This window comes from Hyperolius riggenbachi, chromosome 6 (genome assembly GCF_040937935.1).
Source record: "Hyperolius riggenbachi isolate aHypRig1 chromosome 6, aHypRig1.pri, whole genome shotgun sequence".
Lineage (NCBI taxonomy): Eukaryota > Metazoa > Chordata > Amphibia > Anura > Hyperoliidae > Hyperolius > Hyperolius riggenbachi.
In genome coordinates this window covers 183,873,464-184,017,642 of record NC_090651.1, presented here as the reverse complement: position 1 = coordinate 184,017,642, position 144,179 = coordinate 183,873,464, and positions in this window count along the sequence as shown.

Genomic DNA, 144,179 nt, shown 5'->3' with positions numbered 1-144,179 from the left:
GTGATAGATTAGAATCTAGAGCCAACGGTAAGTTTTCTATGTTAAACCATTACACCATTGAAAAACTGGTTACGTTTGCAATTGAAAGAAAAATGACTATAGTTGAAGAAGTAATGGCCCCTAAACTATGTTCTGGGATGAAAGTTACAGCTTCAGTGAAATCCGTTTGCAAATCGGAGTGATAGATTAGAATCTAGAGCCAACGGTAAGTTTTCTATGTTAAACCAATATCAGTAATTTTTATTGGAGTTTTTCAAAATTATAACATTACAGTCAACAGACAGATCATGAAAAGAATAACATCATTAAATTGTACAAATGTTTTGTGTACAAATATTACAACATAGCAGATATAAATATGCAGAGTGAAGCTTTATGATATACAAGGTAAAATAGGAGGGTCAATGAAATTGTACCATATGTATGAGTTCTTACCATCAGGATTCATTTAGTAAATTCCTATGTATAGAGAGTATTGGTTAATGAACAGGAGAGTACTTTTTAAATTGGTATTTCAGGTTATTATGAATGTTCGCAAAAAACGCATTAGATATGCGAAAATTTTGTAGGTTTCTTTTATGCATTGTACGTTTAATTGTATTGGAATTGGGTGTTTGTTATATGTGGATGCGTATTTTGAATGCGTATTAACGCGTATAAAAATACGCGTAGGACGCGTATATTCATGCTTACCATGCGTAAAAACTTGTCCTTTTATGCGTACATGCGTTTTTTCAATACGCGTTTAAGTGGCGGTTAAATAGCGGCAAAAAGCCGCAAAACCGCTAGAAAAACGCTCAAAAGCCGCAAAGTGCGTTTTTTGCGCGTTTTTTATGCGTTTTTTGCAATTTTGTGGGAAAATGTCAAAAAAGTTACAAAAAGTTTAAATTTTTCGAAATTAAGTAAGTTTAATATCTAATATTAAGAAAAAGCATGATATCCTGAGAATTAAGGGAATAATACATTAAGAGAAATTTGTATATGGAACCAAAAATTTAGTACTAGAGTTGGGTATAACTTACTCAGATTCTATAAATTTCTGTCTGTATAACTGTTCAGCCACAACAAGCTAGTTGTCAAATAATATTATTTGACGTAAGATCGTGTCTAAGTCAGAGAGAAGTTGAGTTCTAAGATATGGGAAGTGACTCCTATCAAGTGTGAGCATGGCACCATGGATGATGTGGGTGGCTAGTGCAGGGTTCTCTCAACCTGGGAAATGGGGATAAACCTCCTACAGAGATCCCAGGGAGAAAGCCCTACCAGAAATACCTTGGTGTCACAGATTGCTCACACTCAACGGTTGGTATTAGTAATTTCTAACTGAGCTTTAGACTTATGAATAGTGCTCCAAGTTATGTTACATTATTGTTTTAGACTATATATAACTAAACTATCTAACCTATCTTAAACTATACTAATCTACACTACATGCACACTTCATTGTCCAGTTGTCCATACCTACAGGTGTGTCCCCAGAGCGAGATGCAAGACATGTGTAACCAGGCCACAGGGTATTCCTAGAGCACTTATTCACCACAATCAAAGAGGTTGATTCTAAATTGGCAAGCACAAGAATTGATATAAAGTTAATGATACATAGCAAAACCAGGCTAGAACTCCAGTAATTTTGAGTGTGGGTATACTGTTGGCCAAAGAGCTGCTTTCTTAAGAAAGGAATTAAGGTTGCCACATCGAATTGACCAGGCCTTTTCTGCTAATAAGTTAGATTCCACCCTTCTTAAAACCTCGTCCATTACCGGTATATAGGGAGTCTTCCAGTTAAGGGCTAGCATGCTTCTCACAGCTATGAAGAGATGTGTAATTATCATTCTTTCCTGGGGGGGGGAGGAGTTTGCACCTAAATTAAGTACTGCTAGTCCAGGGGGGATCGATTGCAAGGACATTGGAAGTTGTTGGAGAAATCCTTCCACTTCCTTCCAAATGTTTTGGAGTGCAGGGCATTCCCACATAATATGTTCAATGGTACCCGTCAGGCCGCAGCCCCTCCAGCACAGGGGTGATGCTTGGGGATCAAATTTAGTGATTTTTTCAGGGGTCATGAACCATCGCCAAACACTTTTAAACAAATTCTCATGGTGACCTACACAATGGGATAGTTTTTTAAGTGCTTTAACGGTCATCTCCCAGTCCTCCACACCAATATCCTCTCCAAGCCAGTCCTGCCATTTGGTTATTTATTTCTTAGGTAATGGTTCTTTAAGGTCTAAAAGGGATCTATAAAAAACGGATGTACCTTTTAAGTGTAAGTTTTCTGATTGAATGAGTTTAGTAATCTTGGGCAAAAATGAGATAGGGGTATATGGGTGTTTATTGGAAAATCTAGATAATTTGTCATATATTAATTTTTCAGAAAGTGGGATTCCATATGAATTAGTAAGATCATCAAAGGCTCTGATTCCGGAATCTCCCAACATATCCTCCACATTTACAATACCACAGTTTAGCCAGTTTTCTAGGTCAATGTTTTTAATGACAGCATTAAATGTAGTGATAGGGGTTGGGATTGTCACTGCCAACACCTCTTGTTTATTTAGATTAAGCATTTCTTTCCATACTCTGAGGGAATTGGCAGTGACAGGGTTTTGGATATGTTGTTGTATCTTCCAGGTCAATCTGGATTCAAAAAGTTCTCTGAAGGATTTAAATGGGAGTTGTTCCTCCTCAATCACATACCATTGCTTAGATGAGTCCTTCATCCAGATTGACCTGGACTGATCTAGGATTGTGGCCTTATAATAAAATTCTATGTTAGGTGCACCCAAACCTAGGTTGGATGTATGGGCAGTTAGGAGTTTATATGAAAATCTGGCTTTTCTGTTCTTAAGAAAATATTTATTCATTAGTTGTTGCAGAGTATTAAAAAAATTCTGAGGGACCCTGATTGGGAGATTCCGGAAAAGATAAAGGAGCTGGGGAAGTAACATCATTTTAAATGCAGCTATTCTGCCTAACCAGGAGTATTCTACTTTTGATAAATATTCCAATTTTTCTTTAATTTTTGTTAGCCAAGGAGCATAATTTTCCCTATAAATTTGAGCTAAGGTGGGGGTTAGTTGGATTCCAAGGTACTTAATAGATTTATCATTCCAAGAGTAATGGCAGGACTGTTTGAGAGTGTCTTTCATTTTTGATGGTATGAAGCAAGGGAGAATGACCGTTTTTTGTTCGTTTAGCTTATAAAATGAGATTTTGGAGAAAGTTTCTAATTCTTCCTTAGTGTTTGGTAATGAGATCAGGGGTTTCTGCAAAAATAGGATTATATCATCAGCATAGAGACTTAATTTTGTAGAGTTCTGGCCAAATTTAATTCCATGGATGTTGGGGTTATTCCTAATTTGTTGTGCTAAGGGCTCTAATGTTAAGTTAAATATCAAAGGAGAGAGGGGGCAGCCTTGACGGGTACCATTTTTGATCTCAAAGGGAGATGAGATAGAACCAGAAGATGTGACTCTGGCTGAGGGACAGGAGTATAAAGCCAGGATGGCACCATGGAGGAAGTCTGGGATTCCAAATTTGGACAAGATTCTAGATAGATAAAGCCAATTGACTCTGTCGAACGCCTTCTCCGCGTCTAAAGAGACAAGGAGAGTGGGCGTCCGACAGAGCTTGATCTGGTGTAATAAAGCAAGGGCTTTCCTAGTCCCATCGCTAGTTGATCTATTTTTTGTGAATCCTACCTGGTCTGGGTTGATTAGTTGGGGCGTAAGGGGGGATAATCTATTAGCAATGACACGGGCATAAATTTTTACATCTGTATTTAGAAGGGAAATGGGCCTATAACTGCTAGGGTCTGCTGGGTTTTTATCTTCTTTGGGTATAGTGGTTATCAGGGCTGAAAGGGATTCTTTAGGGAAGGAACGTTTGGTGGCAATTTCATTAAACATATTAGTGAGGGGTTTTGATACAATACTAATAAATTTCTTATAATAATCGTTAATAAATCCGTCTGGGCCTGGGGCTTTGTCTTTTTTTAAGGTGTTAATCACAGTTTCTACTTCATGTTGGGAGAAAGGGATAGATAAATATTTTTGTTCAAATTCAGTTAATGAGGGGAGATCTACTTTATCTAAATAATTGTTTATATTTTGCAATGTTGGTTGGGGAGTATTAGGGTCTGATTCAAGATTGTATAGGCCTTCATAGTATTTTGCTAAGGCTTCTATTATATCTGTGGGATGGTGAACTTCTACTTTAGTAAGGGGATGTTTGATTTTGAGAATTCTATGTAGTATTCTTTGGCCTTTAATTTTCCTAGCCATTGTTTTCCCAGCTTTGTTTCCTCCATGGTACCAATCCTCTCTCAATCTGGTCTGCCACTTATCATACTCACAATACATCTGTTCAGCCAATTCCTGTCTAGCTCTCTCCAATTCTCCAGTCAGTTTTTTCTTGTGCTTTTTGAAGACTTCCACCTCAAGAGATCTGATCTTTTTTAATAGAGAATCAGTTTTTTCTCTCATTTTTTTCTTTCGTATGGCTCCTTGTTTCATGAAGACCCCTCTCATGAACGCCTTATGGGCATTCCATAGGATGACTCTGGAGTCCACACTTTTGTCATTGAGGTGGAAATATTCCAAAAGTTCCTTCTTGACTATGGGGAGTGTGTGCTCTGAATTCAGAATGAATTTGTTGAGCTTCCAGTTAAATGGTTTAGGAGTGGGATTCTGTAAGTTGAATTTAACCATTAATGGAGAGTGGTCTGACCATATTCTAATACCAATATCAACCTCTGAGACCAGTGGCAGAGAGAATCTGTCAGTTAGGCAGTGGTCAATTCTGGTAAAGGACTGGAAGACTGGTGAGTAACAACTGTATTGTTTCTCCTTGGGATGTAAGCATCTCCAAGTGTCAAAAAGTTCGTTTTGTATTAGGGATGGTAAGAGAATAGATTGGGCTCTTCTACTTTGTGAAGAGGAGTCTAAGAGGGGGTCTACAACTGAATTTAAATCACCTAATATGAATAAGTTACCTTTTTGAAATTTTTGAATTTTTTGGAAGGCTTTATTAAGAAATTTAACTTGATGTGTGTTGGGGGCATAAATATTAGCGAAGGTGAATGGTTGAGAATTAATAGTTCCTGTGATCATCACCAGTCTTCCATCTGCACCACAGTGAGTTCCCTCTACCACCAGTCCCAGGGTGTCCCTAATTGCAATGCACACTCCTGCTTTTTTCTTTCTGTCCCCGAATGTAGAGTGAAAAGCTGTTGTAAAATTATGTATCTTTAATTTGGTTGCAGAAATCTTTGTTAAGTGCGTTTCTTGCAAACAAATAATATCTGGTTTTTCTTCTTTTATTAATTTATGTAGTAAATATCGTTTCCTATAGGAGTTTAATCCTCTAACATTCAGGGACAGCAATTTGCAGTCAGACATCACATCTATTATTATGCTTTAGTATACCTGTGAAACAAAAATATTCATACAAGATTAGATAACATATGACAGTAAACACATTACCCAGTAACCTGAAATTGCCTGTGGATCTTTGCATCTCTGCTCTGAGGAGAAAAAAGAATGTAAATGGACATGGACATGAAGGTGTGCAAAACTTATCACAACTACAAAACAACAATATAAATCTCAGTAGACCGAGGCATACTTGCAGAGGCATCCGGTTCTACCCCTACAAGCAGACTCAAATTGTCCAACCTGTAAATAAATCAGAAGGAAAAGAAAGAGTTCCAAACTTAAGCTATAGGAACACTTCCAACAAGAAAAACAAAGAACAAAAGGAAAAAGTCAGTGACCTAACGGTCAGGGCCCACCGACGTGGGCTTCAGTAGGACTATCCACCTAAAGGAGAGAGATTCCTAAGGGGGAAAGTCTGGTTGGGGGGAAAGTTCCGTGGGGGAACACCCATGTTCAAGTAGTTCCTGAGGCCTCTCCAGCTTTGTTTCTCTCATCATCAGATAAAGGCTGGGTAGTGTCCATTGCGGTTGTAGAGGCAAGATTTGGCTTTGGTGAGATGGGAGGGCGAAAGGGTCTGTCCTTCTGTGGATCTCTGGGGATGAAAAGTGGAATTTGCCATTTAGCCAAGAGCTCTTCTCCTTCATCAGGGGTTCTAATCACATAAGAAGTTCCTTGGGAGAAAATGATCAGTTTAGGGGGGAATCCCCAGTTGTATTGGATTCTGTGATGTCTCAGGGTTGTTGTGATTTTTGAAAATGATCTCCTGGTTTGCAGTGTAATCTGTGAAAGATCTTGATACAGGGATAAGTCACTATATTCCCCAGGAAGCTTCTTTCCCTCTCTTGTTGCTGCCAGCAGTTGCTCTTTAACATGAAAGAAATGGATCCTGGTGATCACATCCCTAGGCACATTTTTCCCCAGATGGGCAGGTTTAGGCAGTCTATGTGCCCTGTCTACAGTCAGTTCACTTGGTGTCAAATCAGGGAATGATGTATGGATGATGTCAGCCACATATTCTTTAAGCTGGTCATTTGCAACAGACTCAGGGACCCCTCTGATTTTAATATTGTTCCGTCTGTTTCTGTCCTCCCCATCAGCTATTTTCTCCTTCATCCATTTGTTTTCTATCTGGAGATTCTTATGAGAGTCCACCAGTGTATTGTAAGCTAGGGACATCTCCTGCATCTTATTTTCTAGCCTGGTGATCCTGTGGTCAGTCTCCTGTGCAAATGAGTCTATGTTGCCTGCCATCACTTGGAGATCATTTCTCACTCCACTGTTATTGTCTGTCATCATCTTGCAAAAAGACATCATGAAGGACTTAAAAAACTGCTGGGAGATGGGCTGATCTGAAGCGGGGACTGATGCCAGGGAACTGAAAAGATCTTCTGCATCAGGGGGACATGCTGCTGCAGGGGGATGGATGGATGCAGGGGGATGGATGGATGGATGGGTCAGCGGAGCGGCTGGGTGAGGGGTAGAATGCTGCATAGTTCCTACCTTAGAGTCAGCGGTGTTATGCTGGGCTGGAGCAGCCTGTGCTCTGGGAGGCTGTGGGGTCTTCAGCGGGCTGCGCTCCCTGCCATCTGCGGAGGTGCTGTGGGTGACATTACCCTCATCATCATACTCCTCCAGCGTGTCAGCTCTGTCCCTCCTGTTAATCCTCCCAGGTGGGGTGTACAAAACGCTGTACCTGGTCCTCTGTGTGAGCGGTGAGGGACTCAGATGGTCAGCCTCATGGCGCTGGCTGGGCCTGAGCTGGGCGGCGCCATCTTGGTTTTCTTCCATGAAGAAGGCAGAGAGACGCTTTGGGACTGCAGATCCGCGTTTTGGCTGATTATAAACCACTTTTCGCCAGTCCTGTGTCATCCTGGTACCTTCACCCACCTTTGAGTGTATTTTGGGGCTTCAGGAATCGCTGTAAGTTGCTATATTAGGGTGTTCACAGCGGGAGCTGCAGGCTCAGACCTCCATCTCGCTCCGCTGCGTAGCCACGCCCCCTTTCTATGTTAAACCATTACACCATTGAAAAACTGGTTACGTTTGCAATTGAAAGAAAAATGACTATAGTTGAAGAAGTAATGGCCCCTAAACTATGTTCTGGGATGAAAGTTACAGCTTCAGTGAAATCCGTTTGCAAATCGGAGTGATAGATTAGAATCTAGAGCCAACGGTAAGTTTTCTATGTTAAACCATTACACCATTGAAAAACTGGTTACGTTTGCAATTGAAAGAAAAATGACTATAGTTGAAGAAGTAATGGCCCCTAAACTATGTTCTGGGATGAAAGTTACAGCTTCAGTGAAATCCGTTTGCAAATCGGAGTGATAGATTAGAATCTAGAGCCAACGGTAAGTTTTCTATGTTAAACCATTACACCATTGAAAAACTGGTTACATTTGCAATTGAAAGAAAAATGACTATAGTTGAAGAAGTAATGGCCCCTAAACTATGTTCTGGGATGAAAGTTACAGCTTCAGTGAAATCCGTTTGCAAATCGGAGTGATAGATTAGAATCTAGAGCCAACGGTAAGTTTTCTATGTTAAACCATTACACCATTGAAAAACTGGTTACGTTTGCAAACGAAAGAAAAATGACTATAGTTGAAGAAGTAATGGCCCCTAAACTATGTTCTGGGATGAAAGTTACAGCTTCAGTGAAATCCGTTTGCAAATCGGAGTGATAGATTAGAATCTAGAGCCAACGGTAAGTTTTCTATGTTAAACCATTACACCATTGAAAAACTGGTTACGTTTGAAATTGAAAGAAAAATGACTATAGTTGAAGAAGTAATGGCCCCTAAACTATGTTCTGGGATGAAAGTTACAGCTTCAGTGAAATCCGTTTGCAATCGGAGTGATAGATTAGAATCTAGAGCCAACGGTAAGTTTTCTATGTTAAACTATTACACCATTGAAAAACTGGTTACGTTTGCAATTGAAAGAAAAATGACTATAGTTGAAGAAGTAATGGCCCCTAAACTATGTTCTGGGATGAAAGTTACAGCTTCAGTGAAATCCGTTTGCAAATCGGAGTGATAGATTAGAATCTAGAGCCAACCGTAAGTTTTCTATGTTAAACCATTACACCATTGAAAAACTGGTTACGTTTGCAATTGAAAGAAAAATGACTATAGTTGAAGAAGTAATGGCCCCTAAACTATGTTCTGGGATGAAAGTTACAGCTTCAGTGAAATCCGTTTGCAAATCGGAGTGATAGATTAGAATCTAGAGCCAACGGTAAGTTTTCTATGTAAAACCATTACACCATTGAAAAACTGGTTACGTTTGCAATTGAAAGAGAAATGACTATAGTTGACGAAGTAATGGCCCCTAAACTATGTTCTGGGATGAAAGTTACAGCTTCAGTGAAATCCGTTTGCAAATCGGAGTGATAGATTAGAATCTAGAGCCAACGGTAAGTTTTCTATGTTAAACCATTACACCATTGAAAAACTGGTTACGTTTGCAATTGAAAGAAAAATGACTATAGTTGAAGAAGTAATGGCCCCTAAACTATGTTCTGGGATGAAAGTTACAGCTTCAGTGAAATCCGTTTGCAAATCGGAGTGATAGATTAGAATCTAGAGCCAACGGTAAGTTTTCTATGTTAAACCATTACACCATTGAAAAACTGGTTACGTTTGCAATTGAAAGAAAAATGACTATAGTTGAAGAAGTAATGGCCCCTAAACTATGTTCTGGGATGAAAGTTACAGCTTCAGTGAAATCCGTTTGCAAATCGGAGTGATAGATTAGAATCTAGAGCCAACGGTAAGTTTTCTATGTTAAACCATTACACCATTGAAAAACTGGTTACGTTTGCAATTGAAAGAAAAATGACTATAGTTGAAGAAGTAATGGCCCCTAAACTATGTTCTGGGATGAAAGTTACAGCTTCAGTGAAATCCGTTTGCAAATCGGAGTGATAGATTAGAATCTAGAGCCAACGGTATGTTTTCTATGTTAAACCATTACACCATTGAAAAACTGGTTACGTTTGCAATTGAAAGAAAAATGACTATAGTTGAAGAAGTAATGGCCCCTAAACTATGTTCTGGGATGAAAGTTACAGCTTCAGTGAAATCCGTTTGCAAATCGGAGTGATAGATTAGAATCTAGAGCCAACGGTAAGTTTTCTATGTTAAACCATTACACCATTGAAAAACTGGTTACGTTTGCAATTGAAAGAAAAATGACTATAGTTGAAGAAGTAATGGCCCCTAAACTATGTTCTGGAATGAAAGTTACAGCTTCAGTGAAATCCGTTTGCAAATCGGAGTGATAGATTAGAATCTAGAGCCAACGGAAAGTTTTCTATGTTAAAATATTACACAATTGAAAAACTGGTTACGTTTTCAATTGAAAAAAAATGACTATAGTTGAAGAAGTAATGGCCCCTAAACTATGTTCTGGGATGAAAGTTACAGCTTCAGTGAAATCCGTTTGCAAATCGGAGTGATAGATTAGAATCTAGAGCCAACGGTAAGTTTTCTATGTTAAACCATTACACCATTGAAAAACTGGTTACGTTTGCAATTGAAAGAAAAATGACTATAGTTGAAGAAGTAATGGCCCCTAAACTATGTTCTGGGATGAAAGTTACAGCTTCAGTGAAATCCGTTTGCAAATCGGAGTGATAGATTAGAATCTAGAGCCAACGGTAAGTTTTCTATGTTAAACCATTACACCATTGAAAAACTGGTTACGTTTGCAATTGAAAGAAAAATGACTATAGTTGAAGAAGTAATGGCCCCTAAACTATGTTCTGGGATGAAAGTTACAGCTTCAGTGAAATCCGTTTGCAAATCGGAGTGATAGATTAGAATCTAGAGCCAACGGTAAGTTTTCTATGTTAAACCATTACACCATTGAAAAACTGGTTACGTTTGTAATTGAAAGAAAAATGACTATAGTTGAAGAAGTAATGGCCCCTAAACTATGTTCTGGGATGAAAGTTACAGCTTCAGTGAAATCCGTTTGCAAATCGGAGTGATAGATTAGAATCTAGAGCCAACTGTAAGTTTTCTATGTTAAACCATTACACCATTGAAAAACTGGTTACGTTTGCAATTGAAAGAAAAATGACTATAGTTGAAGAAGTAATGGCCCCTAAACTATGTTCTGGGATGAAAGTTACAGCTTCAGTGAAATCCGTTTGCAAATCGGAGTGATAGATTAGAATCTAGAGCCAACGGTAAGTTTTCTATGTTAAACCATTACACCATTGAAAAACTGGTTACGTTTGCAATTGAAAGAAAAATGACTATAATTGAAGAAGTAATGGCCCCTAAACTATGTTCTGGGATGAAAGTTACAGCTTCAGTGAAATCCGTTTGCAAATCGGAGTGATAGATTAGAATCTAGAGCCAACGGTAAGTTTTCTATGTTAAACCATTACACCATTGAAAAACTGGTTACGTTTGCAATTGAAAGAAAAATGACTATAGTTGAAGAAGTAATGGCCCCTAAACTATGTTCTGGGATGAAAGTTACAGCTTCAGTGAAATCCGTTTGCAAATCGGAGTGATAGATTAGAATCTAGAGCCAACGGTAAGTTTTCTATGTAAAACCATTACACCATTGAAAAACTGGTTACGTTTGCAATTGAAAGAAAAATGACTATAGTTGAAGAAGTAATGGCCCCTAAACTATGTTCTGGGATGAAAGTTACAGCTTCAGTGAAATCCGTTTGCAAATCGGAGTGATAGATTAGAATCTAGAGCCAACGGTAAGTTTTCTATGTTAAACCATTACACCATTGAAAAACTGGTTACGTTTGCAATTGAAAGAAAAATGACTATAGTTGAAGAAGTAATGGCCCCTAACCTATGTTCTGGGATGAAAGTTACAGCTTCAGTGAAATCCGTTTGCAAATCGGAGTGATAGATTAGAATCTAGAGCCAACGGTAAGTTTTCTATGTTGAACCATTACACCATTGAAAAACTGGTTACGTTTGCAATTGAAAGAAAAATGACTATAGTTGAAGAAGTAATGGCCCCTAAACTATGTTCTGGGATGAAAGTTACAGCTTCAGTGAAATCCGTTTGCAAATCGGAGTGATAGATTAGAATCTAGAGCCAACGGTAAGTTTTCTATGTTAAACCATTACACCATTGAAAAACTGGTTACGTTTGCAATTGAAAGAAAAATGACTATAATTGAAGAAGTAATGACCCCTAAACTATGTTCTGGGATGAAAGTTACAGCTTCAGTGAAATCCGTTTGCAAATCGGAGTGATAGATTAGAATCTAGAGCCAACGGTAAGTTTTCTATGTTAAACCATTACACCATTGAAAAACTGGTTACGTTTGCAATTGAAAGAAAAATGACTATAGTTGAAGAAGTAATGGCCCCTAAACTATGTTCTGGGATGAAAGTTACAGCTTCAGTTAAATCCGTTTGCAAATCGGAGTGATAGATTAGAATCTAGAGCCAACGGTAAGTTTTCTATGTAAAACCATTACACCATTGAAAAACTGGTTACGTTTGCAATTGAAAGAAAAATGACTATAGTTGAAGAAGTAATGGCCCCTAAACTATGTTCTGGGATGAAAGTTACAGCTTCAGTGAAATCCGTTTGCAAATCGGAGTGATAGATTAGAATCTAGAGCCAACGGTAAGTTTTCTATGTTAAACCATTACACCATTGAAAAACTGGTTACGTTTGCAATTGAAAGAAAAATGACTATAGTTGAAGAAGTAATGGCTCCTAAACTATGTTCTGGGATGAAAGTTACAGCTTCAGTGAAATCCGTTTACAAATCGGAGTGATAGATTAGAATCTAGAGCCAACGGTAAGTTTTCTATGTTAAACCATTACACCATTGAAAAACTGGTTACGTTTGCAATTGAAAGAAAAATGACTATAGTTGAAGAAGTAATGGCCCCTAAACTATGTTCTGGGATGAAAGTTACAGCTTCAGTGAAATCCGTTTGCAAATCGGAGTGATAGATTAGAATCTAGAGCCAACGGTAAGTTTTCTATGTTAAAATATTACACCATTGAAAAACTGGTTACGTTTTCAATTGAAAGAAAAATGACTATAGTTGAAGAAGTAATGGCCCCTAAACTATGTTCTGGGATGAAAGTTACAGCTTCAGTGAAATCCGTTTGCAAATCGGAGTGATAGATTATAATCTAGAGCCAACGGTAAGTTTTCTATGTTAAACCATTATACCATTGAAAAACTGGTTACGTTTGCAATTGAAAGAAAAATGACTATAGTTGAAGAAGTAATGGCCCCTAAACTATGTTCTGGGATGAAAGTTACAGCTTCAGTGAAATCCGTTTGCAAATCGGAGTGATAGATTAGAATCTAGAGCCAACGGTAAGTTTTCTATGTTAAACCATTACACCATTGAAAAACTGGTTACGTTTGCAATTGAAAGAAAAATGACTATAGTTGAAGAAGTAATGGCCCCTAAACTATGTTCTGGGATGAAAGTTACAGCTTCAGTGAAATCCGTTTGCAAATCGGAGTGATAGATTAGAATCTAGAGCCAACGGTAAGTTTTCTATGTTAAACCATTACACCATTGAAAAACTGGTTACGTTTGTAATTGAAAGAAAAATGACTATAGTTGAAGAAGTAATGGCCCCTAAACTATGTTCTGGGATGAAAGTTACAGCTTCAGTGAAATCCGTTTGCAAATCGGAGTGATAGATTAGAATCTAGAGCCAACGGTAAGTTTTCTATGTTAAACCATTACACCATTGAAAAACTGGTTACGTTTGCAATTGAAAGAAAAATGACTATAGTTGAAGAAGTAATGGCCCCTAAACTATGTTCTGGGATGAAAGTTACAGCTTCAGTGAAATCCGTTTGCAAATCGGAGTGATAGATTAGAATCTAGAGCCAACGGTAAGTTTTCTATGTTAAACCATTACACCATTGAAAAACTGGTTACGTTTGCAATTGAAAGAAAAATGACTATAGTTGAAGAAGTAATGGCCCCTAAACTATGTTCTGGGATGAAAGTTACAGCTTCAGTGAAATCCGTTTGCAAATCGGGGTGATAGATTAGAATCTAGAGCCAACGGTAAGTTTTGTATGTTAAACCATTACACCATTGAAAAACTGGTTACGTTTGCAATTGAAAGAAAAATGACTATAGTTGAAGAAGTAATGGCCCCTAAACTATGTTCTGGGATGAAAGTTACAGCTTCAGTGAAATCCGTTTGCAAATCGGAGTGATAGATTAGAATCTAGAGCCAACGGTAAGTTTTCTATGTTAAACCATTACACCATTGAAAAACTGGTTACGTTTGCAATTGAAAGAAAAATGACTATAGTTGAAGAAGTAATGGCCCCTAAACTATGTTCTGGGATGAAAGTTACAGCTTCAGTGAAATCCGTTTGCAAATCGGAGTGATAGATTAGAATCTAGAGCCAACGGTAAGTTTTCTATGTTAAACCATTACACCATTGAAAAACTGGTTACCAGTGGTGCTCAGCAGAGCTCGAATATTCGAGTAGCTCGAATATTCGAGCTCTTTTTCAGCTATTCGAGCTCGGTATTCGAGCTCCGAATAGCTGGAGCTATTCGAATGGGCTATCCGAGTACACTCGAATAGCCCATTCACTATTCGAGCTATTCGAGCAACTCGGCGCTATTCGAGCTCGGTACCGAGCTCGAATAGCGTCATAGCCCAGATTGATGTCCTTAGAGCCAATCAGAGGGCTCCCAGGCCCTCTGACGGCAGCCAATCACAGAGGGGGACCCTGGCCAGCCCCTACCCTATAAATAGCGGCCGCCATGTTCCGTTTCTCCATGCTTGCCTGAGACTTGTACAGAGAGAGAGTTGCTCCTTTGTGCTTTGGCTTAGCAAGTGCTCTATTGTGATCATTTACCTAGCGTTTTTGCTCACCTACACCTGCCATATACACCTATATTGTTGTTAGTTAGATAGACATTGTATTTTAGTTAGTAGCTTGTGTGTTACATTAGAGACAGGCAGCTGCTGCAAGCTTACAGGTTTAGGCCTCAGGGGGGCCTTGCCTCTGTGGGCAGCTGTCCTCTGTTTATTTCTCTCATCTATACCAGTATTTCTGCTGTCCTTTACTAATAGTATTGTAGTTATACTGTACTAGGAGTAGGACACTCACTGACTGTCACTGTTTATAGGCTACTAGCTAGCTCCTGCGTGTGTGCACTCACTCACTGTCTGTGTGTACACACACTCTATTTCCTTCTGATTACTGATAGATTATTGTTAGTTAGTTGTACTTACTTACTACTTACTCTTACTGTACCCGTAGGGACACTCACTGTCACTGTTCATATAGGCTACTAGCTCCTGCGTGTGCGCACTGCACTCACTGTCTGAGTGTACACACACAACACACACTCTATTTCCTTCTGATCGCTGATTGATTATCGTAATTAGTTAGTTCTACTTACTGTTACTACTTACTCTTACTGTACTAGGAGTCTAGGACACTCAGTCACTGTCCATAGGCTACTAGCTCCTGCGTGCGTGCACTCACTGTCTGAGTGTACACACACCCACACTCCATTTCCTTCTGATCGCTGATTGATTATTGTAATTAGTTAGTTCTACTTACTGTTACTACTTACTCTTACTGTACTAGGAGTCTAGGACACTCAGTCACTGTGTTCATAGGCTACTAGCTCCTGCGTGCGTGCACTCACTGTCTGAGTGTACACACACCCACACTCCATTTCCTTCTGATCGCTGATTGATTATCGTAATTAGTTAGTTCTACTTACTGTTACTACTTACTCTTACTGTACTAGGAGTCTAGGACACTCAGTCACTGTCCATAGGCTACTAGCTCCTGCGTGCGTGCACTCACTGTCTGAGTGTACACACACCCACACTCCATTTCCTTCTGATCGCTGATTGATTATCGTAATTAGTTAGTTGTACTTACTGTTACTACTTACTCTTACTGTACTAGGAGTCTAGGACACTCAGTCACTGTGTTCATAGGCTACTAGCTCCTGCGTGCGTGCACTCACTGTCTGAGTGTACACACACCCACACTCCATTTCCTTCTGATCGCTGATTGATTATTGTAATTAGTTAGTTCTACTTACTGTTACTACTTACTCTTACTGTACTAGGAGTCTAGGACACTCAGTCACTGTGTTCATAGGCTACTAGCTCCTGCGTGCGTGCACTCACTGTCTGAGTGTACACACACCCACACTCCATTTCCTTCTGATCGCTGATTGATTATCGTAATTAGTTAGTTCTACTTACTGTTACTACTTACTCTTACTGTACTAGGAGTCTAGGACACTCAGTCACTGTGTTCATAGGCTACTAGCTCCTGCGTGCGTGCACTCACTGTCTGAGTGTACACACACCCACACTCCATTTCCTTCTGATCGCTGATTGATTATCGTAATTAGTTAGTTGTACTTACTGTTACTACTTACTCTTACTGTACTAGGAGTCTAGGACACTCAGTCACTGTGTTCATAGGCTACTAGCTCCTGCGTGCGTGCACTCACTGTCTGAGTGTACACACACCCACACTCCATTTCCTTCTGATCGCTGATTGATTATTGTAATTAGTTAGTTCTACTTACTGTTACTACTTACTCTTACTGTACTAGGAGTCTAGGACACTCAGTCACTGTGTTCATAGGCTACTAGCTCCTGCGTGCGTGCACTCACTGTCTGAGTGTACACACACCCACACTCCATTTCCTTCTGATCGCTGATTGATTATTGTAATTAGTTAGTTCTACTTACTGTTACTACTTACTCTTACTGTACTAGGAGTCTAGGACACTCAGTCACTGTGTTCATAGGCTACTAGCTCCTGCGTGCGTGCACTCACTGTCTGAGTGTACACACACCCACACTCCATTTCCTTCTGATCGCTGATTGATTATCGTAATTAGTTAGTTGTACTTACTGTTACTACTTACTCTTACTGTACTAGGAGTCTAGGACACTCAGTCACTGTGTTCATAGGCTACTAGCTCCTGCGTGCGTGCACTCACTGTCTGAGTGTACACACACCCACACTCCATTTCCTTCTGATCGCTGATTGATTATTGTAATTAGTTAGTTGTACTTACTGTTACTACTTACTCTTACTGTACTAGGAGTCTAGGACACTCAGTCACTGTGTTCATAGGCTACTAGCTCCTGCGTGCGTGCACTCACTGTCTGAGTGTACACACACCCACACTCCATTTCCTTCTGATCGCTGATTGATTATCGTAATTAGTTAGTTCTACTTACTGTTACTACTTACTCTTACTGTACTAGGAGTCTAGGACACTCAGTCACTGTGTTCATAGGCTACTAGCTCCTGCGTGCGTGCACTCACTGTCTGAGTGTACACACACCCACACTCCATTTCCTTCTGATCGCTGATTGATTATCGTAATTAGTTAGTTCTACTTACTGTTACTACTTACTCTTACTGTACTAGGAGTCTAGGACACTCAGTCACTGTGTTCATAGGCTACTAGCTCCTGCGTGCGTGCACTCACTGTCTGAGTGTACACACACCCACACTCCATTTCCTTCTGATCGCTGATTGATTATTGTAATTAGTTAGTTCTACTTACTGTTACTACTTACTCTTACTGTACTAGGAGTCAAGGACACTCAGTCACTGTGTTCATAGGCTACTAGCTCCTGCGTGCGTGCACTCACTGTCTGAGTGTACACACACCCACACTCCATTTCCTTCTGATCGCTGATTAATTATTGTAATTAGTTAGTTCTACTTACTGTTACTACTTACTCTTACTGTACTAGGAGTCTAGGACACTCAGTCACTGTGTTCATAGGCTACTAGCTCCTGCGTGCGTGCACTCACTGTCTGAGTGTACACACACCCACACTCCATTTCCTTCTGATCGCTGATTGATTATCGTAATTAGTTAGTTCTACTTACTGTTACTACTTACTCTTACTGTACTAGGAGTCTAGGACACTCAGTCACTGTGTTCATAGGCTACTAGCTCCTGCGTGCGTGCACTCACTGTCTGAGTGTACACACACCCACACTCCATTTCCTTCTGATCGCTGATTGATTATTGTAATTAGTTAGTTCTACTTACTGTTACTACTTACTCTTACTGTACTAGGAGTCTAGGACACTCAGTCACTGTGTTCATAGGCTACTAGCTCCTGCGTGCGTGCACTCACTGTCTGAGTGTACACACACCCACACTCCATTTCCTTCTGATCGCTGATTGATTATTGTAATTAGTTAGTTCTACTTACTGTTACTACTTAATCTTACTGTACTAGGAGTCTAGGACACTCAGTCACTGTGTTCATAGGCTACTAGCTCCTGCGTGCGTGCACTCACTGTCTGAGTGTACACACACCCACACTCCATTTCCTTCTGATCGCTGATTGATTATCGTAATTAGTTAGTTCTACTTACTGTTACTACTTACTCTTACTGTACTAGGAGTCTAGGACACTCAGTCACTGTGTTCATAGGCTACTAGCTCCTGCGTGCGTGCACTCACTGTCTGAGTGTACACACACCCACACTCCATTTCCTTCTGATCGCTGATTGATTATTGTAATTAGTTAGTTCTACTTACTGTTACTACTTACTCTTACTGTACTAGGAGTCTAGGACACTCAGTCACTGTGTTCATAGGCTACTAGCTCCTGCGTGCGTGCACTCACTGTCTGAGTCTGTACACACACTAAATTTACTTGTGATTACTACTGATTATTGTAACTGCTAGTTGTACTTCCTGACTGTTACTACTTACTTACTGTACTAGGGGACACTCACTCAGTCACCTCACCAACCAACCCACTCCATTAAAGTACCCCACTTTTCACCCGCCCTTTTACAAAACTTTTGTCTATACACCCAAAACATTTAAGATGTCTGGAAGTGGCAGCCAGCGCGGTTTGGGCAAGGGGAAGGGCAGCAAGGGAATCAGGAGGAGAGGGAGCAGCATTGTGGCAAGCCGCGGCCGCGGGCGCGCCACCATGCACAGTTCCGCAGCAGCAGCAGCAGCGTCAGTGGCTAACATTCCTCCCATAGCCACTGGCCGTGGACGCCTTGGGCGCCGCCCAGCAGGAGCATCTGCAACTCACGCTGCAGAGACACAGCAGCAGCAGCGTGTAGCACCTGCTCCCATTTTCCTCCAGCCGGGTCGGAAACGTCCCATTGAGGAAAAGGATGCAGACACTGTGGTGCAACTCATGACGGAGGATGAGCAGCCCGCCATCAGCTCTGCATCCGAGGCCTCCACCCTCACCACCACCACCACCCCTGTTCGCAGCAGCCGCCCAGCAGGGTCTGGGGAGGAGGCCAGTTCACCGTCACTCGCCGACCTGTCATTCAGCAGTCTTTTGACCCCAGGCATCGTGAGTAAATTGTCTGCTGTTGTTGGCGATCTTGAGGAGGAGATGCTGATGGGCACTTTGGGGGATGAGGGATTGGACAGCAAGACTGTGGCGACAGTCAAGCAGCCCATCCATGCATCAGGAGAGGAGTTTGGGGGGTCCTCATCCCAGCAGGACATGTTTCAGGAGGGGGAGGATGATGATGACCCGGTGACAGACAGAGACTGGGTGCCACCACCTCCAGGGGATGTCGTCCTCAGCAGCTCTGAGGAGGAGGAGGAGGATGCGCTTGTGGGCCTTGCAAGGAGGCGCATCATTGCAAGCATTGGCAGCGTCCCACAGCCTGCTGGTGTCTCAGGCTCAGCAGCAGCAGCAGCAGCATCAGCCAGTACCACCCCCAGCCGCACCCAAGCCCCCCCCCCCAACCACCACAGGGAGACAGGCAGCAGCGCTTCCATGCCGTAGGGGGAAGTTTCTGTCACCACTCTGGCGGTTTTTCACCATGCCCACTGTGTACAGCAAGTACGCCACTTGCAACCACTGTCAGCGGAAGTTGAGCAGAGGTGCAGACCCCTTAAAGTTCAGCACCAGCTCGCTCATCAACCACCTTGCGGCTAAACATTTCCACCAGCATGAGGAGTTCCAGAGGCTGAAGGCATCTGCTGCTGGCAGTGGCACCACACCCATCACTGCACAGCCTTCAGCAGCAGCAGCAGCAACAGCAGCCACCCGCCCTCCTGCTCCTCCAGCAGCACCAGCAGGAGTGCGGAAACGCACTGCTCCTCCCCCCTCTGCAACTCCTGCCGCCGACACTGAGGCCTGTTCTGGCAGCCAGTCCTCAGTGGCCTCCTCTGCTGTGTCTGCTGATTCCCGTGTCAGCAAAAGGCCACGCCAGAGCCTTTTGAGCGAGTCCTTCCAGGGGGTGGTTAGGGCTCTGCCTCCCAGCAGCCGTCGCGTGCGGCAGCTGAACGGCTTGCTGGCACGGGCCATGTGCTCCCAACTCCTGCCGTACACGCTCGTGCAGGAGGGGAGCGACATTCGTGCGCTGCTTGCTTGCGCAGCCCCAGACTGGCAGCTCCCCAGCAGACACTTCTTTGCCCGCAAGGCCATTCCTGCACTGCACCGCTTTGTGATGGCCAATGTGGAGCGAGGGCTGGAGCACGCGGTTGGTGAAAGGGTCCACGTCACCATGGACTCCTGGAGCAGCCGCTTCGGGACAGGCCGCTACCTGTCCTTCACTGTCCACTGGGTCAGCTTGGTGGAAGGGGGTGAGGATGGGAGAGCAGCAGCGGGCACAGCAGCAGCAGCAACACAGTGGGTGGTGCCACCCCGCAGGCTCAGGGGAACTGCAGCAGGTTCCTCCGATCCTCTGCCATCCTCCGGCACACCTGGCCAAACCCCCCGCCTCAGCAGCAGCGTGAAGGCCCGCCACTGCCAAGCGCTGCTGCACTTGGTCAGCCTTGGGAAGACCAAGCTGACGGCAACCCATGTGTTGGCCAAACTCCAGGAGCAGGAGAGGATTTGGCTGACCCCCAGAGGCCTCAGAGTCGGAGAGGTAGTGGCCGACAATGGGGCCAATCTGGTTGCCGCAATAGACAGGGGAAACCTGACCCACATCCCCTGTCTTGCCCACGTGCTGAACCTGGTGGTGCAGAAGTTCCTGTGCACCTACCAGGGGATGGGCGAACTGCTGGAAACGGCAAGGAATGTTGTGCATCACTTCCGGCGCTCGGCTGCAGCCTGTGCGAGCCTGGAAGACGTGCAAAAGGAGCTGGATCTGCCACGCCATCGGCTGATCCTTGACGTTCCGACTCGCTGGAACTCCACCCTGGCGATGTTGGAGCGTCTGGTTGAACAGAGGCGCGCTGTCAAACAGTACCTTGCCCTGGCCACTGTTTCCGCAGCTCAGAGAAGGGACAAGACCAGCAACTTCCCGTCCATCGTCCCCGATGATGACTGGAGGCACATGCAGCAGGTGTGCTTAGTGCTGGCTCCCTTCCTGCAGGCCACAAACATGGTGAGCAGGGACCATGCTATGGTCTGCGAGTGGGTGCCCCTGGTTTCTCTGCTGAACAGGGCCCTCGATGCTTTGCTGGAACAGGGAGCGGCAGCCTTGGACCAGCAGGAGCGGCAACCAGCTGCGCAGTCCACCTCTGAGGGGGAGGAGGAGGAGGACTTGGTGGAGGTCCCTGACCTGGCTGCTGATGAGGGGGATCAGCACAGCGCAGCTGAGTTGGTGCGGGGGTGGAGAGAGGATGAGGCGGCAGAGGAGGAGGATGAGGACAGCACTGACGTCGATGTGCCAGCAGACGTGGCCCGCCTCTTCCCAATGGCAGCGCACATGCTGACGTGCCTGCGCAGGGACCCCAGGGTGATCCAGATGAAGCAGAGGGAGGACATCTGGATCAGCATGATGTTGGACCCACGCCTCAAGGGGAAGTTGAGCCAGTTCCTGCCGCCTGCAGGAGGAGACCCAGCGCAACAAATAAGGAGCTTGCAGCAGGCCCTTGTTGAGCGCTTGGAGGAAGCCTTCCCCCAGCCTTCCACCCCCACTGTCCAGCAGCCAGCACAGAGGCAGCAGCAGGTGCCTGCATCCAGCAGCAGCAAGCGCCCCACAGACCTGCTGTCTCTCAGCCACGAGCTCTACAGGACTGTAGAGGCTCCGGCAGCAGTGACTAGAGAGGAGATGCATGCAGCAGCATCCTCCTCCGGTCACAGCCAGCGCCTGACCCGCATGGTGGCTGACTACATGGGGTCGTACAGCGGGCTTGACAGCGATGCCCCTGTTGATCCCATGGAGTATTGGGTCAAGCGCATGGAGATCTGGAGCGAGCTGGCGCAGTACGCCCTGGAAGTGCTGTCCTGCCCCCCTTCCAGCGTGCTGTCCGAGCGCTGCTTCAGTGCAGCTGGTGGCGTGGTCACCGAGAAACGCTCACGTCTGTCTCACAAGTCTGTGGACAGACTGACGTTTCTCAAGATGAACCAGGCGTGGGTGGAAGGCGAGTTCCTGGCCCCTGTTGTCGGCGAGAGGGGGACATGAACTGGCTGCCGGAACCATCGTTAATGTGCCTTACCACCCTTTACCACCTCCTGGCTCCTGCTCACTAAGCCAGCCTGGTTCACTTTGACTATTACGTCGCCTGCAGCCACACATTTTACACCTACAGTGGGCTGCTGTGTACTGCCCTTCTGCTGTCTGTCTGTGTTTCCCACTGCCAGGGTACACAGAATTACCTTCTGCTGCCACTCTGCCACCAGCTATTACGTCAAACAATAGCTATATTGGTTGCAAAACCAAAAACCCATAAAAAAAAAAAAAGGTTTAATTTTTCTGAGGTGCCCGGGTTGAAAACTGTGTTGTCCCAGTTGTGTATTGGACACAATGTGGGCTGCACGACCGCTGTCTGGGACCTCCTGTTGTGTTTATTTACAGCCCTGGTATCACCGCTAGGTACCAGGGCTATTATGTCACGCTGCCTACCTGCTGCCACACTCACACTGCTCCTCCATACCTCCTCCTGCTGCTGCTGCTGCTGTCTGTCTGTGTTTCCCACTGCCAGGGTACACAGATGATTTACCTTCTGCTGCCACTCTGCCACCAGCTATTACGTCAAACAATAGCTGCTCGCCTACTCCTCCATTCCTCCTCCTGCTGCTGCTGTCTGTCTGTGTTTCCCACTGCCAGGGTACACAGAATTACCTTCTGCTGCCACTCTGCCACCAGCTATTACGTCAAACAATAGCTATATTGGTTGCAAAACCAAAAACCAAAAAACCATAAAAAAAAAAAAAAGGTTTAATTTTTCTGAGGTGCCCGGGTTGAAAACTGTGTTGTCCCAGTTGTGTATTGGACACAATGTGGGCTGCACGACCGCTGTCTGGGACCTCCTGTTGTGTTTATTTACAGCCCTGGTATCACCGCTAGGTACCAGGGCTATTATGTCACGCTGCCTACCTGCTGCCACACTCACACTGCTCCTCCATACCTCCTCCTGCTGCTGCTGCTGCTGTCTGTCTGTGTTTCCCACTGCCAGGGTACACAGATGATTTACCTTCTGCTGCCACTCTGCCACCAGCTATTACGTCAAACAATAGCTGCTCGCCTACTCCTCCATTCCTCCTCCTGCTGCTGCTGTCTGTCTGTGTTTCCCACTGCCAGGGTACACAGAATTACCTTCTGCTGCCACTCTGCCACCAGCTATTACGTCAAACAATAGCTATATTGGTTGCAAAACCAAAAACCAAAAAACCATAAAAAAAAAAAAAGGTTTAATTTTTCTGAGGTGCCCGGGTTGAAAACTGTGTTGTCCCAGTTGTGTATTGGACACAATGTGGGCTGCACGACCGCTGTCTGGGACCTCCTGTTGTGTTTATTTACAGCCCTGGTATCACCGCTAGGTACCAGGGCTATTATGTCACGCTGCCTACCTGCTGCCACACTCACACTGCTCCTCCATACCTCCTCCTGCTGCTGCTGCTGCTGTCTGTCTGTCTGTGTTTCCCACTGCCAGGGTACACAGATGATTTACCTTCTGCTGCCACTCTGCCACCAGCTATTACGTCAAACAATAGCTGCTCGCCTACTCCTCCATTCCTCCTCCTGCTGCTGCTGTCTGTCTGTGTTTCCCACTGCCAGGGTACACAGAATTACCTTCTTCTGCTGCCACTCTGCCACCAGCTATTACGTCAAACAATAGCTATATTGGTTGCAAAACCAAAAACCAAAAAACCATAAAAAAAAAAAAGGTTTAATTTTTCTGAGGTGCCCGGGTTGAAAACTGTGTTGTCCCAGTTGTGTATTGGACACAATGTGGGCTGCACGACCGCTGTCTGGGACCTCCTGTTGTGTTTATTTACAGCCCTGGTATCACCGCTAGGTACCAGGGCTATTATGTCACGCTGCCTACCTGCTGCCACACTCACACTGCTCCTCCATACCTCCTCCTGCTGCTGCTGCTGCTGTCTGTCTGTCTGTGTTTCCCACTGCCAGGGTACACAGATGATTTACCTTCTGCTGCCACTCTGCCACCAGCTATTACGTCAAACAATAGCTGCTCGCCTACTCCTCCATTCCTCCTCCTGCTGCTGCTGTCTGTCTGTGTTTCCCACTGCCAGGGTACACAGATGATTTACCTTCTGCTGCCACTCTGCCACCAGCTATTACGTCAAACAATAGCTGCTCGCCTACTCCTCCATTCCTCCTCCTGCTGCTGCTGTCTGTCTGTGTTTCCCACTGCCAGGGTACACAGAATTAACTTCTGCTGCCACTCTGCCACCAGCTATTACGTCAAACAATAGCTATATTGGTTGCAAAACCAAAACCAAACAAACCATTAAAAAAAAAAAAAAGGTTTAATTTTTCTGAGGTGCCCGGGTTGAAAACTGTGTTGTCCCAGTTGTGTATTGGACACAATGTGGGCTGCACGACCGCTGTCTGGGACCTCCTGTTGTGTTTATTTACAGCCCTGGTATCACCGCTAGGTACCAGGGCTATTATGTCACGGCGAGCTGCCTGCCTCATTGACTGCCTGCTGCCACACACTCATCCTCCTCCTCCTGCTGCTGAATTTACCTCCTGCTGTCTTTGTGTTTCCACTGCCAGGGAGCACATACAATGGCGCTTCCAACATGCGTGCGCCCACCAGCTATTTGTTACGCTCAAAAATAGCTGCATTTCTTAAAAAAAAAAATTGAAAAGAGAAATACGTGAAGAAGAAGAAGACGATATTGAAAAGGAAGGAGAAGATGAAGATGAAGAAGAAGAAGAAGATGAAGAAGAAGATGAAGAAGATGATGAAGAAGAAGATGAAAAAGAAGAAGAAGATGAAGAAGAGGAAGAAGAAGAAGATGAAGAAGAAGAAGAAGATGAAGAAGAAGATGAAGAAGAAGAAGATGAAGAAGATGAAGAAGATGAAGAAGAAGAAGAAGAAGAAGAAGAAGAAGAAGAAGAAGAAGAAGAAGAAGAAGAAGAAGAAGAAGAAGAAGATGATGAAGAAGAAGAAGAAGAAGAAGAAGAAGAAGAAGAAGAAGAAGAAGAAGAAGAAGAAGAAGAAGAAGAAGAAGAAGATGAAGATGAAGATGAAGAAGAAGAAGATGATGAAGAAGAAGAAGATGAAGAAGATGAAGAAGAAGAAGATGAAGAAGAAGAAGATATAGAAGAAGAAGATCGAGAAGAAGAAGAAGAAAGATAAAGAAGAAGAAGAACAAGTATATACAGTAACACTACTGAACAAAATTAAGGACACAACTTCTCTTTCCACATTTTTTTTTAAAGGAACATCCCCACATAATCACTTGCTGTTGTTACTTGGAAAAAAAGATGTTTCTTGCATCATTCACCCTCAAAACAAGTGTTGGAAGCTATTTCAGGCCAATTCGAATAGTCAGCTCGAATAATGAGCTCGAATACCGACTCGAATAGTGAGCTCGAAGTCCGAGGTCGAATCGAATAGTAAAAATTATTCGACTCGAATATTCGACTGACCTCGAATAATTTACTATTCGAATTCGACCAAACTCGAATTTTAAAAAGGGGTATTTGAGCATCACTATGTTTGCAATTGAAAGAAAAATGACTATAGTTGAAGAAGTAATGGCCCCTAAACTATGTTCTGGGATGAAAGTTACAGCTTCAGTGAAATCCGTTTGCAAATCGGAGTGATAGATTAGAATCTAGAGCCAACGGTAAGTTTTCTATGTTAAACCATTACACCATTGAAAAACTGGTTACGTTTGCAATTGAAAGAAAAATGACTATAGTTGAAGAAGTAATGGCCCCTAAACTATGTTCTGGGATGAAAGTTACAGCTTCAGTGAAATCCGTTTGCAAATCGGGGTGATAGATTAGAATCTAGAGCCAACGGTAAGTTTTCTATGTTAAACCATTACACCATTGAAAAACTGGTTACGTTTGCAATTGAAAGAAAAATGACTATAGTTGAAGAAGTAATGGCCCCTAAACTATGTTCTGGGATGAAAGTTACAGCTTCAGTGAAATCCGTTTGCAAATCGGAGTGATAGATTAGAATCTAGAGCCAACGGTAAGTTTTCTATGTTAAACCATTACACCATTGAAAAACTGGTTACGTTTGCAAACTAAAGAAAAATGACTATAGTTGAAGAAGTAATGGCCCCTAAACTATGTTCTGGGATGAAAGTTACAGCTTCAGTGAAATCCGTTTGCAAATCGGAGTGATAGATTAGAATCTAGAGCCAACGGTAAGTTTTCTATGTTAAACCATTACACCATTGAAAAACTGGTTACGTTTGAAATTGAAAGAAAAATGACTATAGTTGAAGAAGTAATGGCCCCTAAACTATGTTCTGGGATGAAAGTTACAGCTTCAGTGAAATCCGTTTGCAATCGGAGTGATAGATTAGAATCTAGAGCCAACGGTAAGTTTTCTATGTTAAACCATTACACCATTGAAAAACTGGTTACGTTTGCAATTGAAAGAAAAATGACTATAGTTGAAGAAGTAATGGCCCCTAAACTATGTTCTGGGATGAAAGTTACAGCTTCAGTGAAATCCGTTTGCAAATCGGAGTGATAGATTAGAATCTAGAGCCAACGGTAAGTTTTCTATGTTAAACCATTACACCATTGAAAAACTGGTTACGTTTGCAATTGAAAGAAAAATGACTATAGTTGAAGAAGTAATGGCCCCTAAACTATGTTCTGGGATGAAAGTTACAGCTTCAGTGAAATCCGTTTGCAAATCGGAGTGATAGATTAGAATCTAGAGCCAACGGTAAGTTTTCTATGTAAAACCATTACACCATTGAAAAACTGGTTACGTTTGCAATTGAAAGAGAAATGACTATAGTTGACGAAGTAATGGCCCCTAAACTATGTTCTGGGATGAAAGTTACAGCTTCAGTGAAATCCGTTTGCAAATCGGAGTGATAGATTAGAATCTAGAGCCAACGGTAAGTTTTCTATGTTAAACTATTACACCATTGAAAAACTGGTTACGTTTGCAATTGAAAGAAAAATGACTATAGTTGAAGAAGTAATGGCCCCTAAACTATGTTCTGGGATGAAAGTTACAGCTTCAGTGAAATCCGTTTGCAAATCGGAGTGATAGATTAGAATCTAGAGCCAACGGTAAGTTTTCTATGTTAAACCATTACACCATTGAAAAACTGGTTACGTTTGCAATTGAAAGAAAAATGACTATAGTTGAAGAAGTAATGGCCCCTAAACTATGTTCTGGGATGAAAGTTACAGCTTCAGTGAAATCCGTTTGCAAATCGGAGTGATAGATTAGAATCTAGAGCCAACGGTAAGTTTTCTATGTTAAACCATTACACCATTGAAAAACTGGTTACGTTTGCAATTGAAAGAAAAATGACTATAGTTGAAGAAGTAATGGCCCCTAAACTATGTTCTGGGATGAAAGTTACAGCTTCAGTGAAATCCGTTTGCAAATCGGAGTGATAGATTAGAATCTAGAGCCAACGGTATGTTTTCTATGTTAAACCATTACACCATTGAAAAACTGGTTACGTTTGCAATTGAAAGAAAAATGACTATAGTTGAAGAAGTAATGGCCCCTAAACTATGTTCTGGGATGAAAGTTACAGCTTCAGTGAAATCCGTTTGCAAATCGGAGTGATAGATTAGAATCTAGAGCCAACGGTAAGTTTTCTATGTTAAACCATTACACCATTGAAAAACTGGTTACGTTTGCAATTGAAAGAAAAATGACTATAGTTGAAGAAGTAATGGCCCCTAAACTATGTTCTGGAATGAAAGTTACAGCTTCAGTGAAATCCGTTTGCAAATCGGAGTGATAGATTAGAATCTAGAGCCAACGGAAAGTTTTCTATGTTAAAATATTACACAATTGAAAAACTGGTTACGTTTTCAATTGAAAAAAAATGACTATAGTTGAAGAAGTAATGGCCCCTAAACTATGTTCTGGGATGAAAGTTACAGCTTCAGTGAAATCCGTTTGCAAATCGGAGTGATAGATTAGAATCTAGAGCCAACGGTAAGTTTTCTATGTTAAACCATTACACCATTGAAAAACTGGTTACGTTTGCAATTGAAAGAAAAATGACTATAGTTGAAGAAGTAATGGCCCCTAAACTATGTTCTGGGATGAAAGTTACAGCTTCAGTGAAATCCGTTTGTAAATCGGAGTGATAGATTAGAATCTAGAGCCAACGGTAAGTTTTCTATGTTAAACCATTACACCATTGAAAAACTGGTTACGTTTGTAATTGAAAGAAAAATGACTATAGTTGAAGAAGTAATGGCCCCTAAACTATGTTCTGGGATGAAAGTTACAGCTTCAGTGAAATCCGTTTGCAAATCGGAGTGATAGATTAGAATCTAGAGCCAACGGTAAGTTTTCTATGTTAAACCATTACACCATTGAAAAACTGGTTACGTTTGCAATTGAAAGAAAAATGACTATAGTTGAAGAAGTAATGCCCCCTAAACTATGTTCTGGGATGAAAGTTACAGCTTCAGTGAAATCCGTTTGCAAATCGGAGTGATAAATTAGAATCTAGAGCCAACGGTAAGTTTTCTATGTTAAACCATTACACCATTGAAAAACTGGTAACGTTTGCAATTGAAAGAAAAATGACTATAGTTGAAGAAGTAATGGCCCCTAAACTCTGTTCTGGGATGAAAGTTACAGCTTGAGTGAAATCCGTTTGCAAATCGGAGTGATAGATTAGAATCTAGAGATAACGGTAAGTTTTCAATGTTAAACCATTACACCATTGAAAAACTGGTTACGTTTGCAATTGAAAGAAAAATGACTATAGTTGAAGAAGTAATGGCCCCTAAACTATGTTCTGGGATGAAAGTTACAGCTTCAGTGAAATCCGTTTGCAAATCGGAGTGATAGATTAGAACCTAGAGCCAACGGTAAGTTTTCTATGTTAAACCATTACACCATTGAAAAACTGGTTACGTTTGCAATTGAAAGAAAAATGACTGGGGGGCGCTAGAGAGGCGCTTTCTGGAGCAGATGCTGTGTCTGTGAGCTCCTCACTGAAAGCCGGACTGCCAAAGCTGCACGGAACGGATTTGGACATGCTATATAGCATCTGAAAGGTGAGACATCAGGCAATGCAGAGATCCCCTAAGATCTACCCAACGAGGAGTAGATCAAGCTATATCCCCCTCCGTTCGCCGCTCAGATTTACACGGAGGTTCTCTAAGATGGCCGCCGCTTCTTCTTCCTGTGCGTCAGATGCGTCAGCCGCGGACGCGTACAAAAATACGCATGCGCCGCCATCGCCCATACTGGCCCAGGAACTTGACGCGGAAAAACGTACGCGTACATCGCCAATAGACTTCAATGGGAACGCGGAAAAAGATACGCGTACAACAGCTCCACAATGCACTCCCCATGCGTCCATGCGACAAAAAGTACGCATCCCACCCATACACCATCAATAGATATCCAGGCTGATGCGGAAAAAGATACGCTTCCTCCCACCAGGATGGTAGCAAACACTTATACTGATGCGGATAATCATGCGAACTCTCCCCATTCACCAACACTACTATCTACATCCAACCAATCATCACCAAACTTGGAAAGGGCCACAATACCATCTCAGAAAGCCCATCAAACCCCGCCAAGTCTTGGCTCGCAACCCCTGGCCCACCTACCAGAACCACAAATTGCTGGCATGTCGGCACATGACCTAATCAATACCATCACAAATATATTTCGCACTGAGCTGCGAAATGAACTAAAGGCTGCGGTAACAGAATTATCGACCCAGACTGGAGAAATAGGAGAGAGGGTCTCTTTTCTAGAAAAACAAGCAGACGATATTGTATTGGTAACAAACGCGAACACTGCAAACATCGAAGCTCATGAGAACCGCTTTGACTTCATGGAGAGCAAGCTGGAGGACCTCGAAAATAGGAGCAGAAGGGCCAACATCAGGATTAGAGGGATGCCGGAGTCCGTGGTCGATCTAGAACCAACGGCGATCAACCTCTTCAGTGCACTACTTCCTCAATCTGATCAAGCACTCTTCAAGCCGGTAAGAATCCACAGGGCCCTGGCAAGACCTCGGAACCCGGCTCTCTCACGCGATATCATCGCGAAACTCAGCTCTGAGGACACTCGAGATAGGATCCTTGTGGCTGCAAGAGATCTGCGAGTCATTCCTGGCTTCCCTCAGTCTGTCCAGATCTTCGCAGACCTGGCTCCAATTACGATCCAAAAACGTAGAGCTATGAGACCGTTCACGCTGGCTCTCCAAAAAGCCTCTATCCGATACAAATGGGGCTTTCCTTTTGCCCTCATTTTTCGCCACAACAACAAACAGTTTGTTTGCAAAACTATGGGAGAGGCCGAGGAAGCCCTAACAGAAGCAAAAATCCATTTCGTGATCCCCGACCCTCAGGACCCGGCTCAAGATACTCAATCTCCGAGAGAACAACGTGAGCCGAGGTTGAGACGAGTCGGGCAAACTTCAAGTACCACTACTCCAACTCTCCCACTTAATGACCAGGACACGGATGACAACTAGTCTCGGAGGTCCTGGATCTCTACACTTAATCCATATCAGTGGCTGAGGATTTTGTTCAACTAGGGTGGGGTCCACTTTATGATGATGGACCCCACCTGAATCCTAGATCTACATTATCAGTTGAGCAATCTTTCTTCTGAATTCGACCTGTAAGAGGTCCATACTCCTATTTAGAACCTCACCTGATACTCCTACTTATAGCCTTCTTCTTTTGGAGACTCCTACTCACTTGACCGGGGTCCACTTTATGATGTTGGACCCCGATTGACGTCGAAGGCCACCTATTACTCTCCCAAGATAACTCTGCTTATCAGCCATGGGACCACTTTATGATGATGGTACCCACATGACTACTCCATACTCCTACTTAGAACTTCACCTGATACTCCTACTTATAGCCTTCTTCTTTTGGAAACTCCTACTCACTTGTCCGGGGTCCACTTTATGATGTTGGACCCCGATTGACGTCGAAGGCCACCTATTACTTTTCCAAGATAACCCTGCTTATCAGCCATGGGACCACTTTATGATGATGGTACCCACATGACTACTACTCCATATGTTTCTAACCTCCTTTTTTCTGTGAAGCCCTCTTGGTCTGAAAAGTACTCTTCGCTATTGTTACTACTAATACGTTTTACTTGAGAATTTATAGTTGTCTAAGCCTGTCTTTATCTGTTTTAGTTATACCTTAAGTTAATAATAAGATACCACTGTCGGTCCGGCAGACAGGTTCTTGCTGCCCCCCCTTGGATGAGAGGTGTTTGGTGGACAGTCGCTATTTTATTGACGTCTACCCGCCTGCTCTCATCATCGGCACTTTTAGTGCCACAACTTTTTCTAAATTACTGTCTGTTATTACTTTGTGCCACTCATCTGTCCTCTTCCCCATATGCTGAAAACTACAAACTACATTTCTTGGTCCGCAGATCTCCCCCCTCAGTTGTCTTTCTTTATAGCTATGTGATCTTTACAATTCGAGTCCATTAATGTGTTGACACACAACGCCAGAGGCCTGAACTCCCCGGCCAAAAGAAATAAGGCCTTTAAGGCCTACGCCAAACATTTCCCAGACATCTTATGCATACAAGAGTCACATTTTTCAACAAAAAACCCGCCCAAACACTTCCACAAGAATTATAATAGACACTTTGTCTCCTCGTATAAAAAAAGAAGTAGAGGATTGATTACTTTATTTTCAGATAATTTTCCCATTGAAGTTTTCTCCACACTGACAGATCCTTCGGGTACGTACCTCATTAATCTGGGTAAATATGAATCCAAAACTATTTGTATTGTCAACTGTTACGCCCCACCTGACATTGCGAGTTCTGTTATCTCCGGGATTTCTGAAAGGCTAATAACATTACAATATGATAGTTTGATTTGGGCAGGTGATTTTAACCTGACCCCCAATGACAATATTGACAGGACTCACCCATCTAGACCTTCTATAACTAAAAGAAATCAAAAACTTTTTCAGGAAATTTTTAAGTTACATTCCTTGATAGATTCCTGGAGAGAACATAACAAAGCAAATAGAGGTTACTCATGTTTCTCAGCCTCACACAACTCGTACTCCAGGATCGATTTGATTCTGATCTCCTCCCTTTGTGCATCCTCGATAGCTTATTCCCGACATATATTATGCCCGTGGTCAGACCATGATATGGTCCTGACTGCAATGACCTCCCCAATACCTAAAACCTTCCGTTCACAATGGAGACTAAACGAAGCACTACTAACTAATACTAGCATTTGTAATGACATAGAAGAATGCCTTGATAATTATTTCAAAGAGAATATTACTCCAGACGTGAATGATGGTGTGTGTTGGGTGGCTCATAAGGCGGTAGTAAGGGGAGAACTTATTAAGAAAGCATCGAAAGTCAAAAGAGATAAGGGGATCATTGTATCTAACTTAGAGCATAAAATCAACACCCTGCACTTGCTGAATCAATCTAACCCCTCTCGATATCTACAAAAGCAGATATTCGACCTTCAGCTACAATTAGATACGATTTTAGGTGCGGAGATCGAGAAGGCTATGAGATGGACAGGGGCTATGGCCTAGGAACAGCTAAACAAACCTAACAAATGGTTGGCCAAAAAACTAAGATTAAAACAGACTACCAATAAAATTACCAACATTCGTGACACCCAAGGAAACGTTACCTCCAACCCAGACAAAATATACCAAACATTCCTCGACTACTATTCAAAACTTTATAGTGATGACACCCCTGATTTAGCCTCAGATAAGAAAGACCAGTTCCTACAAGACACCATTGGAATTAAACTTAATCAAGAAACTGTGAAATCCCTTAACGCCCCGATTAGTGAGGAACAGTTACACGAAGCCATAAAAAAGCTAAAAAGATCAAAAGCCCCTGGTCCGGACGGCTTTTCGTCCTCATACTATAAAAAATTTGAATACACACTAACCCCCCATCTATTACGATTTTTTAATTTCCTAATGAAAGGAAAGTCCCCCCCACAAGAATTCTTAGCCTCAGCAATATGTGTAATACATAAACCCCCAAGAGACCCACTCCTGACTAAAAACTACAGGCCCATTTCCTTGCTTGGAGTGGACTATAAACTTTTCACTTCAATACTGGCTACCAGGCTAAACAGAGTCTTACCAGCACTAGTCCACAGGGATCAGGTGGGGTTCATCCCACAGAGACAAGCATCTGATAATATACGAAAAGTCTTAGATTTGCAGCATTATTGTATGAGAACTTCTCAGAATCTAGCCTTATTATCCTTAGATATGGAAAAGGCTTTCGATAGGATAAAATGGCCATATTTATGTTCTGTATTAACCAAATTTGGCTTTTCGGGTGACTTTCTAAGTGCCATCAAGACTTTATACTCATCTCCGTCAGCCTATATCAAACTTCCATCTTATTCCCAAGCTAGGTTCCCCATATGTAGAGGTACGAGACAGGGATGCCCACTATCCCCTGGCATTTTTGCCTTAATTATTGAACCACTCGCCATAAAAATCCGTAGAGCTAAAGAGGTCCTAGGAGTCTCGCTTGGGGACAAACAATACAAATTAAATCTTTTCGCAGACGACATTCTTTTAACACTATCTTCCCCCCATACGTCCATCCCCAATTTACTCAAAATTATTGACGATTTCTCGACATTTTCAGGTTTTAAGCTAAATGTAGATAAATCTGAACTGATGATCTCTAAAATGCCCCCTAAACATGCTAAATCCTTGGCTGAGTCATTAGGTTTCCAATATCAGCCCAATTACATCAAATACTTAGGAATAAATCTCCCCCTAGATCCAAATAAATTATATGACGTAAATTACCCCACAATGTATAGGAAGCTTTCATCTGATTTAGATCAATGGTCAAAATTCCCCCTGTCCCTACTAGGCAAAATTCACTCAGTCAAAATGACCCTTTTCCCACGAATACTTTACCTTTTTAGAGTCCTTCCAATCCCGATTAAGATTTCACATCTGATGCTTCTACAAAAACAAATCCACACCTTCATTTGGTCTAAAAAAAGAGCAAGACTAAAATATACGACGCTCGCTAGGCCTAAGGATAGAGGTGGCCTCAACCTCCCCATTCTCCTATCTTATTTCCGGGCTGCCAGACTCTCTCAATTGGTAGCCGTTAATTCGGGCAACTCGGCACCCCTGTGGGTTGATATTGAGACCAAATTAATACACCCCCTTACTCCGGCAGGACTCATGTGGGCCTCTAAAATTCCTGTGAAGAAGACCATGTCCTTAGCCCCAATACTAGCCTTCTCCTTAAAACTATGGATCAGATGTAGGTTTGTCTATACATTGCAATCTAGGATAAGCTTAATGTCTGCTCTGTTTGGGAACCCCGATTTTCCTCCTGGTCTAACACCTCAATCTTTTCATTGGTGGAGGTCTAGAGACTTAACTCGAATAGGCAAGTTTACCTCGGCCTTTAGACTCATGAAATTAGGAGAATTTTATGCTAAGAGATATGTGCCTCCTTCTGAATACTCTAGGACCCTACAAATATTTAAATTCCTGGACAAAATTGATAAAAACAAAGATATTCTAGTTTATACAACTTTTGAGACGAGATGCAGACAGGGCCCGCTGGAAAAGGGCCTTATCTCTGATATTTATGGTCTGCTAACGAGAGAGACAGATGAGGAAAAATATAAATTTCAGCTGGATTGGGAAGCAGAATGCGGAACTACAATGTCAATGGCAAAATGGGCACATTGCTGCTCCACTCTATTGAAAAACAGTATTTTCTATTCTTCGATAGAAACATCACTCAAACTGTTACATAGAGTCTACTTCACTCCAGCCAGGGTTCATGCATTCTGCCCATCACAATCAGAATTATGCCCCAGAGGTTGTGGTCAAAAAGGGACCCTCTGGCATATGTGGTGGCAGTGTCCGGTGGTCCGGGCCTTCTGGAGAGCAGTCTGGAGGCGCACTTCTCTTTTACTTACTATATACTCTCCTTTAAATCCCACAATAGCCCTACTAGGCAACAGACCAAATAACCTATCATCACCTGGCAATAAATTACTACACCATATTATGGCCCTGGCTAGAAGGCATATTGCCTACAATTGGAAATCCTTAACGCTGAACAAGTCTTTCAGAAATTAAACGAGGCCCTACTCTCAGAACACATCCTAGCCAAGGTCCATGATAAAATGGACACCTTCTTGAAGGTCTGGTCTCCTTGGATAGATACTCAGGCCAATGAAGGCTTAGATTACACCCTGCGCTCTTTTTAACACCAACTACTCCCTTTTGAAATTTCTCTCGGCGTTGTGTACTACTGACACCCTAGATCACATGGAGTTTCAAATATTCTGAGGACGTGGAACTCAGTGGACAACCTTAAGATATATATATAGTTTCCTTTATCTCTGTTTAATGTTTTTATGAGGGCATGCTTGCGTGGCACTAAATTTTTGTTTATCCCTTTTCCTCCTACTCTCCTTCCCTCCCCCTCCACCTGGAAGAATCCCAGTGGCATGTCGTGGCACCCCCACTCCTGGGCCTTCCTTGTATCCCCACCCTAATACCCTCCCCCTTCCCCCCATTCCTCCCCCCTCCCCTCGCTTTTCCCTCCCCCTCCCATATTAAATACCGAAAATTCGGGTTGATATATTTATGCATTGTAAGTATAAAATAGTGTAGGAATATAAGTTCCTTTGCCTACTCCTTGATGTTTAATGAACCATAGAAAATTCCTTGTACTGTGTTAATTATTTTGACTCCCCCATGGGGGATTTTACTTTTGATTTTCTGTATTGTGAACTTGATTTCTGCACAATAAACACCCTTGAAACGAAAGAAAAATGACTATAGTTGAAGAAGTAATGGCCCCTAAACTATGTTCTGGGATGAAAGTTACAGCTTCAGTGAAATCCGTTTGCAAATCGGAGTGATAGATTAGAATCTAGAGCCAACGGTAAGTTTTCTATGTTGAACCATTACACCATTGAAAAACTGGTTACGTTTGCAATTGAAAGAAAAATGACTATAGTTGAAGAAGTAATGGCCCCTAAACTATGTTCTGGGATGAAAGTTACAGCTTCAGTGAAATCCGTTTGCAAATCGGAGTGATAGATTAGAATCTAGAGCCAACGGTAAGTTTTCTATGTTAAACCATTACACCATTGAAAAACTGGTTACGTTTGCAATTGAAAGAAAAATGACTATAATTGAAGAAGTAATGACCCCTAAACTATGTTCTGGGATGAAAGTTACAGCTTCAGTGAAATCCGTTTGCAAATCGGAGTGATAGATTAGAATCTAGAGCCAACAGTAAGTTTTCTATGTTAAACCATTACACCATTGAAAAACTGGTTACGTTTGCAATTGAAAGAAAAATGACTATAGTTGAAGAAGTAATGGCCCCTAAACTATGTTCTGGGATGAAAGTTACAGCTTCAGTAAAATCCGTTTGCAAATCGGAGTGATAGATTAGAATCTAGAGCCAACGGTAAGTTTTCTATGTAAAACCATTACACCATTGAAAAACTGGTTACGTTTGCAATTGAAAGAAAAATGACTATAGTTGAAGAAGTAATGGCCCCTAAACTATGTTCTGGGATGAAAGTTACAGCTTCAGTGAAATCCGTTTGCAAATCGGAGTGATAGATTAGAATCTAGAGCCAACGGTAAGTTTTCTATGTTAAACCATTACACCATTGAAAAACTGGTTACGTTTGCAATTGAAAGAAAAATGACTATAGTTGAAGAAGTAATGGCTCCTAAACTATGTTCTGGGATGAAAGTTACAGCTTCAGTGAAATCCGTTTGCAAATCGGAGTGATAGATTAGAATCTAGAGCCAACGGTAAGTTTTCTATGTTAAACCATTACACCATTGAAAAACTGGTTACGTTTGCAATTGAAAGAAAAATGACTATAGTTGAAGAAGTAATGGCCCCTAAACTATGTTCTGGGATGAAAGTTACAGCTTCAGTGAAATCCGTTTGCAAATCGGAGTGATAGATTAGAATCTAGAGCCAACGGTAAGTTTTCTATGTTAAAATATTACACCATTGAAAAACTGGTTACGTTTTCAATTGAAAGAAAAATGACTATAGTTGAAGAAGTAATGGCCCCTAAACTATGTTCTGGGATGAAAGTTACAGCTTCAGTGAAATCCGTTTGCAAATCGGAGTGATAGATTATAATCTAGAGCCAACGGTAAGTTTTCTATGTTAAACCATTATACCATTGAAAAACTGGTTACGTTTGCAATTGAAAGAAAAATGACTATAGTTGAAGAAGTAATGGCCCCTAAACTATGTTCTGGGATGAAAGTTACAGCTTCAGTGAAATCCGTTTGCAAATCGGAGTGATAGATTAGAATCTAGAGCCAACGGTAAGTTTTCTATGTTAAACCATTACACCATTGAAAAACTGGTTACGTTTGCAATTGAAAGAAAAATGACTATAGTTGAAGAAGTAATGGCCCCTAAACTATGTTCTGGGATGAAAGTTACAGCTTCAGTGAAATCCGTTTGCAAATCGGAGTGATAGATTAGAATCTAGAGCCAACGGTAAGTTTTCTATGTTAAACCATTACACCATTGAAAAACTGGTTACGTTTGTAATTGAAAGAAAAATGACTATAGTTGAAGAAGTAATGGCCCCTAAACTATGTTCTGGGATGAAAGTTACAGCTTCAGTGAAATCCGTTTGCAAATCGGAGTGATAGATTAGAATCTAGAGCCAACGGTAAGTTTTCTATGTTAAACCATTACACCATTGAAAAACTGGTTACGTTTGCAATTGAAAGAAAAATGACTATAGTTGAAGAAGTAATGGCCCCTAAACTATGTTCTGGGATGAAAGTTACAGCTTCAGTGAAATCCGTTTGCAAATCGGAGTGATAGATTAGAATCTAGAGCCAACGGTAAGTTTTCTATGTTAAACCATTACACCATTGAAAAACTGGTTACGTTTGCAATTGAAAGAAAAATGACTATAGTTGAAGAAGTAATGGCCCCTAAACTATGTTCTGGGATGAAAGTTACAGCTTCAGTGAAATCCGTTTGCAAATCGGGGTGATAGATTAGAATCTAGAGCCAACGGTAAGTTTTCTATGTTAAACCATTACACCATTGAAAAACTGGTTACGTTTGCAATTGAAAGAACAATGACTATAGTTGAAGAAGTAATGGCCCCTAAACTATGTTCTGGGATGAAAGTTACAGCTTCAGTGAAATCCGTTTGCAAATCGGAGTGATAGATTAGAATCTAGAGCCAACGGTAAGTTTTCTATGTTAAACCACTACACCATTGAAAAACTGGTTACGTTTGCAATTGAAAGAAAAATGACTATAGTTGAAGAAGTAATGGCCCCTAAACTATGTTCTGGGATGAAAGTTACAGCTTCAGTGAAATTAGTTTGCAAATCGGAGTGATAGATTAGAATCTAGAGCCAACGGTAAGTTTTCTATGTTAAACCATTACACCATTGAAAAACTGGTTACGTTTGCAATTGAAAGAAAAATGACTATAGTTGAAGAAGTAATGGCCCCTAAACTATGTTCTGGAATGAAAGTTACAGCTTCAGTGAAATCCGTTTGCAAATCGGAGTGATAGATTAGAATCTAGAGCCAATGGAAAGTTTTCTATGTTAAAATATTACACAATTGAAAAACTGGTTACGTTTTCAATTGAAAAAAAATGACTATAGTTGAAGAAGTAATGGCCCCTAAACTATGTTCTGGGATGAAATTTACAGCTTCAGTGAAATCCGTTTGCAAATCGGAGTGATAGATTAGAATCTAGAGCCAACGGTAAGTTTTCTATGTTAAACCATTACACCATTGAAAAACTGGTTACGTTTGCAATTGAAAGAAAAATGACTATAGTTGAAGAAGTAATGGCCCCTAAACTATGTTCTGGGATGAAAGTTACAGCTTCAGTGAAATCCGTTTGCAAATCGGAGTGATAGATTAGAATCTAGAGCCAACGGTAAGTTTTCTATGTTAAACCATTACACCATTGAAAAACTGGTTACGTTTGCAATTGAAAGAAAAATGACTATAGTTGAAGAAGTATTGGCCCCTAAACTATGTTCTGGGATGAAAGTTACAGCTTCAGTGAAATCCGTTTGCAAATCGGAGTGATAGATTAGAATCTAGAGCCAACGGTAAGTTTTCTATGTTAAACCATTACACCATTGAAAAACTGGTTACGTTTGTAATTGAAAGAAAAATGACTATAGTTGAAGAAGTAATGGCCCCTAAACTATGTTCTGGGATGAAAGTTACAGCTTCAGTGAAATCCGTTTGCAAATCGGAGTGATAGATTAGAATCTAGAGCCAACGGTAAGTTTTCTATGTTAAACCATTACACCATTGAAAAACTGGTTACGTTTGCAATTGAAAGAAAAATGACTATAGTTGAAGAAGTAATGGCCCCTAAACTATGTTCTGGGATGAAAGTTACAGCTTCAGTGAAATCCGTTTGCAAATCGGAGTGATAGATTAGAATCTAGAGCCAACGGTAAGTTTTCTATGTTAAACCATTACACCATTGAAAAACTGGTTACGTTTGCAATTGAAAGAAAAATGACTATAGTTGAAGAAGTAATGGCCCCTAAACTATGTTCTGGGATGAAAGTTACAGCTTCAGTGAAATCCGTTTGCAAATCGGAGTGATAGATTAGAATCTAGAGCCAACGGTAAGTTTTCTATGTTAAACCATTACACCATTGAAAAACTGGTTACGTTTGCAATTGAAAGAAAAATGACTATAGTTGAAGAAGTAATGGCCCCTAAACTATGTTCTGGGATGAAAGTTACAGCTTCAGTGAAATCCGTTTGCAAATCGGAGTGATAGATTAGAATCTAGAGCCAACGGTAAGTTTTCTATGTAAAACCATTACACCATTGAAAAACTGGTTACGTTTGCAATTGAAAGAAAAATGACTATAGTTGAAGAAGTAATGGCCCCTAAACTATGTTCTGGGATGAAAGTTACAGCTTCAGTGAAATCCGTTTGCAAATCGGAGTGATAGATTAGAATCTAGAGCCAACGGTAAGTTTTCTATGTTAAACCATTACACCATTGAAAAACTGGTTACGTTTGCAATTGAAAGAAAAATGACTATAGTTGAAGAAGTAATGGCCCCTAAACTATGTTCTGGGATGAAAGTTACAGCTTCAATTAAATCCGTTTGCAAATCGGAGTGATAGATTAGAATCTAGAGCCAACGGTAAGTTTTCTATGTAAAACCATTACACCATTGAAAAACTGGTTACGTTTGCAATTGAAAGAAAAATGACTATAGTTGAAGAAGTAATGGCCCCTAAACTATGTTCTGGGATGAAAGTTACAGCTTCAGTGAAATCCGTTTGCAAATCGGAGTGATAGATTAGAATCTAGAGCCAATGGTAAGTTTTCTATGTTAAACCATTACACCATTGAAAAACTGGTTACGTTTGCAATTGAAAGAAAAATGACTATAGTTGAAGAAGTAATGCCCCCTAAACTATGTTCTGGGATGAAAGTTACAGCTTCAGTGAAATCCGTTTGCAATTCGGAGTGATAAATTAGAATCTAGAGCCAACGGTAAGTTTTCTATGTTAAACCATTACACCATTGAAAAACTGGTAACGTTTGCAATTGAAAGAAAAATGACTATAGTTGAAGAAGTAATGGCCCCTAAACTCTGTTCTGGGATGAAAGTTACAGCTTCAGTGAAATCCGTTTGCAAATCGGAGTGATAGATTAGAATCTAGAGATAACGGTAAGTTTTCAATGTTAAACCATTACACCATTGAAAAACTGGTTACGTTTGCAATTGAAAGAAAAATGACTATAGTTGAAGAAGTAATGGCCCCTAAACTATGTTCTGGGATGAAAGTTACAGCTTCAGTGAAATCCGTTTGCAAATCGGAGTGATAGATTAGAATCTAGAGCCAACGGTAAGTTTTCTATGTTAAACCATTACACCATTGAAAAACTGGTTACGTTTGCAATTGAAAGAAAAATGACTGGGGGGCGCTAGAGAGGCGCTTTCTGGAGCAGATGCTGTGTCTGTGAGCTCCTCACTGAAAGCCGGACTGCCAAAGCTGCACGGAACGGATTTGGACATGCTATATAGCATCTGAAAGGTGAGACATCAGGCAATGCAGAGATCCCCTAAGATCTACCCAACGAGGAGTAGATCAAGCTATATCCCCCTCCGTTCGCCGCTCAGATTTTCACGGAGGTTCTCTAAGATGGCCGCCGCTTCTTCTTCCTGTGCGTCAGATGCGTCAGCCGCGGACGCGTACAAAAATACGCATGCGCCGCCATCGCCCATACTGGCCCAGGAACTTGACGCGGAAAAACGTACGCGTACATCGCCAATAGACTTCAATGGGAACGCGGAAAAAGATACGCGTACAACAGCTCCACAATGCACTATCTCCCCATGCGTCCATGCGACAAAAAGTACGCATCCCACCCATACACCATCAATAGATATCCAGGCTGATGCGGAAAAAGATACGCTTCCTCCCACCAGGATGGTAGCAAACACTTATACTGATGCGGATAATCATGCGAACTCTCCCCATTCACCAACACTACTATCTACATCCAACCAATCATCACCAAACTTGGAAAGGGCCACAATACCATCTCAGAAAGCCCATCAAACCCCGCCAAGTCTTGGCTCGCAACCCCTGGCCCACCTACCAGAACCACAAATTGCTGGCATGTCGGCACATGACCTAATCAATACCATCACAAATATATTTCGCACTGAGCTGCGAAATGAACTAAAGGCTGCGGTAACAGAATTATCGACCCAGATTGGAGAAATAGGAGAGAGGGTCTCTTTTCTAGAAAAACAAGCAGACGATATTGTATTGGTAACAAACGCGAACACTGCAAACATCGAAGCTCATGAGAACCGCTTTGACTTCACGGAGAGCAAGCTGGAGGACCTCGAAAATAGGAGCAGAAGGGCCAACATCAGGATTAGAGGGATGCCGGAGTCCGTGGTCGATCTAGAACCAACGGCGATCAACCTCTTCAGTGCACTACTTCCTCAATCTGATCAAGCACTCTTCAAGCCGGTAAGAATCCACAGGGCCCTGGCAAGACCTCGGAACCCGGCTCTCTCACGCGATATCATCGCGAAACTCAGCTCTGAGGACACTCGAGATAGGATCCTTGTGGCTGCAAGAGATCTGCGAGTCATTCCTGGCTTCCCTCAGTCTGTCCAGATCTTCGCAGACCTGGCTCCAATTACGATCCAAAAACGTAGAGCTATGAGACCGTTCACGCTGGCTCTCCAAAAAGCCTCTATCCGATACAAATGGGGCTTTCCTTTTGCCCTCATTTTTCGCCACAACAACAAACAGTTTGTTTGCAAAACTATGGGAGAGGCCGAGGAAGCCCTAACAGAAGCAAAAATCCATTTCGTGATCCCCGACCCTCAGGACCCGGCTCAAGATACTCAATCTCCGAGAGAACAACGTGAGCCGAGGTTGAGACGAGTCGGGCAAACTTCAAGTACCACTACTCCAACTCTCCCACTTAATGACCAGGACACGGATGACAACTAGTCTCGGAGGTCCTGGATCTCTACACTTAATCCATATCAGTGGCTGAGGATTTTGTTCAACTAGGGTGGGGTCCACTTTATGATGATGGACCCCACCTGAATCCTAGATCTACATTATCAGTTGAGCAATCTTTCTTCTGAATTCGACCTGTAAGAGGTCCATACTCCTATTTAGAACCTCACCTGATACTCCTACTTATAGCCTTATTCTTTTGGAGACTCCTACTCACTTGACCGGGGTCCACTTTATGATGTTGGACCCCGATTGACGTCGAAGGCCACCTATTACTCTCCCAAGATAACTCTGCTTATCAGCCATGGGACCACTTTATGATGATGGTACCCACATGACTACTACTCCATATGTTTCTAACCTCCTTTTTTCTGTGAAGCCCTCTTGGTTTGAAAAGTACTCTTCGCTATTGTTACTACTAATACGTTTTACTTGAGAATTTATAGTTGTCTAAGCCTGTCTTTATCTGTTTTAGTTATACCTTAAGTTAATAATAAGATACCACTGTCGGTCCGGCAGACAGGTTCTTGCTGCCCCCCCTTGGATGAGAGGTGTTTGGTGGACAGTCGCTATTTTATTGACGTCTACCCGCCTGCTCTCATCATCGGCACTTTTAGTGCCACAACTTTTTCTAAATTACTGTCTGTTATTACTTTGTGCCACTCATCTGTCCTCTTCCCCATATGCTGAAAACTACAAACTACATTTCTTGGTCCGCAGATCTCCCCCCTCAGTTGTCTTTCTTTATAGCTATGTGATCTTTACAATTCGAGTCCATTAATGTGTTGACACACAACGCCAGAGGCCTGAACTCCCCGGCCAAAAGAAATAAGGCCTTTAAGGCCTACGCCAAACATTTCCCAGACATCTTATGCATACAAGAGTCACATTTTTCAACAAAAAACCCGCCCAAACACTTCCACAAGAATTATAATAGACACTTTGTCTCCTCGTATAAAAAAAGAAGTAGAGGATTGATTACTTTATTTTCAGATAATTTTCCCATTGAAGTTTTCTCCACACTGACAGATCCTTCGGGTACGTACCTCATTAATCTGGGTAAATATGAATCCAAAACTATTTGTATTGTCAACTGTTACGCCCCACCTGACATTGCGAGTTCTGTTATCTCCGGGATTTCTGAAAGGCTAATAACATTACAATATGATAGTTTGATTTGGGCAGGTGATTTTAACCTGACCCCCAATGACAATATTGACAGGACTCACCCATCTAGACCTTCTATAACTAAAAGAAATCAAAAACTTTTTCAGGAAATTTTTAAGTTACATTCCTTGATAGATTCCTGGAGAGAACATAACAAAGCAAATAGAGGTTACTCATGTTTCTCAGCCCCACACAACTCGTACTCCAGGATCGATTTGATTCTGATCTCCTCCCTTTGTGCATCCTCGATAGCTTATTCCCGACATATATTATGCCCGTGGTCAGACCATGATATGGTCCTGACTGCAATGACCTCCCCAATACCTAAAACCTTCCGTTCACAATGGAGACTAAACGAAGCACTACTAACTAATACTAGCATTTGTAATGACATAGAAGAATGCCTTGATAATTATTTCAAAGAGAATATTACTCCAGACGTGAATGATGGTGTGTGTTGGGTGGCTCATAAGGCGGTAGTAAGGGGAGAACTTATTAAGAAAGCATCGAAAGTCAAAAGAGATAAGGGGATCATTGTATCTAACTTAGAGCATAAAATCAACACCCTGCACTTGCTGAATCAATCTAACCCCTCTCGATATCTACAAAAGCAGATATTCGACCTTCAGCTACAATTAGATACGATTTTAGGTGCGGAGATCGAGAAGGCTATGAGATGGACAGGGGCTATGGCCTAGGAACAGCTAAACAAACCTAACAAATGGTTGGCCAAAAAACTAAGATTAAAACAGACTACCAATAAAATTACCAACATTCGTGACACCCAAGGAAACGTTACCTCCAACCCAGACAAAATATACCAAACATTCCTCGACTACTATTCAAAACTTTATAGTGATGACACCCCTGATTTAGCCTCAGATAAGAAAGACCAGTTCCTACAAGACACCATTGGAATTAAACTTAATCAAGAAACTGTGAAATCCCTTAACGCCCCGATTAGTGAGGAACAGTTACACGAAGCCATAAAAAAGCTAAAAAGATCAAAAGCCCCTGGTCCGGACGGCTTTTCGTCCTCATACTATAAAAAATTTAAATACACACTAACCCCCCATCTATTACGATTTTTTAATTTCCTAATGAAAGGAAAGTCCCCCCCACAAGAATTCTTAGCCTCAGCAATATGTGTAATACATAAACCCCCAAGAGACCCACTCCTGACTAAAAACTACAGGCCCATTTCCTTGCTTGGAGTGGACTATAAACTTTTCACTTCAATACTGGCTACTAGGCTAAACAGAGTCTTACCAGCACTAGTCCACAGGGATCAGGTGGGGTTCATCCCACAGAGACAAGCATCTGATAATATACGAAAAGTCTTAGATTTGCAGCATTATTGTATGAGAACTTCTCAGAATCTAGCCTTATTATCCTTAGATATGGAAAAGGCTTTCGATAGGATAAAATGGCCATATTTATTTTCTGTATTAACCAAATTTGGCTTTTCGGGTGACTTTCTAAGTGCCATCAAGACTTTATACTCATCTCCGTCAGCCTATATCAAACTTCCATCTTATTCCCAAACTAGGTTCCCCATATGTAGAGGTACGAGACAGGGATGCCCACTATCCCCTGGCATTTTTGCCTTAATTATTGAACCACTCGCCATAAAAATCCGTAGATCTAAAGAGGTCCTAGGAGTCTCGCTTGGGGACAAACAATACAAATTAAATCTTTTCGCAGACGACATTCTTTTAACACTATCTTCCCCCCATACGTCCATCCCCAATTTACTCAAAATTATTGACGATTTCTCGACATTTTCAGGTTTTAAGCTAAATGTAGATAAATCTGAACTGATGATCTCTAAAATGCCCCCTAAACATGCTAAATCCTTGGCTGAGTCATTAGGTTTCCAATATCAGCCCAATTACATCAAATACTTAGGAATAAATCTCCCCCTAGATCCAAATAAATTATATGACGTAAATTACCCCACAATGTATAGGAAGCTTTCATCTGATTTAGATCAATGGTCAAAATTCCCCCTGTCCCTACTAGGCAAAATTCACTCAGTCAAAATGACCCTTTTCCCACGAATACTTTACCTTTTTAGAGTCCTTCCAATCCCGATTAAGATTTCACATCTGATGCTTCTACAAAAACAAATCCACACCTTCATTTGGTCTAAAAAAAGAGCAAGACTAAAATATACGACGCTCGCTAGGCCTAAGGATAGAGGTGGCCTCAACCTCCCCATTCTCCTATCTTATTTCCGGGCTGCCAGACTCTCTCAATTGGTAGCCGTTAATTCGGGCAACTCGGCACCCCTGTGGGTTGATATTGAGACCAAATTAATACACCCCCTTACTCCGGCAGGACTCATGTGGGCCTCTAAAATTCCTGTGAAGAAGACCATGTCCTTAGCCCCAATACTAGCCTTCTCCTTAAAACTATGGATCAGATGTAGGTTTGTCTATAAATTGCAATCTAGGATAAGCTTAATGTCTGCTCTGTTTGGGAACCCCGATTTTCCTCCTGGTCTAACACCTCAATCTTTTCATTGGTGGAGGTCTAGAGACTTAACTCGAATAGGCAAGTTTACCTCGGCCTTTAGACTCATGAAATTAGGAGAATTTTATGCTAAGAGATATGTGCCTCCTTCTGAATACTCTAGGACCCTACAAATATTTAAATTCCTGGACAAAATTGATAAAAACAAAGATATTCTAGTTTATACAACTTTTGAGACGAGATGCAGACAGGGCCCGCTGGAAAAGGGCCTTATCTCTGATATTTATGGTCTGCTAACGAGAGAGACAGATGAGGAAAAATATAAATTTCAGCTGGATTGGGAAGCAGAATGCGGAACTACAATGTCAATGGCAAAATGGGCACATTGCTGCTCCACTCTATTGAAAAACAGTCTTTTCTATTCTTCGAAAGAAACATCACTCAAACTGTTACATAGAGTCTACTTCACTCCAGCCAGGGTTCATGCATTCTGCCCATCACAATCAGAATTATGCCCCAGAGGTTGTGGTCAAAAAGGGACCCTCTGGCATATGTGGTGGCAGTGTCCGGTGGTCCGGGCCTTCTGGAGAGCAGTCTGGAGGCGCACTTCTCTTTTACTTACTATATACTCTCCTTTAAATCCCACAATAGCCCTACTAGGCAACAGACCAAATAACCTATCATCACCTGGCAATAAATTACTACACCATATTATGGCCCTGGCTAGAAGGCATATTGCCTACAATTGGAAATCCTTAACGCTGAACAAGTCTTTCAGAAATTAAACGAGGCCTTACTCTCAGAACACATCCTAGCCAAGGTCCATGATAAAATGGACACCTTCTTGAAGGTCTGGTCTCCTTGGATAGATACTCAGGCCAATGAAGGCTTAGATTACACCCTGCGCTCTTTTTAACACCAACTACTCCCTTTTGAAATTTCTCTCGGCGTTGTGTACTACTGACACCCTAGATCACATGGAGTTTCAAATATTCTGAGGACGTGGAACTCAGTGGACAACCTTAAGATATATATATAGTTTCCTTTATCTCTGTTTAATGTTTTTATGAGGGCATGCTTGCGTGGCACTAAATTTTTGTTTATCCCTTTTCCTCCTACTCTCCTTCCCTCCCCCTCCACCTGGAAGAATCCCAGTGGCATGTCGTGGCACCCCCACTCCTGGGCCTTCCTTGTATCCCCACCCTAATACCCTCCCCCTTCCCCCCATTCCTCCCCCCTCCCCTCGCTTTTCCCTCCCCCTCCCATATTAAATACCGAAAATTCGGGTTGATATATTTATGCATTGTAAGTATAAAATAGTGTAGGAATATAAGTTCCTTTGCCTACTCCTTGATGTTTAATGAACCATAGAAAATTCCTTGTACTGTGTTAATTATTTTGACTCCCCCATGGGGGATTTTACTTTTGATTTTCTGTATTGTGAACTTGATTTCTGCACAATAAACACCCTTGAAACGAAAGAAAAATGACTATAGTTGAAGAAGTAATGGCCCCTAAACTATGTTCTGGGATGAAAGTTACAGCTTCAGTGAAATCCGTTTGCAAATCAGAGTGATAGATTAGAATCTAGAGCCAACGGTAAGTTTTCTATGTTAAACCATTACACCATTGAAAAACTGGTTACGTTTGCAATTGAAAGAAAAATGACTATAGTTGAAGAAGTAATGGCCCCTAAACTATGTTCTGGGATGAAAGTTACAGCTTCAGTGAAATCCGTTTGCAAATCGGAGTGATAGATTAGAATCTAGAGCCAACGGTAAGTTTTCTATGTTAAACCATTACACCATTGAAAAACTGGTTACGTTTGCAATTGAAAGAAAAATGACTATAGTTGAAGAAGTAATGGCCCCTAAACTATGTTCTGGGATGAAAGTTACAGCTTCAGTGAAATCCGTTTGCAAATCGGAGTGATAGATTAGAATCTAGAGCCAACGGTAAGTTTTCTATGTAAAACCATTACACCATTGAAAAACTGGTTACGTTTGCAATTGAAAGAAAAATGACTATAGTTGAAGAAGTAATGGCCCCTAAACTATGTTCTGGGATGAAAGTTACAGCTTCAGTGAAATCCGTTTGCAAATCGGAGTGATAGATTAGAATCTACAGCCAACGGTAAGTTTTCTATGTTAAACCATTACACCATTGAAAAACTGGTTACGTTTGCAATTGAAAGAAAAATGACTATAGTTGAAGAAGTAATGGCCCCTAAACTATGTTCTGGGATGAAAGTTACAGCTTCAGTGAAATCCGTTTGCAAATCGGAGTGATAGATTAGAATCTAGAGCCAACGGTAAGTTTTCTATGTTAAACCATTACACCATTGAAAAACTGGTTACGTTTGCAATTGAAAGAAAAATGACTATAGTTGAAGAAGTAATGGCCCCTAAACTATGTTCTGGGATGAAAGTTACAGCTTCAGTGAAATCCGTTTGCAAATCGGAGTGATAGATTAGAATCTAGAGCCAACGGTAAGTTTTCTATGTAAAACCATTACACCATTGAAAAACTGGTTACGTTTGCAATTGAAAGAAAAATGACTATAGTTGAAGAAGTAATGGCCCCTAAACTATGTTCTGGGATGAAAGTTACAGCTTCAGTGAAATCCGTTTGCAAATCGGAGTGATAGATTAGAATCTAGAGCCAACGGTAAGTTTTCTATGTTAAACCATTACACCATTGAAAAACTGGTTACGTTTGCAATTGAAAGAAAAATGACTATAGTTGAAGAAGTAATGGCCCCTAAACTATGTTCTGGGATGAAAGTTACAGCTTCAGTGAAATCCGTTTGCAAATCGGAGTGATAGATTAGAATCTAGAGCCAACGGTAAGTTTTCTATGTTAAACCATTACACCATTGAAAAACTGGTTACGTTTGCAATTGAAAGAAAAATGACTATAGTTGAAGAAGTAATGGCCCCTAAACTATGTTCTGGGATGAAAGTTACAGCTTCAGTGAAATCCGTTTGCAAATCGGAGTGATAGATTAGAATCTAGAGCCAACGGTAAGTTTTCTATGTTAAACCATTACACCATTGAAAAACTGGTTACGTTTGCAATTGAAAGAAAAATGACTATAGTTGAAGAAGTAATGGCCCCTAAACTATGTTCTGGGATGAAAGTTACAGCTTCAGTGAAATCCGTTTGCAAATCGGAGTGATAGATTAGAATCTAGAGCCAACGGTAAGTTTTCTATGTTAAACCATTACACCATTGAAAAACTGGTTACGTTTGCAATTGAAAGAAAAATGACTATAGTTGAAGAAGTAATGGCCCCTAAACTATGTTCTGGGATGAAAGTTACAGCTTCAGTGAAATCCGTTTGCAAATCGGAGTGATAGATTAGAATCTAGAGCCAACGGTAAGTTTTCTATGTAAAACCATTACACCATTGAAAAACTGGTTACGTTTGCAATTGAAAGAAAAATGACTATAGTTGAAGAAGTAATGGCCCCTAAACTATGTTCTGGGATGAAAGTTACAGCTTCAGTGAAATCCGTTTGCAAATCGGAGTGATAGATTAGAATCTACAGCCAACGGTAAGTTTTCTATGTTAAACCATTACACCATTGAAAAACTTGTTACGTTTGCAATTGAAAGAAAAATGACTATAGTTGAAGAAGTAATGGCCCCTAAACTATGTTCTGGGATGAAAGTTACAGCTTCAGTGAAATCCGTTTGCAAATCGGAGTGATAGATTAGAATCTAGAGCCAACGGTAAGTTTTCTATGTTAAACCATTACACCATTGAAAAACTGGTTACGTTTGCAATTGAAAGAAAAATGACTATAGTTGAAGAAGTAATGGCCCCTAAACTATGTTCTGGGATGAAAGTTACAGCTTCAGTGAAATCCGTTTGCAAATCGGAGTGATAGATTAGAATCTAGAGCCAACGGTAAGTTTTCTATGTAAAACCATTACACCATTGAAAAACTGGTTACGTTTGCAATTGAAAGAAAAATGACTATAGTTGAAGAAGTAATGGCCCCTAAACTATGTTCTGGGATGAAAGTTACAGCTTCAGTGAAATCCGTTTGCAAATCGGAGTGATAGATTAGAATCTAGAGCCAACGGTAAGTTTTCTATGTTAAACCATTACACCATTGAAAAACTGGTTACGTTTGCAATTGAAAGAAAAATGACTATAGTTGAAGAAGTAATGGCCCCTAAACTATGTTCTGGGATGAAAGTTACAGCTTCAGTGAAATCCGTTTGCAAATCGGAGTGATAGATTAGAATCTAGAGCCAACGGTAAGTTTTCTATGTTAAACCATTACACCATTGAAAAACTGGTTACGTTTGCAATTGAAAGAAAAATGACTATAGTTGAAGAAGTAATGGCCCCTAAACTATGTTCTGGGATGAAAGTTACAGCTTCAGTGAAATCCGTTTGCAAATCGGAGTGATAGATTAGAATCTAGAGCCAACGGTAAGTTTTCTATGTAAAACCATTACACCATTGAAAAACTGGTTACGTTTGCAATTGAAAGAAAAATGACTATAGTTGAAGAAGTAATGGCCCCTAAACTATGTTCTGGGATGAAAGTTACAGCTTCAGTGAAATCCGTTTGCAAATCGGAGTGATAGATTAGAATCTAGAGCCAACGGTAAGTTTTCTATGTTAAACCATTACACCATTGAAAAACTGGTTACGTTTGCAATTGAAAGAAAAATGACTATAGTTGAAGAAGTAATGGCCCCTAAACTATGTTCTGGGATGAAAGTTACAGCTTCAGTGAAATCCGTTTGCAAATCGGAGTGATAGATTAGAATCTAGAGCCAACGGTAAGTTTTCTATGTTAAACCATTACACCATTGAAAAACTGGTTACGTTTGCAATTGAAAGAAAAATGACTATAGTTGAAGAAGTAATGGCCCCTAAACTATGTTCTGGGATGAAAGTTACAGCTTCAGTGAAATCCGTTTGCAAATCGGAGTGATAGATTAGAATCTAGAGCCAACGGTAAGTTTTCTATGTTAAACCATTACACCATTGAAAAACTGGTTACGTTTGCAATTGAAAGAAAAATGACTATAGTTGAAGAAGTAATGGCCCCTAAACTATGTTCTGGGATGAAAGTTACAGCTTCAGTGAAATCCGTTTGCAAATCGGAGTGATAGATTAGAATCTAGAGCCAACGGTAAGTTTTCTATGTTAAACCATTACACCATTGAAAAACTGGTTACGTTTGCAATTGAAAGAAAAATGACTATAGTTGAAGAAGTAATGGCCCCTAAACTATGTTCTGGGATGAAAGTTTCAGCTTCAGTGAAATCCGTTTGCAAATCGGAGTGATAGATTAGAATCTAGAGCCAATGGTAAGTTTTCTATGTTAAACCAATATCAGTAATTTTTATTGGAGTTTTTCAAAATTATAACATTACAGTCAACAGACAGATCATGAAAAGAATAACATCATTAAATTGTACAAATGTTTTGTGTACAAATATTACAACATAGCAGATATAAATATGCAGAGTGAAGCTTTATGATATACAAGGTAAAATAGGAGGGACAATGAAATTGTACCATATGTATGAGTTCTTACCATCAGGATTCATTTAGTAAATTCCTATGTATAGAGAGTATTGGTTAATGAACAGGAGAGTACTTTTTAAATTGGTATTTCAGGTTATTATGAATGTTCGCAAAAAACGCATTAGATATGCGAAAATTTTGTAGGTTTCTTTTATGCATTGTACGTTTAATTGTATTGGAATTGGGTGTTTGTTATATGTGGATGCGTATTTTGAATGCGTATTAACGCGTATAAAAATACGCGTAGGACGCGTATATTCATGCTTACCATGCGTAAAAACTTGTCCTTTTATGCGTACATGCGTTTTTTCAATACGCGTTTAAGTGGCGGTTAAATAGCGGCAAAAAGCCGCAAAACCGCTAGAAAAACGCTCAAAAGCCGCAAAGCGCGTTTTTTGCGCGTTTTTTATGCGTTTTTTGCAATTTTGTGGGAAAATGTCAAAAAAGTTACAAAAAGTTTAAATTTTTCGAAATTAAGTAAGTTTAATATCTAATGTTAAGAAAAAGCATGATATCCTGAGAATTAAGGGAATAATACATTAAGAGAAATTTGTATATGGAACCAAAAATTTAGTACTAGAGTTGGGTATAACTTACTCAGATTCTATAAATTTCTGTCTGTATAACTGTTCAGCCACAACAAGCTAGTTGTCAAATAATATTATTTGACGTAAGATCGTGTCTAAGTCAGAGAGAAGTTGAGTTCTAAGATATGGGAAGTGACTCCTATCAAGTGTGAGCATGGCACCATGGATGATGTGGGTGGCTAGTGCAGGGTTCTCTCAACCTGGGAAATGGGGATAAACCTCCTACAGAGATCCCAGGGAGAAAGCCCTACCAGAAATACCTTGGTGTCACAGATTGCTCACACTCAACGGTTGGTATTAGTAATTTCTAACTGAGCTTTAGACTTATGAATAGTGCTCCAAGTTATGTTACATTATTGTTTTAGACTATATATAACTAAACTATCTAACCTATCTTAAACTATACTAATCTACACTACATGCACACTTCATTGTCCAGTTGTCCATACCTACAGGTGTGTCCCCAGAGCGAGATGCAAGACATGTGTAACCAGGCCACAGGGTATTCCTAGAGCACTTATTCACCACAATCAAAGAGGTTGATTCTAAATTGGCAAGCACAAGAATTGATATAAAGTTAATGATACATAGCAAAACCAGGCTAGAACTCCAGTAATTTTGAGTGTGGGTATACTGTTGGCCAAAGAGCTGCTTTCTTAAGAAAGGAATTAAGGTTGCCACATCGAATTGACCAGGCCTTTTCTGCTAATAAGTTAGATTCCACCCTTCTTAAAACCTCGTCCATTACCGGTATATAGGGAGTCTTCCAGTTAAGGGCTAGCATGCTTCTCACAGCTATGAAGAGATGTGTAATTATCATTCTTTCCTGGGGGGGGAAGGAGTTTGCACCTAAATTAAGTACTGCTAGTCCAGGGGGGATCGATTGCAAGGACATTGGAAGTTGTTGGAGAAATCCTTCCACTTCCTTCCAAATGTTTTGGAGTGCAGGGCATTCCCACATAATATGTTCAATGGTACCCGTCAGGCCGCAGCCCCTCCAGCACAGGGGTGATGCTTGGGGATCAAATTTAGTGATTTTTTCAGGGGTCATGAACCATCGCCAAACACTTTTAAACAAATTCTCATGGTGACCTACACAATGGGATAGTTTTTTAAGTGCTTTAACGGTCATCTCCCAGTCCTCCACACCAATATCCTCTCCAAGCCAGTCCTGCCATTTGGTTAGTTGTTTCTTAGGTAATGGTTCTTTAAGGTTTAAAAGGGATCTATAAAAAACGGATGTACCTTTTAAGTGTAAGTTTTCTGATTGAATGAGTTTAGTAATCTTGGGCAAAAATGAGATAGGGGTATATGGGTGTTTATTGGAAAATCTAGATAATTTGTCATATATTAATTTTTCAGAAAGTGGGATTCCATATGAATTAGTAAGATCATCAAAAGCTCTGATTCCGGAATCTCCCAACATATCCTCCACATTTACAATACCACAGTTTAGCCAGTTTTCTAGGTCAATGTTTTTAATGACAGCATTAAAGGTAGTGATAGGGGTTGGGATTGTCACTGCCAATACCTCTTGTTTATTTAGATTAAGCATTTCTTTCCATACTCTGAGGGAATTGGCAGTGACAGGGTTTTGGATATGTTGTTGTATCTTCCAGGTCAATCTGGATTCAAAAAGTTCTCTGAAGGATCTAAATGGGAGTTGTTCCTCCTCAATCACATACCATTGCTTAGATGAGTCCTTCATCCAGATTGACCTGGACTGATCTAGGATTGTGGCCTTATAATAAAATTCTATGTTAGGTGCACCCAAACCTAGGTTGGATGTATGGGCAGTTAGGAGTTTATATGAAAATCTGGCTTTTCTGTTCTTAAGAAAATATTTATTCATTAGTTGTTGCAGAGTATTAAAACATTTCTGAGGGACCCTGATTGGGAGATTCCGGAAAAGATAAAGAAGTTGGGGGAGTAACATCATTTTAAATGCAGCTATTCTGCCTAACCAGGAGTATTCTACTTTTGATAAATATTCCAATTTTTCTTTAATTTTTGTTAGCCAAGGAGCATAATTTTCCCTATAAATTTGAGCTAAGGTGGGGGTTAGTTGGATTCCAAGGTACTTAATAGATTTATCATTCCAAGAGTAATGGCAGGACTGTTTGAGAGTGTCTTTCATTTTTGATGGTATGAAGCAAGGGAGAATGACCGTTTTTTGTTCGTTTAGCTTATAAAATGAGATTTTGGAGAAAGTTTCTAATTCTTCCTTAGTGTTTGGTAATGAGATCAGGGGTTTCTGCAAAAATAGGATTATATCATCAGCATAGAGACTTAATTTTGTAGAGTTTTGGCCAAATTTAATTCCATGGATGTTGGGGTTATTCCTAATTTGTTGTGCTAAGGGCTCTAATGTTAAGTTAAATATCAAAGGAGAGAGGGGGCAGCCTTGACGGGTACCATTTTTGATCTCAAAGGGAGATGAGATAGAACCAGAAGATGTGACTCTGGCTGAGGGACAGGAGTATAAAGCCAGGATGGCACCATGGAGGAAGTCTGGGATTCCAAATTTGGACAAGATTCTAGATAGATAAAGCCAATTGACTCTGTCGAACGCCTTCTCCGCGTCTAAAGAGACAAGGAGAGTGGGCGTCCGACAGAGCTTGATCTGGTGTAATAAAGCAAGGGCTTTCCTAGTCCCATCGCTAGTTGATCTATTTTTTGTGAATCCTACCTGGTCTGGGTTGATTAGTTGGGGCATAAGGGGGGATAATCTATTAGCAATGACACGGGCATACATTTTTACATCTGTATTTAGAAGGGAGATGGGCCTAGCAGTTGCTAGGGTCTGCTGGGTTTTTATCTTCTTTGGGTATAGTGGTTATCAGGGCTGAAAGGGATTCTTTAGGGAAGGAACGTTTGGTGGCAATTTCATTAAACATATTAGTGAGGGGTTTTGATACAATGCTAATAAATTTCTTATAATAATCGTTAATAAATCCGTCTGGGCCTGGGGCTTTGTCTTTTTTTAAGGTGTTAATCACAGTTTCTACTTCATGTTGGGAGAAAGGGATAGATAAATATTTTTGTTCAAATTCAGTTAATGAGGGCAGATCTACTTTATCTAAATAATTGTTTATATTTTGCAATGTTGGTTGGGGAGTATTAGGGTCTGATTCAAGATTGTATAGGCCTTCATAGTATTTTGCTAAGGCTTCTATTATATCTGTGGGGTGGTGAACTTCTACTTTAGTAAGGGGATGTTTGATTTTGAGAATTCTATGTAGTATTCTTTGGCCTTTAATTTTCCTAGCCATTGTTTTCCCAGCTTTGTTTCCTCCATGGTACCAATCCTCTCTCAATCTGGTCTGCCACTTATCATACTCACAATACATCTGTTCAGCCAATTCCTGTCTAGCTCTCTCCAATTCTCCAGTCAGTTTTTTCTTGTGCTTGTTGAAGATTTCCACCTCAAGAGATCTGATCTTTTTTAATAGAGAATCAGTTTTTTCTCTCATTTTTTTCTTTCGTATGGCTCCTTGTTTCATGAAGACCCCTCTCATGAATGCCTTATGGGCATTCCATAGGATGACTCTGGAGTCCACACTTTTGTCATTGAGGTGGAAATATTCCAAAAGTTCCTTCTTGACTATGGGGAGTGTGTGCTCTGAATTCAGAATGAATTTGTTGAGCTTCCAGTTAAATGGTTTAGGAGTGGGATTCTGTAAGTTGAATTTAACCATTAATGGAGAGTGGTCTGACCATATTCTAATACCAATATCAACCTCTGAGACCAGTGGCAGAGAGAATCTGTCAGTTAGGCAGTGGTCAATTCTGGTAAAGGACTGGAAGACTGGTGAGTAACAACTGTATTGTTTCTCCTTGGGATGTAAGCATCTCCAAGTGTCAAAAAGTTCGTTTTGTATTAGGGATGGTAAGAGAATAGATTGGGCTCTTCTACTTTGTGAAGAGGAGTCTAAGAGGGGGTCTACAACTGAATTTAAATCACCTAATATGAGTAAGTTACCTTTTTGAAATTTTTGAATTTTTTGGAAGGCTTTATTAAGAAATTTAACTTGATGTGTGTTGGGGGCATAAATATTAGCGAAGGTGAATGGTTGAGAATTAATAGTTCCTGTGATCATCACCAGTCTTCCATCTGCACCACAGTGAGTTCCCTCTACCACCAGTCCCAGGGTGTCCCTAATTGCAATGCACACTCCTGCTTTTTTCTTTCTGTCCCCGAATGTAGAGTGAAAAGCTGTTGTAAAATTATGTATCTTTAATTTGGTTGCAGAAATCTTTGTTAAGTGCGTTTCTTGCAAACAAATAATATCTGGTTTTTCTTCTTTTATTAATTTATGTAGTAAATATCGTTTCCTATAGGAGTTTAATCCTCTAACATTCAGGGACAGCAATTTGCAGTCAGACATCACATCTATTATTATGCTTCAGTATACCTGTGAAACAAAAATATTCATACAAGGTTAGATAACATATGACAGTAAACACATTACCCAGTAACCTGAAATTGCCTGTGGATCTTTGCATCTCTGCTCTGAGGAGAAAAAAGAATGTAAATGGACATGGACATGAAGGTGTGCAAAACTTATCACAACTACAAAACAACAATATAAATCTCAGTAGACCGAGGCATACTTGCAGAGGCATCCGGTTCTACCCCTACAAGCAGACTCAAATTGTCCAACCTGTAAATAAATCAGAAGGAAAAGAAAGAGTTCCAAACTTAAGCTATAGGAACACTTCCAACAAGAAAAACAAAGAACAAAAGGAAAAAGTCAGTGACCTAACGGTCAGGGCCCACCGACGTGGGCTTCAGTAGGACTATCCACCTAAAGGAGAGAGATTCCTAAGGGGGAAAGTCTGGTTGGGGGGAAAGTTCCGTGGGGGAACACCCATGTTCAAGTAGTTCCTGAGGCCTCTCCAGCTTTGTTTCTCTCATCATCAGATAAAGGCTGGGTGGTGTCCATTGCGGTTGTAGAGGCAAGATTTGGCTTTGGTGAGATGGGAGGGCGAAAGGGTCTGTCCTTCTGTGGATCTCTGGGGATGAAAAGTGGAATTTGCCATTTAGCCAAGAGCTCTTCTCCTTCATCAGGGGTCCTAATCACATAAGAAGTTCCTTGGGAGAAAATGATCAGTTTAGGGGGGAATCCCCAGTTGTATTGGATTCTGTGATGTCTCAGGGTTGTTGTGATTTTTGAAAATGATCTCCTGGTTTGCAGTGTAATCTGTGAAAGATCTTGATACAGGGATAAGTCACTATATTCCCCAGGAAGCTTCTTTCCCTCTCTTGTTGCTGCCAGCAGTTGCTCTTTAACATGAAAGAAATGGATCCTGGTGATCACATCCCTAGGCACATTTTTCCCCAGATGGGCAGGTTTAGGCAGTCTATGTGCCCTGTCTACAGTCAGTTCACTTGGTGTCAAATCAGGGAATGATGTATGGATGATGTCAGCCACATATTCTTTAAGCTGGTCATTTGCAACAGACTCAGGGACCCCTCTGATTTTAATATTGTTCCGTCTGTTTCTGTCCTCCCCATCAGCTATTTTCTCCTTCATCCATTTGTTTTCTGTCTGGAGATTCTTATGAGAGTCCACCAGTGTATTGTAAGCTAGGGACATCTCCTGCATCTTATTTTCTAGCCTGGTGATCCTGTGGTCAGTCTCCTGTGCAAATGAGTCTATGTTGCCTGCCATCACTTGGAGATCATTTCTCACTCCACTGTTATTGTCTGTCATCATCTTGCAAAAAGACATCATGAAGGACTTAAAAAACTGCTGGGAGATGGGCTGATCTGAAGCGGGGACTGATGCCAGGGAACTGAAAAGATCTTCTGCATCAGGGGGACATGCTGCTGCAGGGGGATGGATGGATGCAGGGGGATGGATGGATGGATGGGTCAGCGGAGCGGCTGGGTGAGGGGTAGAATGCTGCATAGTTCCTACCTTAGAGTCAGCGGTGTTATGCTGGGTTGGAGCAGCCTGTGTTCTGGGAGGCTGTGGGGTCTTCAGCAGGCTGCGCTCCCTGCCATCTGCGGATGTGCTGTGGGTGACATTACCCTCATCATCATACTCCTCCAGCGTGTCAGCTCTGTCCCTCCTGTTAATCCTCCCAGGTGGGGTGTACAAAACGCTGTACCTGGTCCTCTGTGTGAGCGGTGAGGGACTCAGATGGTCAGCCTCATGGCGCTGGCTGGGCCTGAGCTGGGCGGCGCCATCTTGGTTTTCTTCCATGAAGAAGGCAGAGAGACGCTTTGGGAATGCAGATCCGCGTTTTGGCTGATTATAAACCACTTTTCGCCAGTCCTGTGTCATCCTGGTACCTTCACCCACCTTTGAGTGTATTTTGGGGCTTCAGGAATCGCTGTAAGTTGCTATATTAGGGTGTTCACAGCGGGAGCTGCAGGCTCAGACCTCCATCTCGCTCCGCTGCGTGGCCACGCCCCTTTCTATGTTAAACCATTACACCATTGAAAAACTGGTTACGTTTGCAATTGAAAGAAAAATGACTATAGTTGAAGAAGTAATGGCCCCTAAACTATGTTCTGGGATGAAAGTTACAGCTTCAGTGAAATCCGTTTGCAAATCGGAGTGATAGATTAGAATCTAGAGCCAACGGTAAGTTTTCTATGTTAAACCATTACACCATTGAAAAACTGGTTACGTTTGCAATTGAAAGAAAAATGACTATAGTTGAAGAAGTAATGGCCCCTAAACTATGTTCTGGGATGAAAGTTACAGCTTCAGTGAAATCCGTTTGCAAATCGGAGTGATAGATTAGAATCTAGAGCCAACGGTAAGTTTTCTATGTAAACCATTACACCATTGAAAAACTGGTTACGTTTGCAATTGAAAGAAAAATGACTATAGTTGAAGAAGTAATGGCCCCTAAACTATGTTCTGGGATGAAAGTTACAGCTTCAGTGAAATCCGTTTGCAAATCGGAGTGATAGATTAGAATCTAGAGCCAACGGTAAGTTTTCTATGTTAAACCATTACACCATTGAAAAACTGGTTACGTTTGCAATTGAAAGAAAAATGACTATAGTTGAAGAAGTAATGGCCCCTAAACTATGTTCTGGGATGAAAGTTACAGCTTCAGTGAAATCCGTTTGCAAATCGGAGTGATAGATTAGAATCTAGAGCCAACGGTAAGTTTTCTATGTAAAACCATTACACCATTGAAAAACTGGTTACGTTTGCAATTGAAAGAAAAATGACTATAGTTGAAGAAGTAATGGCCCCTAAACTATGTTCTGGGATGAAAGTTACAGCTTCAGTGAAATCCGTTTGCAAATCGGAGTGATAGATTAGAATCTAGAGCCAACGGTAAGTTTTCTATGTTAAACCATTACACCATTGAAAAACTGGTTACGTTTGCAATTGAAAGAAAAATGACTATAGTTGAAGAAGTAATGGCCCCTAAACTATGTTCTGGGATGAAAGTTACAGCTTCAGTGAAATCCGTTTGCAAATCGGAGTGATAGATTAGAATCTAGAGCCAACGGTAAGTTTTCTATGTTAAACCATTACACCATTGAAAAACTGGTTACGTTGCAATTGAAAGAAAAATGACTATAGTTGAAGAAGTAATGGCCCCTAAACTATGTTCTGGGATGAAAGTTACAGCTTCAGTGAAATCCGTTTGCAAATCGGAGTGATAGATTAGAATCTAGAGCCAACGGTAAGTTTTCTATGTTAAACCATTACACCATTGAAAAACTGGTTACGTTTGCAATTGAAAGAAAAATGACTATAGTTGAAGAAGTAATGGCCCCTAAACTATGTTCTGGGATGAAAGTTACAGCTTCAGTGAAATCCGTTTGCAAATCGGAGTGATAGATTAGAATCTAGAGCCAACGGTAAGTTTTCTATGTAAAACCATTACACCATTGAAAAACTGGTTACGTTTGCAATTGAAAGAAAAATGACTATAGTTGAAGAAGTAATGGCCCCTAAACTATGTTCTGGGATGAAAGTTACAGCTTCAGTGAAATCCGTTTGCAAATCGGAGTGATAGATTAGAATCTAGAGCCAACGGTAAGTTTTCTATGTTAAACCATTACACCATTGAAAAACTGGTTACGTTTGCAATTGAAAGAAAAATGACTATAGTTGAAGAAGTAATGGCCCCTAAACTATGTTCTGGGATGAAAGTTACAGCTTCAGTGAAATCCGTTTGCAAATCGGAGTGATAGATTAGAATCTAGAGCCAACGGTAAGTTTTCTATGTTAAACCATTACACCATTGAAAAACTGGTTACGTTTGCAATTGAAAGAAAAATGACTATAGTTGAAGAAGTAATGGCCCCTAAACTATGTTCTGGGATGAAAGTTACAGCTTCAGTGAAATCCGTTTGCAAATCGGAGTGATAGATTAGAATCTAGAGCCAACGGTAAGTTTTCTATGTAAACCATTACACCATTGAAAAACTGGTTACGTTTGCAATTGAAAGAAAAATGACTATAGTTGAAGAAGTAATGGCCCCTAAACTATGTTCTGGGATGAAAGTTACAGCTTCAGTGAAATCCGTTTGCAAATCGGAGTGATAGATTAGAATCTAGAGCCAACGGTAAGTTTTCTATGTTAAACCATTACACCATTGAAAAACTGGTTACGTTTGCAATTGAAAGAAAAATGACTATAGTTGAAGAAGTAATGGCCCCTAAACTATGTTCTGGGATGAAAGTTACAGCTTCAGTGAAATCCGTTTGCAAATCGGAGTGATAGATTAGAATCTAGAGCCAACGGTAAGTTTTCTATGTAAAACCATTACACCATTGAAAAACTGGTTACGTTTGCAATTGAAAGAAAAATGACTATAGTTGAAGAAGTAATGGCCCCTAAACTATGTTCTGGGATGAAAGTTACAGCTTCAGTGAAATCCGTTTGCAAATCGGAGTGATAGATTAGAATCTAGAGCCAACGGTAAGTTTTCTATGTTAAACCATTACACCATTGAAAAACTGGTTACGTTTGCAATTGAAAGAAAAATGACTATAGTTGAAGAAGTAATGGCCCCTAAACTATGTTCTGGGATGAAAGTTACAGCTTCAGTGAAATCCGTTTGCAAATCGGAGTGATAGATTAGAATCTAGAGCCAACGGTAAGTTTTCTATGTTAAACCATTACACCATTGAAAAACTGGTTACGTTGCAATTGAAAGAAAAATGACTATAGTTGAAGAAGTAATGGCCCCTAAACTATGTTCTGGGATGAAAGTTACAGCTTCAGTGAAATCCGTTTGCAAATCGGAGTGATAGATTAGAATCTAGAGCCAACGGTAAGTTTTCTATGTTAAACCATTACACCATTGAAAAACTGGTTACGTTTGCAATTGAAAGAAAAATGACTATAGTTGAAGAAGTAATGGCCCCTAAACTATGTTCTGGGATGAAAGTTACAGCTTCAGTGAAATCCGTTTGCAAATCGGAGTGATAGATTAGAATCTAGAGCCAACGGTAAGTTTTCTATGTAAAACCATTACACCATTGAAAAACTGGTTACGTTTGCAATTGAAAGAAAAATGACTATAGTTGAAGAAGTAATGGCCCCTAAACTATGTTCTGGGATGAAAGTTACAGCTTCAGTGAAATCCGTTTGCAAATCGGAGTGATAGATTAGAATCTAGAGCCAACGGTAAGTTTTCTATGTTAAACCATTACACCATTGAAAAACTGGTTACGTTTGCAATTGAAAGAAAAATGACTATAGTTGAAGAAGTAATGGCCCCTAAACTATGTTCTGGGATGAAAGTTACAGCTTCAGTGAAATCCGTTTGCAAATCGGAGTGATAGATTAGAATCTAGAGCCAACGGTAAGTTTTCTATGTTAAACCATTACACCATTGAAAAACTGGATACGTTTGCAATTGAAAGAAAAATGACTATAGTTGAAGAAGTAATGGCCCCTAAACTATGTTCTGGGATGAAAGTTACAGCTTCAGTGAAATCCGTTTGCAAATCGGAGTGATAGATTAGAATCTAGAGCCAACGGTAAGTTTTCTATGTTAAACCATTACACCATTGAAAAACTGGTTACGTTTGCAATTGAAAGAAAAATGACTATAGTTGAAGAAGTAATGGCCCCTAAACTATGTTCTGGGATGAAAGTTACAGCTTCAGTGAAATCCGTTTGCAAATCGGAGTGATAGATTAGAATCTAGAGCCAACGGTAAGTTTTCTATGTAAAACCATTACACCATTGAAAAACTGGTTACGTTTGCAATTGAAAGAAAAATGACTATAGTTGAAGAAGTAATGGCCCCTAAACTATGTTCTGGGATGAAAGTTACAGCTTCAGTGAAATCCGTTTGCAAATCGGAGTGATAGATTAGAATCTAGAGCCAACGGTAAGTTTTCTATGTAAAACCATTACACCATTGAAAAACTGGTTACGTTTGCAATTGAAAGAAAAATGACTATAGTTGAAGAAGTAATGGCCCCTAAACTATGTTCTGGGATGAAAGTTACAGCTTCAGTGAAATCCGTTTGCAAATCGGAGTGATAGATTAGAATCTAGAGCCAACGGTAAGTTTTCTATGTTAAACCATTACACCATTGAAAAACTGGTTACGTTTGCAATTGAAAGAAAAATGACTATAGTTGAAGAAGTAATGGCCCCTAAACTATGTTCTGGGATGAAAGTTACAGCTTCAGTGAAATCCGTTTGCAAATCGGAGTGATAGATTAGAATCTAGAGCCAACGGTAAGTTTTCTATGTTAAACCATTACACCATTGAAAAACTGGTTACGTTGCAATTGAAAGAAAAATGACTATAGTTGAAGAAGTAATGGCCCCTAAACTATGTTCTGGGATGAAAGTTACAGCTTCAGTGAAATCCGTTTGCAAATCGGAGTGATAGATTAGAATCTAGAGCCAACGGTAAGTTTTCTATGTAAAACCATTACACCATTGAAAAACTGGTTACGTTTGCAATTGAAAGAAAAATGACTATAGTTGAAGAAGTAATGGCCCCTAAACTATGTTCTGGGATGAAAGTTACAGCTTCAGTGAAATCCGTTTGCAAATCGGAGTGATAGATTAGAATCTAGAGCCAACGGTAAGTTTTCTATGTAAAACCATTACACCATTGAAAAACTGGTTACGTTTGCAATTGAAAGAAAAATGACTATAGTTGAAGAAGTAATGGCCCCTAAACTATGTTCTGGGATGAAAGTTACAGCTTCAGTGAAATCCGTTTGCAAATCGGAGTGATAGATTAGAATCTAGAGCCAACGGTAAATTTTCTATGTTAAACCATTACACCATTGAAAAACTGGTTACGTTTGCAATTGAAAGAAAAATGACTATAGTTGAAGAAGTAATGGCCCCTAAACTATGTTCTGGGATGAAAGTTACAGCTTCAGTGAAATCCGTTTGCAAATCGGAGTGATAGATTAGAATCTAGAGCCAACGGTAAGTTTTCTATGTTAAACCATTACACCATTGAAAAACTGGATACGTTTGCAATTGAAAGAAAAATGACTATAGTTGAAGAAGTAATGGCCCCTAAACTATGTTCTGGGATGAAAGTTACAGCTTCAGTGAAATCCGTTTGCAAATCGGAGTGATAGATTAGAATCTAGAGCCAACGGTAAGTTTTCTATGTTAAACCATTACACCATTGAAAAACTGGTTACGTTTGCAATTGAAAGAAAAATGACTATAGTTGAAGAAGTAATGGCCCCTAAACTATGTTCTGGGATGAAAGTTACAGCTTCAGTGAAATCCGTTTGCAAATCGGAGTGATAGATTAGAATCTAGAGCCAACGGTAAGTTTTCTATGTAAAACCATTACACCATTGAAAAACTGGTTACGTTTGCAATTGAAAGAAAAATGACTATAGTTGAAGAAGTAATGGCCCCTAAACTATGTTCTGGGATGAAAGTTACAGCTTCAGTGAAATCCGTTTGCAAATCGTAGTGATAGATTAGAATCTAGAGCCAACGGTAAGTTTTCTATGTTAAACCATTACACCATTGAAAAACTGGTTACGTTTGAAATTGTAAGAAAAATGACTATAGTTGAAGAAGTAATGGCCCCTAAACTATGTTCTGGGATGAAAGTTACAGCTTCAGTGAAATCCGTTTGCAAATCGGAGTGATAGATTAGAATCTAGAGCCAACGGTAAGTTTTCTATGTTAAACCATTACACCATTGAAAAACTGGTTACGTTTGCAATTGAAAGAAAAATGACTATAGTTGAAGAAGTAATGGCCCCTAAACTATGTTCTGGGATGAAAGTTACAGCTTCAGTGAAATCCGTTTGCAAATCGGAGTGATAGATTAGAATCTAGAGCCAACGGTAAGTTTTCTATGTTAAACCATTACACCATTGAAAAACTGGTTACGTTTGCAATTGAAAGAAAAATGACTATAGTTGAAGAAGTAATGGCCCCTAAACTATGTTCTGGGATGAAAGTTACAGCTTCAGTGAAATCCGTTTGCAAATCGGAGTGATAGATTCGAATCTAGAGCCAACGGTAAGTTTTCTATGTAAAACCATTACGCCATTGAAAAACTGGTTACGTTTGCAATTGAAAGAAAAATGACTATAGTTGAAGAAGTAATGGCCCCTAAACTATGTTCTGGGATGAAAGTTACAGCTTCAGTGAAATCCGTTTGCAAATCGGAGTGATAGATTAGAATCTAGAGCCAACGGTAAGTTTTCTATGTTAAACCATTACACCATTGACAAACTGGTTACGTTTGCAATTGAAAGAAAAATGACTATAGTTGAAGAAGTAATGGCCCCTAAACTATGTTCTGGGATGAAAGTTACAGCTTCAGTGAAATCCGTTTGCAAATCGGAGTGATAGATTAGAATCTAGAGCCAACGGTAAGTTTTCTATGTTAAACCATTACACCATTGAAAAACTGGTTACGTTTGCAATTGAAAGAAAAATGACTATAGTTGAAGAAGTAATGGCCCCTAAACTATGTTCTGGGATGAAAGTTACAGCTTCAGTGAAATCCGTTTGCAAATCGGAGTGATAGATTAGAATCTAGAGCCAACGGTAAGTTTTCTATGTTAAACCATTACACCATTGAAAAACTGGTTATGTTTGCAATTGAAACAAAAATGACTATAGTTGAAGAAGTAATGGCCCCTAAACTATGTTCTGGGATGAAAGTTACAGCTTCAGTGAAATCCGTTTGCAAATCGGAGTGATAGATTAGAATCTAGAGCCAACGGTAAGTTTTCTATGTTAAACCATTACACCATTGAAAAACTGGTTACGTTTGCAATTGAAAGAAAAATGACTATAGTTGAAGAAGTAATGGCCCCTAAACTATGTTCTGGGATGAAAGTTACAGCTTCAGTGAAATCCGTTTGCAAATCGGAGTGATAGATTAGAATCTAGAGCCAACGGTAAGTTTTCTATGTAAAACCATTACACCATTGAAAAACTGGTTACGTTTGCAATTGAAAGAAAAATGACTATAGTTGAAGAAGTAATGGCCCCTAAACTATGTTCTGGGATGAAAGTTACAGCTTAAGTGAAATCCGTTTGCAAATCGGAGTGATAGATTAGAATCTAGAGCCAACGGTAAGTTTTCTATGTTAAACCATTACACCATTGAAAAACTGGTTACGTTTGAAATTGTAAGAAAAATGACTATAGTTGAAGAAGTAATGGCCCCTAAACTATGTTCTGGGATGAAAGTTACAGCTTCAGTGAAATCCGTTTGCAAATCGGAGTGATAGATTAGAATCTAGAGCCAACGGTAAGTTTTCTATGTTAAACCATTACACCATTGAAAAACTGGTTACGTTTGCAATTGAAAGAAAAATGACTATAGTTGAAGAAGTAATGGCCCCTAAACTATGTTCTGGGATGAAAGTTACAGCTTCAGTGAAATCCGTTTGCAAATCGGAGTGATAGATTAGAATCTAGAGCCAACGGTAAGTTTACTATGTTAAACCATTACACCATTGAAAAACTGGTTACGTTTGCAATTGAAAGAAAAATGACTATAGTTGAAGAAGTAATGGCCCCTAAACTATGTTCTGGGATGAAAGTTACAGCTTCAGTGAAATCCGTTTGCAAATCGGAGTGATAGATTAGAATCTAGAGCCAACGGTAAGTTTTCTATGTTAAACCATTACACCATTGAAAAACTGGTTACGTTTGCAATTGAAAGAAAAATGACTATAGTTGAAGAAGTAATGGCCCCTAAACTATGTTCTGGGATGAAAGTTACAGCTTCAGTGAAATCCGTTTGCAAATCGGAGTGATAGATTAGAATCTAGAGCCAACGGTAAGTTTACTATGTTAAACCATTACACCATTGAAAAACTGGTTACGTTTGCAATTGAAAGAAAAATGACTATAGTTGAAGAAGTAATGGCCCCTAAACTATGTTCTGGGATGAAAGTTACAGCTTCAGTGAAATCCGTTTGCAAATCGGAGTGATAGATTAGAATCTAGAGCCAACGGTAAGTTTTCTATGTTAAACCATTACACCATTGAAAAACTGGTTACGTTTGCAATTGAAAGAAAAATGACTAAAGTTGAAGAAGTAATGGCCCCTAAACTATGTTCTGGGATGAAAGTTACAGCTTCAGTGAAATCCGTTTGCAAATCAGAGTGATAGATTAGAATCTAGAGCCAACGGTAAGTTTTCTATGTAAAACCATTACACCATTGAAAAACTGGTTACGTTTGCAATTGAAAGAAAAATGACTATAGTTGAAGAAGTAATGGCCCCTAAACTATGTTCTGGGATGAAAGTTACAGCTTCAGTGAAATCCGTTTGCAAATCGGAGTGATAGATTAGAATCTAGAGCCAACGGTAAGTTTTCTATGTTAAACCATTACACCATTGAAAAACTGGTTACGTTTGCAATTGAAAGAAAAATGACTATAGTTGAAGAAGTAATGGCCCCTAAACTATGTTCTGGGATGAAAGTTACAGCTTCAGTGAAATCCGTTTGCAAATCGGAGTGATAGATTAGAATCTAGAGCCAACGGTAAGTTTTCTATGTTAAACCATTACACCATTGAAAAACTGGTTACGTTTGCAATTGAAAGAAAAATGACTATAGTTGAAGAAGTAATGGCCCCTAAACTATGTTCTGGGATGAAAGTTACAGCTTCAGTGAAATCCGTTTGCAAATCGGAGTGATAGATTAGAATTTAGAGCCAACGGTAAGTTTTCTATGTTAAACCATTACACCATTGAAAAACTGGTTACGTTTGCAATTGAAAGAAAAATGACTATAGTTGAAGAAGTAATGGCCCCTAAACTATGTTCTGGGATGAAAGTTACAGCTTCAGTGAAATCCGTTTGCAAATCGGAGTGATAGATTAGAATCTAGAGCCAACGGTAAGTTTACTATGTTAAACCATTACACCATTGAAAAACTGGTTACGTTTGCAATTGAAAGAAAAATGACTATAGTTGAAGAAGTAATGACCCCTAAACTATGTTCTGGGATGAAAGTTACAGCTTCAGTGAAATCCGTTTGCAAATCGGAGTGATAGATTAGAATCTAGAGCCAACGGTAAGTTTTCTATGTTAAACCATTACACCATTGAAAAACTGGTTACGTTTGCAATTGAAAGAAAAATGACTATAGTTGAAGAAGTAATGGCCCCTAAACTATGTTCTGGGATGAAAGTTACAGCTTCAGTGAAATCCGTTTGCAAATCAGAGTGATAGATTAGAATCTAGAGCCAACGGTAAGTTTTCTATGTAAAACCATTACACCATTGAAAAACTGGTTACGTTTGCAATTGAAAGAAAAATGACTATAGTTGAAGAAGTAATGGCCCCTAAACTATGTTCTGGGATGAAAGTTACAGCTTCAGTGAAATCCGTTTGCAAATCGGAGTGATAGATTAGAATCTAGAGCCAACGGTAAGTTTTCTATGTTAAACCATTACACCATTGAAAAACTGGTTACGTTTGAAATTGTAAGAAAAATGACTATAGTTGAAGAAGTAATGGCCCCTAAACTATGTTCTGGGATGAAAGTTACAGCTTCAGTGAAATCCGTTTGCAAATCGGAGTGATAGATTAGAATGTAGAGCCAACGGTAAGTTTTCTATGTTAAACCATTACACCATTGAAAAACTGGTTACGTTTGCAATTGAAAGAAAAATGACTATAGTTGAAGAAGTAATGGCCCCTAAACTATGTTCTGGGATGAAAGTTACAGCTTCAGTGAAATCCGTTTGCAAATCGGAGTGATAGATTAGAATTTAGAGCCAACGGTAAGTTTTCTGTGTTAAACCATTACACCATTGAAAAACTGGTTACGTTTGCAATTGAAAGAAAAATGACTATAGTTGAAGAAGTAATGGCCCCTAAACTATGTTCTGGGATGAAAATTACAGCTTCAGTGAAATCCGTTTGCAAATCGGAGTGATAGATTAGAATCTAGAGCCAACGGTAAGTTTTCTATGTTAAACCATTACACCATTGAAAAACTGGTTACGTTTGCAATTGAAAGAAAAATGACTATAGTTGAAGAAGTAATGGCCCCTAAACTATGTTCTGGGATGAAAGTTACAGCTTCAGTGAAATCCGTTTGCAAATCGGAGTGATAGATTAGAATCTAGAGCCAACGGTAAGTTTTCTATGTTAAACCATTACACCATTGAAAAACTAGTTACGTTTGCAATTGAAAGAAAAATGACTATAGTTGAAGAAGTAATGGCCCCTAAACTATGTTCTGGGATGAAAGTTACAGCTTCAGTGAAATCCGTTTGCAAATCGGAGTGATAGATTAGAATCTAGAGCCAACGGTAAGTTTTCTATGTTAAACCATTACACCATTGAAAAACTGGTTACGTTTGCAATTGAAAGAAAAATGACTATAGTTGAAGAAGTAATGGCCCCTAAACTATGTTCTGGGATGAAAGTTACAGCTTCAGTGAAATCCGTTTGCAAATCGGAGTGATAGATTAGAATCTAGAGCCAACGGTAAGTTTTCTATGTTAAACCATTACACCATTGAAAAACTGGTTACGTTTGAAATTGAAAGAAAAATGACTATAGTTGAAGAAGTAATGGCCCCTAAACTATGTTCTGGGATGAAAGTTACAGCTTCAGTGAAATCCGTTTGAAAATCGGAGTGATAGATTAGAATCTAGAGCCAACGGTAAGTTTTCTATGTTAAACCATTACACCATTGAAAAACTGGTTATGTTTGCAATTGAAACAAAAATGACTATAGTTGAAGAAGTAATGGCCCCTAAACTATGTTCTGGGATGAAAGTTACAGCTTCAGGGAAATCCGTTTGCAAATCGGAGTGATAGATTAGAATCTAGAGCCAACGGTAAGTTTTCTATGTTAAACCATTACACCATTGAAAAACTGGTTATGTTTGCAATTGAAACAAAAATGACTATAGTTGAAGAAGTAATGGCCCCTAAACTATGTTCTGGGATGAAAGTTACAGCTTCAGTGAAATCCGTTTGCAAATCGGAGTGATAGATTAGAATCTAGAGCCAACGGTAAGCTTTCTATGTTAAACCATTACACCATTGAAAAACTGGTTACGTTTGCAATTGAAAGAAAAATGACTATAGTTGAAGAAGTAATGGCCCCTAAACTATGTTCTGGGATGAAAGTTACAGCTTCAGTGAAATCCGTTTGCAAATCGGAGTGATAGATTAGAATCTAGAGCCAACGGTAAGTTTTCTATGTAAAACCATTACACCATTGAAAAACTGGTTACGTTTGCAATTAAAAGAAAAATGACTATAGTTGAAGAAGTAATGGCCCCTAAACTATGTTCTGGGATGAAAGTTACAGCTTCAGTGAAATCCGTTTGCAAATCGGAGTGATAGATTAGAATCTAGAGCCAACGGTAAGTTTTCTATGTTAAACCATTACACCATTGAAAAACTGGTTACGTTTGAAATTGTAAGAAAAATGACTATAGTTGAAGAAGTAATGGCCCCTAAACTATGTTCTGGGATGAAAGTTACAGCTTCAGTGAAATCCGTTTGCAAATCGGAGTGATAGATTAGAATCTAGAGCCAACGGTAAGTTTTCTATGTTAAACCATTACACCATTGAAAAACTGGTTACGTTTGCAATTGAAAGAAAAATGACTATAGTTGAAGAAGTAATGGCCCCTAAACTATGTTCTGGGATGAAAGTTACAGCTTCAGTGAAATCCGTTTGCAAATCGGAGTGATAGATTAGAATCTAGAGCCAACGGTAAGTTTACTATGTTAAACCATTACACCATTGAAAAACTGGTTACGTTTGCAATTGAAAGAAAAATGACTATAGTTGAAGAAGTAATGGCCCCTAAACTATGTTCTGGGATGAAAGTTACAGCTTCAGTGAAATCCGTTTGCAAATCGGAGTGATAGATTAGAATCTAGAGCCAACGGTAAGTTTTCTATGTTAAACCATTACACCATTGAAAAACTGGTTACGTTTGCAATTGAAAGAAAAATGACTAAAGTTGAAGAAGTAATGGCCCCTAAACTATGTTCTGGGATGAAAGTTACAGCTTCAGTGAAATCCGTTTGCAAATCAGAGTGATAGATTAGAATCTAGAGCCAACGGTAAGTTATCTATGTAAAACCATTACACCATTGAAAAACTGGTTACGTTTGCAATTGAAAGAAAAATGACTATAGTTGAAGAAGTAATGGCCCCTAAACTATGTTCTGGGATGAAAGTTACAGCTTCAGTGAAATCCGTTTGCAAATCGGAGTGATAGATTAGAATCTAGAGCCAACGGTAAGTGTTCTATGTTAAACCATTACACCATTGAAAAACTGGTTACGTTTGCAATTGAAAGAAAAATGACTATAGTTGAAGAAGTAATGGCCCCTAAACTATGTTCTGGGATGAAAGTTACAGCTTCAGTGAAATCCGTTTGCAAATCGGAGTGATAGATTAGAATCTAGAGCCAACGGTAAGTTTTCTATGTTAAACCATTACACCATTGAAAAACTGGTTACGTTTGCAATTGAAAGAAAAATGACTATAGTTGAAGAAGTAATGGCCCCTAAACTATGTTCTGGGATGAAAGTTACAGCTTCAGTGAAATCCGTTTGCAAATCGGAGTGATAGATTAGAATTTAGAGCCAACGGTAAGTTTTCTATGTTAAACCATTACACCATTAAAAAACTGGTTACGTTTGCAATTGAAAGAAAAATGACTATAGTTGAAGAAGTAATGGCCCCTAAACTATGTTCTGGGATGAAAGTTACAGCTTCAGTGAAATCCGTTTGCAAATCGGAGTGATAGATTAGAATCTAGAGCCAACGGTAAGTTTACTATGTTAAACCATTACACCATTGAAAAACTGGTTACGTTTGCAATTGAAAGAAAAATGACTATAGTTGAAGAAGTAATGGCCCCTAAACTATGTTCTGGGATGAAAGTTACAGCTTCAGTGAAATCCGTTTGCAAATCGGAGTGATAGATTAGAATCTAGAGCCAACGGTAAGTTTTCTATGTTAAACCATTACACCATTGAAAAACTGGTTACGTTTGCAATTGAAAGAAAAATGACTATAGTTGAAGAAGTAATGGCCCCTAAACTATGTTCTGGGATGAAAGTTACAGCTTCAGTGAAATCCGTTTGCAAATCAGAGTGATAGATTAGAATCTAGAGCCAACGGTAAGTTTTCTATGTAAAACCATTACACCATTGAAAAACTGGTTACGTTTGCAATTGAAAGAAAAATGACTATAGTTGAAGAAGTAATGGCCCCTAAACTATGTTCTGGGATGAAAGTTACAGCTTCAGTGAAATCCGTTTGCAAATCGGAGTGATAGATTAGAATCTAGAGCCAACGGTAAGTTTTCTATGTTAAACCATTACACCATTGAAAAACTGGTTACGTTTGCAATTGAAAGAAAAATGACTATAGTTGAAGAAGTAATGGCCCCTAAACTATGTTCTGGGATGAAAGTTACAGCTTCAGTGAAATCCGTTTGCAAATCGGAGTGATAGATTAGAATCTAGAGCCAACGGTAAGTTTTCTATGTTAAACCATTACACCATTGAAAAACTGGTTACGTTTGCAATTGAAAGAAAAATGACTATAGTTGAAGAAGTAATGGCCCCTAAACTATGTTCTGGGATGAAAGTTACAGCTTCAGTGAAATCCGTTTGCAAATCGGAGTGATAGATTAGAATTTAGAGCCAACGGTAAGTTTTCTGTGTTAAACCATTACACCATTGAAAAACTGGTTACGTTTGCAATTGAAAGAAAAATGACTATAGTTGAAGAAGTAATGGCCCCTAAACTATGTTCTGGGATGAAAATTACAGCTTCAGTGAAATCCGTTTGCAAATCGGAGTGATAGATTAGAATCTAGAGCCAACGGTAAGTTTTCTATGTTAAACCATTACACCATTGAAAAACTGGTTACGTTTGCAATTGAAAGAAAAATGACTATAGTTGAAGAAGTAATGGCCCCTAAACTATGTTCTGGGATGAAAGTTACAGCTTCAGTGAAATCCGTTTGCAAATCGGAGTGATAGATTAGAATCTAGAGCCAACGGTAAGTTTTCTATGTTAAACCATTACACCATTGAAAAACTAGTTACGTTTGCAATTGAAAGAAAAATGACTATAGTTGAAGAAGTAATGGCCCCTAAACTATGTTCTGGGATGAAAGTTACAGCTTCAGTGAAATCCGTTTGCAAATCGGAGTGATAGATTAGAATCTAGAGCCAACGGTAAGTTTTCTATGTTAAACCATTACACCATTGAAAAACTGGTTACGTTTGCAATTGAAAGAAAAATGACTATAGTTGAAGAAGTAATGGCCCCTAAACTATGTTCTGGGATGAAAGTTACAGCTTCAGTGAAATCCGTTTGCAAATCGGAGTGATAGATTAGAATCTAGAGCCAACGGTAAGTTTTCTATGTTAAACCATTACACCATTGAAAAACTGGTTACGTTTGAAATTGAAAGAAAAATGACTATAGTTGAAGAAGTAATGGCCCCTAAACTATGTTCTGGGATGAAAGTTACAGCTTCAGTGAAATCCGTTTGCAAATCGGAGTGATAGATTAGAATCTAGAGCCAACGGTAAGTTTTCTATGTTAAACCATTACACCATTGAAAAACTGGTTACGTTTGCAATTGAAAGAAAAATGACTATAGTTGAAGAAGTAATGGCCCCTAAACTATGTTCTGGGATGAAAGTTACAGCTTCAGTGAAATCCGTTTGCAAATCGGAGTGATAGATTAGAATCTAGAGCCAACGGTAAGTTTTCTATGTTAAACCATTACACCATTGAAAAACTGGTTACGTTTGCAATTGAAAGAAAAATGACTATAGTTGAAGAAGTAATGGCCCCTAAACTATGTTCTGGGATGAAAGTTACAGCTTCAGTGAAATCCGTTTGCAAATCGGAGTGATAGATTAGAATCTAGAGCCAACGGTAAGTTTTCTATGTTAAACCATTACACCATTGAAAAACTGGTTACGTTTGCAATTGAAAGAATAATGACTATAGTTGAAGAAGTAATGGCCCCTAAACTATGTTCTGGGATGAAAGTTACAGCTTCAGTGAAATCCGTTTGCAAATCGGAGTGATAGATTAGAATCTAGAGCCAACGGTAAGTTTTCTATGTTAAACCATTACACCATTGAAAAACTGGTTACGTTTGCAATTGAAAGAAAAATGACTATAGTTGAAGAAGTAATGGCCCCTAAACTATGTTCTGGGATGAAAGTTACAGCTTCAGTGAAATCCGTTTGCAAATCGGAGTGATAGATTAGAATCTAGAGCCAACGGTAAGTTTTCTATGTTAAACCATTACACCATTGAAAAACTGGTTACGTTTGCAATTGAAAGAAAAATGACTATAGTTGAAGAAGTAATGGCCCCTAAACTATGTTCTGGGATGAAAGTTACAGCTGCAGTGAAATCCGTTTGCAAATCGGAGTGATAGATTAGAATCTAGAGCCAACGGTAAGTTTTCTATGTTAAACCATTACACCATTGAAAAACTGGTTACGTTTGAAATTGTAAGAAAAATGACTATAGTTGAAGAAGTAATGGCCCCTAAACTATGTTCTGGGATGAAAGTTACAGCTTCAGTGAAATCCGTTTGCAAATCGGAGTGATAGATTAGAATCTAGAGCCAACGGTAAGTTTTCTATGTTAAACCATTACACCATTGAAAAACTGGTTACGTTTGCAATTGAAAGAAAAATGACTATAGTTGAAGAAGTAATGGCCCCTAAACTATGTTCTGGGATGAAAGTTACAGCTTCAGTGAAATCCGTTTGCAAATCGGAGTGATAGATTAGAATCTAGAGCCAACGGTAAGTTTTCTATGTTAAACCATTACACCATTGAAAAACTGGTTACGTTTGCAATTGAAAGAAAAATGACTATAGTTGAAGAAGTAATGGCCCCTAAACTATGTTCTGGGATGAAAGTTACAGCTTCAGTGAAATCCGTTTGCAAATCGGAGTGATAGATCATAATCTAGAGCCAACTGTAAGTTTTCTATGTTAAACCATTACACCATTGAAAAACTGCTTACGTTTGCAATTGAAAGAAAAATGACTATAGTTGAAGAAGTAATGGCCCCTAAACTATGTTCTGGGATGAAAGTTACAGCTTCAGTGAAATCCGTTTGCAAATCGGAGTGATAGATTAGAATCTAGAGCCAACGGTAAGTTTTCTATGTTAAACCATTACACCACTGAAAAACTGGTTACGTTTGCAATTGAAAGAAAAATGACTATAGTTGAAGAAGTAATGGCCCCTAAACTATGTTCTGGGATGAAAGTTACAGCTTCAGTGAAATCCGTTTGCAAATGGGAGTGATAGATTAGAATCTAGAGCCAACGGTAAGTTTTCTATGTTAAACCATTACACCATTGAAAAACTGGTTACGTTTGCAATTGAAAGAAAAATGACTATAGTTGAAGAAGTAATGGCCCCTAAACTATGTTCTGGGATGAAAGTTACAGCTTCAGTGAAATCCGTTTGCAAATCGGAGTGATAGATTAGAATCTAGAGCCAACGGTAAGTTTTCTATGTTAAACCATTACACCATTGAAAAACTGGTTACGTTTGCAATTGAAAGAAAAATGACTATAGTTGAAGAAGTAATGGCCCCTAAACTATGTTCTGGGATGAAAGTTACAGCTTCAGTGAAATCCGTTTGCAAATCGGAGTGATAGATTAGAATCTAGAGCCAACGGTAAGTTTTCTATGTTAAACCATTACACCATTGAAAAACTGGTTACGTTTGCAATTGAAAGAAAAATGACTATAGTTGAAGAAGTAATGGCCCCTAAACTATGTTCTGGGATGAAAGTTACAGCTTCAGTGAAATCCGTTTGCAAATCGGAGTGATAGATTAGAATCTAGAGCCAACGGTAAGTTTTCTATGTTAAACCATTAGACCATTGAAAAACTGGTTACGTTTGCAATTGAAAGAAAAATGACTATAGTTGAAGAAGTAATGGCCCCTAAACTATGTTCTGGGATGAAAGTTACAGCTTCAGTGAAATCCGTTTGCAAATCGGAGTGATAGATTAGAATCTAGAGCCAACGGTAAGTTTTCTATGTTAAACCATTACACCATTGAAAAACTGGTTACGTTTGCAATTGAAAGAAAAATGACTATAGTTGAAGAAGTAATGGCCCCTAAACTATGTTCTGGGATGAAAGTTACAGCTTCAGTGAAATCCGTTTGCAAATCGGAGTGATAGATTAGAATCTAGAGCCAACGGTAAGTTTTCTATGTTAAACCATTACACCATTGAAAAACTGCTTACGTTTGCAATTGAAAGAAAAATGACTATAGTTGAAGAAGTAATGGCCCCTAAACTATGTTCTGGGATGAAAGTTACAGCTTCAGTGAAATCCGTTTGCAAATCGGAGTGATAGATTAGAATCTAGAGCCAACGGTAAGTTTTCTATGTTAAACCATTACACCATTGAAAAACTGCTTACGTTTGCAATTGAAAGAAAAATGACTATAGTTGAAGAAGTAATGGCCCCTAAACTATGTTCTGGGATGAAAGTTACAGCTTCAGTGAAATCCGTTTGCAAATCAGAGTGATAGATTTGAATCTAGAGCCAACGGTAAGTTTTCTATGTTAAACCATTACACCATTAAAAAACTGGTTACGTTTTCAATTGAAAGAAAAATGACTATAGTTGAAGAAGTAATGGCCCCTAAACTATGTTCTGGGATGAAAGTTACAGCTTCAGTGAAATCCGTTTGCAAATCGGAGTGATAGATTAGAATCTAGAGCCAACGGTAAGTTTTCTATGTTAAACCATTACACCATTGAAAAACTGCTTACGTTTGCAATTGAAAGAAAAATGACTATAGTTGAAGAAGTAATGGCCCCTAAACTATGTTCTGGGATGAAAGTTACAGCTTCAGTGAAATCCGTTTGCAAATCGGAGTGATAGATTAGAATCTAGAGCCAACGGTAAGTTTTCTATGTTAAACCATTACACCATTGAAAAACTGCTTACGTTTGCAATTGAAAGAAAAATGACTATAGTTGAAGAAGTAATGGCCCCTAAACTATGTTCTGGGATGAAAGTTACAGCTTCAGTGAAATCCGTTTGCAAATCGGAGTGATAGATTAGAATCTAGAGCCAACGGTAAGTTTTCTATGTTAAACCATTACACCATTGAAAAACTGGTTACGTTTGCAATTGAAAGAAAAATGACTATAGTTGACGAAGTAATGGCCCCTAAACTATGTTCTGGGATGAAAGTTACAGCTTCAGTGAAATCCGTTTGCAAATCGGAGTGATAGATTAGAATCTAGAGCCAACGGTAAGTTTTCTATGTTAAACCATTACACCATTGAAAAACTGCTTACGTTTGCAATTGAAAGAAAAATGACTATAGTTGAAGAAGTAATGGCCCCTAAACTATGTTCTGGGATGAAAGTTACAGCTTCAGTGAAATCCGTTTGCAAATCGGAGTGATAGATTAGAATCTAGAGCCAACGGTAAGTTTTCTATGTTAAACCATTACACCATTGAAAAACTGGTTACGTTTGCAATTGAAAGAAAAATGACTATAGTTGACGAAGTAATGGCCCCTAAACTATGTTCTGGGATGAAAGTTACAGCTTCAGTGAAATCCGTTTGCAAATCGGAGTGATAGATTAGAATCTAGAGCCAACGGTAAGTTTTCTATGTTAAACCATTACACCACTGAAAAACTGGTTACGTTTGCAATTGAAAGAAAAATGACTATAGTTGAAGAAGTAATGGCCCCTAAACTATGTTCTGGGATGAAAGTTACAGCTTCAGTGAAATCCGTTTGCAAATCGGAGTGATAGATTAGAATCTAGAGCCAACGGTAAGTTTTCTATGTTAAACCATTACACCATTGAAAAACTGGTTACGTTTGCAATTGAAAGAAAAATGACTATAGTTGAAGAAGTAATGGCCCCTAAACTATGTTCTGGGATGAAAGTTACAGCTTCAGTGAAATCCGTTTGCAAATCGGAGTGATAGATTAGAATCTAGAGCCAACGGTAAGTTTTCTATGTTAAACCATTAGACCATTGAAAAACTGGTTACGTTTGCAATTGAAAGAAAAATGACTATAGTTGAAGAAGTAATGGCCCCTAAACTATGTTCTGGGATGAAAGTTACAGCTTCAGTGAAATCCGTTTGCAAATCGGAGTGATAGATTAGAATCTAGAGCCAACGGTAAGTTTTCTATGTTAAACCATTACACCATTGAAAAACTGGTTACGTTTGCAATTGAAAGAAAAATGACTATAGTTGAAGAAGTAATGGCCCCTAAACTATGTTCTGGGATGAAAGTTACAGCTTCAGTGAAATCCGTTTGCAAATCGGAGTGATAGATTAGAATCTAGAGCCAACGGTAAGTTTTCTATGTTAAACCATTACACCATTGAAAAACTGCTTACGTTTGCAATTGAAAGAAAAATGACTATAGTTGAAGAAGTAATGGCCCCTAAACTATGTTCTGGGATGAAAGTTACAGCTTCAGTGAAATCCGTTTGCAAATCGGAGTGATAGATTAGAATCTAGAGCCAACGGTAAGTTTTCTATGTTAAACCATTACACCATTGAAAAACTGCTTACGTTTGCAATTGAAAGAAAAATGACTATAGTTGAAGAAGTAATGGCCCCTAAACTATGTTCTGGGATGAAAGTTACAGCTTCAGTGAAATCCGTTTGCAAATCAGAGTGATAGATTTGAATCTAGAGCCAACGGTAAGTTTTCTATGTTAAACCATTACACCATTAAAAAACTGGTTACGTTTTCAATTGAAAGAAAAATGACTATAGTTGAAGAAGTAATGGCCCCTAAACTATGTTCTGGGATGAAAGTTACAGCTTCAGTGAAATCCGTTTGCAAATCGGAGTGATAGATTAGAATCTAGAGCCAACGGTAAGTTTTCTATGTTAAACCATTACACCATTGAAAAACTGCTTACGTTTGCAATTGAAAGAAAAATGACTATAGTTGAAGAAGTAATGGCCCCTAAACTATGTTCTGGGATGAAAGTTACAGCTTCAGTGAAATCCGTTTGCAAATCGGAGTGATAGATTAGAATCTAGAGCCAACGGTAAGTTTTCTATGTTAAACCATTACACCATTGAAAAACTGCTTACGTTTGCAATTGAAAGAAAAATGACTATAGTTGAAGAAGTAATGGCCCCTAAACTATGTTCTGGGATGAAAGTTACAGCTTCAGTGAAATCCGTTTGCAAATCGGAGTGATAGATTAGAATCTAGAGCCAACGGTAAGTTTTCTATGTTAAACCATTACACCATTGAAAAACTGGTTACGTTTGCAATTGAAAGAAAAATGACTATAGTTGACGAAGTAATGGCCCCTAAACTATGTTCTGGGATGAAAGTTACAGCTTCAGTGAAATCCGTTTGCAAATCGGAGTGATAGATTAGAATCTAGAGCCAACGGTAAGTTTTCTATGTTAAACCATTACACCATTGAAAAACTGCTTACGTTTGCAATTGAAAGAAAAATGACTATAGTTGAAGAAGTAATGGCCCCTAAACTATGTTCTGGGATGAAAGTTACAGCTTCAGTGAAATCCGTTTGCAAATCGGAGTGATAGATTAGAATCTAGAGCCAACGGTAAGTTTTCTATGTTAAACCATTACACCATTGAAAAACTGGTTACGTTTGCAATTGAAAGAAAAATGACTATAGTTGACGAAGTAATGGCCCCTAAACTATGTTCTGGGATGAAAGTTACAGCTTCAGTGAAATCCGTTTGCAAATCGGAGTGATAGATTAGAATCTAGAGCCAACGGTAAGTTTTCTATGTTAAACCATTACACCACTGAAAAACTGGTTACGTTTGCAATTGAAAGAAAAATGACTATAGTTGAAGAAGTAATGGCCCCTAAACTATGTTCTGGGATGAAAGTTACAGCTTCAGTGAAATCCGTTTGCAAATCGGAGTGATAGATTAGAATCTAGAGCCAACGGTAAGTTTTCTATGTTAAACCATTACACCACTGAAAAACTGGTTACGTTTGCAATTGAAAGAAAAATGACTATAGTTGAAGAAGTAATGGCCCCTAAACTATGTTCTGGGATGAAAGTTACAGCTTCAGTGAAATCCGTTTGCAAATCGGAGTGATAGATTAGAATCTAGAGCCAACGGTAAGTTTTCTATGTTAAACCATTACACCACTGAAAAACTGGTTACGTTTGCAATTGAAAGAAAAATGACTATAGTTGAAGAAGTAATGGCCCCTAAACTATGTTCTGGGATGAAAGTTACAGCTTCAGTGAAATCCGTTTGCAAATCGGAGTGATAGATTAGAATCTAGAGCCAACGGTAAGTTTTCTATGTTAAACCATTACACCACTGAAAAACTGGTTACGTTTGCAATTGAAAGAAAAATGACTATAGTTGAAGAAGTAATGGCCCCTAAACTATGTTCTGGGATGAAAGTTACAGCTTCAGTGAAATCCGTTTGCAAATCGGAGTGATAGATTAGAATCTAGAGCCAACGGTAAGTTTTCTATGTTAAACCATTACACCATTGAAAAACTGGTTACGTTTGCAATTGAAAGAAAAATGACTATAGTTGAAGAAGTAATGGCCCCTAAACTATGTTCTGGGATGAAAGTTACAGCTTCAGTGAAATCCGTTTGCAAATCGGAGTAATAGATTAGAATCTAGAGCCAACGGTAAGTTTTCTATGTTAAACCATTACACCATTGAAAAACTGCTTACGTTTGCAATTGAAAGAAAAATGACTATAGTTGAAGAAGTAATGGCCCCTAAACTATGTTCTGGCATGAAAGTTACAGCTTCAGTGAAATCCGTTTGCAAATCGGAGTGATAGATTAGAATCTAGAGCCAACGGTAAATTTTCTATGTTAAACCATTACACCATTGAAAAACTGATTACGTTTGCAATTGAAAGAAAAATGACTATAGTTGAAGAAGTAATGGCCCCTAAACTATGTTCTGGGATGAAAGTTACAGCTTCAGTGAAATCCGTTTGCAAATCGGAGTGATAGATTAGAATCTAGAGCCAACGGTAAGTTTTCTATGTTAAACCATTACACCATTGAAAAACTGGTTACGTTTGCAATTGAAAGAAAAATGACTATAGTTGAAGAAGTAATGGCCCCTAAACTATGTTCTGGGATGAAAGTTACAGCTTCAGTGAAATCCGTTTGCAAATCGGAGTGATAGATTAGAATCTAGAGCCAACGGTAAGTTTTCTATGTTAAACCATTACACCATTGAAAAACTGCTTACGTTTGCGATTGAAAGAAAAATGACTATAGTTGAAGAAGTAATGGCCCCTAAACTATGTTCTGGGATGAAAGTTACAGCTTCAGTGAAATCCGTTTGCAAATCGGAGTGATAGATTAGAATCTAGAGCCAACGGTAAGTTTTCTATGTTAAACCATTACACCATTGAAAAACTGGTTACGTTTGCAATTGAAAGAAAAATGACTATAGTTGAAGAAGTAATGGCCCCTAAACTATGTTCTGGGATGAAAGTTACAGCTTCAGTGAAATCCGTTTGCAAATCGGAGTGATAGATTAGAATCTAGAGCCAACGGTAAGTTTTCTATGTTAAACCATTACACCATTGAAAAACTGGTTACGTTTGCAATTGAAAGAAAAATGACTATAGTTGAAGAAGTAATGGCCCCTAAACTATGTTCTGGGATGAAAGTTACAGCTTCAGTGAAATCCGTTTGCAAATCGGAGTGATAGATTAGAATCTAGAGCCAACGGTAAGTTTTCTATGTTAAACCATTACACCATTGAAAAACTGGTTACGTTTGCAATTGAAAGAAAAATGACTATAGTTGAAGAAATAATGGCCCCTAAACTATGTTCTGGGATGAAAGTTACAGCTTCAGTGAAATCCGTTTGCAAATCGGAGTGATAGATTAGAATCTAGAGCCAACGGTAAGTTTTCTATGTTAAACCATTACACCATTGAAAAACTGGTTACGTTTGCAATTGAAAGAAAAATGACTATAGTTGAAGAAGTAATGGCCCCTAAACTATGTTCTGGGATGAAAGTTACAGCTTCAGTGAAATCCGTTTGCAAATCGGAGTGATAGATTAGAATCTAGAGCCAACGGTAAGTTTTCTATGTTAAACCATTACACCATTGAAAAACTGGTTACGTTTGCAATTGAAAGAAAAATGACTATAATTGAAGAAGTAATGGCCCCTAAACTATGTTCTGGGATGAAAGTTACAGCTTCAGTGAAATCCGTTTGCAAATCGGAGTGATAGATTAGAATCTAGAGCCAACGGTAAGTTTTCTATGTTAAACCATTACACCATTGAAAAACTGGTTACGTTTGCAATTGAAAGAAAAATGACTATAGTTGAAGAAGTAATGGCCCCTAAACTATGTTCTGGGATGAAAGTTACAGCTTCAGTGAAATCCGTTTGCAAATCGGAGTGATAGATTAGAATCTAGAGCCAACGGTAAGTTTTCTATGTTAAACCATTACACCATTGAAAAACTGGTTACGTTTGCAATTGAAAGAAAAATGACTATAGTTGAAGAAGTAATGGCCCCTAAACTATGTTCTGGGATGAAAGTTACAGCTTCAGTGAAATCCGTTTACAAATCGGAGTGATAGATTAGAATTTAGAGCCAACGGTAAGTTTTCTATGTTAAACCATTACACCATTGAAAAACTGGTTACGTTTGCAATTGAAAGAAAAATGACTATAGTTGAAGAAGTAATGGCCCCTAAACTATGTTCTGGGATGAAAGTTACAGCTTCAGTGAAATCCGTTTGCAAATCGGAGTGATAGATTAGAATCTAGAGCCAACGGTAAGTTTACTATGTTAAACCATTACACCATTGAAAAACTGGTTACGTTTGCAATTGAAAGAAAAATGACTATAGTTGAAGAAGTAATGGCCCCTAAACTATGTTCTGGGATGAAAGTTACAGCTTCAGTGAAATCCGTTTGCAAATCGGAGTGATAGATTAGAATCTAGAGCCAACGGTAAGTTTTCTATGTTAAACCATTACACCATTGAAAAACTGGTTACGTTTGCAATTGAAAGAAAAATGACTATAGTTGAAGAAGTAATGGCCCCTAAACTATGTTCTGGGATGAAAGTTACAGCTTCAGTGAAATCCGTTTGCAAATCAGAGTGATAGATTAGAATCTAGAGCCAACGGTAAGTTTTCTATGTAAAACCATTACACCATTGAAAAACTGGTTACGTTTGCAATTGAAAGAAAAATGACTATAGTTGAAGAAGTAATGGCCCCTAAACTATGTTCTGGGATGAAAGTTACAGCTTCAGTGAAATCCGTTTGCAAATCGGAGTGATAGATTAGAATCTAGAGCCAACGGTAAGTTTTCTATGTTAAACCATTACACCATTGAAAAACTGGTTACGTTTGAAATTGTAAGAAAAATGACTATAGTTGAAGAAGTAATGGCCCCTAAACTATGTTCTGGGATGAAAGTTACAGCTTCAGTGAAATCCGTTTGCAAATCGGAGTGATAGATTAGAATCTAGAGCCAACGGTAAGTTTTCTATGTTAAACCATTACACCATTGAAAAACTGGTTACGTTTGCAATTGAAAGAAAAATGACTATAGTTGAAGAAGTAATGGCCCCTAAACTATGTTCTGGGATGAAAGTTACAGCTTCAGTGAAATCCGTTTGCAAATCGGAGTGATAGATTAGAATTTAGAGCCAACGGTAAGTTTTCTGTGTTAAACCATTACACCATTGAAAAACTGGTTACGTTTGCAATTGAAAGAAAAATGACTATAGTTGAAGAAGTAATGGCCCCTAAACTATGTTCTGGGATGAAAATTACAGCTTCAGTGAAATCCGTTTGCAAATCGGAGTGATAGATTAGAATCTAGAGCCAACGGTAAGTTTTCTATGTTAAACCATTACACCATTGAAAAACTGGTTACGTTTGCAATTGAAAGAAAAATGACTATAGTTGAAGAAGTAATGGCCCCTAAACTATGTTCTGGGATGAAAGTTACAGCTTCAGTGAAATCCGTTTGCAAATCGGAGTGATAGATTAGAATCTAGAGCCAACGGTAAGTTTTCTATGTTAAACCATTACACCATTGAAAAACTAGTTACGTTTGCAATTGAAAGAAAAATGACTATAGTTGAAGAAGTAATGGCCCCTAAACTATGTTCTGGGATGAAAGTTACAGCTTCAGTGAAATCCGTTTGCAAATCGGAGTGATAGACTAGAATCTAGAGCCAACGGTAAGTTTTCTATGTTAAACCATTACACCATTGAAAAACTGGTTACGTTTGCAATTGAAAGAAAAATGACTATAGTTGAAGAAGTAATGGCCCCTAAACTATGTTCTGGGATGAAAGTTACAGCTTCAGTGAAATCCGTTTGCAAATCGGAGTGATAGATTAGAATCTAGAGCCAACGGTAAGTTTTCTATGTTAAACCATTACACCATTGAAAAACTGGTTACGTTTGAAATTGAAAGAAAAATGACTATAGTTGAAGAAGTAATGGCCCCTAAACTATGTTCTGGGATGAAAGTTACAGCTTCAGTGAAATCCGTTTGCAAATCGGAGTGATAGATTAGAATCTAGAGCCAACGGTAAGTTTTCTATGTTAAACCATTACACCATTGAAAAACTGGTTATGTTTGCAATTGAAACAAAAATGACTATAGTTGAAGAAGTAATGGCCCCTAAACTATGTTCTGGGATGAAAGTTACAGCTTCAGTGAAATCCGTTTGCAAATCGGAGTGATAGATTAGAATCTAGAGCCAACGGTAAGTTTTCTATGTTAAACCATTACACCATTGAAAAACTGGTTATGTTTGCAATTGAAACAAAAATGACTATAGTTGAAGAAGTAATGGCCCCTAAACTATGTTCTGGGATGAAAGTTACAGCTTCAGTGAAATCCGTTTGCAAATCGGAGTGATAGATTAGAATCTAGAGCCAACGGTAAGTTTTCTATGTTAAACCATTACACCATTGAAAAACTGGTTACGTTTGCAATTGAAAGAAAAATGACTATAGTTGAAGAAGTAATGGCCCCTAAACTATGTTCTGGGATGAAAGTTACAGCTTCAGTGAAATCCGTTTGCAAATCGGAGTGATAGATTAGAATCTAGAGCCAACGGTAAGTTTTCTATGTAAAACCATTACACCATTGAAAAACTGGTTACGTTTGCAATTGAAAGAAAAATGAGTATAGTTGAAGAAGTAATGGCCCCTAAACTATGTTCTGGGATGAAAGTTACAGCTTCAGTGAAATCCGTTTGCAAATCGGAGTGATAGATTAGAATCTAGAGCCAACGGTAAGTTTTCTATGTTAAACCATTACACCATTGAAAAACTGGTTACGTTTGAAATTGTAAGAAAAATGACTATAGTTGAAGAAGTAATGGCCCCTAAACTATGTTCTGGGATGAAAGTTACAGCTTCAGTGAAATCCGTTTGCAAATCGGAGTGATAGATTAGAATCTAGAGCCAACGGTAAGTTTTCTATGTTAAACCATTACACCATTGAAAAACTGGTTACGTTTGCAATTGAAAGAAAAATGACTATAGTTGAAGAAGTAATGGCCCCTAAACTATGTTCTGGGATGAAAGTTACAGCTTCAGTGAAATCCGTTTGCAAATCGGAGTGATAGATTAGAATCTAGAGCCAACGGTAAGTTTACTATGTTAAACCATTACACCATTGAAAAACTGGTTACGTTTGCAATTGAAAGAAAAATGACTATAGTTGAAGAAGTAATGGCCCCTAAACTATGTTCTGGGATGAAAGTTACAGCTTCAGTGAAATCCGTTTGCAAATCGGAGTGATAGATTAGAATCTAGAGCCAACGGTAAGTTTTCTATGTTAAACCATTACACCATTGAAAAACTGGTTACGTTTGCAATTGAAAGAAAAATGACTATAGTTGAAGAAGTAATGGCCCCTAAACTATGTTCTGGGATGAAAGTTACAGCTTCAGTGAAATCCGTTTGCAAATCGGAGTGATAGATTAGAATTTAGAGCCAACGGTAAGTTTTCTGTGTTAAACCATTACACCATTGAAAAACTGGTTACGTTTGCAATTGAAAGAAAAATGACTATAGTTGAAGAAGTAATGGCCCCTAAACTATGTTCTGGGATGAAAATTACAGCTTCAGTGAAATCCGTTTGCAAATCGGAGTGATAGATTAGAATCTAGAGCCAACGGTAAGTTTTCTATGTTAAACCATTACACCATTGAAAAACTGGTTACGTTTGCAATTGAAAGAAAAATGACTATAGTTGAAGAAGTAATGGCCCCTAAACTATGTTCTGGGATGAAAGTTACAGCTTCAGTGAAATCCGTTTGCAAATCGGAGTGATAGATTAGAATCTAGAGCCAACGGTAAGTTTTCTATGTTAAACCATTACACCATTGAAAAACTAGTTACGTTTGCAATTGAAAGAAAAATGACTATAGTTGAAGAAGTAATGGCCCCTAAACTATGTTCTGGGATGAAAGTTACAGCTTCAGTGAAATCCGTTTGCAAATCGGAGTGATAGACTAGAATCTAGAGCCAACGGTAAGTTTTCTATGTTAAACCATTACACCATTGAAAAACTGGTTACGTTTGCAATTGAAAGAAAAATGACTATAGTTGAAGAAGTAATGGCCCCTAAACTATGTTCTGGGATGAAAGTTACAGCTTCAGTGAAATCCGTTTGCAAATCGGAGTGATAGATTAGAATCTAGAGCCAACGGTAAGTTTTCTATGTTAAACCATTACACCATTGAAAAACTGGTTACGTTTGAAATTGAAAGAAAAATGACTATAGTTGAAGAAGTAATGGCCCCTAAACTATGTTCTGGGATGAAAGTTACAGCTTCAGTGAAATCCGTTTGCAAATCGGAGTGATAGATTAGAATCTAGAGCCAACGGTAAGTTTTCTATGTTAAACCATTACACCATTGAAAAACTGGTTATGTTTGCAATTGAAACAAAAATGACTATAGTTGAAGAAGTAATGGCCCCTAAACTATGTTCTGGGATGAAAGTTACAGCTTCAGTGAAATCCGTTTTCAAATCGGAGTGATAGATTAGAATCTAGAGCCAACGGTAAGTTTTCTATGTTAAACCATTACACCATTGAAAAACTGGTTATGTTTGCAATTGAAACAAAAATGACTATAGTTGAAGAAGTAATGGCCCCTAAACTATGTTCTGGGATGAAAGTTACAGCTTCAGTGAAATCCGTTTGCAAATCGGAGTGATAGATTAGAATCTAGAGCCAACGGTAAGTTTTCTATGTTAAACCATTACACCATTGAAAAACTGGTTACGTTTGCAATTGAAAGAAAAATGACTATAGTTGAAGAAGTAATGGCCCCTAAACTATGTTCTGGGATGAAAGTTACAGCTTCAGTGAAATCCGTTTGCAAATCGGAGTGATAGATTAGAATCTAGAGCCAACGGTAAGTTTTCTATGTAAAACCATTACACCATTGAAAAACTGGTTACGTTTGCAATTGAAAGAAAAATGAGTATAGTTGAAGAAGTAATGGCCCCTAAACTATGTTCTGGGATGAAAGTTACAGCTTCAGTGAAATCCGTTTGCAAATCGGAGTGATAGATTAGAATCTAGAGCCAACGGTAAGTTTTCTATGTTAAACCATTACACCATTGAAAAACTGGTTACGTTTGAAATTGTAAGAAAAATGACTATAGTTGAAGAAGTAATGGCCCCTAAACTATGTTCTGGGATGAAAGTTACAGCTTCAGTGAAATCCGTTTGCAAATCGGAGTGATAGATTAGAATCTAGAGCCAACGGTAAGTTTTCTATGTTAAACCATTACACCATTGAAAAACTGGTTACGTTTGCAATTGAAAAAAAAATGACTATAGTTGAAGAAGTAATGGCCCCTAAACTATGTTCTGGGATGAAAGTTACAGCTTCAGTGAAATCCGTTTGCAAATCGGAGTGATAGATTAGAATCTAGAGCCAACGGTAAGTTTACTATGTTAAACCATTACACCATTGAAAAACTGGTTACGTTTGCAATTGAAAGAAAAATGACTATAGTTGAAGAAGTAATGGTTCTGGGATGAAAGTTACAGCTTCAGTGAAATCCGTTTGCAAATCGGAGTGATAGATTAGAATCTAGAGCCAACGGTAAGTTTTCTATGTTAAACCATTACACCATTGAAAAACTGGTTACGTTTGCAATTGAAAGAAAAATGACGGGGGGCGCTAGTGAGGCGCTTACTGAAGTGGATGCACCTTCACTGAGCTCCTGCTTCCCAGCTTGACTGCCGCTGAAATACTGCACCGATCGGGGCAAGACATACATCCCCGGATTGCTTAGGACCCCAGGAATGCTTGGGTCCCCACGACATTACCCCATCCGAAGCCGTTCATCCAGCAGACCCCTTCTTTCGCCACTCAGCTTCAAAAGGAGATTCTCCAAGATGGCCGACAGGGCCCAGCCAGAGGAAAAGCCTGCAGGCCCAGCACTAGAAGGTGGGTCTCACCCCGACAATCTAAGCACCCCAGCCCCTTCCCAGAGGTCTGCACAGGCCCCCGCACGCTCGGAGACCCAAAAACGAGGACCCCAAACCTCTCTAAAGACCCTAGCAAGCCAGGCCGCTCGGGCCGCCTCGCAGACGAAAAATTCGCATAACGCTACCAAAAGTTCGCATGCCAGTACTAAAAGTTCGCATCCTCCACAGACAACTTCGCATACAGCGCTGAAAAGTTCGCATGAAGAGCATAAAAGTTCGCATGCCGCTCGCGCGGAAAATTCGCGTCAAGGGCAAGAAAGTTCGCATCAAAGTTCGCATGAAGAGCATAAAAGTTCGCATGCCGCTCCCGCGGAAAATTCGCGTCAAGGGCAAGAAAGTTCGCATCAAAGTTCGCATGGAGAGCAAGCTGAAAATTCGCATCAACTTCATGAACATGCGCACTCTAGCCCTGAAAGTACGCGTTCACAGCCTGAATACTCCAGCCCACCACGAGCTGAGGCATTGCCAATAGGAATGTCATCCGACCAATTGATGGCGATGATGAGGTCTGTATTTAAGCAAGAGCTTCGTGGGGCGGTCAACGAGCTATCCCAACAGATTGCTGATGTGGGACAAAGGGTTGACTTACTTGAACACCAGTCGGACGAGATGGTCAAAGTCATCAACGAAGATAGGCTCAAGATAGACGAGCATGATGACCGACTAGAGGAAGCTGAAGCAAAATTAGAGGACCTGGAGAACAGGAGCAGAAGGTCAAATGTCCGCTTACGAGGCCTGCCGGAATCATTTACTGATTTGGAGGCGGTCGCAGCTAACCTGTTTGGAGCCCTTCTACCACAAATTGATTCCTCATTGCTTCGAGTGGTGCGTATACATCGCTCCCTAGTCAAAATGCGCAACCCAGAGCTACCAAGGGATGTCATCGCAAAATTCTACTCGGAAGACATCCGGGACAAGATCCTTTTAGCAGCCCGAGGCCTGACATCCCTCCCAGATGTCCCATCATCCGTCCAGATTTTCGCAGATCTGTCACCCATGACCATTCAAAAGAGGCGAGAAATGCGGCCCTACACCTTGGCCTTGCAACAAAAAGACATTCGCTACAGGTGGGGTTTCCCATTCATGATTACTTTCAAGATTGACAACAAGGTCTTCACCTGCAAGAAACCAGATGAAGTCAAGGCGATCCTCATAGAGGCTGACATACCATTCACTTTACCCTCTCCACCGACTCAACAGCCCAAGCCCAGACGTACGGGACGTCTGACCCAATCATGGAACACAGCACGAGGCTCTTCATCCTATCGCCCAAGAGCCCTTGACATGGATGCAGCTTGATATTCTTCTTGCAAGACTCAAGAGGACTCACCTCTCCTAGATCGCCGCTGGGAGACTCGAGGACTAACCCCTTTATGATGTGGGTCATTGTCTACCATTAACATTACTGGTTGTTAGAATATGATGGCCCACACGGGACTATATTGTTTCCTCAGACCTCCCCCTGCGGGACCACAGGCCCCTTTATGATGCTGGGCCTGTCTCCTTCATGTTCGCCCTGTTATGGGTCATACCGTGAGGCTAAGGATGAACGCATATCCTGAAAATCATCGGGACACTGTCTTTACGGGTGATGCTTTTTTCTCTTGTTTATAATAGCTGACTCATTATGAGCTATAGTAATTTACTGTTGATTTATGTGCCCCGAGGCCTGGTGTTTAGGTTATATTATATGTTTTCTTTTTAGGTTTTAAGGCAGTTCAAGCTGGGACCACAGTTGTTGTCCCCCAATATCAGGATGGTGTCTGGATTATGGACCACACTGTTAGCGTGGACCCTTTTCCGGTCATTATCTCTGCACACTTGTGCTACTCCCTTTCCCCTAGTCTATGAATTCGTTTTCATAGATACCCCTTTAACCCCCAGAGTTGAGCGATGTGTTGTTTTATGTTTTTGCAGCCGATACTTATCCACCCCGACGACACGCACCCCCGATGTCTGGACCCTTCCCGGGTTTAGAGCTCATCAATCTACCACTTGGATATATCACTACCCATGACGAGCACTAGAACCTTTAATTTAATTTCACATAATGTCAGAGGCCTTAACTCCCCCCAAAAACGGAAGAAGGCAATTATGGAACTGGTGAGGTCCTCTCCTGATGTGATTTGTATTCAGGAGACGCACTTCACTGACAAGTCCCACCCGAAATTTTTCCACCTCCAATATCAGAGAACGTTCCTTTCAAATTACCATAAAAAACAGAGAGGAGTCCTGACTATGCTGGCTAATTCTTTTCCATTTGAATTATCATCACATCTTCATGATGAGGAGGGAACATACAGCATTTTATTAGGCCAACATCAGGACAAGACCCTATGCATTGTCAACATGTATGCTCCCCCAGGTAGAGCACTCGCTATATCCTCTAAGGTCTCCGACATTCTGTCGACACTCACATATGATTCCCTTATCTGGGCGGGCGACTTTAATGCAGCCCCCAATAATTCGATAGATAGAACACACCCAGCCAGACCTTCAGATGCCAAAAGAATTACACAATTTTTTGATAATCTGTTAAAATTGCATTCCCTCATTGATCTTTGGAGGGAATACAATGGCAATAAAAAAGGATACACCCATATGTCGGCACCATATAACTCTTATGCCAGGATTGACCTGATCTTGGCCTCCTCGAACTTGGTCTCCTCGTTAATATACTCCAGGATACTCCTGTGCCCGTGGTCAGATCATGACCCGGTGCTGGCCTCATTTCATTCTCTGACCCCAAAAACACAGAAATCACCCTGGCGGTTGAATGAATCGCTTCTCTATAATTCAGAGATCTATGAGAAAGTGGAATCCTCCCTAGACGATTATTTTCACCACAACGCATCGGAGGACATCTCCCCAGCTATGGTATGGCTAGCTCATAAGGCTGTGATTAGAGGCACCCTTATACAGATAGCATCTAAATTCAAGAGGGAACGGAAGGAAGTCCTATCTAATCTGGAACACAAATTACATAAATTACATCTAGCTAATCAACTCCACCCGACTAGATACCTCCTTAAACAAATACAAGACCTCCAACTTCAGATGGATGTCATACTGAATTCTGAGGTGGAAAAGGCTTTGCGATGGTCTGCGGCAACCGCATATGATCAAATCAATAAGCCCAAAAGATGGCTGGCGTCCAAACTTAGGGCCCAGCAGGCAGTTAATCGGGTGGTGAAGATTAGAGATAAAAGTGGAATGATCACTTCCAGTCCAGATAAAATATATGAGACCTTCTCCAACTATTATAGAAATTTATACTCGGATACCTCCCCTGACTCTTCCCCTCGACTGAGACAGAACTACCTGGCAGACACCATTAGGAAAACAGTTTCTGAAACTACCCTTACCATGCTTAATGCTGATGTTTCCCAGGAAGAATTACATGACGCAATTAAGAAATCGAAGCGTTCAAAAGCCCCCGGACCGGACGGACTGACTGCCCTATATTATAAAAAATACGAGACCACTCTCTCACCTCATCTTATCAAATTTTATAATCACATCTTGAAGGGAAATGCCCCCCCTCCTGAATTCTTGTCATCGGCCATCGTTGTGATCCCTAAACCCCAAAGAGACCCACTTTTACCTAAAAACTATCGCCCAATCTCCCTTCTTGGAGTGGATTACAAGCTTCTAACCTCTATTTTAGCGGAAAGGGTAAATAAAATCTTGCCGGCCTTGGTCAATAAGGACCAAGTCGGTTTTATTCCCATGAGACAAGCCCCGGACAATATAAGGAAGATTGTCAACTTGCAACAGTACTGCAAGCGGGCAGCCGTATGCATGGCCACCCTGTCGCTAGATATGGAGAAGGCCTTTGACCTTATAAAGTGGCCATACATGCTGGCTGTCCTACGACAATACGGAATTAAAGGTAACTTCTTAAACGCGATAACAGCACTTTACTCGGCCCCTTCTGCCGCATTAAAAATGCCTGCCTCCTTGAGGACTACATTTCCAATACAGAGAGGTACGAGACAAGGCTGCCCTCTCTCACCGGCAATCTTTGCGTTGGTGATGGAGCCTTTGGCAGAGAGGATACGGAGAACGCCTGAAATTACAGGAGTCATGATTAAATCTAAAGAATACAAACTTTCGCTATTCGCGGATGATATCCTCCTGACTCTAACTACACCGCACACTTCCATCCCAAAACTTCTTGAAGAGATTGACCACTTCTCAATGTTCTCCGGATTCAAATTAAATTTGGATAAATCAGAAGTAATGATAGCCGACATGCACCAAAATCAGGCCACAGCTTTAGCAGATTCCCTGGGACTGATATATCAGCCCAAATACATAAATTACTTAGGTATTAAATTAACTGTTGACCCACAGAAATTATATCTCACTAATTACCCGCCAATGTACGCCAAACTAGCAAAAGACTTGGAGACTTGGACTGACTATCCCCTCTCTATGTTGGGTAGAGCGGCGGCGGTCAGGATGACTTTACTTCCTCGACTACTCTATCTCTTTAGGACCATACCGATCCCCGTCACCAAAGGCCCGATACAACATTTACAAACCCTGATACAGCGCTTTATCTGGAGGAATCGGAAGGCTAGGATCAAATATCTGACATTAGCCAGACCCAGAGATCTCGGAGGCCTCAATGCCCCGCTGCTATTTAATTACTACAAGGCTGCCAGACTCACCCAGCTAGCCAGTGTTAATGCCCCTATTGAGACGGCTCCTCTGTGGGTAGAAATTGAATCATTGCTGGTAGCCCCCTTTTCCATGGTAGGACTCATGTGGGCCCGTAATATACCCATTCAGAAGATATCAAAAGTCTCACCCATTTCAGCATATGCCCTAAGCTTATGGTCTAGAACTAGGCAACTCTACTCTCTGCAATCTCCCACTTCGCTTATGACCTCCATACTTGGCAACCCGGATTTCCCTTTAGGGTTAAAGGTAGCGCAATATAAATGGTGGACTTATAATGGATTAACCAGAGTGGGTAAATTCTTGCTGGCCTTCAAAATTTGCACTCCGAAACACTTCTGCGAGAAATACAGAGTACCTCGGGAGGAGTGGGGCAGGCTAGAAGAGATATTCAGATACCTGGATACCATAGATCCACTTAGGACGATCCTCACTTACTCTCCATTCGAGATCAGATGTAAGAGTCGGCCGATTGATAGGGGGTTTATATCGGACACGTACGCCATACTCTCTCAACCAGTTCTGGATGGGAAGATCAAGGCCCAGCTGGACTGGGAGAGGGACTGTGGATTTGAACTATCAGAAACTAGATGGGCTCACTGTTCCACAACTTTAACACGTGGATCCCTGTTTTACTCATCCATAGAGACTTCCCTGAAGCTGCTTCACAGAACTTACCTCACCCCATATAAATTAAATCTCTTCAACCCTTCATCTACAGATTTTTGCTTTCGTAAGTGCAACCAAATTGGAAATTTATGGCACACATGGTGGGCCTGCCCCAAAGCACAAAGATTTTGGAAGGCTATCTGGGCAAAGATCAAATTGATCACCAACATTCAGACGGATTTAGATCCCTCTGTGATACTCCTTGGGAATAGACCAGCCCCAATCAAATATGCCCTGCACAAATTTATTCAATTTGTAATGGCACAAGCCAAGAGACATCTGGCACGCAATTGGAGGGGGAGATCTTTGTCTGTTGAGGCAGTCTTCAGGGAACTCAACAACACCATGGCTTCGGAACACATAAGGGCCAAAATTTTTGACACCATGGAAAGCTTTTATAAGGTGTGGGATCCGTGGATAGACTGGCAAGAGAACCTGGGTCTCTCACATGTTCTCCATGCATTTTGATCCTTGATCCACTCAGGGAGCCCTATGACTCTACGCTTCTACATGTATTAGCTTTTCCTCTGACACCAAGAAGATATCGTGTGGGATTGCATGGCGGGGGGTGGTACCACGGCTGTGTTACCCTGATTGTTAAGTTACGATAGCTCAACTCGTATCTTGCCCTTTCCCCTCTCTTCCCTCTTTTTTCCCCTGGACGTTACCTATGGCATGCTGTGGCTTTTCCACTCTAGGTGCGTCCCTGGATCCCATCCCTTTTCCCCTCGTCCTTCCTGTTCTTATCCTTCCCCCCTATCCCAAACAGTTGATAAAATAAGGGTTAAACAATCTGGGTTATAGTTATGATACATGTTTAGATTACAGAGTTGAAATCTCGGATTGGCAATGATTTGTTCACATGGTAAGCTATTATTTGCTACTCCCCGCATGTGGGGAATATTTGAACGTATTTGTTTGGTTCATGTGACTTTATTTCAATAAACACCCTTGAAACGAAAGAAAAATGACTAAAGTTGAAGAAGTAATGGCCCCTAAACTATGTTCTGGGATGAAAGTTACAGCTTCAGTGAAATCCGTTTGCAAATCAGAGTGATAGATTAGAATCTAGAGCCAACGGTAAGTTTTCTATGTAAAACCATTACACCATTGAAAAACTGGTTACGTTTGCAATTGAAAGAAAAATGACTATAGTTGAAGAAGTAATGGCCCCTAAACTATGTTCTGGGATGAAAGTTACAGCTTCAGTGAAATCCGTTTGCAAATGGGAGTGATAGATTAGAATCTAGAGCCAACGGTAAGTTTTCTATGTTAAACCATTACACCATTGAAAAACTGGTTACGTTTGCAATTGAAAGAAAAATGACGGGGGGCGCTAGTGAGGCGCTTACTGAAGTGGATGCATCTCCAGTGAGCTCCTGCTTCCCAGCTTGATTGCCACAGCAATACTGCACCGATCGGGGCAAGATATATATCCCCGGATTCATAAGGATCCCAGGAATGCTTTGATCTCCACAACAATATCCCATCAGAAGTCGTTCATCCTCCAGGCCACTTCTTTCGCCGCTCAAGTTTAGGAGAAGATTCTCCAAGATGGCTGCCAAGGCCCACACAGAGGGAGAGGCCAGAAGCCTTTCACCAGAAGGTATGTGCCATCCTGACAGCCCACCTATCTCAGGATCCTCTAAGAGGTCCCCCCAGGCCCCCGCACCCCTGGAGACCCCAAAACGAGCACCCCAAACCTCCCCAAAGCCCACAGCAAGTCAAGCCGCGCGGGCCGCCGCACCGCCGAAAAATACGCATGCCGCATCCAAAAGTACGCATGCCAATAGTAAAAATACGCATCCTACACATGGCAGTACGCATAGCAGGCATGAACGTACGCATTCCGGCAAGCCCGAAAATACGCGTCAGCAGCATGAACGTACGCATGGCGGGCATGAAAGTACGCATAGCGGCAATCCCGAAAGTACGCATCATCAGCATGAATGTACGCATAAAAGTACGCAAAGCAGCAATCTCGAAAGTACGCATCAGCAGCATGAACATACGCATAGCGGGCATGAAAGTACGCGTTCCAACCAAGCCAAAAGTCCACAAAACCCGGAGGACAGTACGCATAAGGGCCAAGGAAATACGCATCCTCAACAGATCTCTGGACTCCCTCCACATGCAGAAAATTTGCCAACCGGAATGTCTACGGAGCAACTGATGGCAATGATGCGGTCTGTATTTAAAGAAGAGCTTCGTGGGGCGGTCAATGAGCTATCTGAACAGATTGCGGATGTAGGTCAACGAGTTGATATTTTAGAACACCAATCAGACGAGATGGTAAAAGCAATCAATGAGGACAGGCTCAAAATAGATGAACACGACGAACGCCTGGACGAGGCGGAAGCCAAACTGGAGGATTTGGAGAACAGGAGCCGTCGCTCCAATGTACGTCTGCGGGGTCTCCCGGAATCGTTCACGGACCTAGAAGCGGTAGCAGCGAACCTCTTTGGGGCCCTCCTGCCACATCTCGACTCTGCGCAACTCCGAGTGGTCCGCATCCATAGATCCTTGGTTAAAATGCGCAATCCAGAGCTACCCAGAGACATCATTGCAAAATTTTACTCTGAGGATATCCGAGACAAGATCCTGTTGGCTGCTCGGGGCTTGACAACTCTTCCGGACGTCCCGACCTCCGTTCAAATATTTGCGGATCTGGCCCCAACCACCATACTCAAGCGACGAGAGATGAGGCCATACACACTAGCCTTACAACAACAAGACATACGCTACAGATGGGGATTCCCCTTCATGATCACCTTCAAAATCAACAATAAAATCCATACCTGCAAGAGGCCAGAAGAGGTCGCCAAAATTCTAACAGAAGCGGACATACCCTTTACCCTACCTACGCCTCCGAACCAACAGCCTAAACCCAGACGTACTGGGAGGCCAGTCCAATCTTGGACCACTGCAAGAGGATCCTCATCCATACGACCAAGGGCCCTTGATATGGATGCCGCCTGACCAGAGCTGGTTCGATCTTATAAGCCTCTCTTGACGTAATTCTCTCCTGGGATATTCGATAATGAAACCCCTTTATGATGTGGGTAATGCTCTCATAGCATATTTATCGGATGACATTCCCTACATTTTCATCTAAGACTATATTGTTTCCTTCGGTTTTTTAATAACCGGATGACGCCCCCTTCTAGGCTGTTGGGCATAACACTCTCATCACTGCTTCAACACGAGCTACCAAGTTCGAATCTGGAAGGACGGTTTCTCCAGACTATATATGATCCTCGCCCTCTTGGGTGATATATGTTGTATTATGCTTAAGTTAACAGTTAATTAGTTGTCCTCAGGACGTGTTGGTGCCACATATGCCCCGATGCCTGGTGTATTGACTTAATATGTTTTTTTTTTTCTCTAGGTTATAAGGCAGATCAAGCTGGGACCACTGTTGCTGTCCCCCAAGCTTAGGGTGATGCCTGGACTACGGCCCACGCTGATAGTGTGGGCTCTTTTTCAGTCATTACTTCTGCACACTTGTGCTTCTCCTTCCCCCCCAGATTGTACACTGGTATGTATAACTCATTCCCATTCCCCAAGAGTTGAGAATTCACTTTCCTCCCCCCTTTGCTGCCGCTTGCTTCCCACCCGGGGCTCGATAGTTCGCAATGCCTTAATATGCTCTGGTACATGTGCTCATAACACAACTACTTGGATATATCACTACCCATGACGAGCACTAAACCATATAATGTGATTAGCCATAACGTCAGAGGCCTCAATTCTCCCCACAAAAGGAAAAAGGCAATCACAGAACTAGTAAGACTCCACCCAGATGTGATATGCATTCAAGAAACCCATTTCACCGATAAGTCCCATCCCAAATTCTTTCACACCCAATATCAGAGGATATTCCTCTCTAATTATGGCAAAAAACAGAGAGGAGTTATGACCATGTTGGCAAACTCTTTCCCGTTCGAATTAATAACACATATCAAAGATGATGAAGGCCATCCATAATATTCTACTGGGGCGGCACCAAGACAAAATTTTGTGCATAGTCAACATGTATGCCCCCCCAGATAAATCTCTTCTAGTAGCCTCTAAGATATCGGACCTCTTGGTAACGCTAAATTATGATTCCCTCATTTGGGCAGGGGACTTTAATATGGCCCCTAATAATTCTCGAGATAGAACACACCCTGTACGCCCCTCTGATGCCAAAAGAATTACCCAATTCTTTGACAAATTACTAAAGCTTCATTCACTCACGGACATATGGAGGAAATATAATGGCGAAAAAAAGGGGTACACGCACATGTCCGCACCACACAATTCTTACTCAAGAATCGACCTGATCTTAGTTTCTGCTCACTCAGTTCCTTCTTTAATATGCTCTAGGATATTATTGTGCCCATGGTCAGACCATGATCCTGTCCTAGCATCATTCCACTCCTTGACCCCCACAACTCAAAAATCACCCTGGCGATTGAATGAATCATTATTATATAATACGGAAATCTTTGCGAAAGTGGAATCCTCTCTGGATGACTACTTCCTCCATAATGCCTCGGATGAGATTTCACCGGCCATGGTGTGGCTTGCCCATAAGGCCGTCATAAGAGGCAACTTCATCCAGATCGCCTCCAAATTTAAAAAAGAAAGGAAGGAAGTCCTATCCAATTTAGAGTATAAAATCTTAAAACTCCATTTGGCCAATCAGATTCAACCCTCTAGATACCTACTCAAGCAGATACAGGATCTCCAACTCCAACTAGACGTCATACTCAATTCTGAGGTAGAAAAAGCCCTACGCTGGTCAGCAGCTACAGCATATGACCAGATCAATAAACCGAAAAGATGGTTAGCATCCAAGCTAAGAGCGCAGCAATCTATCAATAGAGTGGTTAAAATTAGGGACAAGAATGGGAAGATTACATCTAGCCCCGACAAAATCTATGACACCTTCTCAGAATACTACAAGAATCTATATTCTGATGACTCCCCAAACTCCCACTCCCGACAAAGACAACAGTACTTAGATGACACCGTTAAAAAAAGACTAACTGACGCCACATTAACTATGCTCAATGCAGACATCTCCCTAGAGGAACTTCACCAAGCGATTAAAAAGACTAAGCGCTCAAAGGCTCCCGGACCAGACGGCCTAACGGCCCTTTATTACAAAAAATTTGAGACAACTCTTTCACCCCACTTACTTAAATTCTATAATCATATTCTGAAAGGCAATACTCCCCCATCCGAATTCCTATCCTCGGCAATTGTCGTCATTCCAAAACCCCAGAGAGACCCACTACTCCCCAAAAACTATCGTCCTATCTCCCTTTTGGGAGTGGACTACAAAATTTTTACCTCCATCCTAGCAGAGAGAATCAACAAAATTTTGCCAGCACTTATTAATAGGGATCAAGTAGGCTTCATCCCAATGAGACAAGCACCTGACAATATCAGGAAAATTGTCAACTTACAACACTTTTGTAAACGAACGGCAACATGTATGGCCACCCTATCTTTAGATATGGAAAAGGCCTTTGACCTTATTAAGTGGCCATACATGTTGGCGGTATTGCAACAGTACGGAATTGGGGGAAACTACCTAAACGCGATAAGGGCCCTATACTCTTCCCCCTCGGCTGCCCTCAAAATGCCTGCCTCTTTGAGAACCACATTCCCAATCCAGAGAGGTACAAGGCAGGGATGTCCTCTCTCCCCAGGGATCTTTGCACTGGTCATGGAGCCTTTGGCGGAGAAAATAAGGAGAACACCTGAGATCTCGGGGGTGAAAATCAAATCAAAGGAATACAAACTATCACTCTTCGCCGACGATATACTCCTGACCTTGACGTCTCCTCATACGTCAATCCCAAAACTTATAGACGAAATAAAGCACTTTTCGACCTTCTCCGGATTTAAATTAAATTTAGACAAATCCGAATTAATGATGTCCCACACCCCCCAAGCCCAGGCAACAGCTTTGGCAAACTCTTTCGGACTCACCTATCAACCTAAATACATTAATTACCTGGGCATTAAATTAACAGTAGATCCACAAAATTTATATCCTACTAATTATCCACCCATGTATACTAAATTAGCCAAGGACTTGGAGACCTGGACTGACTATCCCCTTTCAATGTTGGGAAGAGTAGCAGCGGTCAGGATGACATTATTACCAAGATTGTTGTACCTCTTTAGAACCATACCTATCTCAATTACGAAAGGACCGATACAACGTTTGCAAACATTAATTCAACGTTTCATCTGGAGAAACCGAAAGGCCAGGATCAAGTACATAACTTTGGCTAGATCCAGGGATCTCGGGGGCCTGAATGCCCCACTACTCTTTAACTACTATAAAGCAGCGAGACTCACCCAGCTAGCAAGTGTCAATGTCCCCACAGAGGTGGCTCCTCTATGGGTCGAAATAGAATCTCTTTTGGTGGCCCCCTCATCCATGGCAGGACTCATGTGGGTGCGCACCATTCCCTTACATAAGATTGCTAAAGCCTCCCCTATCTCAGCATATGCCCTAAGTCTATGGTCTAAATCCAGACACATATACACTTTACAATCACAGGTCTCTTGCATGACTAGTATTATATCTAACCCTGATTTCCCTCCAGGCCTAAAACCAGCTCAATATAAATGGTGGATCCAAAATGGGCTGACCAGGGTGGGAAAATTCTTATTAGCTTTTAAGATATGCACACCGAGACAATTCTGTGAAAAATATGGAATCCCTAAGGCAGAGTTGGACAGGCTTTATGAGATCTTTAAATATCTAAACACCTTAGATCCTTACAAGACTATTTTAACATACTCGCCATTTGAAATCAGGTGTAAAAATCGACCCATGGATAGAGGATTCATATCAGACGTATATTCCATGCTCTCTCACCCGGTCCTGGATGGCAAACTTAAGCCCCAGCTTGACTGGGAGAGAGAGTGTGGATTCGAGCTCACTGAAGCTAGATGGGCCCACTGCTGTACCTCATTGATGCGAGGCTCCTTGTTCTACTCGTCAATCGAGACATCCCTGAAGCTGCTCCACAGAGTTTATCTTACTCCTTATAAGCTAAATCTTTTTAATCCTTCCTCCACGGATCTATGCTTTCGCAAATGCAATCAAACTGGAGATCTATGGCACACTTGGTGGGCCTGCCCAAAAGCACAACAATTTTGGAAGGGTGTGTGGTCTAAGATCAAATTAATCACCAAAATCCAAACAGATCTAGACCCCTCCGTCCTACTGCTTGGAAATAGACCTGCTGCGCTTAAATATGCCACACATAAATTCATTCAATATACTGCAGCACAGGCTAAAAGGCATTTAGCACGTAATTGGAGGAAAAAATGCTTATCGGTGGAAGCAGTCTTCAGGGAACTCAACAACACCATGGCATCGGAGCACATACGGGCTAAGATCTTTGACACCCTAGAAAACTTTTATAAAGTGTGGGATCCATGGATTGACTGGCAGGAGAATCTTGGCCTTTTCCATGTTCTCCATACATTCTAATTTCCTATACACTCTCGTTGGAGTTATAAATTTTACTAATATGCTTTTCCTCTGACAGAATGGGGGCGTTGCTTCCTGTTGGGGGCATGGGGGGTGGCATGTCGGCAATGTGATTACAGTTGGAATAACATGCTTTCTCAACTCACTCTTTCCCTACCCCTTCTCTACCCTTTTCTATCCTGGGATGTCACCTATGGCATGATGTGGACTTCCACCCTAGGTGCATCCCTATATTCCCCATCCCTCCCCACCCTCAGCTCTTCCTCCCTTCTCCCCACCCATTCTTCCCCTTTTCCATGTTCATAAAGACGAAAAATTTAGAATCTTACAATCAACATTTAGATTTGATATATTCATTACTTTTTAACTTGAAAGTTTTTGATTGGCAATGGTTAGTTCACGTGATAAGCAATTATTTGAAACTCCCCGCATGTGGGGAATATACGATCTCACCTGTATTGTCATGTGATTTTTCTTAATAAACACCCTTGAAACGAAAGAAAAATGACTATAGTTGAAGAAGTAATGGCCCCTAAACTATGTTCTGGGATGAAAGTTACAGCTTCAGTGAAATCCGTTTGCAAATCGGAGTGATAGATTAGAATCTAGAGCCAACGGTAAGTTTTCTATGTTAAACCATTACACCATTGAAAAACTGGTTACGTTTGCAATTGAAAGAAAAATGACTATAGTTGAAGAAGTAATGGCCCCTAAACTATGTTCTGGGATGAAAGTTACAGCTTCAGTGAAATCCGTTTGCAAATCGGAGTGATAGATTAGAATTTAGAGCCAACGGTAAGTTTTCTATGTTAAACCATTACACCATTGAAAAACTGGTTACGTTTGCAATTGAAAGAAAAATGACTATAGTTGAAGAAGTAATGGCCCCTAAACTATGTTCTGGGATGAAAGTTACAGCTTCAGTGAAATCCGTTTGCAAATCGGAGTGATAGATTAGAATCTAGAGCCAACGGTAAGTTTACTATGTTAAACCATTACACCATTGAAAAACTGGTTACGTTTGCAATTGAAAGAAAAATGACTATAGTTGAAGAAGTAATGGCCCCTAAACTATGTTCTGGGATGAAAGTTACAGCTTCAGTGAAATCCGTTTGCAAATCGGAGTGATAGATTAGAATCTAGAGCCAACGGTAAGTTTTCTATGTTAAACCATTACACCATTGAAAAACTGGTTACGTTTGCAATTGAAAGAAAAATGACTATAGTTGAAGAAGTAATGGCCCCTAAACTATGTTCTGGGATGAAAGTTACAGCTTCAGTGAAATCCGTTTGCAAATCGGAGTGATAGATTAGAATCTAGAGCCAACGGTAAGTTTTCTATGTTAAACCATTACACCATTGAAAAACTGGTTACGTTTGCAATTGAAAGAAAAATGACTATAGTTGAAGAAGTAATGGCCCCTAAACTATGTTCTGGGATGAAAGTTACAGCTTCAGTGAAATCCGTTTGCAAATCGGAGTGATAGATTAGAATCTAGAGCCAACGGTAAATTTTCTATGTTAAACCATTACACCATTGAAAAACTGGTTACGTTTGCAATTGAAAGAAAAATGACTATAGTTGAAGAAGTAATGGCCCCTAAACTATGTTCTGGGATGAAAGTTACAGCTTCAGTGAAATCCGTTTGCAAATCGGAGTGATAGATTAGAATTTAGAGCCAACGGTAAGTTTTCTGTGTTAAACCATTACACCATTGAAAAACTGGTTACGTTTGCAATTGAAAGAAAAATGACTATAGTTGAAGAAGTAATGGCCCCTAAACTATGTTCTGGGATGAAAATTACAGCTTCAGTGAAATCCGTTTGCAAATCGGAGTGATAGATTAGAATCTAGAGCCAACGGTAAGTTTTCTATGTTAAACCATTACACCATTGAAAAACTGGTTACGTTTGCAATTGAAAGAAAAATGACTATAGTTGAAGAAGTAATGGCCCCTAAACTATGTTCTGGGATGAAAGTTACAGCTTCAGTGAAATCCGTTTGCAAATCGGAGTGATAGATTAGAATCTAGAGCCAACGGTAAGTTTTCTATGTTAAACCATTACACCATTGAAAAACTAGTTACGTTTGCAATTGAAAGAAAAATGACTATAGTTGAAGAAGTAATGGCCCCTAAACTATGTTCTGGGATGAAAGTTACAGCTTCAGGGAAATCCGTTTGCAAATCGGAGTGATAGATTAGAATCTAGAGCCAACGGTAAGTTTTCTATGTTAAACCATTACACCATTGAAAAACTGGTTACGTTTGCAATTGAAAGAAAAATGACTATAGTTGAAGAAGTAATGGCCCCTAAACTATGTTCTGGGATGAAAGTTACAGCTTCAGTGAAATCCGTTTGCAAATCGGAGTGATAGATTAGAATCTAGAGCCAACGGTAAGTTTTCTATGTTAAACCATTACACCATTGAAAAACTGGTTACGTTTGAAATTGAAAGAAAAATGACTATAGTTGAAGAAGTAATGGCCCCTAAACTATGTTCTGGGATGAAAGTTACAGCTTCAGTGAAATCCGTTTGCAAATCGGAGTGATAGATTAGAATCTAGAGCCAACGGTAAGTTTTCTATGTTAAACCATTACACCATTGAAAAACTGGTTACGTTTGCAATTGAAAGAAAAATGACTATAGTTGAAGAAGTAATGGCCCCTAAACTATGTTCTGGGATGAAAGTTACAGCTTCAGTGAAATCCGTTTGCAAATCGGAGTGATAGATTAGAATCTAGAGCCAACGGTAAGTTTTCTATGTTAAACCATTACACCATTGAAAAACTGGTTACGTTTGCAATTGAAAGAAAAATGACTATAGTTGAAGAAGTAATGGCCCCTAAACTATGTTCTGGGATGAAAGTTACAGCTTCAGTGAAATCCGTTTGCAAATCGGAGTGATAGATTAGAATCTAGAGCCAACGGTAAGTTTTCTATGTTAAACCATTACACCATTGAAAAACTGGTTACGTTTGCAATTGAAAGAAAAATGACTATAGTTGAAGAAGTAATGGCCCCTAAACTATGTTCTGGGATGAAAGTTACAGCTTCAGTGAAATCCGTTTGCAAATCGGAGTGATAGATTAGAATCTAGAGCCAACGGTAAGTTTTCTATGTTAAACCATTACACCATTGAAAAACTGGTTACGTTTGCAATTGAAAGAAAAATGACTATAGTTGAAGAAGTAATGGCCCCTAAACTATGTTCTGGGATGAAAGTTACAGCTTCAGTGAAATCCGTTTGCAAATCGGAGTGATAGATTAGAATCTAGAGCCAACGGTAAGTTTTCTATGTTAAACCATTACACCATTGAAAAACTGGTTACGTTTGCAATTGAAAGAAAAATGACTATAGTTGAAGAAGTAATGGCCCCTAAACTATGTTCTGGGATGAAAGTTACAGCTGCAGTGAAATCCGTTTGCAAATCGGAGTGATAGATTAGAATCTAGAGCCAACGGTAAGTTTTCTATGTTAAACCATTACACCATTGAAAAACTGGTTACGTTTGAAATTGTAAGAAAAATGACTATAGTTGAAGAAGTAATGGCCCCTAAACTATGTTCTGGGATGAAAGTTACAGCTTCAGTGAAATCCGTTTGCAAATCGGAGTGATAGATTAGAATCTAGAGCCAACGGTAAGTTTTCTATGTTAAACCATTACACCATTGAAAAACTGGTTACGTTTGCAATTGAAAGAAAAATGACTAACCCTTATCTCCCCCTGGATGTCACCTAAGGCATGCTGTGGTATCCCCACTCTAGGTGCGTCCCTGTAACCCACTCCCCCCCATCCTAGCTTACCCTACTCTCTTCCCATCCCCTCCTCCATTCCTACCCCATTATATAATAAAGATAATATTAGTATTATACAATCAGTGTAATAGTATAATTACATCTCTATGTTTCATGTTGATCTCCCTGATTGGTGATAACTTGCGCACATGATAAGCTTTTATTTGACTTTCCCCGCATGTGGGGAATATTTGCTCATATCTGTTTTGTCATGTGACTTTATTTCAATAAACACCCTTGAAACGAAAGAAAAATGACTATAGTTGAAGAAGTAATGGCCCCTAAACTATGTTCTGGGATGAAAGTTACAGCTTCAGTGAAATCCGTTTGCAAATCGGAGTGATAGATTAGAATCTAGAGCCAACGGTAAGTTTTCTATGTTAAACCATTACACCATTGAAAAACTGGTTACGTTTGCAATTGAAAGAAAAATGACTATAGTTGAAGAAGTAATGGCCCCTAAACTATGTTCTGGGATGAAAGTTACAGCTTCAGTGAAATCCGTTTGCAAATCGGAGTGATAGATCATAATCTAGAGCCAACTGTAAGTTTTCTATGTTAAACCATTACACCATTGAAAAACTGCTTACGTTTGCAATTGAAAGAAAAATGACTATAGTTGAAGAAGTAATGGCCCCTAAACTATGTTCTGGGATGAAAGTTACAGCTTCAGTGAAATCCGTTTGCAAATCGGAGTGATAGATTAGAATCTAGAGCCAACGGTAAGTTTTCTATGTTAAACCATTACACCACTGAAAAACTGGTTACGTTTGCAATTGAAAGAAAAATGACTATAGTTGAAGAAGTAATGGCCCCTAAACTATGTTCTGGGATGAAAGTTACAGCTTCAGTGAAATCCGTTTGCAAATCGGAGTGATAGATTAGAATCTAGAGCCAACGGTAAGTTTTCTATGTTAAACCATTACACCATTGAAAAACTGGTTACGTTTGAAATTGAAAGAAAAATGACTATAGTTGAAGAAGTAATGGCCCCTAAACTATGTTCTGGGATGAAAGTTACAGCTTCAGTGAAATCCGTTTGCAAATCGGAGTGATAGATTAGAATCTAGAGCCAACGGTAAGTTTTCTATGTTAAACCATTACACCATTGAAAAACTGGTTACGTTTGCAATTGAAAGAAAAATGACTATAGTTGAAGAAGTAATGGCCCCTAAACTATGTTCTGGGATGAAAGTTACAGCTTCAGTGAAATCCGTTTGCAAATCGGAGTGATAGATTAGAATCTAGAGCCAACGGTAAGTTTTCTATGTTAAACCATTACACCATTGAAAAACTGGTTACGTTTGCAATTGAAAGAAAAATGACTATAGTTGAAGAAGTAATGGCCCCTAAACTATGTTCTGGGATGAAAGTTACAGCTTCAGTGAAATCCGTTTGCAAATCGGAGTGATAGATTAGAATCTAGAGCCAACGGTAAGTTTTCTATGTTAAACCATTACACCATTGAAAAACTGGTTACGTTTGCAATTGAAAGAAAAATGACTATAGTTGAAGAAGTAATGGCCCCTAAACTATGTTCTGGGATGAAAGTTACAGCTTCAGTGAAATCCGTTTGCAAATCGGAGTGATAGATTAGAATCTAGAGCCAACGGTAAGTTTTCTATGTTAAACCATTACACCATTGAAAAACTGGTTACGTTTGCAATTGAAAGAAAAATGACTATAGTTGAAGAAGTAATGGCCCCTAAACTATGTTCTGGGATGAAAGTTACAGCTTCAGTGAAATCCGTTTGCAAATCGGAGTGATAGATTAGAATCTAGAGCCAACGGTAAGTTTTCTATGTTAAACCATTACACCATTGAAAAACTGGTTACGTTTGCAATTGAAAGAAAAATGACTATAGTTGAAGAAGTAATGGCCCCTAAACTATGTTCTGGGATGAAAGTTACAGCTGCAGTGAAATCCGTTTGCAAATCGGAGTGATAGATTAGAATCTAGAGCCAACGGTAAGTTTTCTATGTTAAACCATTACACCATTGAAAAACTGGTTACGTTTGAAATTGTAAGAAAAATGACTATAGTTGAAGAAGTAATGGCCCCTAAACTATGTTCTGGGATGAAAGTTACAGCTTCAGTGAAATCCGTTTGCAAATCGGAGTGATAGATTAGAATCTAGAGCCAACGGTAAGTTTTCTATGTTAAACCATTACACCATTGAAAAACTGGTTACGTTTGCAATTGAAAGAAAAATGACTAACCCTTATCTCCCCCTGGATGTCACCTAAGGCATGCTGTGGTATCCCCACTCTAGGTGCGTCCCTGTAACCCACTCCCCCCCATCCTAGCTTACCCTACTCTCTTCCCATCCCCTCCTCCATTCCTACCCCATTATATAATAAAGATAATATTAGTATTATACAATCAGTGTAATAGTATAATTACATCTCTATGTTTCATGTTGATCTCCCTGATTGGTGATAACTTGCGCACATGATAAGCTTTTATTTGACTTTCCCCGCATGTGGGGAATATTTGCTCATATCTGTTTTGTCATGTGACTTTATTTCAATAAACACCCTTGAAACGAAAGAAAAATGACTATAGTTGAAGAAGTAATGGCCCCTAAACTATGTTCTGGGATGAAAGTTACAGCTTCAGTGAAATCCGTTTGCAAATCGGAGTGATAGATTAGAATCTAGAGCCAACGGTAAGTTTTCTATGTTAAACCATTACACCATTGAAAAACTGGTTACGTTTGCAATTGAAAGAAAAATGACTATAGTTGAAGAAGTAATGGCCCCTAAACTATGTTCTGGGATGAAAGTTACAGCTTCAGTGAAATCCGTTTGCAAATCGGAGTGATAGATCATAATCTAGAGCCAACTGTAAGTTTTCTATGTTAAACCATTACACCATTGAAAAACTGCTTACGTTTGCAATTGAAAGAAAAATGACTATAGTTGAAGAAGTAATGGCCCCTAAACTATGTTCTGGGATGAAAGTTACAGCTTCAGTGAAATCCGTTTGCAAATCGGAGTGATAGATTAGAATCTAGAGCCAACGGTAAGTTTTCTATGTTAAACCATTACACCACTGAAAAACTGGTTACGTTTGCAATTGAAAGAAAAATGACTATAGTTGAAGAAGTAATGGCCCCTAAACTATGTTCTGGGATGAAAGTTACAGCTTCAGTGAAATCCGTTTGCAAATGGGAGTGATAGATTAGAATCTAGAGCCAACGGTAAGTTTTCTATGTTAAACCATTACACCATTGAAAAACTGGTTACGTTTGCAATTGAAAGAAAAATGACGGGGGGCGCTAGTGAGGCGCTTACTGAAGTGGATGCATCTCCAGTGAGCTCCTGCTTCCCAGCTTGATTGCCACAGCAATACTGCACCGATCGGGGCAAGATATATATCCCCGGATTCATAAGGATCCCAGGAATGCTTTGATCTCCACAACAATATCCCATCAGAAGTCGTTCATCCTCCAGGCCACTTCTTTCGCCGCTCAAGTTTAGGAGAAGATTCTCCAAGATGGCTGCCAAGGCCCACACAGAGGGAGAGGCCAGAAGCCTTTCACCAGAAGGTATGTGCCATCCTGACAGCCCACCTATCTCAGGATCCTCTAAGAGGTCCCCCCAGGCCCCCGCACCCCTGGAGACCCCAAAACGAGCACCCCAAACCTCCCCAAAGCCCACAGCAAGTCAAGCCGCGCGGGCCGCCGCACCGCCGAAAAATACGCATGCCGCATCCAAAAGTACGCATGCCAATAGTAAAAATACGCATCCTACACATGGCAGTACGCATAGCAGGCATGAACGTACGCATTCCGGCAAGCCCGAAAATACGCGTCAGCAGCATGAACGTACGCATGGCGGGCATGAAAGTACGCATAGCGGCAATCCCGAAAGTACGCATCATCAGCATGAATGTACGCATAAAAGTACGCAAAGCAGCAATCTCGAAAGTACGCATCAGCAGCATGAACATACGCATAGCGGGCATGAAAGTACGCGTTCCAACCAAGCCAAAAGTCCACAAAACCCGGAGGACAGTACGCATAAGGGCCAAGGAAATACGCATCCTCAACAGATCTCTGGACTCCCTCCACATGCAGAAAATTTGCCAACCGGAATGTCTACGGAGCAACTGATGGCAATGATGCGGTCTGTATTTAAAGAAGAGCTTCGTGGGGCGGTCAATGAGCTATCTGAACAGATTGCGGATGTAGGTCAACGAGTTGATATTTTAGAACACCAATCAGACGAGATGGTAAAAGCAATCAATGAGGACAGGCTCAAAATAGATGAACACGACGAACGCCTGGACGAGGCGGAAGCCAAACTGGAGGATTTGGAGAACAGGAGCCGTCGCTCCAATGTACGTCTGCGGGGTCTCCCGGAATCGTTCACGGACCTAGAAGCGGTAGCAGCGAACCTCTTTGGGGCCCTCCTGCCACATCTCGACTCTGCGCAACTCCGAGTGGTCCGCATCCATAGATCCTTGGTTAAAATGCGCAATCCAGAGCTACCCAGAGACATCATTGCAAAATTTTACTCTGAGGATATCCGAGACAAGATCCTGTTGGCTGCTCGGGGCTTGACAACTCTTCCGGACGTCCCGACCTCCGTTCAAATATTTGCGGATCTGGCCCCAACCACCATACTCAAGCGACGAGAGATGAGGCCATACACACTAGCCTTACAACAACAAGACATACGCTACAGATGGGGATTCCCCTTCATGATCACCTTCAAAATCAACAATAAAATCCATACCTGCAAGAGGCCAGAAGAGGTCGCCAAAATTCTAACAGAAGCGGACATACCCTTTACCCTACCTACGCCTCCGAACCAACAGCCTAAACCCAGACGTACTGGGAGGCCAGTCCAATCTTGGACCACTGCAAGAGGATCCTCATCCATACGACCAAGGGCCCTTGATATGGATGCCGCCTGACCAGAGCTGGTTCGATCTTATAAGCCTCTCTTGACGTAATTCTCTCCTGGGATATTCGATAATGAAACCCCTTTATGATGTGGGTAATGCTCTCATAGCATATTTATCGGATGACATTCCCTACATTTTCATCTAAGACTATATTGTTTCCTTCGGTTTTTTAATAACCGGATGACGCCCCCTTCTAGGCTGTTGGGCATAACACTCTCATCACTGCTTCAACACGAGCTACCAAGTTCGAATCTGGAAGGACGGTTTCTCCAGACTATATATGATCCTCGCCCTCTTGGGTGATATATGTTGTATTATGCTTAAGTTAACAGTTAATTAGTTGTCCTCAGGACGTGTTGGTGCCACATATGCCCCGATGCCTGGTGTATTGACTTAATATGTTTTTTTTTTTCTCTAGGTTATAAGGCAGATCAAGCTGGGACCACTGTTGCTGTCCCCCAAGCTTAGGGTGATGCCTGGACTACGGCCCACGCTGATAGTGTGGGCTCTTTTTCAGTCATTACTTCTGCACACTTGTGCTTCTCCTTCCCCCCCAGATTGTACACTGGTATGTATAACTCATTCCCATTCCCCAAGAGTTGAGAATTCACTTTCCTCCCCCCTTTGCTGCCGCTTGCTTCCCACCCGGGGCTCGATAGTTCGCAATGCCTTAATATGCTCTGGTACATGTGCTCATAACACAACTACTTGGATATATCACTACCCATGACGAGCACTAAACCATATAATGTGATTAGCCATAACGTCAGAGGCCTCAATTCTCCCCACAAAAGGAAAAAGGCAATCACAGAACTAGTAAGACTCCACCCAGATGTGATATGCATTCAAGAAACCCATTTCACCGATAAGTCCCATCCCAAATTCTTTCACACCCAATATCAGAGGATATTCCTCTCTAATTATGGCAAAAAACAGAGAGGAGTTATGACCATGTTGGCAAACTCTTTCCCGTTCGAATTAATAACACATATCAAAGATGATGAAGGCACCCATAATATTCTACTGGGGCGGCACCAAGACAAAATTTTGTGCATAGTCAACATGTATGCCCCCCCAGATAAATCTCTTCTAGTAGCCTCTAAGATATCGGACCTCTTGGTAACGCTAAATTATGATTCCCTCATTTGGGCAGGGGACTTTAATATGGCCCCTAATAATTCTCGAGATAGAACACACCCTGTACGCCCCTCTGATGCCAAAAGAATTACCCAATTCTTTGACAAATTACTAAAGCTTCATTCACTCACGGACATATGGAGGGAATATAATGGCGAAAAAAAGGGGTACACGCACATGTCCGCACCACACAATTCTTACTCAAGAATCGACCTGATCTTAGTTTCTGCTCACTCAGTTCCTTCTTTAATATGCTCCAGGATATTATTGTGCCCATGGTCAGACCATGATCCTGTCCTAGCATCATTCCACTCCTTGACCCCCACAACTCAAAAATCACCCTGGCGATTGAATGAATCATTATTATATAATACGGAAATCTTTGCGAAAGTGGAATCCTCTCTGGATGACTACTTCCTCCATAATGCCTCGGATGAGATTTCACCGGCCATGGTGTGGCTTGCCCATAAGGCCGTCATAAGAGGCAACTTCATCCAGATCGCCTCCAAATTTAAAAAAGAAAGGAAGGAAGTCCTATCCAATTTAGAGTATAAAATCTTAAAACTCCATTTGGCCAATCAGATTCAACCCTCTAGATACCTACTCAAGCAGATACAGGATCTCCAACTCCAACTAGACGTCATACTCAATTCTGAGGTAGAAAAAGCCCTACGCTGGTCAGCAGCTACAGCATATGACCAGATCAATAAACCGAAAAGATGGTTAGCATCCAAGCTAAGAGCGCAGCAATCTATCAATAGAGTGGTTAAAATTAGGGACAAGAATGGGAAGATTACATCTAGCCCCGACAAAATCTATGACACCTTCTCAGAATACTACAAGAATCTATATTCTGATGACTCCCCAAACTCCCACTCCCGACAAAGACAACAGTACTTAGATGACACCGTTAAAAAAAGACTAACTGACGCCACATTAACTATGCTCAATGCAGACATCTCCCTAGAGGAACTTCACCAAGCGATTAAAAAGACTAAGCGCTCAAAGGCTCCCGGACCAGACGGCCTAACGGCCCTTTATTACAAAAAATTTGAGACAACTCTTTCACCCCACTTACTTAAATTCTATAATCATATTCTGAAAGGCAATACTCCCCCATCCGAATTCCTATCCTCGGCAATTGTCGTCATTCCAAAACCCCAGAGAGACCCACTACTCCCCAAAAACTATCGTCCTATCTCCCTTTTGGGAGTGGACTACAAAATTTTTACCTCCATCCTAGCAGAGAGAATCAACAAAATTTTGCCAGCACTTATTAATAGGGATCAAGTAGGCTTCATCCCAATGAGACAAGCACCTGACAATATCAGGAAAATTGTCAACTTACAACACTTTTGTAAACGAACGGCAACATGTATGGCCACCCTATCTTTAGATATGGAAAAGGCCTTTGACCTTATTAAGTGGCCATACATGTTGGCGGTATTGCAACAGTACGGAATTGGGGGAAACTACCTAAACGCGATAAGGGCCCTATACTCTTCCCCCTCGGCTGCCCTCAAAATGCCTGCCTCTTTGAGAACCACATTCCCAATCCAGAGAGGTACAAGGCAGGGATGTCCTCTCTCCCCAGGGATCTTTGCACTGGTCATGGAGCCTTTGGCGGAGAAAATAAGGAGAACACCTGAGATCTCGGGGGTGAAAATCAAATCAAAGGAATACAAACTATCACTCTTCGCCGACGATATACTCCTGACCTTGACGTCTCCTCATACGTCAATCCCAAAACTTATAGACGAAATAAAGCACTTTTCGACCTTCTCCGGATTTAAATTAAATTTAGACAAATCCGAATTAATGATGTCCCACACCCCCCAAGCCCAGGCAACAGCTTTGGCAAACTCTTTCGGACTCACCTATCAACCTAAATACATTAATTACCTGGGCATTAAATTAACAGTAGATCCACAAAATTTATATCCTACTAATTATCCACCCATGTATACTAAATTAGCCAAGGACTTGGAGACCTGGACTGACTATCCCCTTTCAATGTTGGGAAGAGTAGCAGCGGTCAGGATGACATTATTACCAAGATTGTTGTACCTCTTTAGAACCATACCTATCTCAATTACGAAAGGACCGATACAACGTTTGCAAACATTAATTCAACGTTTCATCTGGAGAAACCGAAAGGCCAGGATCAAGTACATAACTTTGGCTAGATCCAGGGATCTCGGGGGCCTGAATGCCCCACTACTCTTTAACTACTATAAAGCAGCGAGACTCACCCAGCTAGCAAGTGTCAATGTCCCCACAGAGGTGGCTCCTCTATGGGTCGAAATAGAATCTCTTTTGGTGGCCCCCTCATCCATGGCAGGACTCATGTGGGCGCGCACCATTCCCTTACATAAGATTGCTAAAGCCTCCCCTATCTCAGCATATGCCCTAAGTCTATGGTCTAAATCCAGACACATATACACTTTACAATCACAGGTCTCTTGCATGACTAGTATTATATCTAACCCTGATTTCCCTCCAGGCCTAAAACCAGCTCAATATAAATGGTGGATCCAAAATGGGCTGACCAGGGTGGGAAAATTCTTATTAGCTTTTAAGATATGCACACCGAGACAATTCTGTGAAAAATATGGAATCCCTAAGGCAGAGTTGGACAGGCTTTATGAGATCTTTAAATATCTAAACACCTTAGATCCTTACAAGACTATTTTAACATACTCGCCATTTGAAATCAGGTGTAAAAATCGACCCATGGATAGAGGATTCATATCAGACGTATATTCCATGCTCTCTCACCCGGTCCTGGATGGCAAACTTAAGCCCCAGCTTGACTGGGAGAGAGAGTGTGGATTCGAGCTCACTGAAGCTAGATGGGCCCACTGCTGTACCTCATTGATGCGAGGCTCCTTGTTCTACTCGTCAATCGAGACATCCCTGAAGCTGCTCCACAGAGTTTATCTTACTCCTTATAAGCTAAATCTTTTTAATCCTTCCTCCACGGATCTATGCTTTCGCAAATGCAATCAAACTGGAGATCTATGGCACACTTGGTGGGCCTGCCCAAAAGCACAACAATTTTGGAAGGGTGTGTGGTCTAAGATCAAATTAATCACCAAAATCCAAACAGATCTAGACCCCTCCGTCCTACTGCTTGGAAATAGACCTGCTGCGCTTAAATATGCCACACATAAATTCATTCAATATACTGCAGCACAGGCTAAAAGGCATTTAGCACGTAATTGGAGGAAAAAATGCTTATCGGTGGAAGCAGTCTTCAGGGAACTCAACAACACCATGGCATCGGAGCACATACGGGCTAAGATCTTTGACACCCTAGAAAACTTTTATAAAGTGTGGGATCCATGGATTGACTGGCAGGAGAATCTTGGCCTTTTCCATGTTCTCCATACATTCTAATTTCCTATACACTCTCGTTGGAGTTATAAATTTTACTAATATGCTTTTCCTCTGACAGAATGGGGGCGTTGCTTCCTGTTGGGGGCATGGGGGGTGGCATGTCGGCAATGTGATTACAGTTGGAATAACATGCTTTCTCAACTCACTCTTTCCCTACCCCTTCTCTACCCTTTTCTATCCTGGGATGTCACCTATGGCATGATGTGGACTTCCACCCTAGGTGCATCCCTATATTCCCCATCCCTCCCCACCCTCAGCTCTTCCTCCCTTCTCCCCACCCATTCTTCCCCTTTTCCATGTTCATAAAGACGAAAAATTTAGAATCTTACAATCAACATTTAGATTTGATATATTCATTACTTTTTAACTTGAAAGTTTTTGATTGGCAATGGTTAGTTCACGTGATAAGCAATTATTTGAAACTCCCCGCATGTGGGGAATATACGATCTCACCTGTATTGTCATGTGATTTTTCTTAATAAACACCCTTGAAACGAAAGAAAAATGACTATAGTTGAAGAAGTAATGGCCCCTAAACTATGTTCTGGGATGAAAGTTACAGCTTCAGTGAAATCCGTTTGCAAATCGGAGTGATAGATTAGAATCTAGAGCCAACGGTAAGTTTTCTATGTTAAACCATTACACCATTGAAAAACTGGTTACGTTTGCAATTGAAAGAAAAATGACTATAGTTGAAGAAGTAATGGCCCCTAAACTATGTTCTGGGATGAAAGTTACAGCTTCAGTGAAATCCGTTTGCAAATGGGAGTGATAGATTAGAATCTAGAGCCAACGGTAAGTTTTCTATGTTAAACCATTACACCATTGAAAAACTGGTTACGTTTGCAATTGAAAGAAAAATGACTATAGTTGAAGACGTAATGGCCCCTAAACTATGTTCTGGGATGAAAGTTACAGCTTCAGTGAAATCCGTTTGCAAATCGGAGTGATAGATTAGAATCTAGAGCCAACGGTAAGTTTTCTATGTTAAACCATTACACCATTGAAAAACTGGTTACGTTTGCAATTGAAAGAAAAATGACTATAGTTGAAGAAGTAATGGCCCCTAAACTATGTTCTGGGATGAAAGTTACAGCTTCAGTGAAATCCGTTTGCAAATCGGAGTGATAGATTAGAATCTAGAGCCAACGGTAAGTTTTCTATGTTAAACCATTACACCATTGAAAAACTGGTTACGTTTGCAATTGAAAGAAAAATGACTATAGTTGAAGAAGTAATGGCCCCTAAACTATGTTCTGGGATGAAAGTTACAGCTTCAGTGAAATCCGTTTGCAAATCGGAGTGATAGATTAGAATCTAGAGCCAACGGTAAGTTTTCTATGTTAAACCATTACACCATTGAAAAACTGGTTACGTTTGCAATTGAAAGAAAAATGACTATAGTTGAAGAAGTAATGGCCCCTAAACTATGTTCTGGGATGAAAGTTACAGCTTCAGTGAAATCCGTTTGCAAATCGGAGTGATAGATTAGAATCTAGAGCCAACGGTAAGTTTTCTATGTTAAACCATTACACCATTGAAAAACTGGTTACGTTTGCAATTAAAAGAAAAATGACTATAGTTGAAGAAGTAATGGCCCCTAAACTATGTTCTGGGATGAAAGTTACAGCTTCAGTGAAATCCGTTTGCAAATCGGAGTGATAGATTAGAATCTACAGCCAACGGTAAGTTTTCTATGTTAAACCATTACACCATTGAAAAACTGGTTACGTTTGCAATTGAAAGAAAAATGACTATAGTTGAAGAAGTAATGGCCCCTAAACTATGTTCTGGGATTAAAGTTACAGCTTCAGTGTAATCCGTTTGCAAATTGGAGTGATAGATTAGAATCTAGAGCCAACGGTAAGTTTTCTATGTTAAACCATTACACCATTGAAAAACTGGTTACGTTTGCAATTGAAAGAAAAATGACTGGGGGGCGCTAGAGAGGCGCCAGAGAGAGCAGAAGCTGGATCTCTGAGCTCCTCGCTGTGAGTTATATATCTGCCGTTTTTAGCTTGCTATTTGGGGCATGAGACACACCATCTGAAGCCTAAGGATCCGAGCAATGCAGAGGCTGTCCAATTCTTATCCCATAAGAAGCCGATCCAGCCGTATCCCACTCGTTTCTCCGCTACGTTTCAAGAGGAGATTTACTACAAAGATGGCCGCCGTCCAGACGCCATGTGCTGGAGCTTCTTCTTCAGGCCCATCAGAGGATTCCGAATTGCATACGGAAGACCCTCAGCACAGGTCGCCTCCATCGCCGGTAATGGCATCAGTAATACAGCCGGATGCGCCTTTAGGAGGTATGTCATTCGCGGCCGATATGGCCTCTCCACTCGGCACATCCCCGGCCTCCCCTACAGATACTGCCCAGAGCACTGCCATCCAAATAGGCGGCATGTCCGCCGAAGCACTCCTAGCCACCATTACGAACATTTTCCGTACGGAATTGAAGGCAGAACTAAAGCGGGCAGTTACGGAATTGTCAACCCAGATCAATGACATAGGGGAGCGGGTGCACACTTTAGAAAATCAAACAGATGACCTAATAATGGTGTCAAATGCGAACACTGCAAACATAGATACGCATGAGGACAGGCTAAACTTTATGGAAACAAAACTAGAAGATCTAGAGAATAGAAGTCGGAGGGCCAACATCCGTATTAGAGGGGTTCCGGAAACGGTAGAAGATGTGGAAGCAATGGCTACGAATCTCTTCCAGGCCATGTTACCCCAGGTAGACCCCGCACAACTAAGGGTGATTAGAGCGCATCGGGCACTGGTCAGACCAAGAAATCCAGCACTACCTAGGGACATAATAGCTAAAATATGCACGGAAGATGCGAGGGACAATATCTTAAAAGCAGCAAGAGACATGCAATCTCTCCCTGATCTCCCAAAATCCATACAGTTATATGCGGATTTAGCACCTATTACAATACAAAAGCGAAGAGAGATGAAGCCATACACTGCAGCCCTCCAGAGAGATGCTATTAGATACAAATGGGGATTTCCCTTTGCACTCATCTTCAAAATTGGAAACAAGCAGCACATATGCAGAAGTCCAGATGATGCAGCTGGGGTGCTAACAGAAGCAAACATCCCATTTACAGTTCCAGACCCCCAACAATCCACACAAGATCAACAACTCCCATTACCTAGACGGGAACCAAGGAGAGACAGACAATGGACCACCGTAAGATCATCTAATTCTAGACGTACACAGGTGGATCAAGATTCTTCTGCGGATTAACTATTCTCAGTCCACTTTATGATGTTGGATATGAGTATATAGTATCTTGGTATAAGCAATATGCTTTTCAAAGAACCCCGAGATGCCAAATCTATCCAGTCAAAGGCCCTCTTGTTGAGTAGTTCAGGTGTTCCCACTTTATGATGTTGGGTTTCACCGAAGTTTTCTCCTCTTTACTTCCCTAGAAAAACCCACTTTATGATGTTGGGATGAGAACAGATATGCCCTGTTCTTAAATGACTTCTATTGATATGCACTAAATGTTTGCTTGTTGGGTTATATCCGTTATATAGTGGTGATTGGTTCATTTCATCTCACTCCTTTCATTATGGTATTTAGGATTGTAAATTTCTTATTTCTAAATGATATCAATCATATTTGTTTGTGGGGTAAAGTTAAGGTGACCTCTGGTCGTCTAGGTTGTTTCGGGTCATTGACCAATCCTATTGTTTTTTTTTTTAAGGTTTTTATCTAGTTCATATCTTATGCAATGATGTAGCCAATCTAAGACTACTATCTAAATAACATTGTTATTTCTCATGTTCCAAATGTATATATTTGGCATATAAGGCAGGTAGACTCACTGTGCTTGCTGCCCCCCCCTATGAAGGACACTAGGTGGTCGGTACTCTTATTGTTATTGACCGCCATCTATGGTCTTTCTACTCTGGTACTTCAGGTGCCGGTTAGAGCCTTTAAAGGCTACATTGAGATTATCTCCTCAGCTTGGGTTGAAATTGAATATTATGCTTTGAGAAACTTATTACAGTTCATTTTTTCTTCTTGGCTCCAGGTCCCTCAGCTTAAATTATATAGTGAAAAGAAAACCATAGTTCAAACCTATTAACATTCTGTCTCACAATGTCAGGGGTTTTAATTCACCTAACAAAAGGAGTAAGGCCTTCCAGACATACACCAAACACTCTCCTGATGTCCTGTTCTTACAGGAGACTCATTTCTCACCCACAAATCCACCCAAATATTTTCATAGACGTTTTAACAGAGTCTATACTGCTTCTTATAAGAAAAGGAGCAGAGGAGTTATGACACTCTTTTCAGACAATTTCCCGATAGAAATATCCTCTCATATAGCAGATGAAAATGGTACATATCTCATCATTCTAGGCACATACGAATCTAAGGTGTTATGCCTGGTGAATATGTATGCTCCCCCAAACCAAACTTATGATACTATATCAAAGATATCGGATCTCCTTCTTACTTTGAAATTCGATAGCCTGATATGGGCAGGCGATTTTAACACCACACCCAATGATTATATTGATAGATCAACTTCTCCACGTCCTTCAGTGGCGAAGAAAAATCGGGAATTCTTTCAAGACTTGTTTCGGCAACATTCTTTGGTGGATTCGTGGAGAGAACATAATGGTCCGAAAAGGGGGTATTCATGTTACTCAGCTCCACACAATTCATATTCTCGAGTAGATATGATCTTGATAACATCCTTATGCTCATCGGATTTAGCATATTCTAGGCATATCTTATGCTCCTGGTCGGATCATGACATGGTCCTTACTGCATTGGCCTCTCCAGTTCCAAAAACATTGAGAGCTCCTTGGAGGCTTAATGAATCCCTTCTGGTAAATCCTACTATATGCTCTGAAATCACGGATTGTATCAATAATTATTTTAAGGAGAATGATACGGAGGATGTATCTGAGGCCACCTGTTGGATGGCCCATAAGGCAGTAATTAGAGGGGAACTCATGAAGAGATCTGCAAAAGCAAAGCGAGAGAGAGGTATTATTACCTCAAATCTAGAACAAAAAATAAATACTCTACATTGGGTAAATCAAAACCACCCTTCTAGATTTCTCCAGAAACACATTTTTGATTTACAGACACAATTAGATACCATTTTGGGGGCCGAGGTCGAGAAGGCCATGAGGTGGACTGGAGCAATGTCATACGAGCAATACAATAAACCAAATAAATGGCTGGCCAAAAGACTACGATCCAAACAGGTTTCCAACAAAATACTTAAAATTAGAGATAAAAATGGATCTGTAACATCAAATCCAGATAAAATTTATGAGACTTTTTTTGAATATTATCAAAAGCTGTATGCTGATGACTTCCCTGCAGAAAATTCAGCTGATAGGGATACCTTTCTAAGAGATAATATTAAGGTCTCCTTGTCTAAGGATACAGCCAACCAATTAAGCTCCCCAATCACAGATGAGGAATTACATGAGGCCATCAAACGTCTTAAAAGGTCGAAGGCCCCAGGTCCGGATGGGCTGCCCTCTTTGTATTATAAAAAGTTTGAATATGACCTAAATACTCATCTACTAAAATTTTATAATTCTTTAATGTTAGGAAAATCCCCCCCGCAAGAATTTCTCACGTCTGCTATATGTATACTACACAAGCCCCCACGGGACCCGTTATTAACCAAAAATTATAGGCCCATTTCGCTTTTAGGAGTGGATTATAAAATTTTTACATCCATATTAGCCCATAGACTAAATACAGTCCTTCCAGCTTTAATCCATAAAGATCAGGTGGGATTTATCCCCCATAGACAGGCACCGGACAATATAAGAAAGGTGCTAGATATCCAACATCATTGCATGAAATCTGCCCAGACACTCGCCATTCTGTCATTGGACATGGAGAAAGCCTTTGACCGTATTAAATGGCCTTACATGACAAAGGTATTAGAAAATTATGGATTCACAGGATGCTTCCTCAGAGCTATTTCAACCTTATACTCCTACCCATCAGCTTACCTAAAACTACCCTCTTATACACAAAATAGATTCCCCATTCAGAGAGGCACTAGGCAAGGCTGCCCCCTTTCACCAGGCATTTTTGCCCTGATGATAGAACCATTGGCATATAAAATTAGGAATACCCCAGAAATTCTTGGAATTCAAATCGGTCCTAAACAATATAAAGTGAATCTATTCGCGGATGATATCCTTTTGACCCTTTCCTCACCTCACACCTCTATCCCCAATCTGCTTAATATAATCCAACATTTCTCTACCTTCTCAGGATTCAAAATTAATATAGATAAATCAGAATTAATGATCTCACATATGCCCAATAGAAATGCCCAACACCTGGCAGAGACCTTGGGCTTACAACTACAACTAAAGTACATCAAGTATCTTGGAATTAATCTGCCCAACAATCCCAATAGCCTGTATGATGTAAAGTACCCCTCAATGTATAGGAAATTAATAAATGATTTGGAGACATGGTCCAAGCTACCACTATCACTATTAGGTAAAATGCACTCTATTAAAATGACCTTATTCCCTAGATTGCTATATTTATTTAGAGTCCTTCCTGTCCCTATAAATAATTATCATTTATCCAACTTACAAGCCAAAATTCACAAGTTTATATGGTCAAACAAAAGAGCTAGAATAAGCTATTCCACCCTGGCAAGAACGAGAGATAGAGGAGGGCTTAATCTCCCTATCCTGCTCCAATACTATAGGGCAGCTAGAATTTCCCAGTTGGCCACGGTTAATTCGGGGGATAGGACTCCACTATGGGCAGATATTGAATCCAGACTGATATCCCCTATGACAGTACAGGGGGTCATGTGGGCCAACAGGGTCCCACTTCAAAAGATTCAGGCCATGGCTCCGGTCCTTGCCTTTGCTCTGAGACTCTGGCGGAAGTGTAGATTCCTTCATAAGCTGCAATCTAAGGTTAGCTATATGTCCCAGATTTTCGGAAATCCTGATTTTCCTGCGGGCCTTTCCCCTAATCTCTTTTCCTGGTGGAAATTTAGAGGATTTGTAAGGCTAGCTAATTTTACATCTAGGTTTAAACTCATGACATTAAGAGACTTCTGTATAGAGAGAAATGTTCCTCCACAAGAATATGGTAGAGCCACTCAAATATTCAACTATCTCCACAAACTGAACATAAGCAATGACTTTATTGTATATACCACATTTGAAACTACATGCAAGAATGGCCCACTTGATAAAGGTTTGATTTCCAGTGTCTATTTCTTATTGACGAGAGATGAAAATTGCAATAAACTAAAATTTCAGCTAACATGGGAAAATGACTCTGGCAAAATTCTATCAGAACCGAGATGGGGTCATTGCTGTACTACACTTTTGAAAAACAGCCTCTTTTATTCGTCAATAGAGACTTCGCTCAAGCTGCTGCACAGAGCTTATTTTACCCCTGATAGACTACATGCTTTCTCCCCAAATGAATCAGACAGATGTTTTAGAGGTTGTGGACATAAAGGCAACCTATGGCACGTTTGGTGGTCTTGTTATCATGTTCAGAAATTCTGGAAGGATATTTGGAGACGCATTTCTCTAATGCTACAAACTCAAATGTCATGTGACCCTACAGTGGCCCTTTTGGGTAATAGGCCACATAATATTACCTCGCCTGCCAATAAGTTGATTCACCATGTCATGGCCTTGGCTAGAAGACACATTGCTCATAATTGGAAATCCTCACATTTGGCCTCATATGAGGTCTTCAAATCTCTTAATTCGGTTATGTTATCAGAGCATATTCTGGCCAAGGTCCATGATAGACTGAATGCATTTATGGAAATATGGTCTCCATGGATTGACCTCCAGGACAATTTGGGATTGAGATACACATTACATACCTTTTAAAGATTCCGTGACATTGTGATAAATGATAAACATGGTCTCAATTGAGAATTATGAGGTGACCGAGGAGCCAAGTAAGATATCTGAGTTATAGAGATTAACTGATTGTTTATGGGTATATTTTCAACCCTTTAACCCTTTCCCTCCCCCTCCTCTTTCCCCACTCTCCCAGATTTTACCCCTGGAGAATCCCACAGGTATGATGTGGTAGTCCCACCCTGGGGATTCCCATGTATCCACTTCCCTTTCCCTGAGAACCTCTTCCTTCCTTTGCCCCTACCCCTGCCCGGGAACTTAGTTCCCTTCCCCCTTAATATTTAAAATGTTGGTGTTATTTGTTCTGGTTCGTTTAAATTCAAATTGTACAACAGCTAAACTAGATCCTCATATTAGTTAATATGTCTGCTGTATTGATGATTCCCTTACGAGGGATTTTATTTGTACTGTTGTATGATGTTAACTTGCATTCTTTCATCTAATAAACACCCTTGAAACGAAAGAAAAATGACTATAGTTGAAGAAGTAATGGCCCCTAAACTATGTTCTGGGATGAAAGTTACAGCTTCAGTGAAATCCGTTTGCAAATCGGAGTGATAGATTAGAATCTAGAGCCAACGGTAAGTTTTCTATGTTAAACCAATTCCATTTATTTTTATTGAAAAATTTTTACAGTACAGAAGAGAAAGTTATGGTTAGCTTAGAACAGTGTACATGAATTCTTATATAAATTCTTACATAAATTCGTGTATGTTAATATAGGTAATATAATAATACAATATTACACGAACCATATAATAATATAATATAACAACTATAATATAACAAGGATAATATAATAGGTAACCAGCTTTATTAGTAGACATTGCAAGTTCAGATGTTTATTGCAATAATTTAAACACTGTCCCAATAAGTGGGAGTAGTCAAGAACAATACTTGACGTAGGTTGCTAATAAATACTGTGAAGTAAGGGGGTTATAATGTGACAGTACTATATCTAATCTATCAAATTCCACCAAAATTTTGGGTAAGGAGTCTCGTTCCCAAAGAGTATCCCGTGTCTGATTTTGGGTATCTTATTGGAGTTTCTACTCCATAGGATTTACATGTGTGATGCTTTGTATGATCCTCTCAACCTGGAGAATGGGGGAATCTCACCGCCCTACAGAGACTCCAGGGAGTGGTATTGACATATCTAGGGTATCGTATATCACACATGAGTTCATGTGGATACAGGTCTACAGGGACCAAGGAGTTTCTAGTGGTTGATTGTGTGAGTCTATGAGTTTATAAATCTATAAATGTTCCAAGGTATCATTCTGTAATGATGATTGTAAGTTGGAAGGTCAATTATTCCTAAACCTAAAACATAAGTGTTGTAACACTAACAAATAGCTATACTAGGTAAAACCTAGGGAACAACTAAACTATTCTATCCTACAAGCTGTGTAGTGTTGCCTTTGTAGATCCGAAGGTCCAGCGTGCGGGGATGTGTGGACTGAGGTGTATGTACACATTAGATATTGTTAGATACAGTCACAACATTCCCATTATGCATATTGTCCATATTTTCAGAAGTAAAAGGAGGTTGGTCTCGTGAGGTAGACACATATCTGTTCATTGGTTGATCCGTGAGAGGATCTATACACTCAAAATTTCAAGAGTTTTGAGCTCTTGTAAACTGTAGGCCAGAGTCGAGCCCTGCTCAGGAAAGACTTTAGTCCACCACTTCGAATTGCCCAAGCTTTTTCGGCTAATAGGTTTGATTCGACAATTCGTAGGATTTCTCCAATTGTTGGAATAACTACAGATTTCCAATTTACAGCAATTTGATTTCTAGTTACGATAAATATATGGTTGTATATAAGTCTCTCCTGAGGGGGTAGGTCTCTAATCCCTAGATGTAGTAAAGCCATGCCCGGGGGGATAGCTTGTAAGGACACAGGCAATTTCTTCAGGAATCTCTCTATATTGTTTCTTAGTGTTTTTAGTTTTGGACAATCCCAGAGTATATGACCGATGGAACCCGTCATGTTGCATCCCCTCCAGCAAAGAGGTGAGGTATTCATATCAAATTTGGCTATCTTCTCTGGGGACATGTACCACAGCCATATAGTTTTTATTAGGCCCTCGTAATGGTTTACACAGTGTGAAGATTGCTTTACTGACTTCATAGTCAATTCCAATTCTTCCAGGTCTATCTCAGATCCCAAGTAATCCTGCCAGCTTTCTACTTGCCATTTGGGGAATTTTTCTTTTAGAGTTAGTAAGGCTCTATAAAAAATTGATGTGCCTTTAATGTTTTTTCCTTCTGGTTGAAGTAATTTCTTAATTTGTGGGGTAATAGTGATGGGATTATGTCGGTATTTCATTAAAAATTTGTTGATTTTGGGATATATGAGAATATCTGTGGAGGGGATATTATAGATTGACATTAAGTCTTCGAATGACTTGATTTCATGTGTATCCAATAGGTCTGTAATCTCCTTTATACCCAAGTCAACCCAATCTTGTAGATCAATATTTCTGATAACTGAGTTAAGAGCAGTTAGAGGGGTATTTATTTCAATGGCTAAAGATTCTTCCTTGGATAGTTTTAGAAACTCTTTCCATAATTTTACTGTGTTGGCTGTAATAGGATTGTAGCTACTTTGTCTGAACTCCCAGACCAACCTTGAATGTAGGAAGAGTCTGTAAGAGTTGTTTGGGAGTTGTTCTTCTTCTATAGAGAGCCATTGTTTAGTTTTATCTTCTAGCCATATTGCTCTAGATTGATCTAGTAGGGTTGCCTTGTAATAAAGCTCGATATTGGGAACTCCCAGGCCTAAATTGGATGTGTGTGTAGTTAAAATTTTGTTGGAAAATCTAGATTTTTTGTTCAGTAATATAAATTGGTTGAGTAATTTTTGAAGATTGTTAAAGAAGGTTTGAGGGGCTTTGATTGGTAAGTTCCTGAATAGGTAGAGTAGCTGAGGAAGTATTATCATCTTAAAAGCTGCTGCTCTACCCATCCAGGAATACTCCACTTTGGCCAATGCTTCTAGTTTAGTTTTAAATTTCTTCAACCAGGGATTATAATTTTCTTTGTATAATTGGTTTATTTGTGGGGTCAAGTATATACCCAGGTATTTTATTGCTGTATCGTTCCAAGAGAAGCTGCAGGATTCCTTGAGAGTAATTTTAGTTTTTTGAGGGATAAAACATGGAAGAATAACTGTTTTCGTTTGGTTGAGTTTATAAAAGGAGATACGAGAAAATTTATTGAGTTCTGTGGTAGCAGCAGGTAAGGATAATAGTGGTTTCTGAAGAAATAAAATGATATCGTCTGCATATAAACTTAGTTTGGTAGTTGATTGGTTTAATTTTATGCCATGGATTTGGGGGTTGTCTCTTATACTCTGGGCTAAGGGTTCTATAGATAAATTGAAAATTAGTGGCGAGAGGGGGCATCCCTGACGGGTTCCATTCTTAATGTTAAAAGTCTGGGATAGAGAGCCAGAAGAGAGGACCTTCGCAGAGGGCTGAGTATATAAGGCTAATATCGCCTTATGTAGGAAGTTGGGGATTCCGAATTTTGTCAGTACTCTTGATAGGTATAGCCAATTGACTCTGTCGAACACCTTCTCCGCATCAAGTGATACTAATAGAGTAGGCGTTCGACAGAGCCCAACTCTGTAGATCAAAGCAAGTGCCTTGCGTGTGCCATCAGAAGTTGATCTGTTTCTTGTAAAACCTACCTGGTCGGAATGGAGAAGTTGCGGCATAAAGGGGGTTAACCTATTTGCTATGACTTTAGCATATATTTTTATGTCGGAGTTGAGTAGGGAAATGGGTCTATAGTTAGCAGGATCGGAGGGATCCTTGTCTTCCTTGGGGATGGTAGAAATTAAGGCAGAAAGGGACTCTTTAGGGAAAACACCAGTGATTGCTATATCGTTGAACATATCAGTGAGTGGTTTTGCTAAAATAGTTACAAATTTCTTGAAATATTCATTGATATACCCATCTGGGCCAGGGGCTTTGTCATTCTTGAGAGAGTTTATGGCATAGATTATTTCTTGTTGATTGAAGGGGGACCCTAGTACCTTCTTCTCAAAGTCAGGTAGAGAAGGAAGATTAATTTTATCCAGATAGTTATCTATCTCTTGGGTGTTTGGGTTATGGGTGTTTGGGTCTAGTTCTAAATTATAAAGTTTCTCATAATATATAGCAAGGGAGTCTACAATGTCTTGTGGGTGGTATACAGCAGTATTTGATTGGGGATGGATTATTTTAACTATTCTATGGTGTATTCTTTTACCCTTAATCTTTCTTGCCATAGCCTTTCCTGCTCTATTGTTATCGTAGTACCAGTTTTCCCGGAGAATAGTTTGCCACTTATCGTAGTCATAATACATAATATCTGCCAATTCTTGCCTAGTTTCTTCTAGAATTTTAGTCAAATGGTGTTTTTTTATTATTAAAAATTTCTTTTTCTAGGGACTTTATTTTGTGTAGTAATCTGTCTGTAGTTTCTTTTCTTTTTTTCTTTTGTATGGAGCTCAATTTTATGATTACACCTCGCATAACAGCCTTGTGGGCGTTCCACAAGGTTGTCTTGGAGACATCTTTAGTGTCGTTCAACTCAAAATACTCAGCAAGTTCCTTCTTTATAGTGGGTAGAGTGTGCTCAGAATTAAGGATGAATTTGTTCAATTTCCACAATTGGGGGGAAGCGGTAGAGTTTTGTAATTTAAATTTTGTGATTAGAGGAGAATGGTCTGACCATATTCTGGGTAGTATTTCTGTTTCAGTTATTAAAGGCAAAGTGAATCTGTCAGTCAGGCAGTAATCAATGCGAGTAAAGGATTTCTGAACTGGAGAGTAATATGTATATTCACGTGATTTGGGGTGAAAACATCTCCATGAATCATAGAGTTCAAAGGACATCAATGCAGGTTGAAGGATGGAGTGTGCTCTCCTGCTACTAGCTGTACAATCTATCTGGACATCTGCTACTGCATTGAAATCTCCAGACACGAATAGATGTCCTTTTTGGAGAGTGTTGATTTTTTTCAATTTTTTATTAATAAATTTCAGTTGGTGAGAATTTGGAGCATATATGTTTGCGAAAGTATATTCCTGAGAGTTGATCTTTCCTTGTACTATCACTAGTCTACCGTCTTCACTGGTAAAAGTCTCCTCAATCACCAAGCCTAAAGTATCTTTAAAAGCAATACTTACTCCAGCTTTCTTTTTATTACCTTTTAGGGTGGAATGAAAAATATTTGAAAATTGATGGAGTTTGAACTTACTTGCTGAGATTTTGGTTAAATGAGTCTCCTGAATACATACAATGTCTGCCTTATGTTCCTTGATTAATTTCTGCAGTAGAAAACGCTTTCTGTAAGAGTTCAGTCCTCTCACGTTAATAGATAAGATGTTACAGTCTTGCATCATTGTTATTAATGAATTTGCAGTTATACATACTATACCAATTTGTCTTACCATCACGAGACCTCCCTGGGTTGTTCATAGGACTACTGCACGACAGACCTCTATATTTAGAAAGAGTAGTTAGGCAATACAACACTTTACACAGCATATCAAAACAAGCTAAAAACTGAAGAAGAAGAAGCAAAAAACTGGTGGGCATCCGGTTCTACCCTCCAATTAATTGCTAGCCCGGAGAATGGGGGTCCAAGAGCCTCCCTGCTGAGACTCCAGGCAAAGGAGCCTTAAGTAGGCAGTTAAACTAATCAACCAAAAACCAAAAGTTAAAAGTTAACAGATAACAGGACTCAGAACTATCAGTTCCAAGAATAGGACTTGATTGGTGGAGCAACCACAAGTGGTTCAGAATCAAGCCGATTCCCTCAGGGGGAAGAAGTGTAGGCCCTAAGGAAAGAGGCTACTTGGGGGGAAAAAAGTATGTGGTGAATACCCATCTGCTCATGTGTCCGAAGAAGCCCCGGCAGAATTTCCTTTTTCCGCTTGGTCAGGAGGTGGAGCAGTGTCCATCTGTTGGGTGGTAGCATTCCTGGGAGCTTGTCTTGGAGAAGCCAGCTGTTTGGACAGGGAGACCTGGTATATTGGCTTATCCTTCCTGGGGTCCCTTGGGATGAAAATTGGGATGTCCCATCTAGCCAACAAGTCGCGTGCTTCCTTTGGGCTTCTGGCAGCGTAGATTGTTCCATTGTCATTTATTAGAAGCTTGGGAGGGAATCCCCAGGAGTAATCAATCTTCCTGTGGCGCAAAGTGGTGGTAACTTCTGAAAATTGCCTCCTGGCATGAAGTGTAGCTTGGGAGAGGTCCTGGTAAAGAATAAGGTCCTGATAAGGGCTGGGCAATTTCCTTCCTCCTCTTGTAGCTGAGAGCATTTTTTCCTTAGCATGGAAAAAATGAATTCTTGTGATTACATCACGAGGGAGGTGTTTGGCCACATGTGAGGGTTTTGGCAGTCGGTGGGCCCTATCAATTACTAGCTCGTTCTCTGGGAGGTCTGGAGCGGTGCATTTAAGAATGTCTTTGACATAATCCTTGAGTTCATTGGTGCTTACCGACTCTGGTACTCCTCTAATTTTGATATTGTTCCGGCGATTCCGGTCTTCATTGTCGGATATCTTCTCCTTCATGAACTTATTTTGTTCTTGGAGTTCCTTATGTGCTCCGACAAGATGGTTGTGTGCTATGGTCATCTGCTCCATCCTTCTTTCCAGTTTAAGGAGTCTGGAATCTGTTTCACCAGCAATCTGCGCGACATGGCCTGCTAGTGATTGTAAATCTCTCCTGACATCTCTTATGTCTTCCTGAATGCCAGCTCTAAAGGAAAGCATAAAGTCTTTTAGGAATTGTTGAGTGACCGGTTGGTCTGACACCGGAAAAGATTCCATAGGATCAACCATCTGTAGCTGTTTGTCACTCTTTTGGGAACGTTGGGGGAGAGAGTTGACATTTTGCAATGTTAATGCGACCGTTTGTTCGTTTGGAGAGGAGTACTGCGAACTTCTGGTAAGGTCGGATGCGAACGTTCGTTCGCCTGGAACAGTGGGATGCGAAGGATCGGATGCGTCAAAACGTTCGTCTGGATCAGGGGAACGTTCGCGTACCTGCTTCCCGGCGCTCTGGAAGTCCGCATCGGCCTGCTGCTGTACTACAGGTCCCGGCTTCAGTGGGCTCCGCTCGCGGGACTTCTTGGCCTGCCGCTGCCGCTGGAAGGCATCTTCGTCGCTGTCCTCTTCATACAGCGCTACATGGTCCCTGGGGAATGGTGTGAGAAGAGGATTGTACCTGTTTTTTAGCGGTATGGGAGATGGAGTCCTGTAGCTGGATCTCTCCAGGGCCTCTCCTCTGTGATAGCGGTGGCCATCTTGGTTTTCATCCTCATAGAAGGAAGACAGCTTTCTCAGCGCTGGGGAGCTGTAATTCCTCCCTGTTTTCGCTCTTCTGTACTCCCAGTCGCTTCCAGGGTGTCCTGCCATCTTTCTGGGAAAATTTGGGGCTTCTCAGGATGCTTTTAGTCGCTTTTCTAAGGGTTTCAGGCAGAGAGCTCTGGACTCACACAGCCATGCAGCTCAGCAGCCAGCCACGCCCCCCTTTCTATGTTAAACCATTACACCATTGAAAAACTGCTTACGTTTGCAATTGAAAGAAAAATGACTATAGTTGAAGAAGTAATGGCCCCTAAACTATGTTCTGGGATGAAAGTTACAGCTTCAGTGAAATCCGTTTGCAAATCGGAGTGATAGATTAGAATCTAGAGCCAACGGTAAGTTTTCTATGTTAAACCATTACACCATTGAAAAACTGGTTACGTTTGCAATCGAAAGAAAAATGACTATAGTTGAAGAAGTAATGGCCCCTAAACTATGTTCTGGGATGAAAGTTACAGCTTCAGTGAAATCCGTTTGCAAATCGGAGTGATAGATTAGAATCTAGAGCCAACGGTAAGTTTTCTATGTTAAACCATTACACCATTGAAAAACTGGTTACGTTTGCAATCGAAAGAGAAATGACTATAGTTGAAGAAGTAATGGCCCCTAAACTATGTTCTGGGATGAAAGTTACAGCTTCAGTGAAATCCGTTTGCAAATCGGAGTGATAGATTAGAATCTAGAGCCAACGGTAAGTTTTCTATGTTAAACCATTACACCATTGAAAAACTGGTTACGTTTGCAATTGAAAGAAAAATGACTATAGTTGAAGAAGTAATGGCCCCTAAACTATGTTCTGGGATGAAAGTTACAGCTTCAGTGAAATCCGTTTGCAAATCGGAGTGATAGATTAGAATCTAGAGCCAACGGTAAGTTTTCTATGTTAAACCATTACACCATTGAAAAACTGGTTCCGTTTGCAATTGAAAGAAAAATGACTATAGTTGAAGAAGTAATGGCCCCTAAACTATGTTCTGGGATGAAAGTTACAGCTTCAGTGAAATCCGTTTGCAAATCGGAGTGATAGATTAGAATCTAGAGCCAACGGTAAGTTTTCTATGTTAAACCATTACACCATTGAAAAACTGCTTACGTTTGCAATTGAAAGAAAAATGACTATAGTTGAAGAAGTAATGGCCCCTAAACTATGTTCTGGGATGAAAGTTACAGCTTCAGTGAAATCCGTTTGCAAATCGGAGTAATAGATTAGAATCTAGAGCCAACGGTAAGTTTTCTATGTTAAACCATTACACCATTGAAAAACTGCTTACGTTTGCAATTGAAAGAAAAATGACTATAGTTGAAGAAGTAATGGCCCCTAAACTATGTTCTGGCATGAAAGTTACAGCTTCAGTGAAATCCGTTTGCAAATCGGAGTGATAGATTAGAATCTAGAGCCAACGGTAAATTTTCTATGTTAAACCATTACACCATTGAAAAACTGATTACGTTTGCAATTGAAAGAAAAATGACTATAGTTGAAGAAGTAATGGCCCCTAAACTATGTTCTGGGATGAAAGTTACAGCTTCAGTGAAATCCGTTTGCAAATCGGAGTGATAGATTAGAATCTAGAGCCAACGGTAAGTTTTCTATGTTAAACCATTACACCATTGAAAAACTGGTTACGTTTGCAATTGAAAGAAAAATGACTATAGTTGAAGAAGTAATGGCCCCTAAACTATGTTCTGGGATGAAAGTTACAGCTTCAGTGAAATCCGTTTGCAAATCGGAGTGATAGATTAGAATCTAGAGCCAACGGTAAGTTTTCTATGTTAAACCATTACACCATTGAAAAACTGCTTACGTTTGCAATTGAAAGAAAAATGACTATAGTTGAAGAAGTAATGGCCCCTAAACTATGTTCTGGGATGAAAGTTACAGCTTCAGTGAAATCCGTTTGCAAATCGGAGTGATAGATTAGAATCTAGAGCCAACGGTAAGTTTTCTATGTTAAACCATTACACCATTGAAAAACTGCTTACGTTTGCGATTGAAAGAAAAATGACTATAGTTGAAGAAGTAATGGCCCCTAAACTATGTTCTGGGATGAAAGTTACAGCTTCAGTGAAATCCGTTTGCAAATCGGAGTGATAGATTAGAATCTAGAGCCAACGGTAAGTTTTCTATGTTAAACCATTACACCATTGAAAAACTGGTTACGTTTGCAATTGAAAGAAAAATGACTATAGTTGAAGAAGTAATGGCCCCTAAACTATGTTCTGGGATGAAAGTTACAGCTTCAGTGAAATCCGTTTGCAAATCGGAGTGATAGATTAGAATCTAGAGCCAACGGTAAGTTTTCTATGTTAAACCATTACACCATTGAAAAACTGGTTACGTTTGCAATTGAAAGAAAAATGACTATAGTTGAAGAAGTAATGGCCCCTAAACTATGTTCTGGGATGAAAGTTACAGCTTCAGTGAAATCCGTTTGCAAATCGGAGTGATAGATTAGAATCTAGAGCCAACGGTAAGTTTTCTATGTTAAACCATTACACCATTGAAAAACTGGTTACGTTTGCAATTGAAAGAAAAATGACTATAGTTGAAGAAGTAATGGCCCCTAAACTATGTTCTGGGATGAAAGTTACAGCTTCAGTGAAATCCGTTTGCAAATCGGAGTGATAGATTAGAATCTAGAGCCAACGGTAAGTTTTCTATGTTAAACCATTACACCATTGAAAAACTGGTTACGTTTGCAATTGAAAGAAAAATGACTATAGTTGAAGAAGTAATGGCCCCTAAACTATGTTCTGGGATGAAAGTTACAGCTTCAGTGAAATCCGTTTGCAAATCGGAGTGATAGATTAGAATCTAGAGCCAACGGTAAGTTTTCTATGTTAAACCATTACACCATTGAAAAAGTGGTTACGTTTGCAATTGAAAGAAAAATGACTATAGTTGAAGAAGTAATGGCCCCTAAACTATGTTCTGGGATGAAAGTTACAGCTTCAGTGAAATCCGTTTGCAAATCGGAGTGATAGATTAGAATCTAGAGCCAACGGTAAGTTTTCTATGTTAAACCATTACACCATTGAAAAACTGGTTACGTTTGCAATTGAAAGAAAAATGACTATAGTTGAAGAAGTAATGGCCCCTAAACTATGTTCTGGGATGAAAGTTACAGCTTCAGTGAAATCCGTTTGCAAATCGGAGTGATAGATTAGAATCTAGAGCCAACGGTAAGTTTTCTATGTTAAACCATTACACCATTGAAAAACTGCTTACGTTTGCGATTGAAAGAAAAATGACTATAGTTGAAGAAGTAATGGCCCCTAAACTATGTTCTGGGATGAAAGTTACAGCTTCAGTGAAATCCGTTTGCAAATCGGAGTGATAGATTAGAATCTAGAGCCAACGGTAAGTTTTCTATGTTAAACCATTACACCATTGAAAAACTGGTTACGTTTGCAATTGAAAGAAAAATGACTATAGTTGAAGACGTAATGGCCCCTAAACTATGTTCTGGGATGAAAGTTACAGCTTCAGTGAAATCCGTTTGCAAATCGGAGTGATAGATTAGAATCTAGAGCCAACGGTAAGTTTTCTATGTTAAACCATTACACCATTGAAAAACTGGTTACGTTTGCAATTGAAAGAAAAATGACTATAGTTGAAGAAGTAATGGCCCCTAAACTATGTTCTGGGATGAAAGTTACAGCTTCAGTGTAATCCGTTTGCAAATCGGAGTGATAGATTAGAATCTAGAGCCAACGGTAAGTTTTCTATGTTAAACCATTACACCATTGAAAAACTGGTTACGTTTGCAATTGAAAGAAAAATGACTGGGGGGCGCTAGAGAGGCGCCAGAGAGAGCAGAAGCTGGATCTCTGAGCTCCTCGCTGTGAGTTATATATCTGCCATTTTTAGCTTGCTATTTGGGGCATGAGACACACCATCTGAAGCCTAAGGATCCGAGCAATGCAGAGGCTGTCCAATTCTTATCCCATAAGAAGCCGATCCAGCCGTATCCCACTCGTTTCTCCGCTACGTTTCAAGAGGAGATTTACTACAAAGATGGCCGCCGTCCAGACGCCATGTGCTGGAGCTTCTTCTTCAGGCCCATCAGAGGATTCCGAATTGCATACGGAAGACCCTCAGCACAGGTCGCCTCCATCGCCGGTAATGGCATCAGTAATACAGCCGGATGCGCCTTTAGGAGGTATGTCATTCGCGGCCGATATGGCCTCTCCACTCGGCACATCCCCGGCCTCCCCTACAGATACTGCCCAGAGCCCTGCCATCCAAATAGGCGGCATGTCCGCCGAAGCACTCCTAGCCACCATTACGAACATTTTCCGTACGGAATTGAAGGCAGAACTAAAGCGGGCAGTTACGGAATTGTCAACCCAGATCAATGACATAGGGGAGCGGGTGCACACTTTAGAAAATCAAACAGATGACCTAATAATGGTGTCAAATGCGAACACTGCAAACATAGATACGCATGAGGACAGGCTAAACTTTATGGAAACAAAACTAGAAGATCTAGAGAATAGAAGTCGGAGGGCCAACATCCGTATTAGAGGGGTTCCGGAAACGGTAGAAGATGTGGAAGCAATGGCTACGAATCTCTTCCAGGCCATATTACCCCAGGTAGACCCCGCACAACTAAGGGTGATTAGAGCGCATCGGGCACTGGTCAGACCAAGAAATCCAGCACTACCTAGGGACATAATAGCTAAAATATGCACGGAAGATGCGAGGGACAATATCTTAAAAGCAGCAAGAGACATGCAATCTCTCCCTGATCTCCCAAAATCCGTACAGTTATATGCGGATTTAGCACCTATTACAATACAAAAGCGAAGAGAGATGAAGCCATACACTGCAGCCCTCCAGAGAGATGCTATTAGATACAAATGGGGATTTCCCTTTGCACTCATCTTCAAAATTGGAAACAAGCAGCACATATGCAGAAGTCCAGATGATGCAGCTGGGGTGCTAACAGAAGCAAACATCCCATTTACAGTTCCAGACCCCCAACAATCCACACAAGATCAACAACTCCCATTACCTAGACGGGAACCAAGGAGAGACAGACAATGGACCACCGTAAGATCATCTAATTCTAGACGTACACAGGTGGATCAAGATTCTTCTGCGGATTAACTATTCTCAGTCCACTTTATGATGTTGGATATGAGTATATAGTATCTTGGTATAAGCAATATGCTTTTCAAAGAACCCCGAGATGCCAAATCTATCCAGTCAAAGGCCCTCTTGTTGAGTAGTTCAGGTGTTCCCACTTTATGATGTTGGGTTTCACCGAAGTTTTCTCCTCTTTACTTCCCTAGAAAAACCCACTTTATGATGTTGGGATGAGAACAGATATGCCCTGTTCTTAAATGACTTCTATTGATATGCACTAAATGTTTGCTTGTTGGGTTATATCCGTTATATAGTGGTGATTGGTTCATTTCATCTCACTCCTTTCATTATGGTATTTAGGATTGTAAATTTCTTATTTCTAAATGATATCAATCATATTTGTTTGTGGGGTAAAGTTAAGGTGACCTCTGGTCGTCTAGGTTGTTTCGGGTCATTGACCAATCCTATTGTTTTTTTTTTTAAGGTTTTTATCTAGTTCATATCTTATGCAATGATGTAGCCAATCTAAGACTACTATCTAAATAACATTGTTATTTCTCATGTTCCAAATGTATATATTTGGCATATAAGGCAGGTAGACTCACTGTGCTTGCTGCCCCCCCTATGAAGGACACTAGGTGGTCGGTACTCTTATTGTTATTGACCGCCATCTATGGTCTTTCTACTCTGGTACTTCAGGTGCCGGTTAGAGCCTTTAAAGGCTACATTGAGATTATCTCCTCAGCTTGGGTTGAAATTGAATATTATGCTTTGAGAAACTTATTACAGTTCATTTTTTCTTCTTGGCTCCAGGTCCCTCAGCTTAAATTATATAGTGAAAAGAAAACCATAGTTCAAACCTATTAACATTCTGTCTCACAATGTCAGGGGTTTTAATTCACCTAACAAAAGGAGTAAGGCCTTCCAGACATACACCAAACACTCTCCTGATGTCCTGTTCTTACAGGAGACTCATTTCTCACCCACAAATCCACCCAAATATTTTCATAGACGTTTTAACAGAGTCTATACTGCTTCTTATAAGAAAAGGAGCAGAGGAGTTATGACACTCTTTTCAGACAATTTCCCGATAGAAATATCCTCTCATATAGCAGATGAAAATGGTACATATCTCATCATTCTAGGCACATACGAATCTAAGGTGTTATGCCTGGTGAATATGTATGCTCCCCCAAACCAAACTTATGATACTATATCAAAGATATCGGATCTCCTTCTTACTTTGAAATTCGATAGCCTGATATGGGCAGGCGATTTTAACACCACACCCAATGATTATATTGATAGATCAACTTCTCCACGTCCTTCAGTGGCGAAGAAAAATCGGGAATTCTTTCAAGACTTGTTTCGGCAACATTCTTTGGTGGATTCGTGGAGAGAACATAATGGTCCGAAAAGGGGGTATTCATGTTACTCAGCTCCACACAATTCATATTCTCGAGTAGATATGATCTTGATAACATCCTTATGCTCATCGGATTTAGCATATTCTAGACATATCTTATGCTCCTGGTCGGATCATGACATGGTCCTTACTGCATTGGCCTCTCCAGTTCCAAAAACATTGAGAGCTCCTTGGAGGCTTAATGAATCCCTTCTGGTAAATCCTACTATATGCTCTGAAATCACGGAATGTATCAATAATTATTTTAAGGAGAATGATACGGAGGATGTATCTGAGGCCACCTGTTGGATGGCCCATAAGGCAGTAATTAGAGGGGAACTCATGAAGAGATCTGCAAAAGCAAAGCGAGAGAGAGGTATTATTACCTCAAATCTAGAACAAAAAATAAATACTCTACATTGGGTAAATCAAAACCACCCTTCTAGATTTCTCCAGAAACACATTTTTGATTTACAGACACAATTAGATACCATTTTGGGGGCCGAGGTCGAGAAGGCCATGAGGTGGACTGGAGCAATGTCATACGAGCAATACAATAAACCAAATAAATGGCTGGCCAAAAGACTACGATCCAAACAGGTTTCCAACAAAATACTTAAAATTAGAGATAAAAATGGATCTGTAACATCAAATCCGGATAAAATTTATGAGACTTTTTTTGAATATTATCAAAAGCTGTATGCTGATGACTTCCCTGCAGAAAATTCAGCTGATAGGGATACCTTTCTAAGAGATAATATTAAGGTCTCCTTGTCTAAGGATACAGCCAACCAATTAAGCTCCCCAATCACAGATGAGGAATTACATGAGGCCATCAAACGTCTTAAAAGGTCGAAGGCCCCAGGTCCGGATGGGCTGCCCTCTTTGTATTATAAAAAGTTTGAATATGACCTAAATACTCATCTACTAAAATTTTATAATTCTTTAATGTTAGGAAAATCCCCCCCGCAAGAATTTCTCACGTCTGCTATATGTATACTACACAAGCCCCCACGGGACCCGTTATTAACCAAAAATTATAGGCCCATTTCGCTTTTAGGAGTGGATTATAAAATTTTTACATCCATATTAGCCCATAGACTAAATACAGTCCTTCCAGCTTTAATCCATAAAGATCAGGTGGGATTTATCCCCCATAGACAGGCACCGGACAATATAAGAAAGGTGCTAGATATCCAACATCATTGCATGAAATCTGCCCAGACACTCGCCATTCTGTCATTGGACATGGAGAAAGCCTTTGACCGTATTAAATGGCCTTACATGACAAAGGTATTAGAAAATTATGGATTCACAGGATGCTTCCTCAGAGCTATTTCAACCTTATACTCCTACCCATCAGCTTACCTAAAACTACCCTCTTATACACAAAATAGATTCCCCATTCAGAGAGGCACTAGGCAAGGCTGCCCCCTTTCACCAGGCATTTTTGCCCTGATGATAGAACCATTGGCATATAAAATTAGGAATACCCCAGAAATTCTTGGAATTCAAATCGGTCCTAAACAATATAAAGTGAATCTATTCGCGGATGATATCCTTTTGACCCTTTCCTCACCTCACACCTCTATCCCCAATCTGCTTAATATAATCCAACATTTCTCTACCTTCTCAGGATTCAAAATTAATATAGATAAATCAGAATTAATGATCTCACATATGCCCAATAGAAATGCCCAACACCTGGCAGAGACCTTGGGCTTACAACTACAACTAAAGTACATCAAGTATCTTGGAATTAATCTGCCCAAAAATCCCAATAGCCTGTATGATGTAAAGTACCCCTCAATGTATAGGAAATTAATAAATGATTTGGAGACATGGTCCAAGCTACCACTATCACTATTAGGTAAAATGCACTCTATTAAAATGACCTTATTCCCTAGATTGCTATATTTATTTAGAGTCCTTCCTGTCCCTATAAATAATTATCATTTATCCAACTTACAAGCCAAAATTCACAAGTTTATATGGTCAAACAAAAGAGCTAGAATAAGCTATTCCACCCTGGCAAGAACGAGAGATAGAGGAGGGCTTAATCTCCCTATCCTGCTCCAATACTATAGGGCAGCTAGAATTTCCCAGTTGGCCACGGTTAATTCGGGGGATAGGACTCCACTATGGGCAGATATTGAATCCAGACTGATATCCCCTATGACAGTACAGGGGGTCATGTGGGCCAACAGGGTCCCACTTCAAAAGATTCAGGCCATGGCTCCGGTCCTTGCCTTTGCTCTGAGACTCTGGCGGAAGTGTAGATTCCTTCATAAGCTGCAATCTAAGGTTAGCTATATGTCCCAGATTTTCGGAAATCCTGATTTTCCTGCGGGCCTTTCCCCTAATCTCTTTTCCTGGTGGAAATTTAGAGGATTTGTAAGGCTAGCTAATTTTACATCTAGGTTTAAACTCAAGACATTAAGAGACTTCTGTATAGAGAGAAATGTTCCTCCACAAGAATATGGTAGAGCCACTCAAATATTCAACTATCTCCACAAACTGAACATAAGCAATGACTTTATTGTATATACCACATTTGAAACTACATGCAAGAATGGCCCACTTGATAAAGGTTTGATTTCCAGTGTCTATTTCTTATTGACGAGAGATGAAAATTGCAATAAACTAAAATTTCAGCTAACATGGGAAAATGACTCTGGCAAAATTCTATCAGAACCGAGATGGGGTCATTGCTGTACTACACTTTTGAAAAACAGCCTCTTTTATTCGTCAATAGAGACTTCGCTCAAGCTGCTGCACAGAGCTTATTTTACCCCTGATAGACTACATGCTTTCTCCCCAAATGAATCAGACAGATGTTTTAGAGGTTGTGGACATAAAGGCAACCTATGGCACGTTTGGTGGTCTTGTTATCATGTTCAGAAATTCTGGAAGGATATTTGGAGACGCATTTCTCTAATGCTACAAACTCAAATGTCATGTGACCCTACAGTGGCCCTTTTGGGTAATAGGCCACATAATATTACCTCGCCTGCCAATAAGTTGATTCACCATGTCATGGCCTTGGCTAGAAGACACATTGCTCATAATTGGAAATCCTCACATTTGGCCTCATATGAGGTCTTCAAATCTCTTAATTCGGTTATGTTATCAGAGCATATTCTGGCCAAGGTCCATGATAGACTGAATGCATTTATGGAAATATGGTCTCCATGGATTGACCTCCAGGACAATTTGGGATTGAGATACACATTACATACCTTTTAAAGATTCCCTGACATTGTGATAAATGATAAACATGGTCTCAATTGAGAATTATGAGGTGACCGAGGAGCCAAGTAAGATATCTGAGTTATAGAGATTAACTGATTGTTTATGGGTATATTTTCAACCCTTTAACCCTTTCCCTCCCCCTCCTCTTTCCCCACTCTCCCAGATTTTACCCCTGGAGAATCCCACAGGTATGATGTGGTAGTCCCACCCTGGGGATTCCCATGTATCCACTTCCCTTTCCCTGAGAACCTCTTCCTTCCTTTGCCCCTACCCCTGCCCGGGAACTTAGTTCCCTTCCCCCTTAATATTTAAAATGTTGGTGTTATTTGTTCTGGTTCGTTTAAATTCAAATTGTACAACAGCTAAACTAGATCCTCATATTAGTTAATATGTCTGCTGTATTGATGATTCCCTTACGAGGGATTTTATTTGTACTGTTGTATGATGTTAACTTGCATTCTTTCATCTAATAAACACCCTTGAAACGAAAGAAAAATGACTATAGTTGAAGAAGTAATGGCCCCTAAACTATGTTCTGGGATGAAAGTTACAGCTTCAGTGAAATCCGTTTGCAAATCGGAGTGATAGATTAGAATCTAGAGCCAACGGTAAGTTTTCTATGTTAAACCATTACACCATTAAAAAACTGGTTACGTTTGCAATTGAAAGAAAAATGACTATTGTTGAAGAAGTAATGGCCCCTAAACTATGTTCTGGGATGAAAGTTACAGCTTCAGTGAAATTCGTTTGCAAATCGGAGTGATAGATTAGAATCTAGAGCCAACGGTAAGTTTTCTATGTTAAACCATTACACCATTGAAAAACTGGTTACGTTTGCAATTGAAAGAAAAATGACTATAGTTGAAGAAGTAATGGCCCCTAAACTATGTTCTGGGATGAAAGTTACAGCTTCAGTGAAATCCGTTTGCAAATCGGAGTGATAGATTAGAATCTAGAGCCAACGGTAAGTTTTCTATGTTAAACCATTACACCATTGAAAAACTGGTTACGTTTGCAATTGAAAGAAAAATGACTATAGTTGAAGAAGTAATGGCCCCTAAACTATGTTCTGGGATGAAAGTTACAGCTTCAGTGAAATCCGTTTGCAAATCGGAGTGATAGATTATAATCTAGAGCCAACTGTAAATTTTCTATGTTAAACCATTACACCATTGAAAAACTGCTTACGTTTGCAATTGAAAGAAAAATGACTATAGTTGAAGAAGTAATGGCCCCTAAACTATGTTCTGGGATGAAAGTTACAGCTTCAGTGAAATCCGTTTGCAAATCGGAGTGATAGATTAGAATCTAGAGCCAACGGTAAGTTTTCTATGTTAAACCATTACACCACTGAAAAACTGGTTACGTTTGCAATTGAAAGAAAAATGACTATAGTTGAAGAAGTAATGGCCCCTAAACTATGTTCTGGGATGAAAGTTACAGCTTCAGTGAAATCCGTTTGCAAATGGGAGTGATAGATTAGAATCTAGAGCCAACGGTAAGTTTTCTATGTTAAACCATTACACCATTGAAAAACTGGTTACGTTTGCAATTGAAAGAAAAATGACTATAGTTGAAGAAGTAATGGCCCCTAAACTATGTTCTGGGATGAAAGTTACAGCTTCAGTGAAATCCGTTTGCAAATCGGAGTGATAGATTAGAATCTAGAGCCAACGGTAAGTTTTCTATGTTAAACCATTACACCATTGAAAAACTGGTTACGTTTGCAATTGAAAGAAAAATGACTATAGTTGAAGAAGTAATGGCCCCTAAACTATGTTCTGGGATGAAAGTTACAGCTTCAGTGAAATCCGTTTGCAAATCGGAGTGATAGATTAGAATCTAGAGCCAACGGTAAGTTTTCTATGTTAAACCATTACACCATTGAAAAACTGCTTACGTTTGCAATTGAAAGAAAAATGACTATAGTTGAAGAAGTAATGGCCCCTAAACTATGTTCTGGGATGAAAGTTACAGCTTCAGTGAAATCCGTTTGCAAATCGGAGTGATAGATTAGAATCTAGAGCCAACGGTAAGTTTTCTATGTTAAACCATTACACCATTGAAAAACTGCTTACGTTTGCAATTGAAAGAAAAATGACTATAGTTGAAGAAGTAATGGCCCCTAAACTATGTTCTGGGATGAAAGTTACAGCTTCAGTGAAATCCGTTTGCAAATCGGAGTGATAGATTAGAATCTAGAGCCAACGGTAAGTTTTCTATGTTAAACCATTACACCATTGAAAAACTGGTTACGTTTGCAATTGAAAGAAAAATGACTATAGTTGAAGAAGTAATGGCCCCTAAACTATGTTCTGGGATGAAAGTTACAGCTTCAGTGAAATCCGTTTGCAAATCGGAGTGATAGATTAGAATCTAGAGCCAACGGTAAGTTTTCTATGTTAAACCATTACACCATTGAAAAACTGCTTACGTTTGCAATTGAAAGAAAAATGACTATAGTTGAAGAAGTAATGGCCCCTAAACTATGTTCTGGGATGAAAGTTACAGCTTCAGTGAAATCCGTTTGCAAATCGGAGTGATAGATTAGAATCTAGAGCCAACGGTAAGTTTTCTATGTTAAACCATTACACCATTGAAAAACTGCTTACGTTTGCAATTGAAAGAAAAATGACTATAGTTGAAGAAGTAATGGCCCCTAAACTATGTTCTGGGATGAAAGTTACAGCTTCAGTGAAATCCGTTTGCAAATCGGAGTGATAGATTAGAATCTAGAGCCAACGGTAAGTTTTCTATGTTAAACCATTACACCATTGAAAAACTGGTTACGTTTGCAATTGAAAGAAAAATGACTATAGTTGAAGAAGTAATGGCCCCTAAACTATGTTCTGGGATGAAAGTTACAGCTTCAGTGAAATCCGTTTGCAAATCGGAGTGATAGATTAGAATCTAGAGCCAACGGTAAGTTTTCTATGTTAAACCATTACACCATTGAAAAACTGCTTACGTTTGCAATTGAAAGAAAAATGACTATAGTTGAAGAAGTAATGGCCCCTAAACTATGTTCTGGGATGAAAGTTACAGCTTCAGTGAAATCCGTTTGCAAATCGGAGTGATAGATTAGAATCTAGAGCCAACGGTAAGTTTTCTATGTTAAACCATTACACCATTGAAAAACTGCTTACGTTTGCAATTGAAAGAAAAATGACTATAGTTGAAGAAGTAATGGCCCCTAAACTATGTTCTGGGATGAAAGTTACAGCTTCAGTGAAATCCGTTTGCAAATCGGAGTGATAGATTAGAATCTAGAGCCAACGGTAAGTTTTCTATGTTAAACCATTACACCATTGAAAAACTGGTTACGTTTGCAATTGAAAGAAAAATGACTATAGTTGAAGAAGTAATGGCCCCTAAACTATGTTCTGGGATGAAAGTTACAGCTTCAGTGAAATCCGTTTGCAAATCGGAGTGATAGATTAGAATCTAGAGCCAACGGTAAGTTTTCTATGTTAAACCATTACACCATTGAAAAACTGCTTACGTTTGCAATTGAAAGAAAAATGACTATAGTTGAAGAAGTAATGGCCCCTAAACTATGTTCTGGGATGAAAGTTACAGCTTCAGTGAAATCCGTTTGCAAATCGGAGTGATAGATTAGAATCTAGAGCCAACGGTAAGTTTTCTATGTTAAACCATTACACCATTGAAAAACTGGTTACGTTTGCAATTGAAAGAAAAATGACTATAGTTGAAGAAGTAATGGCCCCTAAACTATGTTCTGGGATGAAAGTTACAGCTTCAGTGAAATCCGTTTGCAAATCGGAGTGATAGATTAGAATGTAGAGCCAACGGTAAGTTTTCTATGTTAAACCATTACACCATTGAAAAACTGCTTACGTTTGCAATTGAAAGAAAAATGACTATAGTTGAAGAAGTAATGGCCCCTAAACTATGTTCTGGGATGAAAGTTACAGCTTCAGTGAAATCCGTTTGCAAATCGGAGTGATAGATTAGAATCTAGAGCCAACGGTAAGTTTTCTATGTTAAACCATTACACCATTGAAAAACTGGTTACGTTTGCAATTGAAAGAAAAATGACTATAGTTGAAGAAGTAATGGCCCCTAAACTATGTTCTGGGATGAAAGTTACAGCTTCAGTGAAATCCGTTTGCAAATCGGAGTGATAGATTAGAATGTAGAGCCAACGGTAAGTTTTCTATGTTAAACCATTACACCATTGAAAAACTGCTTACGTTTGCAATTGAAAGAAAAATGACTATAGTTGAAGAAGTAATGGCCCCTAAACTATGTTCTGGGATGAAAGTTACAGCTTCAGTGAAATCCGTTTGCAAATCGGAGTGATAGATTAGAATCTAGAGCCAACGGTAAGTTTTCTATGTTAAACCATTACACCATTGAAAAACTGCTTACGTTTGCAATTGAAAGAAAAATGACTATAGTTGAAGAAGTAATGGCCCCTAAACTATGTTCTGGGATGAAAGTTACAGCTTCAGTGAAATCCGTTTGCAAATCGGAGTGATAGATTAGAATCTAGAGCCAACGGTAAGTTTTCTATGTTAAACCATTACACCATTGAAAAACTGGTTACGTTTGCAATTGAAAGAAAAATGACTATAGTTGACGAAGTAATGGCCCCTAAACTATGTTCTGGGATGAAAGTTACAGCTTCAGTGAAATCCGTTTGCAAATCGGAGTGATAGATTAGAATCTAGAGCCAACGGTAAGTTTTCTATGTTAAACCATTACACCATTGAAAAACTGCTTACGTTTGCAATTGAAAGAAAAATGACTATAGTTGAAGAAGTAATGGCCCCTAAACTATGTTCTGGGATGAAAGTTACAGCTTCAGTGAAATCCGTTTGCAAATCGGAGTGATAGATTAGAATCTAGAGCCAACGGTAAGTTTTCTATGTTAAACCATTACA